At 38.1% G+C, this 144179-nt stretch overlaps 3 protein-coding genes and 2 long non-coding RNA genes across 8 annotated transcripts; 3 read left to right on the top strand and 2 right to left on the bottom strand.

Annotated features, from left to right (window-relative positions):
* Positions 1-56294: 56294 nt before the first annotated feature.
* Positions 56295-114668, bottom strand: LOC108032861 (uncharacterized). Of its 2 annotated transcripts, XM_044092617.2 has the most exons (4): positions 114501-114667; positions 113960-114409; positions 80456-80675; positions 56295-60006 (listed from the first exon to the last, which is right to left on the bottom strand). In XM_044092617.2, the coding sequence occupies exons 1-4, from the start codon at positions 114580-114582 to the stop codon at positions 59793-59795; spliced, it is 966 nt and encodes a 321-aa protein (XP_043948552.2). In that variant the 5' UTR covers positions 114583-114667; the 3' UTR covers positions 56295-59792. The 2 variants fall into 2 exon arrangements, with proteins under 2 accessions (XP_043948552.2, XP_050746211.1); XM_050890254.1 differs by lacking the exons at positions 56295-60006; positions 80456-80675 and adding an exon at positions 113108-113169 and having other exon boundaries at positions 114501-114668.
* Positions 105393-105826, top strand: LOC127012072 (uncharacterized). Its single transcript, XM_050890255.1, has one exon. The coding sequence runs from the start codon at positions 105425-105427 to the stop codon at positions 105824-105826; it is 402 nt and encodes a 133-aa protein (XP_050746212.1). The 5' UTR covers positions 105393-105424.
* Positions 114669-115057: 389 nt separating the features above from the next.
* Positions 115058-115919, top strand: LOC122818485 (uncharacterized). The gene is made up of 2 exons (XR_007765542.1): positions 115058-115515; positions 115625-115919. It is a non-coding gene; the product is annotated as an uncharacterized LOC122818485 (long non-coding RNA).
* Positions 115920-126103: 10184 nt separating this feature from the next.
* On the bottom strand, positions 126104-137031 carry LOC127012071 (uncharacterized). Of its 3 annotated transcripts, none has more exons than XR_007765541.1 (2): positions 136909-137031; positions 126104-128255 (listed from the first exon to the last, which is right to left on the bottom strand). It is a non-coding gene; the product is annotated as an uncharacterized LOC127012071 (long non-coding RNA). The 3 variants fall into 3 exon arrangements; XR_007765539.1 differs by lacking the exon at positions 136909-137031 and adding an exon at positions 136671-136865; XR_007765540.1 differs by lacking the exon at positions 136909-137031 and adding an exon at positions 136016-136244.
* Positions 137032-137663: 632 nt separating this feature from the next.
* On the top strand, positions 137664-138356 carry LOC108032870 (ribonuclease kappa). Its single transcript, XM_017106874.3, has 3 exons — positions 137664-137848; positions 137926-138045; positions 138104-138356. Exons 1-3 carry the CDS (start codon positions 137780-137782, stop codon positions 138200-138202), a joined length of 288 nt encoding a protein of 95 aa, XP_016962363.1. The 5' UTR covers positions 137664-137779; the 3' UTR covers positions 138203-138356.
* The last annotated feature ends 5823 nt before the right edge of the window (positions 138357-144179 follow it).

Here is a 144179-nt window from a genome sequence, read left to right as displayed (position 1 = left end):
ACCAGCTGTCAAAGCCCAAAAGCCGGTCATTGAATCTTTAAAAAAGCCGATACCGATAGAAATAGTAATCCTATTTGGGTAGACCTAGTTAATCCGAATTAAACTGGCACGCATTTTGTGCTTAAGTGAATTAATATACTTAAAGGCCGCAGTATTAAAAAAAATTTGGCAAATTCCTGGATCCGGAGCGTCGAGATCCAATCGCGCAGGACTAAAAAGGGCGTGAGTTTGCATATACATATATATATAAATATTTATTAATAATATAAATAATAAATAAATTTCGGCAATGAGTATCAGCCTTGTAGTTGTATGATTAATGGCAAAAGCCCCTAGCGACGTTTGCAGTCGCGAATAGTCAGCATTTGCCTGATGCATACACCTTTACCGGTGGTAAATACGATACTCTTCTCTGATAAAATAATTTTCCAGTAGATTTATTACATATGCTTTAGCCCACACTATATTTCTCATCCACGGTATACGCCATTATACATAATTACTTAATAATGTGAAAAGGAATTCGATGCCATGGTGTGCTATAATGACATAACTTTAGACAGACAACTTTGTCAATACATTGGCAGACGAATGTGTAAAGAAGATGGAATATGACCGGTCGTAGTGCGAACAATCGACAGCTAAGCTTGTGGGGCAGTGTAGACTAAGGGCCATTACGTACTAATAATATTTTTTCAGGCCTTTTTTATATTTATTCTCGTTTTTTTTTGCTTAAATGCAAATGCAAATGCAAAAATTCAGAGATAAATTCCAAGTATTTTTAAAGTTGCGAAAGAGATAATGAGCAAGCATCGGGGCCGCAAAACTTTAACGTGCGATTGGCGGGAAAGATAGAAAAAAAAAAGTACACGTCGTATCAGAACGAGGCAACATATATTGTATTCGTAATCAAATTATCTTCTAGTTGAACCTAAAAAACACTCAAAGAAAATTCGATAAGATATGATGGTCAATTCGATATGATCCAAAATTTTGAAACAGTATTTTGGTAATATCATTTTTACATTATATAGGAATCACTTAATCTTACAAGGTTTAATTTGCATTATTGTGCAGTTGATTTTTTAATATCAAATTTACGTTAAAGTGATTTTATTGGATAGATAGATAGATAATTTTAAGTTTTAGTTTTTTATTTAAATTCATGTTCAAAACTTTGTTATAGATTAGTAATCGGTTTGTTATATTTTATAAATGTATCCACTAAAGTTGGGCTGCTCCCTGGTAGAACAGATATGAAGCACAAGACTGTCGTCTTGCAAAAGTAAAACCGCAATCTGAAATCAAAAATTAATATGTAATTAAATTTTTAATTACGTCTTTACATTTGTGTGTGCGTATGCGAGTCTATGTTGAGCGAAACTTTTCATACACACCCTTCAGTTCTGCAGTCCGATCGCCGGGACATGACCGAGCGAAAAATCTATTTTGTTTTTTTTCTGCCTAAAACTGTATGCTGCTGTCGACGTCAGTAGAGAGTTCGGAGCAGCGTAGAAGACTTCCGACAAAAGTAGTTTGCCAAAAAAGAGAGGCAGATCTTCGGATATTACTTTCTGTGTCTTATAATCTGCCTGCCCGCGGCTCTCAGAGAGCAACCTTCGGCCGGTACTTTTTTTGAGTCTCTCCGTTATGTTCAGAAACAAACCAAAAAAGAAGAAGACCTTGTGCGCTGCGACACATATTAATTTATTAATAAAAGTGTTATTTTTTGAAAAAAATCAAGTCAGTTATGTGCTCCCTATAAAGATTTTGTGCGTTGATCCACGGTACCTTTTTGAAATTTTTTATGGTTTTTATAACATAACCCAGAAAATTCAGGTTCCGTTACCCGAAAGTGGAGTGATGAAATCCCTCAAAGGGTTTTAAACAGTTTGAAAAGGTAAATATACTAGTATACAAGTAAAACACATTTTTTTAAGAACATGCCCTTATTTTTTCAGGAGTGTTGGACAGGGATTCCTATGACCCGGACTGAACTATAAGAAAAGCATTGTGAAGTATAGAGAATTTCCTAAGGGATTTCCCTGGGACGTGTTCCTTACAGGTGAAAAACCACGAAAAAAACTAAGAACTTCCGAAGGGATTTCCCTGGGACGTTTCTCTTGCAGGGGACAGCAATACAACAAATGAGTATAAGGAACAGGGGAAATCCGAGGGGACTTCAAAAAAATGTCCTTTGCATTTTCCCCTCGGAAAAAACGTACATCCCATACAATATTCCAAGGGGATTCCCCTAGGAAACTCTTTTTTGGAACTGAAGGGCACTTACATATGTGCGTACACAGTTTCAAGCGCTTTCATTGCTTTATGACAGGCGTCTAAAGGACGCCCCATACTAAACCGCTCACGAAATCCGTTTCTTAAGGACTTATTATATTATTATTAACATCTAAACAATACATTATTTGCTCTAACTTTACACATCTTTTCTTTGTTGTAGACACTTGTAAAACACACAGAACGTCTGAACGGCTTTACGTTAAAAATCTACTAAATCTTATTCTAGTGCAAGCGAGACCCATGTTTAAAGTAGGCCAACTTGAATTTCGAAAAAGTCTTTTTCGTTTCCTCTTACGTTATTTACGTCGCCATATATTTTTTTTCCTTTCTTTTTCGATGTCAAGAAATTTTTGAAAAGTGAGAAATCGAGAAAATTACATTTTTTGTTGTTAGTTTAACATTTTTTCATGGTATAAAAGATGTGTCGAAGAAACACATATTTACCATGCATACCAAATCTTGACTCGATATTTTTCTGTGAAGAAGCTACACTACTGTATTTGTTTATTTGTCTCGGATGAAAATTGCGACCTGAATCTTTACCCCGCATGACAGGGCAAATTAAGTTTTTATTTTTATTAATCACCTACCTATTACAATTTATCGATAAGTCGAACTTATTTAATTCACTGCTCTTTTATTTTGTTGTTCTGCTCGATTCGGATCTCAAAACCTGACTCACTGCTCTCTAGTTTAATGATCAATAGTCAAACCTCCTCTTAAAAGATTAATGCAATTTGCCAATTTAATTTGAAGTAAAATCTTGGTGGAAATTGGTGTTTACATTAGCGGAGTTTAGGGACCGCTTTGGCGATCTTTTTGTTTACGTTAGCGGACTCAGGGCTCGCTTGGGATTCCGGTGTTTACAATATCGGCTTGGGCGTTTACAGCTTCCGTTTGACTGCGCGAAATTGATCTGGGTGCGTCTCGGGTCTGTCAGAGTTATCTGGAAATTAGCTCTCATCTCAAAATGATTTATAAATTGGGTAAGAGCCCCTAAATAATGTGTCATATAATTTGCACACTTAAAGCGCCTCGGTAAAATGCTTGTACAAGGCGTAATATTACATATACTATATTTGATTGAAAAATTTGAGAAGACTAAATATATATCAATTAAACATGAAAGCGTAATTTCAATCAAACATTGCATTCCTTTCCGAAAAAACAACTCAAAAAATCGATGCTTCCAAAGAAGGCATCAATGGAAAGGTTATTTAAATGCCGTTTGAATGATGTACTACTTTTCTTAACCCATTCAGTACTTATTGAAGATTCCGAATTTGTATAAAATTCTACTTCTTGAATTTTTTCCCTCGTCTTGAAAATTTAAATATTTCTATGCAAAAAGTTTGAGCAAAAAAAATTTTTTCAAAAATAATTTTTCTTATATTTTCTATGATTTTTTCTGATCATACAATCAAAAATCTGCTAGGCTATAAAACTTCGCCTTGCCGAAGCTATTTGGCTTTAATGTTTAGTTTTGCCTTTTCCAAAAATGCATTTTTTAAGTTTAAAGACATAAAGTTGCTGGCATCTAATAAGTGTATTCTTGTAAAAGTCCGATGGTAAAGTTTCACTTTACTTTGTTCAACTTTTAGGTTGGTGACAGACTGATAAATACATATATAAATAGATACAAAGCAAATAACTCATTATGAGTGCCGGGTATAGATAGTCCAAGCTTTCGTCTTTAGCGTTCTGTCTTGCTTTTGAAATAATTTTAAGTATTATGAAAAATTAGCTCTACACAAATTTTTACTGATGCAATTTTGAGGTCGTTTAGTAGAACGCGTCAATAAAAATCTCCAGATAATCCCAAATCGCTTCAATACTAATGCTGGGGAACAGAGCAAGGAATCCTTTTAAGTCTTTTAATCGTTTTATTATTAGAAAGGTGGAATTCCATCTTGTTACTTCATGGTGGTTTTTTTTGACCTGCAATAACAAAAGTTTGCTCAGGTTAAATATTTGGAACGTAGAATCTGCTTTTAAAAATGTATGTCATGTATATGGTTATTGGTAATCAAAACAAAACCTTATTTTCACTTTTAACAAATATTACTCGTAAAGAAATGTCGAACAGAACAGAAAAATATAACTAACCCATCTAGTAATCACATAAGCGCTTAAAGACAGGCGATGCATTTTACATCAGGCGACACGATCGATAGAGACGAAAGTCACACCTACATACAAGAGGGTAAAAGTGGTAGAAAGAAAAATTATACATAAAAGCAAGAGACGCACAGGCACCAAGAATCACTCGCGAACTTTTAGGTATCATTTCACTTCCCCACTTCATCTCTTCCACTAAACCCATACCTTTTATACTGACTAAAACAAATCAATACTGGCACAAACCTGTGTGTTTATAATTTTCGGCCCCTCGATAGATCTCTTGTTTCCCCTCCCAAGAATGACGTTCAAGGCCTTTTAGGTTTTATTCTTAACTTAGATTATATTTAGATAGATATGTACGAGAAATAAGTGAACTTACATTTTTTGTGGCGAGTATCTCGCTTTTCGTTGCATTTTGTATGGGTTTGATGAACCGGGAGGTCTGACGCGTGCTTCACAGTTGCGATGTAATGCGTTCTTCGCAGTCTCGCAGATCGTGTGCCCTGGTCTTGAACATGGGTGTATAGCCAGTGTATTGGTCAGGTCATTGTTGTGTTCGTCTCTCACTAGTCAGTGTTTACCTCGGGTCGGGAGCCGGAGATGTAACGTCTGGGTCAGCCGGTCACATTTTTAACTTTTTAATAAAAAAGCTTAAAGTTATTAATTCTGATAATGTCCTCAGTTGTTATTATGTTATCATAAATATAACATCTGTACAGCGATATAAAGTTACATTCTTTTATTACTCTTTTAAAAACCTGAATTCAATTTACCAACAAAATTTCAACTGTGCATCACACCTTGAGGAAGTGACATACACTAGTCGGCTTAACTATTTTGACGAAAGTTTTTTTTGACTATTGAACTTGGCGGTACTTTAAATCGGTGCAAAAATGGGGCGCAAAACAAAAAATATATTTTTAGCTATGTGCATGCCAAATTCTATTTCGTTTACCTTTTGTATTCTCTTGTGCTTATAAGAATTATTTTAATAGCATCTTTACCAAAATATTTACACACTTTTGAGCACTCGAGAATCAAACAGCTGGAATGACTCTCAAAGTCAATGATGATGAGTTTACTTTGTCGCATCAAACTGAGCACTACCAAATTAAAAAGTTAATAAGCATAATTCCATGCGTAATATTAGAAGATAAGGTGCTCAGTGAAAATCATAGCTCAGTAAACCCCGAACCCTTGTAAAGGAATGAAAAAATTTAAAAAATTTTTTACTTAAACTTCAAACTGCTGCAGATTAATTTAATTTGTCAGTCAAGACACCAAATAATGGGGGCACAGTCTTTTGAAGACTTGAAGAATGTCATTTTAAGACAAGTTTGCCTTGCATTACTTGTGATATTTTGTGTGTGCCGACCTCAAGTTTTCCGTGCATTTCTTGTGATGTTGTTGATGTTGTGCTGATCGCTAATCTACGTTATACGTGAGTGAGCACCGGATGGGCAGAACAATTCTCAATGCTCACTTAATAGGGTGCTGCCGACCGATGCTTTAAACCAAAGTTGTGGGAAAGAGTTCTATACTTCATAAGATTATAAATATGATTGTCAAAGGTATAAAAGTACAAAAATGGTGGCCATTTGCCAAAAAGTATGCCGTAATGTGGCGTATAATGGACTGGGTTACATGCTTCCTTACACTAGCTCGATGAACCAAGAACAATATTTGCGGGTTTTAAATATAATGCTTTTACCAGGAATCAGGCTTATTGCTTATTATTCAAAAGGCATTTATATTAACTTTCCATTGATGCCAAAATTTACAAGAATTCTGTTCAAATTATGAGTATATTTAACTTGAGTATATTTAACTTACATCATTTAAATTAAATCCGAACAGATTTATTGTTACTAAATCTTGTCGAGGTATTCTAACCTATAAATCCTCGTATCCTCTTTTAAGAACGTTTTGCTTAATTTCTTTTTTATAATTATTTTTATATATTTTCAAATTCTTAAACATTGTGCGATCAAGTCCAGCATGTTTATACTTACCTTTTAATTCATGGCCTCTCTCAATCTCCTCTCCTTCTTCCGTTTTCCTTATATCTACTTCAAGTATTTTTACAGAACACGACCGTTTACATCTATGGACTTGACAGCTGAACCTTACCTTCTCATAACTGAATTTTCCTTATCTTTCCTTCTGTGTTTCTGTATCCTCGACTACATCTCTGAGTGTTTGTTCTACGTTCTCCATAGCTTTCTGATTTTCCTGTAGTCTTATTTCTGGAGGCAATGTAGAGCTTCAGTTTATACAGATGTCTCCATCTCGCACTCTGCTCTGGAGCGCTTAAGTTAAGCTAGTATTTAGTAGCTTATATTTCCAGGTGTATCGCGTTTCTCGTCACCTTTCTCCCAGGGCTTTTCTATATTATTAGCGATCAAGCCAGCTGAGCCTCAACAATATGTATAAACGCTTTGAGTGTCTGGAGTACTTTCGCTGTGTCTAAGTGGTTTTGTGCCAATGATTCGCCTCCTTGTAGTGGCCAGATCTCGAATCTCCATTCTGTGGCAATGGTCATTGACCACCAGCAATAATTATTGTTCATTGGATTTAAATTGTGTGCTAACCTTTTCCATCTTCCGCCTTCTTTAGAAGCATCGATTTTTTAAGCTGATTTTTTTTGGGAAGGAATGATATGTTTGATTGAAATAAAACATGTTTAATTTATATATATTAATAGTCTTCTTGATTTTTTAAGTTTTTTTTTTGGAAAGGTTTATTGAAATTAAGCATTCATGTTTAGTTGATATATATACAGTCTTCTCAAATTTTTCAATCACATATAGTATATGTAATATTACGCCTTGTGCAAGCATTATACCCAGGCGCTTTAAGTGTGCAAATTAATGACACATTATTTAGGGGCTCTTACCCAATTTTTAAATCATTTTGAGGCGAGAACTAATTTCCAGATAACTCTGACCCGAGACCCACCCAGATCGATTTCACGCAGTCAAACAGATGCTGTAAACACCCAAGCCGATATTGTAAACACCGGAATCCCAAGCGAGCCCTGAGTCCGCTAACGTAAACAAAAAGATCGCCAAAGCGGTCCCTAAACTCCGCTAATGTAAACACCGATTTCCGGCCAAGATTTGACTTCAAATTAAATTGGCAAATCGCATTAATCTTTTAAGAAGAGGTTTGACTATTGATCATTAAACTAGAGAGCAGTGAGTCAGGTTTTGAGATCCGAATCGAGCAGAACAACAAATAAAAGAGCAGTGAATTAAATAAGTTCGACCTATCGATAGATTGTAATAGCTAATAAGTGATTAATAAAAATAAAAAAATAAATTTTTGTAATTCACAAGTGAGAAATCTAATTTGACCCGTCATGCGCGGGGAAAGATTCAGGATTCAAGATTTGCTATGCAAATTAAATTCTTGCTTAGTGAATTTAAAAAGAAATATATATAATTTTTTATGGTTAATTCTTATTTACTACTTTACACAATTTTTATTAGTACCGAACTTAATTTTCACTGCTCGCGATATTCAAATTGTCAAATTCGGATTCAAAAACGGACTGCCAGACTTTGGTTCAATAATCCATAATCAAACCTCGGCTTAAGAGATTTATCACAACAATTTAATTAAGAGAATCATCCAAGAGAGTCGAAAAATAGGATGATGAAAATTGTCAATTAAATTTGAATTTGCAATTTTGCAGAATTGAAATTCTGCCGGAAATCGATGTTTACGTTAGCGGACTTGGGGCTACCTTTTTGGGGCTCTGGTGTTTACGATATCGGCTTGGATGTTTACAGAATCCGTTCGGAGCGGAGAGCGTAAAACTGATCTGGGTGGGAATCGATTGGAGGCTTTGTTTGGAGAATGAAAAAAAGCTCTTGGCTCAAAGTTGTTTATAAATTGAGCAAGGGCCCCTATATAATGTGTCATATAACTCCCCCCATTCTAAATATCGTCCCGATTCATTGAACCTGATGGGTATAATGAATGTAGCTGATTCGTCAATTCGACAATGATATTGTCCTCCACAGTATTTTCATTGTCGGGGATATTAGTTTCTGGTTGTATTTCAATGTGAATTTGCCGTGGTTTGAATCTTAAGCATTTTCTGTACTTAATTAAAAGCATGGTAATTAAATATAAAAATGCGATTAATATCAATATTAATGTAATTGGTATTCGAGTTTATTTAATTTGAACAAAAGGATTTGATACGTTATTATTATCGAATGAGAGTTCCGAATCATTTGATATAATAAATTCGGATATTAAGAAGTCAGTATATTTTCGTGCAGTGATGTATTCCAATATCTTATTGTCTACATTAGTGTAGTATTTATTATCAATTTTTGTGGTGCCATTCAAGGTTATTAAATATGACCCATCTAAATGAGTGTCATTAACTGTATTGTTATTATAAAAATGGCGCCTTCTTGAATTACATCTAAATTTTAATTTTTTTCTCTTATTTTATTACATAAAGATTTTTCTCCATTTAGTAATCTGGGAAAAAAAGAATCTTCTGGGTTTAATGTGCAATAGTTGTTAAATAATTCCGTCTTAAAATTAGACATTACATAAAACTTATTTTTACATTTTGCGACATGATTATTGATTAACAATTTTCCATCACCGTGCGAAATGGAAGTTGTAAACTTCACAACGAACAATTATTCAAATATTAATTATAGGGTATTTAATATATATAATAATAAGATCTTGGTACAAAGCGATTTTAAATTCAGATATATCCAATACATCAGTAATAATAACAAGTTTTTGTTCATGTTTATAAATTTCCTGTATGTCATCATTGTTAAGAATTTTTGTGTTGAAAACATCTATTTTTGCTTATGTAATTGTGTCCATTAAATTCATAAGATCGTAAGTCAGCAAACGAAGGCGGTATTTTCTGAGTGGAATTTCTTGATCTTTAAAAACGGTTTTTAAGTTGTCAGATAGAGTTTTTATTTCTTTTAATATTTTGGAATTAATAACGAATTGATCGTTATTGTTTTATCAAATCATCAATTTTATTTTGAACTGTTATGAAATCATCATGATCTGGTGTTCTTGCTATCCATATTCAGATTGTGCCTAATTCATTAATGCCTCTTTTTGACCTAGTGGGTATTATTTAAGAAATTAGCATCTTATTTTTAAATCGTTGGTTATTTCCCATTGTGAATTCTGAAAGTTATGACTGTTTAAAAATGCTGTTTCAAAAGTAATAAAATTTTTATAAAACTTAAATTAGTTATATGAAATAAATCCGAGTATGATTCATAAATGAGGACTTCTTTGGTATCCTTGTAAAGAATGAAATCATGATTTGTGTAATCCATAATTTCGGATATGGTCGAAGCTACCAGCAATAATAAGTACATTATTGAATTCATTATCTGGAATTTAAGATAAGTATATTTGTTTAAAATTTAATATTATCGTACGATTTCTGTTATTAATAATAACTTTAATAGGATGATTTTCCTTAACTACCTTTTTTTTATATCTAGAGTTAAGCTTATTTTTTCCCAGTGTTTCTTTTCGTAAATTACTTCTCCTACGTGATAGTCCTTTTCTTTTCTGTCTTTATTATGAAAAAGTAACATTTTATCCTGTGCTTGCTTTAAAAATTGGGGAATTTTATCGGTTTTTTTTTATTTAAATAATATATCATACGGTCGTTGATTGGTTATAGAGTGAATTGATAAGTTGTATTTCTGTGCTGCTCTAATTACTATGTCGGTATAATCAACTAAGTTGAGTTCATCTTTAAAGCAACGTGCAATTTCTGTTAAAGTAGAGTGTGCCCTTTCAATTTGTCCGTTTGAAGTACTATGTCGAGGATCTGCATAAAATAAAGATATCTTATTTCTTTGTGCAAAAGATTTAAATTGGGGTGAAGAAAAACTTGGTTCGTTATCTATCATCAAGGTTTTGGCTAATGGGAATTGTTGTAGAATCTCTGAAACTTTGTTTTCTTTATTTAATTTATTTGGGGTTTCTTTTACGACTAAAAATTATGAATATGAATCTATACATGTGATGAATATAAGATTTTGGGCGTAATAAATGTCAATATGCAAACTTTCACCTTCTCTATCCGGAAAAGGTGCTTGACCGATAGGAATTTGCACTGGATGTCTGTTATATTTGTTCTGATTGCAGATTGTGCAATTCTTAACAAACTCCTTTAGTTTTTTAGATTTAGATTTAGATTTTTTTTAGTTTTGATTTGAAGTTAGGCCAATAATATAGCCAGTTAATTTGTTTATAATTTTCATCAAGCCCTCTGTGTGCTCGACAATGCGTTTCTGTTATTATAAGCGATCTGTCTTCAGCGTTTTCTACGTCTTGGACAAATATTCTAGTAAATAAAAATGTATTTATAAAATTATCCTTAAGTGGTTTTTTAATTATATAAAGGCCTTCTAAGCTACAATGAACTCCAATTGTTATATTAGGTGGAATGTATTCCTTTAAGAAAATTATTAAATTTTCGGGAGTGTCGTACTCTATTATATGTCTAGTGTTTCCGAACACGTTAATTGACTCATGTATTGTATACCTCCCCGTTGCTATTAGCAATTGTTGCTTAAACTGGTTTAAGGGTTTTCGGGTTTCTTGTATAACATTCTCAAAACTCTTCTCTGCTGAATGCTGAGTGTTTTGATCTGAGACCGACTCGATACTTTCTGTTAAGTTATTAATTTGTATCCTAGACTGCTTTAAGGGTTTTCTGGTTTTTTGGTAACATTCTCAAACCTACTTTCTGCCGAATGCTAAGTGTTTTGATCTGAGACCGACTCGATACTTTCTGTTAAGTTATTAATTTGTATCTGCAACAACATTTGTTGCTCCAGGCTTATAAATAATTTTTGGAGAATAACTTTCAATGAAAGAATACAATCTTTTCATTTTGATATTAGAGTTCTTTTGAGAAATTGAAAATAAAAGAGGTTGATGATCTGTGTAGATTTATAATATAATATATAATTGTTCAGTTTTTGTGAGAGTTTTTGATATAAAAGTAATTACTTTTCCTTCCTGACAAAGAGCCGCACCAATAGCAAAATCTGACGCATCGGTGGTTAAAGTAATTTTTTTATTATAATCGGGTTAAACTAACTCTACTTGTGCGATTAAATTATTTTGAGCTCGTTGAAAGCTCTTACAGCTGGCTCATCCAACTGTATAGAAGTTTTGCGGGATGTCTTTTTTGATACTTTGCTATTTTGGCCTTCTAAATATTTCGTTAATGGTTTAGCAATTTTTGCATAATTTTGAACAAATTTTCTGCAGTATCCAGTAAGGCCTAGGAAGCTCCTAAGCTCTCAAATATTTTAAAGTATTGGATATTTTACGATTGTGGAAATTTTTTCGGGATCGGTTTTGATCACATTGTGAGAAACAACATAACCGAGAAGGTTTGTTTCCAATTTGAAGAACTTTGATTTTTCAATCGAAATTTTTATGTTTGCGTTCAGCAAAATGTTAATTATAACAATTAAATCTTTATAATGCCGTTCGATTGTTTTTCAGAAAATAATAATGTCATTCATATAGACATGGCATGTTGTATAACATGTTCTCTCAAAATATCATCCATCGCTCTTTGGAATATTCTAGGGGCGTTTATTAACCCAAATGGCATTCTCAGGAATTCGTATTTTTTATTATTTATTGAGAATGAGGTTTTTTGAATGTCTGTTTCATTCATGAAAATTTGGTGGTATCCTGATTCCAAATCAATTGTGGAAAAGTATTTAGCCTTCCCGAGGTTTGAAAAAATTACGGAAGGATCCTGCATTAGATATCTATCGGGAATGGTGTTTTCGTTAAGTTTCTTATAATCTATTACTAGTATAAGTTTGGGAGTTCCATCTTCGTTAAACCCCTTTTTTGGTACGACTTATACTGGAGGATTATAAGGGCCTCATAATTTCTTCTTTAAGCATTCTGGCGATTTCAAAATTTACAAAATCTGAAGCTGATAGAGCATAAGGGTATTCTTACTATAAATAGCCCTATCGTTTTCGGTATTTATTTCACCGCGTATGTCAGTCCTAAAAGGAATCTGCATATTTATTTTGGAATGTTCTTTTTTAATGATATTTAATATTATGTCCTACAAATCTTTTCTTTGATATGAGGATGAATTCTGTATATTGTTAATTTTTTGGTTGTCGGATACTTCTACGACGGCGAGTTCCGGATTTTTGTATCCCAAACTTTTATTTTTGTCGGATAATTCAAAGATTTATGTTTCCCAAACTAAATTCACTTTGATTTTCCTCTTCAGATTCGGATCTGATTTGAAGCTTTTGATCAAAGTATTTTTTTATTATGAATTCTTTTAACGGAAGAATGGTGTTTTCTTCTGAAAAGAATGTTGGTTCAAAATAATACCGTTATTGTAATTTAATTTTTCCTCTTTTCCATTATACTTTATTACCTTTTTAGCTGTATCAATTACAGCTTCTTGACATCGAAAAAGAGAGGATATAAAAATATATGGAGACGTAAATAACGTGAGAGGAAAGAAAAAGACAAAGAAATATTTGAAAAGGGAGAAATCGAGAAAATCACATTTTTTGTTGTTAGTTTAACATTTTTTCATGGTATTTTTCATGGTGTCGAAGAAACACATATTTACCATGCATACCAGATCTTGATTCCTTTTTTCTCTGTGTAGAAGGTTCACTACTGTATTTGTTTATTTGTCTCGGATAAAAAATTGCGACCTGCATCTTTTTGTTTACGTTAGCGCACTCAGGGCTCGCTTGGGATTCCGGTGTTTACAATATCGGCTTGGGTGTTTACAGCATCTGTTTGACTGCGTAAAATTGATCTGGGTGGGTCTCGGGTCTGTCAGAGTTATCTGGAAATTAGTTCTCGTCTCAAAATGATTTATAAATTGGGTAAGAGCCCCTAAATAATGTGTCATTAATTTGCACACTTAAAGCGCCTGGGTATAATGCTTGCACAAGGCGTAATATTACATATACTATATGTGATTGAAAAATTTGAGAAGACTGTATATATATCAACTAAACATGAATGCTTAATTTCAATAAAACATTTCATTCCTTTCCAAAAAAAAAAAAACTTAAAAAATCAAGAAGACTGTTAATATATATAAATTAAACATGTTTTATTTCAATCAAACATATCATTCCTTCCCAAAAAAAAATCAACTTAAAAAATCGATGCTTCTAAAGAAGGCGGAAGATGGAACAATAATTATTGCTGGTGGTCAATGACCATTGCCACAGAATGGAGATTCGAGATCTGGCCACTACAAGGAGGCGAATCATTGGCACAAAACCACTTAGACACAGCGAAAATACTCCAGACACTCAAAGCGTTTATACATATTGTTGAGGCTCAGCTGGCTTGATCGCTAATAATATAGAAAAGCCCTGGGAGAAAGGTGACGAGAAACGCGATACACCTGGAAATATAAGCTACTAAAGACTAGCTTAACTTAAGCGCTCCAGAGCAGAGTGCGAGATGGAGACATCTGTATAAACTGAAGCTCTACATTGCCTCCAGAAATAAGACTACAGGAAAATCAGAAAGCTATGGAGAACGTAGAACAAACACTCAGAGATGTAGTCGAGGATACAGAAACACAGAAGGAAAGATAAGGAAAATTCAGTTATGAGAAGGTAAGGTTCAGCTGTCAAGTCCATAGATGTAAACGGTCGTGTTCTGTAAAAATACTTGAAGTAGATATAAGGAAAACGGAAGAAGGAGAGGAGATTGAGAGAGGCCATGAATTAAAAGGTAAGTATAAACATGCTGGACTTGATCGCACAATGTTTAAGAATTTGAAAATATATAAAAATAATTATAAAAAAGAAATTAAGCAAAACGTTCTTAAAAGAGGATACGAGGATTTATAGGTTAGAATACCTCGACAAGATTTAGTAACAATAAATCTGTTCGGATTTAATTTAAATGATGTAAGTTAAATATACTCAAGTTAAATATACTCATAATTTGAACAGAATTCTTGTAAATTTTGGCATCAATGGAAAGTTAATTTAAATGCCTTTTGAATAATATAAAAATTTTTTCACATATATACTTTCTCTGTCTAAAATTAAGGGAAAATAGTAAAATATTCAACTTCCTTTGCTTTTCATATCTTTTTGGAAGCGTAGCGATACTGAATCGCGATGATTTCTGGAAATTAGATAGATGATCTCTGGAAATAGTCTCACTGATTTTATTCAACGGTCGTGTTCTTTTACGATTCATAAGAGATCTAACGTTTTCAATTATATTTAAATATCGATTTTAAGGTGGCCAGTCCAAATTGATAGCATCAATATCCTTCAAATATGTTGTAATCATCTTGGCTTTGTGGCGTTATCTTGTTGCAGGATAAAGGATTGCGCAATAAGCCTGATTCCTGGTAAAAGCATTATATTTAAATCCCGCAAATATTGTTCTTGGTTCATCGAGCTAGTGTAAGGAAGCATGTAACCCAGTCCATTATACGCCACATTACGGCATACTTTTTGGCAAATGGCCACCATTTTTGTACCTTTATACCCTTGACAATCATATTTATAATCTTATGAAGTATAGAACTCTTTCCCACAACTTTGGTTTAAAGCATCGGTCGGCAGCACCCTATTAAGTGAGCATTGAGAATTGTTCTGCCCATCCGGTGCTCACTCACGTATAACGTAGATTAGCGATCAGCACAACATCAACAACAACATCACAAGAAATGCACGGAAAACTTGCGGTCGGCACACACAAAATATCACAAGTAATGCAAGGCAAACTTGTCTTAAAATGACATTCTTCAGTCTTCGAAAGACTGTGCCCCCATTATTTGGTGTCTTGACTGACAAATTAAATTAATCTGCAGCAGTTTGAAGTTTAAGTAAAAAATTTTTTAAATTTTTTGATTCCTTTACAAGGGTTTGGGGTTTACTGAGCTATGATTTTCACTTAGCACCTTATCTTCTAATATTACGCATGGAATTATGCTTATTAACTTTTTAATTTGGTAGTGCTCAGTTTGATGCGACAAAGTAAACTCATTATCATTGACTTTGAGAGTCATTCCAGCTGTTTGATTCTCGAGTGCTCAAAAGTGTGTAAATATTTTGGTAAAGATGCTATTAAAATAATTCTTATAAGCACAAGAGAATACAAAAGGTAAACGAAATAGAATTTGGCATGCACATAGCTAAAAATATATTTTTTGTTTTGCGCCCCATTTTCGCACCGATTTAAAGTACCGCCAAGTTCAATAGTCAAAAAAAACTTTCGTCAAAATAGTTAAGCCGGCTAGTGTATGTCACTTCCTCAAGGTGTGATGCACAGTTGAAATTTTGTTGGTAAATTGAATTCAGGTTTTTAAAAGAGTAATAAAAGAATGTAACTTTTGTGAGGAGTTGAATAACTCCCCACAAATCCCAGCAGCAGATGGCCGGCCGCTCACCAGGTACGCGGCGAATTCGCGTAGTGGCGGCGCGGTGGAGATCGAGGACGGGGAACGAGAGAGTTTGGAGATCGAGGACGGAGAACGTGAGAGTTTGGAGAACGTGAGAGTTTGGAGAGGAAGAGAGTTTGGAGAGAAAGAGAGTTTGGAGAGAAAGAGAGTTTGAAGACAAGGGAATTTGGAGAGCGAGAGAGTTTGGAGAGCAAGAGGGTTCGGAGACCCAGAGAGTTTGGAGACCAACAATGGAGACGGAGAGAGCGGAGACTTGGCGGGCGGAGCGAGAGTTCTTAAAAGAGGATACGAGGATTTATAGGTTAGAATACCTCGACAAGATTTAGTAACAATAAATCTGTTCGGATTTAATTTAAATGATGTAAGTTAAATATACTCAAGTTAAATATACTCATAATTTGAACAGAATTCTTGTAAATTTTGGCATCAATGGAAAGTTAATTTAAATGCCTTTTGAATAATATAAAAATTTTTTCACATATATACTTTCTCTGTCTAAAATTAAGGGAAAATAGTAAAATATTCAACTTCCTTTGCTTTCCATATCTTTTTGGAAGCGTAGCGATACTGAATCGCGATGATTTCTGGAAATTAGATAGATGATCTCTGGAAATAGTCTCACTGATTTTATTCAACGGTCGTGTTCTTTTACGATTCATAAGAGATCTAACGTTTTCAATTATATTTAAATATCGATTTTAAGGTGGCCAGTCCAAATTGATAGCATCAATATCCTTCAAATATGTTGTAATCATCTTGGCTTTGTGGCGTTATCTTGTTGCAGGATAAAGGATTGCGCAATAAGCCTGATTCCTGGTAAAAGCATTATATTTAAAACCCGCAAATATTGTTCTTGGTTCATCGAGCTAGTGTAAGGAAGCATGTAACCCAGTCCATTATACGCCACATTACGGCATACTTTTTGGCAAATGGCCACCATTTTTGTACCTTTATACCCTTGACAATCATATTTATAATCTTATGAAGTATAGAACTCTTTCCCACAACTTTGGTTTAAAGCATCGGTCGGCAGCACCCTATTAAGTGAGCATTGAGAATTGTTCTGCCCATCCGGTGCTCACTCACGTATAACGTAGATTAGCGATCAGCACAACATCAACAACAACATCACAAGAAATGCACGGAAAACTTGCGGTCGGCACACACAAAATATCACAAGTAATGCAAGGCAAACTTGTCTTAAAATGACATTCTTCAGTCTTCGAAAGACTGTGCCCCCATTATTTGGTGTCTTGACTGACAAATTAAATTAATCTGCAGCAGTTTGAAGTTTAAGTAAAAAATTTTTTAAATTTTTTGATTCCTTTACAATGGTTTGGGGTTTACTGAGCTATGATTTTCACTTAGCACCTTATCTTCTAATATTACGCATGGAATTATGCTTATTAACTTTTTAATTTGGTAGTGCTCAGTTTGATGCGACAAAGTAAACTCATTATCATTGACTTTGAGAGTCATTCCAGCTGTTTGATTCTCGAGTGCTCAAAAGTGTGTAAATATTTTGGTAAAGATGCTATTAAAATAATTCTTATAAGCACAAGAGAATACAAAAGGTAAACGAAATAGAATTTGGCATGCACATAGCTAAAAATATATTTTTTGTTTTGCGCCCCATTTTCGCACCGATTTAAAGTACCGCCAAGTTCAATAGTCAAAAAAAACTTTCGTCAAAATAGTTAAGCCGGCTAGTGTATGTCACTTCCTCAAGGTGTGATGCACAGTTGAAATTTTGTTGGTAAATTGAATTCAGGTTTTTAAAAGAGTAATAAAAGAATGTAACTTTTGTGAGGAGTTGAATAACTCCCCACAAATCCCAGCAGCAGATGGCCGGCCGCTCACCAGGTACGCGGCGAATTCGCGTAGTGGCGGCGCGGTGGAGATCGAGGACGGGGAACGAGAGAGTTTGGAGATCGAGGACGGAGAACGTGAGAGTTTGGAGAACGTGAGAGTTTGGAGAGGAAGAGAGTTTGGAGAGAAAGAGAGTTTGGAGAGAAAGAGAGTTTGAAGACAAGGGAATTTGGAGAGCGAAAGAGTTTGGAGAGCAAGAGGGTTCGGAGACCCAGAGAGTTTGGAGACCAACAATGGAGACGGAGAGAGCGGAGACTTGGCGGGCGGAGCGAGAGTGCCGTGTGCAAAAAGGAGTAACGGGACGCCGCCGGAATTTGGACTTTGGAAAGAGGGTGCCACATCTCAGCAGCGGTGCGGCACACAAACATGTCGCATGCGTCCCCGGGATCAGCGGGACGGCAGCATCAGGGCGGCGGCGGGAAGCAGTGCGTCAAGGACAAGAGGGTCAAACAGGGACCATGGACTTTGGACCCGATGTGGAGAGTTTTGGCGGGCCGTGTGCAAAAGGGAAATAACGGTTCCCAGAGGCCCTATATAAACCCGCAGGGCGCTGGCAGCGGGATCAATCGTTCGGGATCAGTCGTTGAGATCAGTCGGTCAAGAGCAGTCATTGAGAAGAGTCAGTCAAGTGAAGAGCATTCAGTCGAGAGCAGTCAGTCGAGATCAGTCAGTCAAGAGCGAGCAGTCAGTCGAGAGCGAGGAGTCGTCGAAAGCAGCGCCGTGGGAGCCTACGAGGAACAAGATCGTCACGTCGAGACGTTCGGGATTGGGATTACTAGGAATCTCCGAACTGAGACACAGGTGGCTGAGGTCTAAGGAGGCGCCACACGGCTAAGTTCTGTTCTGTCCTGCCGACGAAGTCCTGGCGGTACGCCTGGAGGGTCTACTAGACTGTGATTTGAAATCGAGAGTAGCAAGCCAGAAGGGAGAGAAGTCCCGGAGCGGCGTAACAGAACCCCTAGAGTAGCGAGCCAGAAGGGAGAGAAGTCCCGGAGCGGCGCAACGGAACCCCTAGAGTAGCGAGCCAGAAGGGAGAGAAGTCCCGGAGCGGCGCAACGGAGCCCCTAGAGTAGCGAGCCAGAAGGGAGAGAAGTCCCGGAGCGGCGCAACAGAACCCTGAGAATTACGAGCCAGAATGGAGAGAAGTCCCGGATCGGCGTATACCCTCGAACACAGCACAGAAGTCAAGACCTACAGCCACCTGTCAGGAGTAGGTCGCAGGACATCGCTACCAGCAAGCAGGACACCACACCGCAACGACCACGCAAGGAGGATCGAGCCCGCAGAAACGGCACGGACAGTACGCGGAAGGGTGAGGCTAGGGTGGAACGTTCGTTTACACGAGGTACGGAAGGCAGCTTCCTGGCGTTCTGCCTTGACTGTCCGCACGATCTGAGCGGAAGCCCGTGGGACCATCCGGGATAGAGCAAGGGACAGGCGGTCGGGTATCGAGAGGAGTGATCCTGGAGAGCTCGTCGGTCTGTTCACCCTAGTCTGAGAACGGTGACGCTTCCCTAAGCCCGCACGGCTGACCCCATAGCGAGTCTGAACCGTGGCCAAGCAGTCACCGAGCCAGCGACGTCAGGAGCAATCAGCGGTCGAGGATCTTCGAGGAGCGACAAGACAACCAGCCACGTCAGGAGCAATCAGCGGTCAAGGATCTTCGAGGAACGACGAGACGACCCACACCGTCGGAGACAGCGAGACGAGCAAGTTATAAAGCCGACTGCAGACCGCAATAAACCCACTCCGAACCCGAGAATTCTGTGCTTTTTCACTGAACTACTGGGCGGTCACGTTTATATAAATTTGGTGGGACGAACACACACAATCTACTGAGCTAGCCGCACAAATACCGTAGCGAGCAGAAACCAAAGAAATCAGTTCGTTACATCTGGCGCCCAAAACGTGATTGTCCCAGCGGTGAAAGCAAAATAAACAGAATGGGAAAGAAGTGGATTTACCGCCTTAAGAAGGAGGACTTCGCCCATGTCGCACAAAGGCTTAATGTCGTCCTGGACGGCAGATTAGAGGACATGAGGAGGACATTGTCGGAGTATTACTCCGAAACAGAGAACGACCCACAACTTGCCGACATCTGGGCTGAGCTGGAAGCCATGTATTACGACAGAACCGGCCCGAGTATCACGCTAACTAACGCTGAAGGGGATAACCTAGTAGCAAGCCTGAGCGTCGACAACATGCAAAGGGAGGCCCACAGGAGAGAGTCAATCCAGGACAGGAAGACAGCGGTGCTGACCTCTAGACACAGCCAGGAGGATTATGCAAGGGTCGCAAAACAAGTCCGCGAGTGGTCATTCAGGTTCGACGGGGCGGAGAAACCGTTCGAGTTCCTGGAACAAGTCGAATGGTCCGCCAACACCTACGGCTTAGACCTAGACATGATCCCCCGAGCAATGCCGGAGTTGCTGAAAGGAAGGGCGTTGAAGTGGTTTATCGCCAACAATAAACAATGGAAAACCTGGGCCAAGTTCATTGAGAGCTTCCATCTCTATTTTCTGCCGAGAGATTTCTTAACAAGGCTGTCGGATCAGGTCAGGCAACGGAAGCAGGGTTTCAGTGAGTCATTTAAAGACTACATGATCGACATGCAAACGATGTCGAGGCCACTAAACTATTCTGCGAAAGACACCTTAAAGATCATAAAGGAAAACTGCACCCCAAGCCTAAGGATCTTCTTAAGGGCGTACAAAGTGCCGGACCTGGACACGTTGATGCTGTTAGCAGATGAATACGAAGAACTGGAAAAGGAGCGGGAAGCGTTCGCCCAAGAAAACAAGTTCTCAAAGGCAAAGTCGTCACCACCAACACAGGTCACGTGCAGAAGATGCGAGGAGACAGATAGCCAGGAGAGCCAGGGCACGAGGATGTCGACTCCAACGCCTGTTGTTCTGCTGGGTATGCGGGAGAGTAGGTGTCAGGAGCGTCGAGTGCTGCCAGCAGGCGGGAAATGCCCAGCGACGTCAGCCGCAGAGAGGCGAGCGGGGGTCGCAAGATGCTACCTCTCCAAACTAACGGGCAAGCTAATCGAGGAGGAGCAGCAGTTGTCCGCAGCGGTGACGATTGGGGGAGGCACGTACATGGCCACGATCGACACCGGGGCAACAGCGAGCTTTATAAGCAAGGAACTAGCGGACAACCTGGCTGCCCTCGGGAGGATTACGAGGACACGGCGGCAAGTTAGGTTGGCAGACGGAAGGTGCGGCGGAATCGATGAACAGCTGGAGGTGGAGATCGCATTCGGGAACAAGCGACTAACCATGAACCTGTTGATACTACCAGGGGTAGTGGATTCATTGGTGTTAGGATGGGACTTTCTAACCCAAGTCGGAACCGAGATAAGGTGCGCTGGACACGAGGTGAGAATACCGGCCAGGAACCGACACAATGGGTGGTTTGAGGAGAGGCTATCGGTAGCAGTCGTACAGCAGGAAGCAGAGTATGACGACACAGCGAAGTTCCTGGAGGCAGAGCTAGCCAGTTTTAAAACCATGACAGGAACGTCGAACATGGCAGAGCATCAAATAACGATGAAGGACGACCAGCCAATAAAACAGCGATACTACCCGAAGAATCCGAAAGTTCAAGGGGAGATCAATGCGAAGGTGGACGAGCTACTCCAAATGGGATGCATAGAGCACTCAACCAGCCCATACAGTTCTCCCATCGTGATGGTTAGGAAGAAGACGGGCAAGTGGAGACTGTGCGTCGACTGAGAGAGGCACGGTACATAAGCAGCTTGGACCTGAAGGATGGCTACTGGCAAATCCCGCTGAAAGAAAGCAGCAGGCAGTACACCGCATTTACAGTGCCGGGAAAGGGCTTATTCCAGTGGAGAGTAATGCCGTTCGGACTTCATTCGGCATCTGCGACCTTCCAGCGGGTGTTGGATCGGGTAATTGGTCCCGAGATGTCGCCGCACGCATTTGCGTACCAGGACGATATCATAGTGATCGGACGCACACTAGAAGAGCACAAGGCAAACTTGAAAGAGGTATTCCGGCGACTGAAAGAGGCTAATCTGAGGTTGAACCCGGAAAAATGCCAGTTTTTCAAGAAGGAGCTGCTGTATTTGGGTCATAGAGTGACTAGCGACGGGATAGGCACGGATCCGGAAAAGGTAGCAGCCATTGCCGAATTAGAGCCGCCGTCAACAGTAAGAGAGCTCCGACAGTACCTGGGAGTAGCCTCATGGTATCGGCGATTTGTACCTGACTTCGCAAAAATAGTCAAACCACTCAACGATCTGCTGCGCAAGGGCAACAAGTGGGTGTGGACACAGGAACATCAGTCGGCATTCGAAGAGGTAAAGGCAAGGCTGGTGGCAGACCCTTTACTGGCTTGCCCGGATTTTGAAAAACCGTTTGTCCTGCAGACGGACGCAAGTGATTACGGTATTGGGGCCATTTTGACCCAGGAAACCGTGGCGAAAAGGTGATCTCTTACTCAAGCCGAACGCTTAACGGGGCTGAGAAAAACTACTCCACGACCGAGAAGGAGTGTTTGGCAATAGTCTGGGCGATCCGGAAACTGAAGCCGTATTTGGAAGGGTACCACTTCAAGGTGGTAACCGACCACATGGCGCTGAAGTGGCTCAACAGCATCGAGAGCCCTTCAGGAAGGATCGCCAGATGGGCCCTGGAGTTGCAGCAGTATGACTTCGAAATAGCGTACAGGAAGGGACAACTCAATGTGGTGGCAGATGCATTATCAAGGCAGCCACTACCAGTAACACTGCGAGGGATCAAGGAGACATCGGCGACGGAAGCCTCCGCAGCATGCAGCTGGATTCAGGACATGCGCGAGAAGATAAGGACGCAGCCACAAAAGTACCCGGACTACGTAATGGAAGGAGACACTTTGTACAGAAACATTCCACACAGAGCAGGCAGTGAGGATGTCGCGACGTGGAAGATGTGCGTCCCGAAAGCTCTGCGAGAAGCGGTGCTGAAAGAGAACCACGACTCACCGGCAGCTGGCCATGTAGGACGCAGAAGGACAATAGCACGTCTGGCAGCCCGGTACTACTGGCCAGGCATGCACCGAGACGCTCGAGCCCACGTAAGAGGATGCGAGACATGTATCAGATTCAAGCCAAATCAGATGCAGGCAGCTGGGAAAATGCTAACGCAGGTGCCAGAGGAACCGTGGGCTACAGTGTGCGCAGACTTCGTCGGACCCCTGCCGCGTTCAAAACACGGCAACCAAATGCTGCTGGTGCTGATAGACAGGTTCTCCAAGTGGACTGAATTGGTGCCGCTGCGGAGCGCGACAGCCGAGTCCCTAAAGAAAGCGTTTAGGGAGCGCATCATCGCAAGGTTTGGGGTCCCTAAGGTAGTCATAACGGACAACGGAGTGCAGTTTAACAGCAAAATCTTCAAGAGTTTCCTGGCCGAGATGGGAGCCAAGCAACAGTTCACGGCCCCATATACCCCGCAAGAGAACCCGACAGAAAGAGCAAACAGGACCGTGAAAACGATGATAGCGCAGTTCACAGGGCAGGATCAGAGAATCTGGGACGAGAAATGGCCTGAGATCATGCGGAATCCACAGGATACACGCCAGCGTTTGTTACTCAAGGCAGAGAACCGAGACTGCCGAGCGCCCTATACGACAGAGAGACCTTGGGAACAGGACGACCCACTGAGACCCCAGGGGAGAAGGCAAACAAACTCGGGGAAATCTTCGAGATTGTAAGGCGGAATCTGGAGAGAGCCTCCCAGGATCAGGCTAGGCATTACAACCTGAGGAGGAGACAATGGACACCAGCGGTGGGAGACGTCGTGTGGGCCAAGGAACATCATTTGTCGAAGGCGGCCGAGGGGTTCGCAGCAAAGTTGGCCCCAAGATACGACGGACCTTACCAGGTCACGGATTTTGCGTCACCAGTAATCTGCAAAATACGGCACGTGAACACAAAAAAAGAGAGGACCATCCACGTGAGCTAGCTGAAACAACAATAAACACAGAACGGCAGCATCAGGCTGGACGGCGGCGGGAAGCAGTGCGTCAAGGACAAGAGGGTCAAACAGGGACCATGGACTTTGGACCCGATGTGGAGAGTTTTGGCGGGCCGTGTGCAAAAGGGAAATAACGGTTCCCAGAGGCCCTATATAAACCCGCAGGGCGCTGGCAGCGGGATCAATCGTTCGGGATCAGTCGTTGAGATCAGTCGGTCAAGAGCAGTCATTGAGAAGAGTCAGTCAAGTGAAGAGCATTCAGTCGAGAGCAGTCAGTCGAGATCAGTCAGTCAAGAGCGAGCAGTCAGTCGAGAGCGAGGAGTCGTCGAAAGCAGCGCCGTGGGAGCCTACGAGGAACAAGATCGTCACGTCGAGACGTTCGGGATTGGGATTACTAGGAATCTCCGAACTGAGACACAGGTGGCTGAGGTCTAAGGAGGCGCCACACGGCTAAGTTCTGTTCTGTCCTGCCGACGAAGTCCTGGCGGTACGCCTGGAGGGTCTACTAGACTGTGATTTGAAATCGAGAGTAGCAAGCCAGAAGGGAGAGAAGTCCCGGAGCGGCGTAACAGAACCCCTAGAGTAGCGAGCCAGAAGGGAGAGAAGTCCCGGAGCGGCGCAACGGAACCCCTAGAGTAGCGAGCCAGAAGGGAGAGAAGTCCCGGAGCGGCGCAACGGAGCCTCTAGAGTAGCGAGCCAGAAGGGAGAGAAGTCCCGGAGCGGCGCAACAGAACCCTGAGAATCACGAGACAGAAGGGAGAGAAGTCCCGGATCGGCGTATACCCTCGAACACAGCACAGAAGTCAAGACCTACAGCCACCTGTCAGGAGTAGGTCGCAGGACATCGCCACCAGCAAGCAGGACACCACACCGCAACGGCCACGCAAGGAGGATCGAGCCCGCAGAAACGGCACGGACAGTACGCGGAAGGGTGAGGCTAGGGTGGAACGTTCGTTTACACGAGGTACGGAAGGCAGCTTCCTGGCGTTCTGCCTTGACTGTCCGCACGATCTGAGCGGAAGCCCGTGGGACCATCCGGGATAGAGCAAGGGACAGGCGGTCGGGTATCGAGAGGAGTGATCCTGGAGAGCTCGTCGGTCTGTTCACCCTAGTCTGAGAACGGTGACGCTTCCCTAAGCCCGCACGGCTGACCCCATAGCGAGTCTGAACCGTGGCCGAGCAGTCACCGAGCCAGCGACGTCAGGAGCAATCAGCGGTCGAGGATCTTCGAGGAGCGACAAGACAACCAGCCACGTCAGGAGCAATCAGCGGTCAAGGATCTTCGAGGAACGACGAGACGACCCACACCGTCGGAGACAGCGAGACGAGCAAGTTAAAAAGCCGACTGCAGTTATTCCCGCAATAAACCCACTCCGAACCCGAGAATTCTGTGCTTTTTAACTGAACTACTGGGCGGTCACGTTTATATAAATTTGGTGGGACGAACACACACAATCTACTGAGCTAGCCGCACAAATACCGTAGCGAGCAGAAACCAAAGAAATCAGTTCCTTACACTTTATATCGCTGTACAGATGTTATATTTATGATAACATAATAACAACTGAGGACATTATCAGAATTAATAACTTTAAGCTTTTTTATTAAAAAGTTAAAAATGTGAACGGCTGACCCAGACGTTACATCTCCGGCTCCCGACCCGAGGTAAACACTGACTAGTGAGAGACGAACACAACAATGACCTGACCAACACACTGGCTATACACCCATGTTCAAGACCAGGGCACACGATCTGCGAGACTGCGAAGAACGCATTACATCGCAACTGTGAAGCACGCGTCAGACCTCCCGGTTCATCAAACCCATACAAAATGCAACGAAAAGCGAGATACTCGCCACAAAAAATGTAAGTTCACTTATTTCTCGTACATATCTATCTAAATATAATCTAAGTTAAGAATAAAACCTAAAAGGCCTTGAACGTCATTCTTGGGAGGGGAAAGAAGAGATCTATTGAGGGGCCGAAAATTATAAACAAATATGCGCTTTTCCGCCTTTTCACACAGGTTTGTGCCAGTATTGATTTGTTTTAGTCAGTATAAAAGGTATGGGTTTAGTGGAAGAGATGAAGTGGGGAAGTGAAATGATACCTAAAAGTTCGCGAGTGATTCTTGGTGCCTGTGCGTCTCTTGCTTTTATGTATAATTTTTCTTTCTACCACTTTTACCCTCTTGTATGTAGGTGTGACTTTCGTCTCTATCGACCGTGTCGCCTGATGTAAAATGCATCGCCTGTCTTTAAGCGTTTATGTGATTACTAGATGGGTTAGTTATATTTTTCTGTTCTGTTCGACATTTCTTTACGAGTAATATTTTTTAAAAGTGAAAATGATGTTTTGTTTTGATTATCAATAACCATATACATGACATACATTTTTGAAAGCAGATTCTACGTTCCAAATATTTAAACTGAGCAAACTTTTGTTATTGCAGGTCAAAAAAAACCCACCATGAAGTAACAAGATGGAATTCCACCTTTCTAATAATAAAACAATTATAAGCATTAGTATTGAAGCGATTTAAGATTATCTGGAGATTTTTATTGACGCGTTCTACTAAACGACCTCAAAATTGCATCAGTAAAAATTTGTGTAGAGCTAATTTTTCATAATACTTAAAATTATTTCAAAAGCAAGACAGAACGCTAAAGACGAAAGCTTGGACTATCTATACCCGGCACTCATAATGAGTTATTTGCTTTGTATCTATTTATATATCTATTTATCAGTCTGTCACCAAGCTAAAAGTTGAACAAAGTAAAGTGAAACTTTACCATCGGACTTTTACAAGAATACACTTATTAGATGCCAGCAACTTTATGTCTTTAAACTTAAAAAATGAATTTTTGGAAAAGGCAAAACTAAACATTAAAGCCAAATAGCTTCGGCAAGGCGAAGTTTCTAAAGCCTTGCAGATTTCTCCCATTAGAGAATTGTATGATCAGAATAAATCATAGAAAATATAAAAAAAATTATTTTTGAAAAAATTTTTTTGCAGTTAATATTATTTTTCTTTGCTCAAACTTTTTGCATCGAAATATTTAAATTTTCAAGACGACGGAAAAAATTCAAGTAATCGAATTTTACACAAATTCGGAATTTTCAATAAGTACTGAAAGGGTTAAGAAAAGTAGTGCATCATTCAAACGGCATTTAAATAACGTTTCCATTGATGCCAAAAATTAAACGAAGCAAGATCAAGTTACGAGTATACTGTACTTTTGTTTTGTCAAAATACTTATGCCGTCTAGTGTATTTTGACTTATATTATCATTTAATCATTCCAATGGAAGATATTAAATAAATTTTTACGCTTAAAAAAATTTTTTTTTTTTTGAAATACAGAATTATTAAAAGATTTATTCTTCCAAAAGTAGTATATCCTACACTCCCTTATATAAATGTTTATTTCATTGCCTCTTTGATTAAGTCTTCATTCAGAAATAAATTTAATGTATAAAACTTTTGCTTTACTCATTGCAAAATGTAATTTTTAAACGAAGTTTTGATTTCATCTAGAAGTTCTCGTTTGTGGGATGGTGGGTATGTGGAGCGGAGCTGCCACAGAGAAACAAAGTTGAGTTGAGTTTAATTGTATTTATTACGAGGAGGAACCGCTCGCTCGCTTCATAAAATCAGAACTGAATACAGGAGTATAAACTTAAAGCTAACAAAACGTTTTCTCACAGCGGCTACGCAAATATGCTGAGTTGGCCGTCTGTGCGGATGCAAACAGTCCAATGCTGGGTCAGCAAAGAATCCGATGCATGGTCGCGGACTTATTGTCCGGTTAACTTAGTTAACTACTCCCCCTTCAAGATTTAGGCCGCCCTTAGCCGACCCTATCTCAGCGATTACCTCCCTCAATTAAGCTGTTGATTTCTTTGCGTTAATGACTCGCTGGCAGGTGAGCAAAATATAGATCAGAGCACAACATACCGCTACTACGATTAGCGCTACCTGATACGTTTGGGTGTTGTTGACCTCTTCTCCCACTTTCTGGATGAACCTCAAGTTACGTTCATTGAGACGATGAAGGTAAGGTTCCGTTAATCACAACACGATCGTTGAATGTTATGAGATACGTGCCACGTAAGGAAACATCCGGGCCATTGTCAGAAATAAGACTCCAGAAATAAGACTACAGGAAAATCAGAAAGCTATGGAGAACGTAGAACAAACACTCAGAGATGTAGTCGAGGATACAGAAACACAGAAGGAAAGATAAGGAAAATTCAGTTATGAGAAGGTAAGGTTCAGCTGTCAAGTCCATAGATGTAAACGGTCGTGTTCTGTAAAAATACTTGAAGTAGATATAAGGAAAACGGAAGAAGGAGAGAGTAGATTGAGAGAGGCCATGAATTCAAAGGTAAGTATAAACATGCTGGACTTGATCGCATAATGTTTAAGAATTTGAAAATATATAAAAATAATTATAAAAAAGAAATTAAGCAAAGCGTTCTTAAAAGAGGATACGAGGATTTATAGGTTAGAATACCTCGACAAGATTTAGTAACAATAAATCTGTTCGGATTTAATTTATATGATGTAAGTTAAAGTTAAATATACTCAAGTTAAATATACTCATAATTTGAACAGAATTCTTGTAAATTTTGGCATCAATGGAAAGTTAATTTAAATGCCTTTTGAATAATATAAAAATTTTTTCACATATATACTTTCTCTGTCTAAAATTAAGGGAAAATAGTAAAATATTCAACTTCCTTTGCTTTCCATATCTTTTTGGAAGCGTAGCGATACTGAATCGCGATGATTTCTGGAAATTAGATAGATGATCTCTGGAAATAGTCTCACTGATTTTATTCAACGGTCGTGTTCTTTTACGATTCATAAGAGATCTAACGTTTTCAATTATATTTAAATATCGATTTTAAGGTGGCCAGTCCAAATTGATAGCATCAATATCCTTCAAATATGTTGTAATCGTCTTGGCTTTGTGGCGTTATCTTGTTGCAGGATAAAGGATTGCGCAATAAGCCTGATTCCTGGTAAAAGCATTATATTTAAAACCCGCAAATATTGTTCTTGGTTCATCGAGCTAGTGTAAGGAAGCATGTAACCCAGTCCATTATACGCCACATTACGGCATACTTTTTGGCAAATGGCCACCATTTTTGTACTTTTATACCTTTGACAATCATATTTATAATCTTATGAAGTATAGAACTCTTTCCCACAACTTTGGTTTAAAGCATCGGTCGGCAGCACCCTATTAAGTGAGCATTGAGAATTGTTCTGCCCATCCGGTGCTCACTCACGTATAACGTAGATTAGCGATCAGCACAACATCAACAACATCACAAGAAATGCACGGAAAACTTGAGGTCGGCACACACAAAATATCACAAGTAATGCAAGGCAAACTTGTCTTAAAATGACATTCTTCAAGTCTTCGAAAGACTGTGCCCCCATTATTTGGTGTCTTGACTGACAAATTAAATTAATCTGCAGCAGTTTGAAGTTTAAGTAAAAAATTTTTTAAATTTTTTCATTCCTTTACAAGGGTTCGGGGTTTACTGAGCTATGATTTTCACTGAGCACCTTATCTTCTAATATTACGCATGGAATTATGCTTATTAACTTTTTAATTTGGTAGTGCTCAGTTTGATGCGACAAAGTAAACTCATCATCATTGACTTTGAGAGTCATTCCAGCTGTTTGATTCTCGAGTGCTCAAAAGTGTGTAAATATTTTGGTAAAGATGCTATTAAAATAATTCTTATAAGCACAAGAGAATACAAAAGGTAAACGAAATAGAATTTGGCATGCACATAGCTAAAAATATATTTTTTGTTTTGCGCCCCATTTTTGCACCGATTTAAAGTACCGCCAAGTTCAATAGTCAAAAAAAACTTTCGTCAAAATAGTTAAGCCGACTAGTGTATGTCACTTCCTCAAGGTGTGATGCACAGTTGAAATTTTGTTGGTAAATTGAATTCAGGTTTTTAAAAGAGTAATAAAAGAATGTAACTTTATATCGCTGTACAGATGTTATATTTATGATAACATAATAACAACTGAGGACATTATCAGAATTAATAACTTTAAGCTTTTTTATTAAAAAGTTAAAAATGTGACCGGCTGACCCAGACGTTACATCTCCGGCTCCCGACCCGAGGTAAACACTGACTAGTGAGAGACGAACACAACAATGACCTGACCAATACACTGGCTATACACCCATGTTCAAGACCAGGGCACACGATCTGCGAGACTGCGAAGAACGCATTACATCGCAACTGTGAAGCACGCGTCAGACCTCCCGGTTCATCAAACCCATACAAAATGCAACGAAAAGCGAGATACTCGCCACAAAAAATGTAAGTTCACTTATTTCTCGTACATATCTATCTAAATAGAATCTAAGTTAAGAATAAAACCTAAAAGGCCTTGAACGTCATTCTTGGGAGGGGAAACAAGAGATCTATCGAGGGGCCGAAAATTATAAACACACAGGTTTGTGCCAGTATTGATTTGTTTTAGTCAGTATAAAAGGTATGGGTTTAGTAGAAGAGATGAAGTGGGGAAGTGAAATGATACCTAAAAGTTCGCGAGTGATTCTTGGTGCCTGTGCGTCTCTTGCTTTTATGTATAATTTTTCTTTCTACCACTTTTACCCTCTTGTATGTAGGTGTGACTTTCGTCTCTATCGACCGTGTCGCCTGATGTAAAATGCATCGCCTGTCTTTAAGCGCTTATGTGATTACTAGATGGGTTAGTTATATTTTTCTGTTCTGTTCGACATTTCTTTACGAGTAATATTTTTTAAAAGTGAAAATGATGTTTTGTTTTGATTATCAATAACCATATACATGACATACATTTTTGAAAGCAGATTCTACGTTCCAAATATTTAACCTGAGCAAACTTTTGTTATTGCAGGTCAAAAAAACCCACCATGAAGTAACAAGATGGAATTCCACCTTTCTAATAATAAAACAATTATAAGACTTAAAAGGATTCCTTGCTCTGTTCCCCAGCATTAGTATTGAAGCGATTTAAGATTATCTGGAGATTTTTATTGACGCGTTCTACTAAACGACCTCAAAATTGCATAAGTAAAAATTTGTGTAGAGCTAATTTTTCATAATACTTAAAATTATTTCAAAAGCAAGACAGAACGCTAAAGACGAAAGCTTGGACTATCTATACCCGGCACTCATAATGAGTTATTTGCTTTGTATCTATTTATATATCTATTTATCAGTCTGTCACCAACCTAAAAGTTGAACAAAGTAAAGTGAAACTTTACCATCGGACTTTTACAAGAATACACTTATTAGATGCCAGCAACTTTTTGTCTTTAAACTTAAAAAATGATTTTTTGGAAAAGGCAAAACTAAACTTTAAAGCCAAATAGCTTCGGCAAGGCGAAGTTTCTAAAGCCTTGCAGATTTCTCCCATTAGAGAATTGTATGATCAGGATAAATCATAGAAAATATAAAAAAAATTATTTTTGAAAAAATTTTTTTGCAGTTACTATTATTTTTCTTTGCCAAACTTTTTGCATCGAAATATTTAAATTTTCAAGACGAGGGAAAAAATTCAAGAAGTAGAATTTTACACAAATTCGGAATCTTCAATAAGTACTGAATGGGTTAAGAAAAGTAGTACATCATTCAAACGGCATTTAAATAACCTTTCCATTGATGCCAAAAATTAAACGAAGCAAGATCAAGTTACGAGTATACTGTACTTTTGTTTTGTCAAAATACTTATGCCGTCTAGTGTATTTTGACTTATATTATCATTTAATCATTCCAATGGAAGATATTAAATAAATTTTTACGCTTAAAAAAAATTTTTTTTTTTTTGAAATACAGAATTATTAAAAGATTTATTCTTCCAAAAGTAGTATATCCTACACTCCCTTATATAAATGTTTATTTCATTGCCTCTTTGATTAAGTCTTCATTTAGAAATAACTTTAATGTATAAAACTTTTGCTTTACTCATTGCAAAATGTAATTTCTAAACGAAGTTTTGATTTCATCTAGAAGTTCTCGTTGGTGGGATGGTGGGTATGTGGAGCGGAGCTGCCACAGAGAAACAAAGTTGAGTTGAGTTTAATTGTATTTATTACGAGGAGGAACCGCTCGCTCGCTTCATAAAATCAGAACTGAATACAGGAGTATAAACTTAAAGCTAACAAAACGTTTTCTCACAGCGGCTACGCAAATATGCTGAGTTGGCCGTCTGTGCGGATGCAAACAGTCCAATGCTGGGTCAGCAAAGAATCCGATGCATGGTCGCGGACTTATTGTCCGGTTAACTTAGTTAACTACTCCCCCTTCAAGATTTAGGCCGCCCTTAGCCGACCCTATCTCAGCGATTACCTCCCTCAATTAAGCTGTTGATTTCTTTGCGTTAATGACTCGCTGGCAGGTGAGCAAAATATAGATCAGAACACAACATACCGCTACTACGATTAGCGCTACCTGATACGTTTGGGTGTTGTTGACCTCTTCTCCCACTTTCTGGATGAACCTCAAGTTACGTTCATTGAGACGATGAAGGTAAGGTTCCGTTAATCACAACACGATCGTTGAATGTTATGAGATACGTGCCACGTAAGGAAACATCCGGGCCATTTTCAACTCGAACCTGCGCTAAACAGTCATTAATTATGATAGTGCCTTCATCCACTTGAGTGACCGGGTGCAAGTCGATCGGTTGGGTATCGCAATGCGCAACACCTCCTGCGTGAAGATTTCTGGCGTATGAGCCACTCACAGATAGTTGACAGAATGTGGCACCAGGTGTCGCGGTGCCGTTTTTAACTTGATGCACTCTTCCATCACATTCCGCAACGACGTTGTTCTTCATCCGTACGATCACATCATGTTGGCGTCTGGGAAAATGGTGACCTTTCTACATACAAACTTTATTACAGGAAATTTTATTATAAAGTACAAGACATTGGTAGATTGAAGTATTTTTACGGACGCAACGGACAAAATATCCCTAATGGAGGTGTTGGTGGGGTCTTCCAGCCAAACTGATTCTAAATCGGCATGGTCTAATATGTTAGGGCTGACAATATCGACTTCAGCCAATGCAATGGCGAGCATTAAATTTTGCAATTCCATCATTAACATTCTATTACGAGCAAGAAGAGTTTCATATAAATGTTCGGTGTTAATTTCTGATTTTTTTTGCCACATTCAGAATTTGGTTTACTGTAACTGTTAGTTGATTAAATTGATTTTATTTATTTCTATCTGTCTGTTATTCGAATTTACTAACTGAGATCATTAGCATCAGGAGTTCCCGCTACAACCTTAAATATAGACCATAAGAAGTCTAGACTTCTTGCCACTCTGTGGTGCACTCCTAATGAGTCCAGTAGGTTCCGAAGGTGATCGATGTCCGCATTCAGAAGCATCTTCATGTGCGACCGCGGAAACAAGTCTCTCATGCCAGCGGTCTCTTCCACAACTCGTCTGAATTCCGAAAGATTAGAAGAGTGGGTGACTCGTGCGTATTCCTCCCATACTAGAATGCGGCCCTCCACAACTGGAATGTACTTGGCTTGAGAAAAGTCGGTAATGTGCGCCGACGCCAAGGATAGAGAAAGGAGGATGGCAAGACTGAACCCGCGAAATGGAATGGGTACTTTTTACTTTCTGTTTTACTCGTTCAGAGGCTTCCCACCAACAAAAGGAATGTCTTAAATGATAAATCTTAGGCTCGAAGATGGATCTTATAACTAATGCCAAGTGGCTATAAATGAAGATGTTTCTTTAGGTTCTCCTTGTGGACCACCCTCCCCTTAAAGAGGACCGTGGTCCCCAGGTCCGCTTCAACGATTTTTTCTTCACATAGTGGCGTTAGCTTGTTGCCAAATCACCTGTTGGACTTCACAAGAACTTTGTCGCCAACTTCGAAAACCCTGTTCTTTCGAAGCGTTTTCCCTGGTCCTAAGCAGGTTTGTGCGCTTTTAATTTTGTCACAAACATCTCGCTGCTTGTCTTGATCCTCACCCTGTATAACGTAAGCTGGCCTCTTATTGTTGGCCGAGTGGATTGATTTGTTATACTTTGTGGTGGCTAACAGGATCACCTCCACGGTGTCACTTATGCCTTTATCGATTTTCAGACATCTTGCCAGCTCAAGAAGAGTGCTGTGAAAGCGCTCCACTTGACCATTTGAGACGGGGTGTCAAAGGTGGTGCATTTGCAATGGCAACACCGAAGTGATCACTTAGCATAGTCGAAATCGTATGCGAATTTATTGTCACAGTAAATTGTCCTCGCATTCGGGAAGAAATTCATGATCTATAGCAAGGCTGTTTTTAAATCCTCGATTGTTCTGGAAGCAACCGGTTGTACTACGGAACTTTGAGAACTTGTCTATGTGTAACATTTCTCCCACATGAAAAGGGATCGGTGTTTCGCCTAGCTCTTGCTTCCTCGGGTGCCTGTCATATTTTGCAGTTAGCGGCAATTTCGCTAGCTAACTTAGTCATTTTTGGGAAGTAGTACTCAGTAAGCACCTGCTTCACATTTTCTTGGGCTGCTCTATGGGCCCTATTATGTTCGGCCGTAAGGATTCCACTTCTTTCATCGGCCGCAAAAATGTCCGTGACCCTATTCTTGCAGTGCCAAAACTTGGTGGCTGGGAATGCCCGGACCAGATCGTCTTGAATCAATGCAAGTGTGTGTAGATCGCAATGTATTGCATTCACACCTTTGGGGACTATTTTGCCTGCGAGTTCATCGAGTAATGTCTGCTCGTGAGGAAAGCTGATTACGTGTCGTCTCTTGTTTCCAAAGAGTACGAAACTGCGTTTTAGCAAGAAGCGCGCCTCTGCTAGAACAATTTGGTTCTGGAAGCAGTTAAGCGGCTTGTCGGTTGTTTCAATTCTAAAGCGTGAGTTAGTGATATCTCACTGTGAATTGTCGCCACGCAAGACTCAGCATCTTGCGTTTCCATGGCGTTCAGTTGCTGTCTTGATAGCGCATCAGCAACTAAGTTCTCTTTGCCGGGTTTGTAAAAAACTTTTGCGCCGGCTTCGTCCATGCGCGCCTTCCACCTTTTGATTTTGGAATTGGGATTTGATTCCGATACCGAGAACGTTAACGGCTGGTGGTCAGAGTAGATATTTATGTCCTTTACTACATATAGGTAATGCCGTAATTTTCCAAGTGCCCAAACAATGGCCCTTTCATTGGTGGCGTAGTTTACCTCCCTATCCTTCAATGTTCTCGAAATCATTGTGATAGGTCGACCTTCTTAAGAGAGCACCGCACCAATTCCATAGGCTGAGGCATCCGCCGTTAGATCGAATGCCTTTTTGTAACGCTAATATGTTGCGCAATTTATAAAAAGCCTGCTGCTGTGCTTCAGAAAACTGGACTCGGATCTCCCTATTGACGAAGTCCGATGCTCCATGGGTTCGGGTGTAACATAGCATAAATTGGATCTTCGCTCTCTGTTCTGATGGTGGCTACCATAGGGTACGGGTATAACTTAGCATAAATTGGATCTTCGCTCTCTGTTCTGATGGTGGCTACCACCGAAGTGTTGTAGGGTAAAGCTTTGTCAGGGTCTGCGAAAGCTTTACTCATACCTTTGAGCATTTCCAAGAACGCATTTTTTACCAAGGGCGGTGCATCTGAGCAATCCACGTTAGTGAAGTTGACATCAGGCCATTTCTGGAACGAAATATTCTCAACCTCTGTGCCCCATTTGAGCTGACCAGAAGCTAAGCAAAGAGATGCCTTTGCCTGTTTTAACAGGTCTTGGCCGATTATCTCATCAAAGAACGACAAGTCTGGTAGTATAAAGAACGTGGCCTTTATATTAAATAGTGAGACGAAGCATTTTTTTTGTTATCATAGTCCCGCCATGAATTGAGTGGATTGAAAACGGTGATTCCACTGGGCGGACACCTCTTAACACCTTGTGGGGCCGGATAAAGTTTTTGGACGCCCCGGTGTCGATGAGGAACTTTATCTCTATCCCAGCTACTCTTCGTCTGATGAAAAGGTAGCAGGGATTTTCCCCTAAAAAATTGATGGCGTCGGAATCGTAATCGCAACTGACATCATCGTCGACCGCTCGCGCCGCGCTGGCGGCTGCTTCTTCGGGCCACCTGACCGCTCGGATGAAGCAGGACTTCTATTTTTCTATTTTATTATTTTCGAAAGGGAGGGATCAACCTCCATAGATTCCGTCTTAAAGAAGCTACTATTGCGGTTCTTATAGGCGTTTTGGTCTGAGTGGACCTGTGCCTTATATTGTGGGTTACTATAATGCGGATTTTTGCCGCTGAGAACCTGGGCGTCTGCTTCCTGAGGTGCCCTTCCTGCTGGCCCTTTTCCAACGGGCCTACGGTCCTTATCCTTTTGGCTTTTAGCGAAAGTAGCCGCAAAGGCATATCTCTCATGATTAGGTTCGACTTCTTGTGCCAAAGCCAGGGCCGACGGTAAATCTTTTGGCTTTGCTGCGAAAAGTACGTTTGTTAGGTTTCGTCTGAGACCCGATATAAAGACGCATCGTCACAGAATTTTTCACACAGGATTTTTGCCATACCTGTATCATAGGACATATTAACCTTATTGGTCAGCAAGGTGAGCTTCTTCTCGACCTCGTCATAATACTGCAACAAGTTTAAGCCCCCTTGTCTTAGGGTGCCCAATTCTTGTTCGATGACGTGCATCGGACGTGTGTCACTGTAAGTGAAATCAAGGCGACTTATTATCGCATCAAAATTCAGTACAGTGCCGAATGATGAAAGGACTGCATCGGCGGGGCCCCTGATTTTGTTTCATATAATAATTACAACCTGATAATGGCGAGAACTGCCATTGTGCCGTCTGAATATTTCATAAGCAGCAACGGCCGCTTGTCTCCAAGAGACGTATACTTCTTGGGCTCCCGAGAATTCCGGGAGACATTTGACGGCATCTAGAAGCTCATCACAACGAACCTAATCTATGATCTGTATGGCTTCATACACCCTTATTTCTGGGGCCGGAGTTGAGGTCGGTGCGACGCGCACCGCTTCTACTCGAGCGGCGAGCACATCAATTATTTGCCGTAAATCTTGTTCCTTACGCTCATACTGGGCGGCCTGCCCAAGGGAACAAAAATAAAGTAAGATAAAACGAACCTGTTGCAGGTTTCGTATTACCGCAAGAAGGCAGCGAAATAACAACCAAAGAAGGAAATAACAAAACCAAAAAATGTTGACGTTGCATTTCATGATTAAATTAATTTTTACTTGCACTTTTATAGCTGAAATTATTTGAGTTGGATGTTCTTTATTTCGATTACTGACAGTCTTTCCAAAAGAAAACAAAACGTATTTCTCTCTGAAGTGGCGTATAAAAATCACAATGACAAATTGTTTCAATAATTATTTGTAAGTGTTAAGGAAAAAAGTTGTCCTAATGCAAAATATTAATGAAGTAATTCAATTCACACGACTAACTAACTGGTAAATAAAATTTTTCGTGGAAAATAACTACTAGTTGAGCGCCAATTAATATATGTCAATATAGATATTAGATATTTAATAATTGTTATGTGGAGCGGAGCTGCCACTCTGATTCTTCCAGATAAGGACCTCAATAACCATACTATCCCCGCAGTCCTCACTCAACCTCAATTATAAGATCAGGACTTAACAAACTCTGACACAAACTCCAGTTTAAAAGAGCAGAAGCCATTCCTCATGCCCGACGAATAAGCACCTAAAGCGCATATATTAAAGAAATCAAACAGAAAAAAACCTTCAATAAATGCCTTTAAGATTCAATTAAAAAAACGTTTCACACTATCAACCTAAACCATTTTTCTCCTGAATAAACAAACTAAAAATTATTTACCTTATTAATTTAATAGATTAAAAAAAATTCAGATTCATTTCATGATATTGATTGTCATAACATTACTCAAATATCAGGTGTTGGGGAAGATACAATAAGATCGGAAGGACTAATTTCAATAGAGCTTTTCTCAAATAACTATGCCATTCCACATAATTTTCACTTAGTTATATAAGATTTTCCAATTCCATGTGATGGAATAACAGGCATCGTCTTCATAAAAAAATTTAATTGTCAAAACCAGAAAACGATTGGCTTTTACTAAGGCCCAACAGTATCAATCATACAATAAACATTCCCTTCAAAAGTATTTGTCAATAGATCCGAAGTTGTACCAAAAAAAACAGAAAGGAAGTTAACTTCGGCAAGGCGAAATTTGTACACCTGGGCAGGAAACAAGGAAAAACGCTAGAGTCGAGTGCCCCGATTATCAGATACCCGTTACTCAGTTTAAGATAGCAAAAGGAAAATGAAAATATATAAAAAGCAAAGCGATCTTTTAGGGCGCCACCTACCCGATATTTCAGTATATGTTATGTGGGCGGCGTGGCACATCTCAGTTAAAGTATGGTTTCTGTCATAAAAACTGTGGGCTAGAGACTACAGAATTTAGCGAATAATGGGAGTAAGAGTGGGCGTGGCACCCATCTGACACAAACTCATCTGCGCAGGAAGCCCAGGAATCTGCATTCCATGCCTGACTGTTTCAGTTCTTAGTTTCCGAGATCTTTGCGTTCATACGGACAAACGGACAGGCGGTCATGGCTAGATCGACTCTCCTAGTGATCCTGATCAAGAATATATAAACATTGCGGGGTCGGAAACGCTTCCTCTCCGAATAACGGGTATAATAATAAAAACTAGTAACACCGTGTTAAATTTTTAAGGATTGTTGCTATCTTCAGTGACATAAAAACAAAATGTATTTTATTTTCGTTTCTTTGACAGTTATATGTAAGTTAGAGTCGTCCGATTTTTATTACATTTAATTCGAAATTCCTAAAAAAATCAATATTATAAGATAATATGTCAAAAAACACAGAAGCTATAAACTCTTTCATATTTTCCCACAAATTTTCCGATCGCTCCTATGACAGTTATATGATATAGTTATCCGATTTTGATAAAATCCGGATTTAATAAAAAAATTATTTTTTCCAAGCTTCGCACCTAAGATATAATTTTTTCATAATATTTTCCATCCAATTTTTCGATCGTTCGTATGGCAGCTGCACAAATCGAAAGAAACAAATGTTTAATATACTCGTAACATGAACTTGCTTCGTTTAATTTTGGCATCAATGGAAATGTAATTTAAATGCCGTTTGATACATTACTTCGAAATTTATTGAATTGGACAAATTTTTTTTAAAATCTACTTTTTACTTTAATCTTAAAATTTTTTATTCAAAAAGCTGATTATATATATATACTTTATGGGGTCAAAAACGTCTCCTTCACTGGGTTCTGACTGAAATCATTATACCCTCTGCAAGGGTATAAAAACGCCAACAAAATAGAACTTGCCACTGAAATTGGCCTTGGAATTTTTTACATACGCACTCCATATAGAAAGATTCAACAATGAATCATTAGTCTGAGGAAGGTGTATTTGACTAGTCAGACTCAGGCTAGTAAAGTCAAAAGAAATTGCAATTAAGCAATTTACTGGTGTCGCGTTGACAGAGCAACGGCCACGATCAATCTACCGGTAGCTGGCAAAGTGCAACAGCCGGCCGTTGATTCCAAAGATATCGGATACCGAGATATAGTAACCCTAGGTGGGAACACCTAGTTTATACGATCCAAACTGGCAGCTAAGTTGAGGGTATAAATGACCTTAGGAGATTATAAAAAGGGGAGAATCCAGGATCAGACAATAGGATCCAGCAGCCCTTGGAGGACATTAATCGCTCGAAAAAATTGCATGTGTCGGACCTTCTTTGCCATTATAGTCACAGAAGGAAGGGAGGACGACATATGGGGATGTTTGTGGCCACGGCATTCGCCGACATACATAGATATTCAATAAATTTATAATGTAAAAGAGAATTTGAAACCATGGTGAGCTAGAACTTTAACAAGGGGGTATGCTGATGCAAGAAGTGGAGTAGGTCCAGAACAATGACATAACTTTCGACGAAACTTAGGGGATCGTGTTGCGCGGCCCGCGACTATCCATTGGCACACGAATGTGTGAAGGGAAGGTAATATTGCCGAAACACAGTCCGATCGTATTGGGATCAAGCGACGGCTGAGCTTGTGGGGCAGTGTGGACTGACGAACTTTATGCACTAATATTATTTTCCAGGCACTTTAAATATATATTCTCGTTATGTTGAAGTGGAGAGGTGCTTACCAAGATCCCACGACCCGAATAAGATGTAGCTTCTGCCGGCAAAAATAGTTCCTGAAAATTGGACGACTCTCCCTCGGCCCAAGTCCTTTTCAGGAATCGGGCACTAATACGCCCACTTTAAAAATTCTGCGAATAAGCCAAATTGTACTGCTATAGCGGATGATAAGATTTTGATTTGTCATCATAATTTCAATCTTAAAGTGAAAAAGTATTATCATCACCATATGTAGGAGATATAAGTTAAATTCCAAAGGTTGTTTGGGATCCATCGAAATATATACTCGTATCTTTGAGTGGCATCCAGTATTCAGAGAGGTATTTGGCAATGGGTGTGGCAGCCAGCCATAAAAGTCAGCCAGCGGAGAAACTTTAAAGTGAGTGAAATTGCATTTGACTTGAAATTGGTGCGTGTTAAAACTCCAACACAAAATGCACTACAGCTGTCTTAAAATTTCTGTTGGAAACGAAAGTCAGTGATGCTGTAAATGGCCGACAAAGGCGCAGTTTATTGATTTGACCAATTTACTGGAGGATTTACTACCTCACGAAGTCAAGTGCATCTTACCCGAAGTGCGAATAGGCCAAATTGTACTGCTATAGCGGATGATAAGATTTTGATTTGTCATCATAATTTCAATCTTAAAGTGAAAAAGTATTATCATCACCATATGTAGGAGATATAAGTTAAATTCCAAAGGTTGTTTGGGATCCATTAAAATTGGATGCTATTAATCATACTGTTGAGATTGCACGCCTAATTGAATCCCTTCATAAAGAAAAGAGTTGCATTTTCATCATATTTTTAGAATTCAGAATAATAATTGTAACGGCGCCTTTGGCGACTGGCGAACCTATGCATGTTCAACCTAGTTTTAACGTTAAATAGAGACGGACGTCTCTATTCAGAGAGGTATTTGGCAATGGGTGTGGCAGCCAGCCATAAAAGTCAGCCAGCGGAGAAACTTTAAAGTGAGTGCAATTGCATTTGACTTGAAAGATTGAAGATGATGCTCGCCGAGAAGCAGTAATTTAAGGCCGAGAGTTACCCTAACTAATCATATACATTTATTATTTTACACACAATTCTCGCCGATCCGCACCATAGAACACCATGAGTTATTAGCATATTCTATGAATCAATTTCCCATTTTCCAATAAAGTGATATATAAATTAAAATCGCCGATTTTGGAGTCTTAAAGTCTCTACTTGCCTGAAAACTGAGAATTTCCCATCAAGAAGATGGATAGAACAAATATAATACGGGAAACCTAGAACTATTTCTTTAAGTTGTTTCTTGTTTAAAGCAGATGCACATTGTTAAATTATGATTATTATCTTCCTATATCTTATTGTCAAAATACTCAAAGTTTTTTTTATTTGGTATCACTTGTATCGTTATCAATGGAAAATAATTAGCTTGGCGAACAGAAATATATCCATGGATTTCTAATCAACGTTGAACTGAACTAAGCTGGTGATTTCTCGGTCGTAGGAATTGAAGCGATCACCGCAGCCATGCTTTAAGGTGGTGATCATAGGTTGGGAGGGTTATATGCGACCACAATACCATCCGTGGACTTACATAGCTAACTTTCTCTAAGACTTTTCTGTCCCTGTAACACTTATTCCTGAATTTATTTATCGTTCTCTTCCGTTTAAGTTAACTATCCTCTAATAATGGGTAGTCAGTATGCGAGTCCGCAGGCGCAAGACCTTCACTCCAAAGCCGACGAACGAATGCCGGACCCTAAATCGTGCACCGCAACTGCTGATTCCCAATATCATCCCCGTATTTGTATTGAAAACGAAACAAATTTGCAAATTGATAATCTATACACCATAATTGCCTTAAATTTAAGGATTTTTGAGCTCTGTGCATGTCAATATGGAAACTATCTAAAATCATAAATAACGTACGTAACATAAAACTTTAAAGAATTCAGTGCATTGCAGTGCTTTGCAGTGGGAGTCAAAATTATAATATTAATTATTATTAATATATATTAAATTTCAAAAGAAACGTTTTATAAATCCTTTTCTTGGAGACCGTTTTTCTGGCCAAATTCAAGATTATTGAATCAAAATATATAAAGAATCCATACATTAATTTTGAATTTTTAAAATCTTGTGTTGCGTAAGATTGATTAAGAAAATTGTTTGCTTTCTTGAACATATTAAGGGTACTGGGCGCTGTGACTTTTAGAATATCTCTCCCATTAAAATCGAAATATTTTGAAACTATAAAAAATTTCATCGACCTAGCGATATTTTAAATATCATTATTATATCATCATGATATTTTTAAAAAAATCATATACGATATAAAACACAAAACGATGCAAATCCCTGAACTCAAGTAGATCGTATTTAATATAACAGAATGGTCATCAGAACTTATCGACAGTCCAGAAAAAAATATTTCCCACAGGATGTTTTGTGTTTAAAAGCCAAAACTATTTATTCAATATAATTTCTGCCATAATATAGCAAAAGTTGTAGAATTTGTTGACTGACGAACCGTTGAAACAAAAAAAACAAAGTTCTTCCGAGCTAAGATCAATGCCTGTTTTTCTGCGAAACTTTATTGTGCAATTCATGCCTAACATATAAAATCTTGAAGAACCTGATAGATTGTGTTTTTTGATTGACCACGCTTTTTGGGACACGGTCTTGGAAGTTTTCCATTTATTTCCTTCTCTGGTTCGCAGCATACATTTAGCTGAAATTTTAATTTAAATTCACATAAGTACAAAAAAAATTATCAAATTATTAACACTTTTTCTTACACTTGTGGTTTGCCGCTTTTCAACTTCTAAAAGCATAACTTTCTTCTTCTTACATACTTTAGATTTCCAATACTAACAATAAAGAGATGACACTGACCAGCAGTGTTGAACAACTTACCATTTTATTTAAAATTAACATACGAGTACTTTGAATTTTAATAAATCGACTTTTGAAATTGGAGCGCGGCAAAGCTCCCTGTGTACATACAACACCGCTACGAACTTGAAAACTTGGTGGGGTGATAATAACGCTGACTTTAACATTTTCGATAGCACCGAGCATGCATGGGTCCACAACTTTAAGTACGTGTCTTACTTCCGGACGAAACTCAGCGGAAACACTGACGCTTACGATTCTCGACTTTGACTCGCTTTGAGTCACGTCGCTAGTCAAAATTAGACAAAATTAGATTTATCACGAAAGAAAATCGTGGTCTCTGACTCGCCTGTTTTTCTAGGACTGTCCTTCTTGTCATTACGAATTTCGCTCTAAGTCTCAATATTCGGATAATGCAATGATACGTTGTGCGGTAACTTACATCCATTTAGGTTGCAAAGTTTCTTCACTCAGCAGTTACGGACAACATGCTTTCCAAAACAACAAAAATAAAGTCGTTTGAATTTAAAAAATTCCACTCTCGACTTGATGGACATGGATAAAAATCCTTTTCAATATTGCAGACCATGGTCGCAGCCACAATATGAAGAAGGTTCTTCTGTGACGCTTGCCTTCGACTTGCCGTCGTCATTGCTTCCTAGCATGTCGTGCAGTCATTTAAAGAGCTTCCACTTTTAATTATCTTCGTTGAGTGACATTTATAGGGTTGCATCGTTGCGCACATCGCTATACCAAAGAACCACTTGTCAAAAGTTGTCAAATTGGCGGTACCAGCTGCTAAGTGATGCTTACCCCAATCCAGCTTAAGATCTTGGCAACGTAGCAATCAAATCGCTGCCAGTGCCAGTGCCAGTCGAATCACTGAATCAAAATTGTTGGATTTTATGGGTGGCTCTTGCTTTAGCTTTCGTTGCCAGCTAGTAACAATTTTGATGTACATATATTTGTGCATTGATGGGTGGCGAGTTCATGTTGCACGTGTTCATTTGTTGTGTGAACTGCTGCCACGCTGTAAAGCATCGTAGCCGGCATGATTAAACATTTTCGGTGTGCTCGCATTCTCAAGCGACACAAACTGGTTCGAGTGAATCACTGTGTGTCTGACATTTTCGTCCTTAAAACCTGTAATTGGCACAGTGAAGCTGCATCCTGCGTTTTCAAGTGATCCTTCCCCCAATCGCGGTATGTGAATACTGTTCACCAGATCCGCGTCCTATTCCATCATCCATTTCGCACTTGTGACATCACTTCTTGTACAAGTACTACTACACAACTCATGTGCGGTTCACCAGCCAAAGTCGTCGAAACTTGCAAATTTGGCTCTCTATGACCACTATCGTGTATACTCTGTCCTCACTCTCTTACACCCTTGAGCAAAGAATGCATTCCCGAAAGCACGTGCATCCTTGACACCGACTCTTGCAGATGGCAAAGTATTTCAGAATGTTGGGACACTTACGGTCCACAGGGTTTTCACTTATTTGAAGTCCTGGTTCACAGCATACAGATAGCTAAAATCTTTATTTAAATTCAAATGAGTTTACAATTATTCAAGTTATTAAAATTTTTATACACTTGTGACAGGCCGCTCTTCAACTTCTAATGGCATCACTTTCTTCTTCTTACATTCTTAAGTTTTTATAAATAAAATGATGACACTGACTAGCAGTGTTAAACAAATTAACAGTTCTCTTAAACTAACAGACATTGAATTCAAATAAATCGACTTTGAAATTGGAAATGTAGCGCGCGGTTAAACTTCTTATAAGCCTCGCAACCACTTCTTTAAAAAAATAATAAGACCTTAACCACAATAGATTAACCAATATTTTTATTTAAGGAATCAAGATGACAAAGCAAATAAATATTTCTTCATTGACAGAGATCTCATTCAGTCGTTTGCTAATTTATCACTCGTTGGCTTACAAGCCGGGTACGGTCCTACATGCTTGTCTACGCCTTCTTCTAAAATATTTTTGATATGCATACAAAATGAGCGCTTTTCTTCAACAAGCCTTTCGAAAGATAAACAAGACTTGCACTTTGTTTGAATATCGACCGCTCATTAATCAGGGATTTAAGCCAAATTGCTTCTCTTACACCTTTAAGTAAGGCAATATATTCAACTTCAGTAGATGAAGCAGCAACCGACTTTCGCTTCATGGTACTCCATGAAATCAAACAACTTTCAAACATTTTAAATATATACCCAGTGGTACTTCTTCTATTTCTTTTCCAGCCCAATCGGAATTTACATATCCTGTAAGAATATTATTAAAATTAGTTTCTTGAATCTAAGCTTGAGATTAAAAGTTCCCTTCAGATATCTAAGAACTTTTTAAGTCATTGTCATAGTTCCTTATTGTTGTTGCTTGTATATATGCTTAGAATACATATTGAAGTACTTAAGTCGGGCCGTGTACATAACATTATGTACATCAAGCAACCAATTAAATTTCTACACGGTGCATCACATAATTCTTCTGATTGCAGAGCCGTATAGCTCAACTTTCTTTTCTCAATACATTTTTAATATACTCTGACTGAGTAAAACGGAATGGGATGGCTTTTATTCGTACAGAGTAAAGTTTTCTGATCGCGGTCAACTGGTGGCCGCCAGTGCGGTCTCTTTTTTCGAAGAATTGCAAGTTGACCCACAGCCTCCACGTGGCACCTCCTGGGTAGCTATCTTAGCATCCGCTAGATAGTGAGCTAATGTGTGCAGCGAGTCATCTGGACGTTAAACGGTTGAGCGCAGGATTTGGAGCCCGCCTCGAAAAAAAGAAGCCCAGTGAAGACCAAATCGAAAGCCTCGGATAAGATCCCCCATATGATGACGATCACCGCAAAACGAAAAAGGACTACGATTTAAGGATATGCACCTGGAATGTCCGAACCCTTAATTGGGAAGGTGCCTCTATCCAACTGGCGGATGCCCTCGAAAAATTAAAGGCTGACATTACCGCCATCCAGGAAATGAGATGGACAGGACAAGGTTGCTCCAAGCGAGCAAACTGCGATATCTACTACAGCTGCCTTGCGGAGAGGCGCGAATTTGGATGCGGATTTATAGTAAGCCGGAGACTTCGCCACCACGTCTCCAATTTCACCCCAGTGAGTGAACGGCAGGCTGAAATCCGCGTCAAAGTTAGGTTTTCTAATCTTAGCATAATTTGCGCGCACGCCCCGACGGAGGAGAATGACGATGCTGTTAAGGATGCATTCTACGCGAGACTCGAGGACACATACGACCGCTGTCCAGACCACGACGAGAAGCTTATCCTAGGGGACTTCAACGCAAAGCTCGGTCGCGAACGCATCTTTGACCCCACCGTCGGTCGATTCAGCCTCCATAACACCACCTCGAACAACGGTCTCAGGCTGCTTGACTTCTCCGCGGCGCGAAACATGATTCCGGCACCTCGACATCCACAAGGCCACATGGCTGAGCCCTACTCAAAAGACGCGCAACCAGATTGATCACGTTGTGATAGACGGAAGGCATGCCTCAAGCGTGATGGACGTACGTACGTTTCGTGGAGTCAACATTGACTCGGACCACTATCTTGTCGCAGCCAAGATACGCATGCGACTATGCCGAGCGAAAAACATACGCCATCACGCAACGAAAGCTTGACGTCACTACGCTGCGATCACAACGGACAGCAATAGCATACTCCACTCACCTCTCGGAACTGCTCCACCAACCTATCACTCTCCCTGTTGACGCCAACAGACTCTGGGCGCACATATCCCACTCCATGCGAGCTGCTGCTGAAACAACCATTGGGTTCAAGCGCCCACCCACACGGAACCAATGGTATGACGAAGAGTGTCGCGTCGCGTTACAAAACAGGAATGTTGTTTGAAAATTCTACCAACAAGTCAACCGTCTGCCACAAGGGTTCAAGACCGGAGCATCTAACTGTCAGGATGAAAATGGAAATCTGGTTACGGATACGCAGTGCATGCTGAGGTTATGGAGGGAACATTTCTCCAAGCTGCTAGCAGGCGATGACGGCACCAATCCCGCCGTTGGAGGAAGCAGCCCGATACCACCAATCGACGACAATGTGGATATGACGAGGTCCGAGTCGCTATAACGCGGCTCAAAAACAACAAAGCAGCCGGTGCTGATGGACTGCCTAGAGAGTTGTTCAAGGTCGGCGGCGAAGAGCTGATAAGGTGCATGCATCAGCTCTTGTGCAAAATATAGCTAGAAGAAAGCATGCCCAACGTAAGTCCACCATAGACCATATCTTCACATTACGCCAAATCCTGGAAAAAATCCACGAGAATAACATTGACAAACACCATCTCTTTGTCAATTATAAAGCTGCATTCGATAGCCCGACGAGGGAACGCCTATATGCCACCATGACTGAGTTCGGTATTCCTGCAAAGGTAATACGTCTTTGCAGAATGACATTGAGCAGCACCATCAGCTCTGTCAAGGTAGGAACGAACCTCACCGAACCTTTTAATACCGTTCGAGGTTTTAGACAAAGCGACCCCCTGTCGTGCGACCTTTTCAATTTCGTGATGGAAGGGGTTCTGAGGAAAGCCGGTGTACATCGATCTGGCACTATTTTTTATAAAAGTGTCCAGCTCCCTGCTTATGCCGATGATATGGACATCATTGGCCGCAGCAAGCGTGATGTCACTGCTGCATTTTCGGCTATCGAAAAAGAGTCGGCAAAAGTGGGTTTGGAGGTAAACGAGGGCAAGACGAAGTATATGCTGTCGACAAGCAGGGAGGCGCGGCGCCTAGACTCCCATGTGGTAGCGGACAGCTATACCCTCGAAGTGGTCAAGGAGTTCACGTACCTTGGCACTGCCATTAACACCGAAAATGACGTCAGCCTGGAGATCAAGCGAAGAATCACACTTGCCAATAGGTGCTACTTTGGTCTGAGTAAGCAATTGTGCAATAGAGACCTCTCTCGCCGAACAAAATTAACACTCTACAAGACGCTCATCCTACCCGTGCTACTATATGGCGCAGAAGTGGGTAATATCACAGACAGATGCAGCAGCGCTTGCAGTGTTCGAGAGAAAAATTCTTCGCAAGTTCTTTGGTCCCGTTCGGATTGGGGACGACTTTCGTATTCGGATGAGTTGTATGACGATGTGGACGCGCATCACGATACAACGTCTGAGCTGGCTCGACCACGTTGTGCGTATGGATGAAGAATCTCCAGCTCAGAAGGTGTTTGAAGCGAGGGTTGACTACGTGCGACGACGAAGGGGATGACCAAACCTCCGATGGAAAGACCAAGTGGAGGAGAACCTGACTGCACTGGATATTTCCGATTGGAGAAGGCGCGAGAGGAGCAGAGGCGCGTGGAGGGAGACGCTGAGGTCGGCCAAAACCCGACACGTGTTGTAGTGCCACCAAATGTAATGTGACTGAATAAAACAAACCTCTCCATTTCCCGTAATTTGGGATGATGAACCATTAAATTGTGTTAATTTGGAAGTGCCAACAAAAATCTGAAACTAGAAATTCGTGCAACTGGTGCAAATGTCTCATCGTAATCAGTCATATATTCTTGAGTGAAGCCCCGCGCTACAAGTCTTGCTTTGTACTTTACTAAGTTTCCAAATTCATCTTTTTTAATACTAAATACCCATTTGCAATAAACTATGTTTTTATTATCTGACTTATGCACTAAAATCCAAGTATTAATTTGAAAATGAGAATTAAGTTCATCTTGTATAGCATTCTCCCAGAAAGATCTTAATCTCATCAAAGGTATAGGAATATAATTTAAGCATATTTGAGTATTTGGGTTTACATTAAATTCTTTCACTACGTCTGATTTATTCTTCCTTTTTATTTTCTTTTAGTTTATCACCAGTTTCAACGACTGGATCGGCATTCTCAAGATAAGTGGAATCAACCGATTCATTATTTTCCACAAAAGGAAAATCCCACTCTTCATTTTTATTAATTAAAGATTCATTATTTTGTTCAACAGTATTACTTTGAACATCAGAATCTTCATAATATAAAACTCTTAATTTTAGCATGATTATTTCAAACACCACAACATCTCTTGCTGTCATAAATTTCCTCGATTCCTCATTCCACAATTTATAACCATTTGCTTTATATCTAACAAATATAGCTTTAATTGACTTTTCGTCAAACTATCTTTTTCGTACTTTATTTAAGGCTATACCGTTGAACCAATTATCTTCAGATATTTTAACGTTGGCTTGTTGTTATGCCACATCTCAAATGGTGTTTTATTTAACTTTTGCAATGCTCTAGTGGGGGATCTGTTAATTAAATAAGTTGCTGTTAAAACAGCCTCACGCCAAAAATGTTTATTGAGTGTTTATTGATACACCATTCAATTCTGGAGTATGAAGAACCGTTAAATGATAGCTGATGTCTTTTTTGACACAGAAATCACGCATTTCATAAGATATATATTTCCTTACATTATCGATATACAAATTCAAAATTTTTAAATTGAAGTGATCCTTGCTTTGTTTGAAACAGGAAAACACAATCCGACTTATAGTTTTTAAATAGGTTTCAGAGTAATGTGTATACTGATCAATAAAAACTACATAGTAGTTTTTATTATAAATGGTAGAGGGTGTTATTGGACCACAAACATCAGAATGGACAACAATCAAAGGTCGTGAAATATTTTCCTTACTTTAAAATTTTTGAAACTTTTATTTAAATTGCTTGCACATTTATAAAACCTTACATAATTCGGTTTAAATCAATATTGCTTAAAATATAAGTATCTTCAAAAAGACTATTTTGCTTTATTTCTAAAAATTTTTCTACTTTTATGTGACCTAATATTTTATGTTAATAATCGATACTCAGCAATATTTGAAATTTTATACGTAAATATTTTACTGTTAAATTGAAATTTTATAATAGTTACATTGTAAAAGACCAATTTACCATTCTTATATATTTTTACACCTCCAGGGTTAAATTCAATGGCCTGCATCCTGCAGGCCACGATCGAAGACCACCGGCGCATTTGGACACACCAGCATGGCCACTGCACCAGCTCCGCCAGTTGGGCGCGCTGCACCCTTGGCATACACGGCAATGTCAGCACAAACGGCTAGGACCAGGCGGCCATCCCAGCTGGAGGACTCCACCCAGTTGACGACACTGAAGAGCCTTATACTCTACGAGTAACGGGTATAAATATGGTCAATAAAATATTAATGAACGTGATTGCAAACCACGTGAAACCACGTATTAAATGCCAAAAAACAAAAAATACAAAAAATCCCGTGACTATTACAGAAACACCTTTAAAGGCATTTGATAGAGTGTTGTGAAAACGATCAATCCATTACCTAAATCAGATCAAGGAAATGAATATGCAGTTACACTAATTTGTGACCTAACAAAATTCCTTGTTGCCATTCCAATACTAAAAAAAATTGCAAGTACCGTAGCAAAAGCAAAATTCGAATCTTTTATTCTAAAGTACGCTTTATAAAATATATTCATTACGGATATGGAAACAGAATACAAGAATTCAGTAATCAAAGATTTATGTAAATATCTAAATATTGAATACATAACAGCTACTGCACACCACCACCAGACTAGAAAGAAACCACAGAACGTTTAACGAATATAGAACACGAACAACGATTGAACAAAATAAAAAAAAGGCAAAAAGAAATAAAAATAAAATTTTTAAAATAAAAAAAGAAGATACCGTTTTTTTTTTTTAAATGAAATAGGTCATAAGTCAGATAACTAGTAGCTAGGATTTTACGTAGAAATCAAAATTAACAAAAATGATAATATTAAGAATCTAACATAAAACAAGAAAGGAAGCCGAAGTTTGTATACCCTTGCAGTTATAAAAAATAATCAATAAATTTATTAAACTGAATTCAAAATTCTCAAAAATATAAAAATTTATAATCCCAATATTATAAGATAATATGTCAAAAAGCCCCAAAGCTATCCTAAAGCTCGATCCTATGACAGCTACATGATATAGTCGTCCGATTTTGATAAAATTTAATTCAAAATTCAAAACTAAATAAAAAATGTTATTTCAAGCGTAGAAGGTTAAAAGTTAAAAAACACCGAAGATATAATTATTTTACCACTAATTTTCCAATTGTTCCTATGGGAGCTATATGATATAGTCGTCCGATTTTGATAAAATTTAATTCGAATTTCAGAACTAATTTAAAAATGTTATATCCCAGCTTAGAAAGGTATATATTAGAAAACACGAAAGATATAATTTTTTTTTAAATTTTTTCCCAGATAGTTCCCATGGGAGCTATAAGATATAGTTGTCCGATCCGGCTGGTTCCGACTTATATACTACCTGCAATAGAAAGAAGACTTTTCGGAAAGTTTCAGCCCGATAGCTTTAAAACGGAGAGACTAGTTTGCGTAGAAACGGACGGACAGACGGACGGACGGACAGACGGACATGGCTAGTTCGACTCGTCTTGTGACGCTGATTAAGAATATATGTATTTTATGGAGTCGGAAACGTCTCCTTCACTGAGTAGCAAACTTCTGACTAAAAACATTATACCCTCTGCAAGGGTATAAAAACAGCAGGTAGTACATAAAGACAGATTAAAAATGTTTAATACGCAAAACATATAAATTTTAAATTTCATTTAATATTTGTTTTATTTTGAAGATTAAAACCTTACAATTTCATTAATTATATCTAATTTATATAATTTTATTAAATATATTCTGAAATTATGAAATTTTTTCTCTAAAAATCTCCTTTATTTTTTTCCATATATATCATACGGTATCCCAAAACATTTTCCTGATTCAAAAAAAAAAAACCAATAAGAACGCTATAGTCGAGTGCCTCAACTATCATAAACCCGTATCTCAGCTTGAGGGAGCGAAATGAAAATAGAGACTTATAAGCAGCAAAGAAATATTTTAAAGCGCCACCAACCGACTACTTCGTTAAATGTTATGTGGTCGGCAGACAGTTTTAAACGTTCTAGCGGTTTGGGGGCTTTAGATTGGGCGTGGCAATATTTTATTTTGGGTCAATCGACAGGTATTGATGAGACAAATAAAATCTGGCATTCCAACTGTGGCCTCACAGTTTTGGGCATCGATGGTCATTAGAGAGGGCCAATCGACAGGTATTGATGAAACAAATACATTTCAGTTAAAGTTGTTTGTCTTTCATAAAATCTGTAGGTGCTACAGACTTTTGCGAATTGTGGGCACCCAGCTAAAACAAACTTACGATGAGTAGAAAGCCCAGAAATCTGCATGCCAAGTCTTAATATTCTAGATCTTATAGTTTCCGATCTCAGCGTTCATACGGACAGAGGGACATGGCTAAATAGACTAGGCTAGTGATCCTGACCAAAAATATATATACTTTATGGGGTCGAAAACGCTTCCTTTTACCCTATTACTCTACGAGTAACGGGTATAAAAAGTGTGAAAAAAGTTAGCGAGAATCTAACATAAAACAAGAAAGGAAGTTAGCTTCGGCAAGCGGAAGTTTGTATACCCTTGCAGTTACTTATAAATCAATTCTTAAATTAATCAACTTTAGTAACACCATGTGAAATTTTTCAGGATTGTTAATGACTTCAGTAAAGTTAAAAAAGAAATTATTTCTTTTTTTTTAGACCCTTTTTTTGACATCTATATGTTAGAGGAATCCGATTTTTATTAAACTGAAATTGAAATTCTTCAAAATATATAACAAACTATATTCCCTATACTATAAGATAATATGTCAAAAAGCCACAAAGCTATAATTTGTTTCATAATTTTTTTCCAACAATTTTGCGATTGTTCCTATGACAGCTATATAATATAGTCGTCCGATTTGGATAAAATTTAATTTGAAATTCAGAAATAATTAAAGTATGTTATTTCCAAGCTTAAAATGTTATACGCCATAAAGCACCAAAGCTATAATTTCTTACAAATTATTTTCCCACCAATTTTTCGATCGTTTCAATGACAGCTCTATGATATATATGATATAGTCGTCCGATTTTGATAAAATTAAATTCAAAATTCAGAACTAATTAAAAAATGTTATTTCCAAGCTTAGAAAGTTATACATATGTCAAAAAGCACCAAATCTATAATATGTTATTAATTTCCCACCAATTTTTCGATCGTTCCTATGGCAGCTATATGATATAGCCTTCCGATACAAAACAAAATACCTTGTTGCCATTCCAATACCAAAAAAAATGCAAGAACCGTAGCAAAAGCAAAATTCGAATCTTTTATTCTAAAGTACGGTTTATAAAATATATTCATTACGGATATAGGAACAGAATACAAGAATTCAGTAATCAAAGTTTTATGTAAATATCTAAATATTGAATACATAACATCTACTGCACACCACCACCAGATTGAGCCTGCTCTTCCTTTCTTTTGTTTTCATTAAAATTCTGATTTGGCTGCCTTTTCAAAAAGAAACAATCCTTCTTTAAATGACCTGGCTTACCGCAATGTAAGCATTTTGGTTTCGGTTTGAAACTTGGCTTGAACAGTTTTTTCTTGAACTTCTGCATTAGATTATTTTGGAATTTTTTACCTTTGAACTCCTTTTTACCTACTGCTTTCAAGACTTTAACACTTGTATCCTTACTAATATACCTAAGCTTTATCTCTTGGTCAAGAAGTCGTGTTTTTACAAAAGCTAATTTAAAATTATCTTCAGATAATCTCTATTGCCGTTATAACTTCATCATAACTGGGTGGAAGAGTTAGAAGTAAACGGCAAATTTTATCCATATCATCTAATTTTGCTCCTGATGCGATAATTTCAGTAATAAGGTCATCGAATTAAAATGATTGAGGAGTGAAGTGTCACCATTTAATTTCATGGCTAAAAGTTTCTTTCGCAGAGATAGTTGCGATGCCAAGCTTCTTCTCTCGTAAATTGCAATTATGTGCTTTGCAGTGCTTTCACTGCTAGCGAAAGATAAGAACTCATCACTTAAGTACTCAATTATTAAACGTTTTGCATTTCGTTCTGCCTTTTCTCAAGAGATTCTCAAGAGATTATGCCATATTCCATATTCCATATTGAATATTTGACACCGTCAAACGGTTTTATATTTATTTTCCCTTTATCCATTGTAAGATTCTCTAACACAACAGCAACGCAACAACTACCTGGCGACTCTCCTCAGAAACAATTTCCAGCAACTTTTCACAGCAACAATTTATAGCAACTTTTCACAGCCACACCAGCCAGCAACTTCCAACAGCAATAATGTTTCTCAACACTGTCCAGTAAGTAGTCTTTCAGCAGCAGCACTGTCTGGTAACACTGACCCACCGCCACGCGGAGATTTGCGGCAAATTTCTCGATGAGTCTCTAGAAAGATCGAGGCGAATTGGTTAAATATATGTGTGCTTCTTCAGGGAAAATAAAAAAAAATGTTGTTTAGCGAATTTGTGGCAGCGTTATCAAAAACTAAACAAAAAACAATTAAATTTTAATAATTTCATTGTTTCAGTATCCGCTCTTTGTTGTTCATAGACCGCTCCGCATGTACATATACTCGTATGTACATATGTAGAATTGCATATTTGTATGCACACACACAAATATCACTTCTTCACTTTTATACACTTTTAGATTGTGACAATCAACGCATTACGATTTACGATTTAATTGTTAATAAATAAGTAATACATTAATTCTTGTTCAATGCGGTTTGTCTGCTTAATAGAAAAACCGCAATGAACAAATATTAATGCCCACTTAGATTTTATGAGCCGTACGCTCTCAACGTCAGAAAAGAAGTGAGTGAGAATATCGAGAGAGCAAAAGAACAACGAACAGGCGAGGAAGAAGGCGTACATTGGAACCCTGCAAGCATTTTCTATCGCGGAAGACACTTCTAAGTGACTTCTAAAAGATGAAAACTATTGTCCGCGATATCGTATTCGGATCGCGGAAGTCACTCCCACTCACTTCGGCGGCCCTTCTCGGAGTCACTTCGGCGACACTTCGGGAAGTAACTTCGGTGACTCTTTTTGAAGTGTCTTGTAGAAGATACCAAAAGAGGCTTTTTCCATTAGAAATCTTGAATAAAAAACTTGTTTTTACATGTTCGGCAATATTTTGAATTTATTTTCTATAAGGTCTTTGAGCGCTTGTAATCACAGTCCTTGGCATGTCGGAAATGCTGCATAATAATTTTATTTATGTCCAGATCCGTTCGCAAGAGAAATTTAATAATAACCATATCTAAAATATGTAGAAGCAAAATTTTTTTATATTTAAAATAAAAATAAATTTGGAGCAATTACCTTTTATAATTAGATTGAGAATCTTTGAATGCTTATTTCACTGCAATCGTGTCAGGTAATATGAAAATATGTTGAAGTAATCGTACAGCTTTTCGTCTTTCTATCTTCCAGAAGTTACTTAGATTATTACTACAGCCAGTAACATAAACCCTAAGTTTGACCTCTGATGCTAATTTAGGTCCTGAGCTGCCAGCCTATGCCGTTTTCCGGCAAAGATTTGCAGCAGTTTATTGTTCTTGTTATGCTTTTTCCGCATACCAAAGCCTCGGTGGATTACCGCATGTTTTTGATGTATGCCCCGTTCCCCCGCATCAAATGTATATTTCTTGATATTGTTACTTTTTTCTATTGTTTACTTTTTTCCTATATTATTTCGATCTTCTTCCGTCAGTGTTTTAAATCCTGCTCGTCTTGTGTATTTTTTTATTTAGTTCCTACAGTTCTTATATGTTCGGTCTATCTTGGCTTCTTCCGAATACTCTGTAAATCTCATTAATTTCATCACCCTCATTCCGTATATCCTTGATTCCGGGTCACGCGATCTGTTGTACCTTTGTGACAAAAAATTGGTAAAACCATACGAACAATACCATGTTTTTTTTAAATGTATTTATTCAACGAATGGTACATTAAAGTATGACATTCGAAAAATGTCTTATCCAATTTGTACAAAGAAATATTCGAAAATATGGCAACGGTAGAAATTGTACGGCCTATTCTCGAAAAAAAGTTAAATTGCGGTGCCCCTCACAACTCGGTGACGGATCATCAGAAATTCAAAAAACAAGTTCCTTACATTATAGTTGGTCCGAGGTAACGCTGTTGAGGTTTTTTTTTCATTTCAATTTTGTAATTTTTTTCAAGACTTGAAGTGAAAAACCCAATTTTTGGAAAAAAAAAATTGGCTACTTTGTAATTGTAAAATCAAAATTATAAACAAAAATTTAATAGCGTTACCTAGTAAATTATGTACAGAAATAGTGTTTGAAATTTAAAAAGGGTCGGTGTAGTAGTTTTGAAGTTATGATGGGCATCGACTTTAAAAACATGAGTCCAGTGTAAATCGAAAATCCGGAAGAAATAAAAATACTCATAACTCCGACAATTTAGCTTTTATTGACTTCAAATTTGACACAAAATTCTTCAAATATTATGCATTTAATTTAAAAAATAAAAGAAACAAATGAAAAAAAAAATTTTTAATATCTTGCACTAAAAGTTGTGCCTTTAAAAAAACTGATCAAATGGAATGTCATTAGTATAAGGACCGTTTGCAACTAGAAATGTCATAAAAAAGTTAAAGTAAATGAGAATGGGATCATATTTTTATAGTTAAATCCCTTAGAGTATGTACATCAGTTAGTTGCAACTTGTAGCTGTTGATTCTGATTCGTTTGAGTCAGAGTTGATAGATCTTAATTGGCTACGTGTATATTTAGGTTCTATTATTGTATGATCCATTAAAGCTAAGTTCGTTAAATGGATCGTTCTTTGTCTTGACAAAGACCTTATTCTGCCGTTCGCTGTCTTCTCTATCGAGTTGTGTTTTTCAACTGGATTTTATCATTAATTTCAAAATAGTTTTTATTTTCGTATTACATAAGGTTTTTTGTTTGAGTAAACCTGAGCACTCACGCGGTGACGGCCAGCATCGCACCGAGACACTTCGCGTCTCCTCAACAGCATTTTTTATTCTGGTCCTGCTGAGCAATTTTTTGGTGCCCACATTCTCCCTGTTAAAAGGTAGCTTCAATTAAGGCGTGATGTTGGTTAGCCTTGTCCAAATTGTACAGTAAGCATACAATCCTAACCGCACCTTTTTTCGGCATTGATGTGTGGACAGAAATGTTGCTCTTGATGAAATTGGGCATATGGCATGTCATTAGTATATGGGCCGTTTGCAATTAAAAATGTTACCATATATTAATGAGATTGGAATCACATTTTAATGGTATGTATGTATGTACATCAGTTAGTTGCAAAACACCATTACTTGTAACGGTTGATTCTGGTTCGATTGGGTCAGTTTTGATAAATCTTGATTGCCTACATGTATATTCAGACTCTGTAATTTATGTTCCATAAAGTTAAGTTCGTTGAATGGATATTTCTTTGTCAAAACAGAACTTAGTCCACCGTTCGCTATCTTCTCTATCGAGTTGTTTTTTAACCACCGGATTTTCATATTTCATTTCAATATATGTTTTATTTTCGTATTACAGAAGGTTTCTTCTTTGAGTAAATCTGTGAGTACATAACAAAGCCTAGAAAAATATTAGGTTCTAGTCTAGGAAGTTAACGGGTCAAAAGGCAGGGATAGAGACCAGCCCTTAAATTAAGGGTAATGGGTCCGGGTTGCCGAATGTGAGGATCTTTGAACAGCAGTTCCCCGGCAATATTAAGATCGTTTTCAATGGGTAATGATGGCCGATTTGTAATTACATTAGATATACCTCCATTAGTGTTTCAAAAACTGGTGTACATGAATAGAGCTTTTGCTATTTTTCCTCCGCTTCCAGGTATTTCAATCAGTAACAACATTTCATTATCTCCTTGCGATAAGTTACAACCGGCTGGTCCCTATAATAATACCTTTACAGAATATCCACAATCTCCTTATGCGCTGTAGACAAGTCATGCACATTCTTAAAGAATAGCTTTGCCTACATGTATATTCAGGCTCTTTTATTTTGTGATCCATAAAGTTAAGTTCGTTGAAAGGATCTTTCCTTGTCAGGACAGATCTTAGTCTGCTGTTCGCTATCTTCTCTATCGAGTTGTTTTTCAACCACCGGATTTTTATATTTCATTTAGATAGATAGATAGATATGTTTTCTCCTTGTGATAAGATTCAATCTATTACTGCGCGACGTGTTTGTAATTGACCGGCTGGTCCCTACAATAATAAGTTTACAGAATATCACAATATTCCTTATGCGCTGTAGACAAGTCACGCACATACTTAAGAAATAGCTTTGTGCCGTGTTTTGGGCTCCATTTCCTAAAAACGGCTACCGTCCCAAAAATTATATTTTAGGTAACAAATCTTGCAGATCTATATGTTGTGAACTGAGTAATGTCTGAGCGTTGGCTCCTTGTTTGTCGTCGTGGACAAGTAATTAGGGTGGTCTGATAAGAACTAAGCGTCAAAAACGAAAAACGAAAATTTTGGAAATGTGGCGATTTGTTTTTCAACATAATCTCCTTTTAGCGAGATACACTTGACCCAGCGATGCTCAAACTTATTTAACCCGTCTGAAAAATACGTTTTCTCGAGGTCTGCAAAGTAGGCCTCTCTGGCGGCGACGACCTCATTCGACGCAAATTTCTGTCCAGCGAGAGACTTTTTCAAGTTTGGAAACAAAAAGAAGTAACACGCAGCCAAATCTGGAGAATATGGTGAATGGGGTAGCAGTTCGTAGCAAAATTCGTTAAATTGGATGGGGCCGTATTTTCTGCAATTCGGCGGCGAATAGGCGACCGTTTTGCCCTTCTCCAGGTAGTCGATGTAGATCAAACCTTGTGAATCCCAAAAAACTGTGGCCATCACCTTTTCGGCCGATAGTCTTCGCCTTCTTCGGAGCAGGTTGGCCTGGTGAAGTCCACTGTTCCTTGGTCTCTGGTGTGATCAATGGATCCATGTTTCGTCGACGGTCACGATACGACTCAGAAACTTCTTCGGATTGCGCTTAAACAGCGCAAACACTGGTTTGAAGAGGTCTCACGGTACGCGACACCCATCGCGCCGACAGCTTTCTCATGCCCAAGATTTCATGCAGGGTATAATCCACGCGGTCTTCTGACATGCCTACTGTCTCACCTATCTCGTGTATCTTCAACCGGCGGTCTGCCAATACGAGATCGTGGATTTTTGTCACCTTTTTCCTCCGTAGTAGCCGTTTTCGGGGCACTTGGGCGTGGCTCATCAAAAACCGAGGTGCGACCACGTTGAAGTTCGTTAAACCAATTTTTAACGGTCGCCATCGAAGGAGAAGAGTCGCCGTACACAGCATCCAAGCGTTCTTTGATTTCGGTGCGCAATTTCCCCTTTCCAAAAACAAGAATCGAATCACAGACCGATATGGCTCTATTTCCTTTCTTCTAAAATCCGCACACACGTCCGACTCCACAAGCAGTCAAAACAAAACCACGAGTCTGATTCGTCTGAAATTTCGACAGTAGTTGTCTACAAGAATGTACTAAACGATAATACATTTCTCTTGCGATAGTGACGCTCGGGCGGTGAGACTTAGTACTTATCGGACTGCCCTCGTATGAACTTAGACATATTACAAGCCACTCTCGTCAATGTCATTGAACCTTGTTTTAAATAAAATTAGATTAGTGCCTTGCTCTATTACTTCAAGCCTGTCCTTTTGCAAATAAATAAAATAAAGGTGTGATTTTATAAATAAGAGAAAATTCCCCAAAAACACTAGAACGAACGAAATTAGAAAAAAAAAAAAATTCTTTGTTTTTTTCATAATGACCTTTTTATATGGTAAATCAAATTGAAAATAATATATGTCATTAAACGCATTTAAAGTTTTTAAGCTCCATTTGTATTGTGTATTAAATATAGGACTTGTAAAGCGCTAAGTGTTCCTGGTTTTCGGCAATTTTAATCCTTTAGATCGAAGATAGCGTATAATAAACGGTATGGCACCCAATGTGATGCTAATTCTTGCCGGGGCAAATACTTTATGAACGGCGTAGGCCACAACAAACGTGCTTCCTGTTGCCACCTTCTCCGCAACCGTGGGTGACGCGATTCCAAGAAAATCCATAACAGGAACCAAGTTTATTCCACTGCAAAATAACGTAATTATTAGAAACTTGTATTAGTTGCAGTAGTTAGTTAATCGATGTTAAAAAATATTATAACAATGGAAAACATTAAGCAAACGATGGTACTTTGTTTCAGTAATAATTCTTTTGATTATTAGTTTCCTTAAGCATACGAGAGGTTTGTAAGATGGAAACCGAAAGAAAGTCACCCAGTAGCACTAATCCTATAGTGCCGCCCCAAGCAGAACAAATTTGCGCTGCGAGAAGCTCAAGAATCTACATGCCCAATCTCAACGTCCTATCTTTTAGTTAACAATATCAGTTCATATGGACATACAGACAGGCGGCCATGGCTAGATCGACTCGGCTAGTGATACTGATCAAGAATATATATTCTTCAAATCTTATATAGCCTTTTACTCTACGAGTAACGGGGATAAATATTATAGTGTTCAGATTTTTGTGTATAATTAAATTCGTAGTTCTGAAAAGTTGAAATATTCTATACCCCAGAGTAAAAAAAATTTAAATAACAAACGATAAATCAACATTTTTTTAAAAATTGTTATTTCATTATTTTCCTGACCGTTTCTTTGACAACAAGATGTAAGAGTCGTCCGATTTTTAATTTTAATTTAATTCAAAATTCTTAAAAATACAATTATGTCAAATAACACCAGAGCTATAATTTTTTTTATATAATTTTCCCAAAAACTCAGATTTTGATAAAATTAAATTAAAAGTTATATGTTAAAAAACATAAAGGATACAATTTTTAAATTATGTTTTTCTCGGCATAGATTTCTTATACAGCAGCAAAGCAACGCTTCAATATGGAGGCCGGGTCCTTACCATGCGGCCCCCCACCAGGACCAGATCTGTGGCGCCCCGTGAAATGAACCCAGGCCTAGCACGGACGCAGCCAGAGCGAAAGAAGAACCACGACAAAGCCGCCCCACGAACGCGGACAGAGCAGCAGGAGAACTACGGCGAAACAACCTCACGGGCGCAACCCCAACACTGACAAGACACGGCTCCACAAGTACGCCAAGAAAACAATCGACAAATCGCTCCTAGGGCACTTACAGAGAACCGCAAGCGCACAAACCCACGGGTACCACCCGGTAACCACAGGGCGCGTCGAAATCGCGGGAGCTCGGCAGTTCCGATCAGTGACGCAGAATTGGGAGCAACCGCGACCTGGGCCACTACGTCACCCACTTCTGACGTATCAGCCGTCCAGCGGAACTCTTTTAGCCGCGCAGCAAGGAGAGTTCGGCTTCAGGAGTCAAGTCATCCGGAAACAACGGCGACCATTAGCGCTCCATTGGGCGGAATCGCCAGCGCCGAATTTGCCACGGGTATTGCGCACAGCTCCGATTACCACACCGAGGAACACTCAGAACCATGGATAGGGGAGTTCCTTAAGCGGGAATTATCCCGATTTAGAACCCTCATAGGAGTTTAGCATACTATCATTATGCGAACCGACCGACCGATCAAACAGAGGTACCACCCGAGGAATCCGGCTATGAGAGCGGTCATCGACAAGCAGGTAGACGAGCTGCTTCGCGACAGGCCTATCGACCCATCGAATAGCCCCCCCAGTGCGCCGACAGTTATAGTTGCGAAGCGAGAATCAACCACATATTGGAGTGGCTGCGCAGCACCCGATATATATCCACGCTGGGCCTTAAGAATGGGTACTGAAAGATTCCAGTATCGCAAACCAGCCGTGAGTACACCGCGTTCACAGTTCCAGGCCGGGGTTTGTTTCACTAGAAGGTTATGCCTTTTGGCCTACGTTTGGCACCGGCAACCTTTCAGCGGGCCCTGAATACTGTCATCGGCCCGGACATGGATCCGCGTGCTTTCGCATACTTAGACGATATCATCGTAATCGGGGCCACACGCAAGAGAAGCTAGTCTACGGTTGAATCGAGACAAGTGCCAGTTTTTCCAGCTAAGCTTGAGGTACCTAGGTCACGTTATGAGCGAAGCCGGGATACAAACCGACCCTGATAAGGTCGCAGCCATCCGGGAACTTCCTGGTACCGTCGCTTCCTTTCCAACTTTGCGGACGTAGTCGAGCCGATGACATCTCTACTCAAGAAGGATTGGAAATGGGAGTGGACAAAGAAGCAGGAGGGGGCCTTTCAAGGATTGAAGACCCTGCTGACCGAAGCTCCGATCTTAGCATGTCCAGACCTCAAAGCGAAGTTTGTGCAAACCAACGCGAGTGAATATAGTATAGGGGCAGTACTTACCCAATCCAACAACTGGCGTCACGGCGGAGTGCAACTATTCCGTGACGGAGAAGAAGTGCCCGGCGATCGTGTGGGCCGTCCGGAAGATGCGTTGCTACGTCGCTAAAGTGGCTGAATTCGATTGACAACCCCAAAGGCAGGATCGCTCGGTGGGCATTGGAGCTGCAACATTTCCAGTAGAATATCAAACTATAACCCAACCAAGTAGATAAACAAAATGCTACGACGAATGCTGGAGGAGCCCGGCAAGTTTCCAGACTTTCGAAAGAAGAACGGACAACTTTATCGGCGCAGTGGCCTGCGCCCAGGAGGAGGAAGAACGCACGCCTTAGAAACTATGCGCCACGTCAGAATCCCACGGAACGGGCGAATCGAGCCGTGAAGACGATAATAGCACAGTGCCTCGGAGACGCACCGCAGAACACATGGCCGTAAAGAGCAGCGTGTCGCAAGACACGGGATTTGGCCAGGCTTTTCTCGTTCAGGACCGGGAGCCACGTCTATCCAACTCTTTGTATTTCGAAGATACGCAGGGGAGAGGAACTGCGCAGGTCCCACCTACAGAGAGGAGTGAGCAGCTCAATAAAATCTTCAGGGTCGCCCGGGAAAACGCGGAACGAGCCACAGCGAAGTAGACAGACTCTATATTCTGCAGCGGGAGTGCAAACCATAGTAGGATCGCTGATACGTCGCCACGCCTTGTCAAACGCCGCCGAGGGTTTTGCCGACAAAATGGCCGCAAAATACAACCGTACCGAGTCATAAAATTCCCGTCCCCGAATATCGTCCGGTTACAGATTCCCGGTAGCCGACGCCGTCGCACCGCCACTTTAAACAACCTGAAACCATACCACCAGGATGAGGACGACAACGACCACGACAGGGACCATGATTAAGAACGAATCGGCGAAACCGCGAACGACCAGGATGACCACCACTGTCGTGCCCTGGCCAAGAAGAACGGGGCCACTTGCTGATAAGAGCATTTGTCCAACCTCCCCACCCCCCACTGGGGGAGAAACATACCCGATCGGATCTCCTCGTCCCGGGCACAATAACCGGAAATCCAGCATCCGCCAAAAAAAAACCTCGGACGACCGAGGAATACAGGAAACGAGGTTGGGAGCCGCTCGCCGCACGACCAGCACCCAGAAAATTCTCACGTTTTACATTCCGGTAATCAAGAGTCCATTTCAAGATACACCAGAGGAGAGTTTGATAACGCCACGACCGACTTCGAACCGTAAACGTAGTCAACTGCATGGTCGACGATCCAACAACGCGCGACGATCCTTGGAGACAAAGCTAAGGCAACCACCGGCCGGCCTTGACGACGCACCGTCATAGGACGATCACTGTTCGTCCCGATCGCTGCCGGGGTTGTATCTTGGTCACCTCCAAACACGGTCGCTACACACACGCACAGCGAAGAACCATCGACCGCCCCCGCACAACCCGCATCCACAGCGAAGCTCCACTGGCGGTAATCTTGTCCTCGACGCCGCTGATAGCGATCGTCGCCAGACCTAAGCGTTCGCCTCCAATTAGACCTTTCTGGTGCGAGGACAAGATGGGAGCACTGCTGGAAGACGATGAAGTGCCCATCACCCTACAATTCGGGGCTACCCGCATTTAGGCGACGCCTTCACGGCCACCGTGGGAGTCGCTGACTTCGCCACGTCGTGACAATGAAGATTCGGTACCGAACCCGGTTCACTGAACCGACAGCGGACCTTAAGGTGCGACGGACGAGAACATCTCGGAAGGGGATGTCGTCGAGGTAAGCTCCGGGGACGACGACTCGAGACAGCCCGCCGAGGATGCCATCCTCATCTCAGACGAGGAGAGGCTACGTGACGAAAACGACCTCCCACCGTTCAGGTTCGAGACACCGCCACCGACGTATGAAGAGTTATTCGGACCAAAGTCGTCCCCATCTTCGACACCGTCATCAGCCACTGCGCCGTTCCCGGGACCACCGCCGCTGTCCTCGGTAGCAGAGGCACACCGATGGCCGGAGCAGCCATAGTTGTTGCCAACTTCGAGGACAATCCAACCTCCGTATCTACCAACACCGCCCAAACCCCAGAAATCACCACAGGCTCCAGCCGGAACCATCGCCGTTATGCCCGGCACTACAAACACATCCACTGCCGGAGCAATCAAACCCAGGACATGCAACGAAGGCAACCCCATGGTCGTCGAAATTACCGGGACCGAATCATCCGTGCCACCCGAAAACCACCTGATCATCGATCGCGGCCAGGCCGGAAGCCCAGTGTGGCATGCACATATCGCAAGCACTGTGAGCTCTTAGCTCACATTATGTCCAGTATATACTTCTTATACACCAAAAAACATGATTACTTGAGGCCGAAAACACGATTTATATACCAAAGGCACCGCTGCTACCTAAGACAGCACCGGCCTAGGCTTAATTATACTCAAGACCAAATCATTTAAATTAAGTGTCGGGAGCGATAACAACAATTGCTCCTGACAAAATATTAAACTCAACTCATTTTTTATATATAAAACTACATGGCGACTGTGACTTTGGTCCAACTGGATCTAGACCTGAACTTGGCGCAGCAGACACTGGAACCAACGGCAACAAAGACCACAGCGGCAACAACAAATGCAGATAAAAAAAAAACAAAAAGGAAGAGCTACTGAAGCTGCTGAACAGCGGCAAAGCAAAAAGTTGGGACAACTCGGTAAAACTACATGCCGAAGTTAAAGACATGATAAATTTGTAACAGTACATGCAAATCAAATCACAGCCAAAATAAAAATCTTGCCAAAACTAAACAAAAACTGCCTCCACCAGAAAAAATTGAGATTCCAAAGCTGAAAAAAGAAATGCCCGAATGGGTGCGAGGGACCATTGTATTCACCCCATGGCGAGTACACCTGCCCCACCAAGGAAGTTACAGCCTGTGTAGCCAGCACCGGCACCGTCGGGTGCACCAAGCCAAGAAAGAGCACATAATTTTTTTTCTGTTGAAACATTTTTTGTTTTTCATTGCACTGCGATGCATATTTTTTCACTAATTATGTAAAAAAAAATTTAAAAATTGATCGATATAAAAGTTGCCCGATTAGATTATGACCTGAAAATCATACACCATTATAGGCAGGAACTTATATGTAAAATACAATAATAATAATAATTGGTCCAATCAGTCAAATATAAGTAATTTAAATCAAACTAGACGTTACTGAATCACATTAACAACACTTACGAATCGATTAAAAACTATAAAATATTTGACAGACCAAGATACATATTAAGAATACCAATCTCAAGGATAAGTTTAATAGACACAAGTCAGGTTATGACCATTATAACAACGCTTATGATAATAATTACCATTATTATGAATGCCAATTTACTGTTTAAAATCTAAAAAACACACAATAGGAGTATAAAGAAAAAATAAAAAAGCAAGGCGAATGATCTCGATAAGATATAAGTCATAAAACAAGTACAATTGTTAGGAAAAGACTAAAAAAATAAAATAAACAAAATGTGCTTTCTATATATATATATATATATATACATATACAGATGTAATTTAATAACTAAAAGCCTGATGATAACAGAAGTAGGCGGTAATTATTACATATGGATTGGGAACAAATACATTCCATCCTACAAGACATTAAAACCAAATTTGAAAAGTCATATAAATGTCTCGCCCAGAATAGAAATATTCTTACTGACACGATGAGTAAACATGCAAATATACTAGTAAAGTGCTTTAATAATGCAAGAACATTAATAAACAATAATAGGGAACAACTTTATCAATTGCACTGGTTATTGGTATCAAATTATTGGTCAGATTTCGATAAAATTTAGTATCAGTTTAAAGGAGGTAAAATTTAGATATATCCATCCTGACAATCTTAAACACCCCTTTGACAGTTAAAATTAATTCAATAGACCAAGTGGACACAGACCTAATAGAAGGCGAATTGAAAAATAATACTGACCAAGTCTTTAAAGAAAACGATTTACAAGCCCTAACCATACCAGAACATATGAAAATCATAATTGGTCAGAATATGACTCGACGTCTACTGTTGAACATAAAATAGTAATTATGGAGCAAATGTAAAGGGTAAGACAATTGACAGCATTTCCGCAGGATTGTTAAATCTTAGACAGAGAAACAAGACACCTAACGTATATACACAAGAAATAAAGAAATTTCCTAAGTCCTTAGAGGAAGCCTATGTAGAACAAGAATATACCCCGGTACAAGCTAAATCATTAAGTACCAAACAGGCCTTATCAGCAATGAAGAGAAATTGTTTAAACAAGGATGTTTAGACAGTTTTGCGTTGTCGTCCATTTTGTTAAATGTTAAATATGGGTGAAACAATAGCTGCATTCATGGAAACATCAAATGAAATAGTCAAAGAGTCTAATTCTATTATGTATTATAAAATTACTCACCCCGTGGTGGAAACCGTGGCCGTGGTAGTTAAATGCGCTGTGGTAATTGTTATTATGACTATAACACAGGCGGCCAAGGGTACAATAATAATTATAATCAGTACAACAATATCAGCTCTAAAGGCGGCTCGAACAGAGGCAACTCAAATAGAGGTCACAGACCCAACAACCAAGTACGAGTTACATAAAGTAATCTGGAAAACGCTCAAGACCCCTTAAGCACTTGAACGTAAATATGTAAATCTAAGTCTTAGTAGCTTAATAAAAATACAAAAACAAAAAAACAACAAACCATTAAAATTACTAGTAGATATCAATTTTAAAAGATTATAGCCTATGCTCTGAGATTAATCAAAATTTCAAAACAAATATAACAGGAATACAATCAATTGGACTAGCCACAATTGATTTACTCTTCGATTATTTCAAATTCAGTCATGACTTCCAAATAGCCCATAAAGACTTTCCTGTATCATGTACCGGAATTCTAGGACAAGACTTCTTTCGAAACTTCAGTTGCATAATAGATTAACACAATGATGAGCTGACAACCACAATCACTTAAATACTAAATACATTTTCCCAATTTTACATAATGAAATCGAAAACTCAATACTCCTACCAGCAAGTTCAGAGGTAATGAGAAAAATTACACTTCAGACAAGCGAAGATACTGTATCCTGGAATATTAATAGCTTACAGCATCGTACAAAATAATAGTACAATAATTCGTATTTGAAATACAACAGAAAAAAATATAAATATCATAAATCCAATTAATAAATTCGAATCAATAGATAATTAAAAAAAATAAAATCATTAAGTAATAACAATAATAATAAAACAAAAGCAGTTCTAAACAAATTACAATTCCCAGACCATGTAACAACAGAACTTATTGACACGTTTGGAATAGAATCCGAAGCATTTTCATGCAACAAGTATACATAAAAACTAAAGAAATGCAGAAACAGAAAAACCAGAAATAAATAGGTCATAACATTAATAAAATATGCTATCGTCGTGCCATCTATATCTGAATATTATAGCCCACATCTATTAGTCCCTTTGAAATCACTCCCAAATTCAAGAGAGAAAAAATGGTGTCTAGTAGTGGATTATCGGCAAATAAATAAACAACTTTTGGCAGATAAATATCCATTACCTAGAGTAGAAGAAATACTAGATCAATTAGAAAGAGCGAAATATTTTTCGGGCTTAGACCTTATATCTGGATTCAATCAAATAGAACAATATAATAAATCTAGAAATATAACATCATTTTCTACGAGCTCTGGCTCATACCGCTTCACACTATTACCCTATGGCTTAAAAGTAGCCCCAAATTCATTTATGAGAATGATGTAACATGATTTTCCGGTCAGAACCATCGCAAGCATTTTTGTACAAGTATGATTTAGTAGTTATTGGCTGTTCCAAATCTTACAATCGAATCTAAACACATCCTTAAATTAAACCCAGTGAAATGTTCATTCTTCATATATGTTTAAAAATCGAACAAGTATATTTGAAATTTATAGTCGCTTTCGTCGCTTCTTGTGACTATTATAGAAGATTCATATATAATTTCGCACAATACTCATATCATTTAACAAAGACTGGTGCAAGAAAAATGTCCAATTTAAATGGACTAAGCAATGTTAAGATTCATTCAATTATCTTAAAAAACATTATTGAAGCCAACATTATTGCAATACCCTGATTTTAGCAAAGAATTTTGAATTTTAAAGAAATAAAAGTAAAAATGCATGTGGTGCATTACAATTACAAGACTGCAACGGTGCGTAATTACCAATTGCATATGCATCGAGAGCTTTCACACTAGGGGATAGCAATAAATCGACTACAGAACAGGAGTTAAGTGCAATCCACATTAAATTTTTTATTATTAAGGTCGTTGATGCACTTCGAACAAACAAGTGGCCCAACGACACCAACAACGTACTTGTTACGCGCGGGGGGCCTTTTATCAATTTGGGCAAAAAATGCGGGTTCGCGAGGAAGATACATACATAAAACAAATAGAGACGGGACACAAATGAAAATAAAAGGCACAACTAAGAATTAAGCACATGAATAAATATTAGTTTTTAATAAAATTAAAATATTAGTTTTTATTATAGTTATTACATAGAACGCGAAAGGGGATAATAATTTCGTGTTAGTCTAACACATTTTCAATAGACGAGCCCAATGTCTAAAAAGTCGTTAGCAATAGCTACTTAAGAAAATTTGTCAAAATAAAAATAAATAATTTCAAATGCTTACTCAAAAGGTACGTTAGGGATACATAAAATCACTAACATACGCATGTCACCCAGTGAACAAATTTTTGAATTTGTCTCACTGAATGAGTTAAAAAAACGGTAATAAAGATTTAAAAAAAAAATAAGAATAGCGCTTTTACAAAAAGTGACACAAATTGACAAAATTGACGAAAACGTGTGCCAAAAAGCTAAAACTAGAATACAGACTAAAGCCCCAATGATAAAACCCAATACATCCAACACAGCATTCGACACTGATGACACTCGCAATAACCATAATATGCGATCTTACAAAATATCAAGTTGCAATACCAGTAGCAGATAAAAGCGCAAAAACAGTAGCCAACGCCATATTTGAAGCATTTATAATGGACATGGTTACTGAGTATAAAAATTCACTTATGAATGACTTTGCAAATACATGAAAATCAGTAATAAATTATCAACAGAACACCACCAGACTACTGTGCGAACAGTAGAAAGAAGTCATCGAACATTCAACGAATTCATTCGCTCACACATTTCGATTGACAAAGATGATTGGGGCTTCTTGTTTTAACTCTCAAGATCATCAGTTCATGACTACTGCTCATTTGAACTTGTTTACGATAGAATACCTAGACAATTCACAGAATTTTAACACCTTCACAAAAATAGGTCCAATATACAATTTAGACGATTATGTAAAAGTGTTACAATTTAAATTACAGATAGATTATAAAAGAGCATTTTCAATGATAGAAATAGAAAAAAAAAAAAAAAATAGAAATAGGAAGTTAAGTACTACTTAAAAATGATTCAGGCCATATCAACACATTCGGCAATATCAAGTAATAAAAATATATAGAATATAGACATAGGAAAAAGGAAACCAGACAGTTAAAAAGAATAGACTAAAGTTATTCAAAAACTATATATAATAATATAATATAATATATATTTTTACAAAATAAATTCATTTTTCTATTTCTTTTTTTTTATAATAAAAACAAAAACACAAAAAAGAGCAATCATATACACAAATTAAATGTGAGATGTGCTATGCACATATCGAGAGCTCACAGTGCTCAGCACTTTGTCAAGTATATTCTTCTTACACGCCAATAAACATAAATGCTTGAGGCCAAAGACACCTTTGTTGCATATGTGCACAACACGCCCGCTCTTTAGCAGCTAGTTTTTGTAGAATCGGATGAACAGACAGAGATGGCTAAATAAACCAGTTATGCTCATTAGGAATATATAGACTTTATGAGGTCGGAAACGTGTCCTCCACTGCTTTCCAAATTATTATATCCTCTGAAAGGGTATAAAAACAAATTGATCATGATAAAACTCAACAGTATCCTACAAAGATTTCAAGACAAAAAATCATCTATCTCAACACAAGACGTCATAAACCGCGAAATTCTTACAAAGTTTCGAAAACTTTCACAAAATATTCGCACTACTGTTTTATAGGAAATAACATTCTGCCTCAAGACCTAAAAAAATTCTCAGTTATTTTTTTTAAAGCTTTTATGTTTTTACACACTGGCAGAGGGTATAACGATTTCAGTAAGAAGTTTGAAATGTAAGAAGACGTTTCCGACCCCATAAAGTATATATATTCTTGATCAGCATCACTGGACGAGTTGATCTAGACATGTCCGTCTGTCAGTCCGTGTCTACTAGTCTTACAGTTTTAAAGCTTTCGGTTTTAAACGTTCCCAAAAGTCTTTTTTCTATAGCAGGTAATGTATAAATCAGAACCAGCCGGATAGGACAACTATATCTTATAGCTCTCATAGGAATAATCCGAAAAAAATTTGTAAAAATTACATGTTTGGTGTTTGTGAGGTTATAACAAACACTAAGCTAAGGAATAACATTTTTACTTAGTTCTGAATTTCGAAATAAATTTGATCAAAATCGGATAACTATGTCATATAGCTATCATAGGAACGATCGGGAAATTGAATGGAAAATAATATGAAAAAAATTATATCCCATTATATATTATATCAAACTTGGGAATAACATTTTTTTAATTAGCTCTGAGTTTCGAGTATAATTTTATTAAAGTCGGACGACTATATCAAATAGCTGTTATAGGAATAATCAGAAAATTGGTGGGAAAAAAAAATTTGAATCAAATTATAGCTTCGAAGTTTTTTGACATATAATCTTTTTAATTTTAAATTTAAGGGACTTCGAAATTAAATTTAATAAAAGTCGGACGAATTTTTTTTGTTTTAATATCACTGAAGGTGGCAACAATTCTTAAAAATCCAACAAGGTCTTACACACGTTGATTTTTTTTATAGCTGCAAGGGTATACAAACTTCGGATTCATTTCGTTTTTTCCACGTAAAATATCTAACCTTTTGTATGGGTGGCCGGTCGCTGACCTTTTGACCTTTTGTATGGTCACAATTATGTCGGTCGCTGGTTAAGCTATTGTGGACTTTTAATCTATTTAAAACACTAGTTTAACAGCGATAATTCCCCAAGAAGGACTATGGTAGTAGAGTTGGACACTTAAACACGAAAGAGAAATTCAAAATATATCAAATAAATATCAAATAGATAGGTTTTGTTTTAAAGTTTGTTTTTTTAATATCTCAAGTTGCGCTTAACCAATTTATGGGATATATGATTGACAATACAACAATAATGTCATCCTTAATTTTGCCGAAGTAATGAATAGGCTACGTTGAGTATATTGTAAGCTACAACTCAAGCTTTATACCTTTATTTAAACAATTATGTTACTGTAAGGCGTCTAAAAATACACCATCAAAATATCAATATCAATGTAAGCAAGGAGTTTTCAAGGTCGTCTGTAGGTCGTTGTGTAAAAGTAACCTCCGTCAGGTCCAAGGAGGCTACAATCTATTACTGATACTTGTACCTTATCGGAAGATAATTTCATGCTTTGTCGGTTGCAGTGATTGATGATGAGAACGAGTTTACTTCTCCACATTGATTTGATAATTTAGATAAAGGAATTTAAAGTGAACTATCTTGTGAATAACTCCAGACTTCATCAGGCAAAAAGTGGTCGACCATTTACGCTGTGAATCTGTCAATCGAATAAGAAAGATAACAATAGTAAGGATGATTCTACGGATTCTACCATTACACCAATTGTTAAACGGCATGATAACATTGAAACCCAGTCTTTTCCGCCGGAACTCGTCAACCACCCCTGACTAGTAAACGTACAATAACGTTCACCAATATAAGTTAAATTTGAAAACAATTTTAACAACATTTCCGGCACGCTCATATTTGACTAAAGCATCTAAATCTGACCCACGTCCTTCTGCCTTTGTAACCTTCCTTCCGATGGTGATACATATAATATAGTTTAGAATCTCTTATGAAGTTACAATATTCTGTTCAGTTTTTGGCAATTGGAAAGCGATCGATCTTTCAGGATTGTAGTCAAAGGCCTACATTCATCTAAGAGTCCTGTTGCGACACTCACCATCTCTAAGTTTTCCCACTTATTCGAGCTCTTGTTTAGCACACAGATAGCCATAGTGTCTTTTTTTCTTTTAACTTTATAAAGTTTTTCAGTACTACAAACGAGTAGAATTGAACACCTTAAGTGTGTTCGTGTGTAAATTGGCTTTTAAAATTCGACAGTCAGCGCGTGGCTAAGCATTCTTATTAGCCACGCAAAAGGGTCCTGAAGATATCAACGCTGATTAAGACACTGCAACATTTAATTTTGGCTTATCAGTCAATTAATATAGTCGATCATAATTCCCAGGTTAATAGACATACGGAAACATACAGTTTTCTTCTATTTGGGTGGCAAATCTTGGACAATGAAAATAAAAACATCAATTCTATTTCTACCTACAGTTATATTTTCGAAGTATTTCAATAACCGTACCTTTCTTCTTGGGGTTCCCTTTTTTACAGCGCTAAAGACATTCCCCGCCCCAACATTTTTGGTGCAGTCGCTAGAAATTCGTTTCCCTGTACTCTCACCTATATTAGTCAGGACCATTCTTCTCCACGAAAACATCGTCTGGTGGTCGTCCCTAGAATAGAATTTTAACATTAGGATCCTTCACAGAATCCAAGGAGGCGCAGAGCTCTGCATAAGTGGGGCGCCTCCTCCACTGAGGCATTGAACACAATCCATGATTTTCTTCTAGCAGCGGCATGTACAACAGACTCCACGGGCCACTCCAGTATTCTTAAAAATCAAATATCCATACCACATATTAGCCAGCCGTAAGGACTGGGACAATTTCCCACACCAATTCGAAAACGCCGTCAATATATACACAGACGGTTCCAAGCACAACTCCCAAACAGGGGGGGAAGTTTTCTCTCCCGAACTGGACATAGGTTTCTTTCGCCCACCAAACACTGTAATTTTTTATAAGCGGGAGTCATGGCAATCCAGGAATTCCACCTGGATAAATCAGAATAACACGACACAGACATTTTCATCTTTTGACGGGAAAGTCCCTAATGGTCTCCCAGTTGTAGTTATTTCGTTCCCAACTCGTATCTTCAATGCTATAATTGTTCCTTTATATTAAGAAATAAAAGAAATGCGATTGTTTTTCGCTGGGCGGATTCTTCCCGGCTCATAAGCCTATTGACAGCCACCTCCAAGACTTTTAAGCGAAATTAAAAAAAAAAAAAAAGTTTAAGTCTATATCTATTTCAGGACGCAATTGCGAATCAATAGTGTGGTTAATCATATCCTTACACTTGCACTTTTTAATCTTAACACATTTTTTCCCCGACATCTTTGCGACTACCTATGCACCGCACCCACAGGGCAAAATGCGGGGAAAATAAGATGGCTTCTTCTTCGGGAAGCTAGCTTCAGCAAGCCAAACTTTCTATTCCTTGCAGATCGTTCGTGGTGAAGCATTGTAGGATAAAAATAATACTTATGTTGCTGCAACTTTGAATTGCGAATAAAACAGAATAATATAGATTTGCTATATTTCAAATACATTTTTTATTTTTCTTGTTGTTTCCCCTATCGACCCGAACTGCCAGAATCACTGTGGACGGCAGTACACGTAGTGAAGAAGCGCACCATAAGGTGTGCGAGGGCGACTACTAATTTACACGAAGAAATGAAAATCTACAGTAATCGTCCGATTGTTTCCAGTGATACATCAATCGAAAGGCATTACAAAAACAAAATGAATTTTATACAAGACTAAAAAAAAATGAAAAGTGGTAAAAATGTAAAAGTGAAAATTTGGAAAATTTTATCTGTTGGGGCCGGTGGGGATAATTACCCCCGGCTATCCAACTAATTGTATTCTTAATATAAATAAGTGTCGAATAACATCCAACTGTCAAATTCGGATGCTTCGTTCAAAAGTAATACGCAAAACAAGATTCTCGGGGTCCTCTCAAAATGAAAATTTATTTTGTTTGTCATTTCAGAGTGCTGAAAATTCTAGACGATGTTAAACAGTTCAATATAAGAAACATTAGTTTTACCACATTTAAAAAAACTAGCTAGTTTGGAAAACAGCTATAAACAGCTACATTTTGTATACCCGTAACTTGTGAAGTGCTGAAGCTACAGGCTAGTGTTTTACGTCGTTAGAAAGGTATTTTACATCGATTTTCTAACATGATTATGATCATGATTATTATTTTTTAATTTTTTATATTCTTGTTTTTTTCGGCCTTAAAGCGTATACCCACTGACATATCCTAACGTTTTACATTCAACACATTGTTGTAAAATTCCCGTTTTAAATTTTTTTCAACAAAAGTGGCAACATGTACTAGTTCAGAACCTGTAGCCCTTTTTTGCGGTTTAGGGTGTATGTTTCACATAAAAAACTTGAATACTATTTATATGATTGATTTTTACCACAAAAACTTCTTCTTAGTGACGATCGCACTTACAGCCAATAAAAGTTCTATCAACATTTGTGACAAAAATGTATTATACGATCTAAATAACTACTAAATTAATTTTTTTACATTCGTCACGAATGTTGATATCAGACAACTTCAGTTTCAGTTTTAATTATACTTAATGGTGTTTTTGACTTTTTTGAGAGTCCTAATAACCCGACATAGTTTGAGTATACAGGAATACGATGGTGACTCATGACATAACGCATAATTTGCTTATTTACAAAGTCATTCAGCCAGAAAAATGCGCCTCATCGCTAAATGATTTTTTTTTAAAGATTCTGATCATTTTCTACTTATTCCCTAGCCCAATTCAAAAACGTACGACGATTCCGGTGGCTAGGGGCATCAACTCTTGCAACAATTTGTTCTTGTAAGGGTGTAGGCCAAAATCTTTTGGAAAATCCGCGTTAGCAGAACTCAACATTACAGGCTCTTCCTTGTCTTACTATCACGGAAACATTATAAACTGTGCTTGTGAATTAAAATTATTCCATAATATGCTTAATTTTTGCTCTTTAATGATCGTATGTAGTAGTAATGCTGTAGTAAAATGTAGTGGTGCACTATGAATTCCTTCCACCGAGTCAAACTGTTAAAAATAAATATTATTTAAGAGTTATGCGTCCAGAATTATAGACAAGAAAAGATTTTAAAATAATATTAATGAATGTCTCAAAACGACGGGGAACGCGTTTCGAGTCAATTGAGGAGATAATAAAGCTCCTCCGACGCCATACTGTGTCAATCTGTCCGTATTAACGCTTAGATCTCGGTAACAATAAAATGTAAGATTTTTTTAATTTGGCACGCAGATTCTTTGTTTGTTTAAGCAGGGTTTGCAAATCATCCGAAACCGAAAGGGCACTATTGTTGCTATGGATTAGATTGCGCTTGATGGCGCTGTAGACTATAGAGTTTTTATTTGTTTTAAGTTTTATAAAAATTAAAATTATATATTATATTTAATAGAACTATAAATAACAAGAAGGGAAGTTGTTTTATTTTTTTTATAATATAATATATTTTAATATAATTATTAATATAATTTTTTAATTAATATAATTTTTTTTATAATTATTTCATTATTTCTGTTGGGACACTCACTGTCCCAATTTCCAACTATTTCACAGCATACATATAGCTGAAATCTTTATTTAAATTCAAAAGAGTTCACAATTAATTAAACTATTAACATCTTTTCCTACACTTGTGGTTTGCTCTTAAACTTCTAATAGCATAACTATCTTATTCTTACATTCTTAAGTTTTCCAATACTAACAATAAAGAGATGACAGTGGCTAGCAATGTTGAACAACTTAACAATGTTTTTAAATCAACAGACTTTGAATTCGAAAAAATCTACTATTGACATTGAACAGTCAGCGCGCGGCTAAAACTTTTTATTAGCCTCGCAACATTCCCCACCTCGTGATTTTTCTGCGTGACTACGCGAGTATCAACAATCCTTCTGATGGTGAATTAAGCCAGTTTAACTGCCGGCCGAACAACAAGTCTTCCCGGTGTACGCACAACTCCACTACAAACTTGTCCATCCTTCGCCAGATGAACATCCAGTCCATCCTTCGCCAGATGAACATCCACGATGATCCTTTTAGGCCAGGAGTTTCGCTTGCTTGTTTCGTCAACAATAAGAACCACGTGAGTCACGGAAATTGCACTCGACATCGGCCAACGCAGCGCTCAATACTCTCTCGCGCAGTCCGATGTTCGACAGAATTTCCGTCAGGATTGACCTTGTAGAACGAAATAAGACGAACAATAACAGGACGCTTAACGCTGACTTCAACATTTTTGACAGCATCGATAGCACGGTGCATGTGAGGCACTCCGACTGGGTCCAAGTACGGCGAGGATTTATAAATTGTGCTTTTCCGGTTTGTCAGGCAACGGTTTCCATTTTGGCATTGAATTTCATCAAAAAACTCTTCTTCTTTGTCCATTTCCACAACGCGCTTAAGAAAAGCAATCTCTCCAGCTCAGGTCCGTGCGGTTTCACAGAAAGAAGGCGTAGAAAATGTACAACTCTCTTTTGTGCAGAGCGCAGACGCTCCAGTTTACTGAAACGTAGTGGATCCGGCATAACACAATCTAAAGGCAAGATTTGTTTCTTAATTTCGTCCTTGTGATACAATACTTGAGATTCTCTGGCTTTTAACATTTCATTTCCGAGAGGCCACTCAGAGTCATCCTGTTCAGATAATTCGGTCCGAAAAAACATAGTATTGAACTATTTACCTCAAGACTCTTTGTCCATTTGGTCCCATCGTCCGCTAAATTTACTTCCGAGGATACCCAGCGCCATTCACCAACTTCGGAGCCTTCAAGAATTTCTCCAACTCGTAAAGCTAAGAATTTCGGGTACTTACGTGCGTCGAATCTTATCCAGAAAAAAAAACATCTTGAGCATCCGTTCAGAGCACACGTTATTCAATTTTGTTTGATTGCTCCGACTCCAAACACTTGGCCAGGCGCAATCCCAAAACCGCTCCCATTAATTCCCTTCGTGGTACTGATATAGGTTTTAAAGGTGCTACTCTGGTTTTCGATGCTAGCTAGGAGCACCGGATTTCGTCTCCAAGATCAACTTGCAAATATACTACCGCAGCATTACCATCCAAACTAGCATCAACGAACATATGTAGTTGCAGGCTCTTAACATTACTTGAGCATGACATGTACCGAGGGATAAGTAGGTCGCTCATTTTCGACAGCAAGGCTTGCCATTTCATCCAGTCAATATCATCTGGTTCCTTGATTGCGTCGTCCCATCTCACACCAGACCTCCAAATATTTTGTAGAATATTTTTGGCACGCACGTTAAAAAACCCAAGAAGCCCGAGTGGATCGAAAATGGAAATAACGATACTCAACACTCGTATGAGAACCAGCTGAAGACCTCTGCCGCAACTCAGGCTTCGAATGTTTCCGGTGGGTGAATTATTTCTCCATTACGCCGTAAGAACTTCTGGGAATATTGGTCTGGGGCGCAAACCTTAATCTGATGAAACATTTCTCGTATATCACCTGATACCGCTAAAGTTCGTTTTCTGAAGCGCAACAGCACTCCCATCAAGGACACCAACATATCTGGTCTTTTAAAAATAGTTTATTTTAGCGATATGGCGTCAACATGCGCTGCCGCGTCCCCGTCCCAGTTCGCGAATGTATCTCTTTTCCTCGTAGAGCTGCATGGTATTATTCAAAAACGTTTTCAGCTTCGACTCTTTTGGCATTTTCGTCTCAAGGCACTTCAGCCTTTTGAGAGCCATCGGGTATATTGATTTTGTCGTACTTCCACAACAACCCATAAAATAATGCATTTTCTTTATAGTTGCCTCCATTATCTTTAGCGCCTGTTCGTCCTCTTTAGATCGCAACGGTTTTATAGGAACACTCAATGCCTTCACAGCCTCGTAAAGTTTTCGTGTACCGCAAACTGTTGTGCAGTGGAAGATATGGAATACACGAGGTGGCATGCCATTTTCCTGTCCTTGGACGTTCCTCCAGCGGCACACTAATCTTAACGTTGTTTAATCCATTGATAAGTTGAGCCCTAACATCTTTGTATGTTGGAATCGGAACCGTTCTCAAGTGCTGATGTTCTTTGAGTGTCTGATCATCGATCCAAGTTGCTTACAGTACGCACTCCTTTAAGTCCGTGTCTTAAATCCGGACGACCCTCAGCGGTACCATAGCTGGGATTATAAGCTTTCCCCGAACAGCTTCTTGCGTGGATCTTTTCAGACACTCCTGGAGTCTGATCAGGGTTTCTTCGTTGTTAAATCGGCATCACTCGGTTGATTGTTCATAATTACTTATAAAAAGCCACTTGGGAGCTGTGTGCCGGCAAAGGAAGACTGTCTTCCTGCTCCAACGTTACATGGCGGCATAATCGGTGTCCTCGCATTCTCAAGACAAAAACTGGTTTGAGTGAAACGCAGTTCGTCTGGATACAATTTCGTCCTCAAAACCTCTGAATGGGACAGTGAAGCTGCATCCTGCATTTCCAACTGGACCTACTCCCAGTCCCGTGGTGTGTGAATACTTAACACCTATTGAATCATCCATTGCGCACTTGTGACGACACTCCTTTTAAAAGTACTACTGCTCAACTCATGCGCGATTCTTGTTCTTATTCTTAAAAGACATGCGAATTTGGCACACGATAACCACTATTAAGTATACTCTGATGCTTTTCTCAACACCCTTGGTAAAATAATGCTTTCCCGAAACCACATGCACCCTTGGCACCGAGTTTTCCAGATGGGAAAGTATTTCAGAATGTTGGGACACTCACGGTCCTAGAGGGTTTCCACTTATTTCAAGCTCTGGTTCACAGCATACATATATCTGAAATCTTTATTTAAATTCAAGAGTTCACAATTAATAAAATTAGTAACATTTTTTCTTATACTTTCTTATTCTTACATTCTTAAGTTTTCCAATGCTAATAATTAAGAAATGACACTGGCTAGCAGTGTTGAAGGACTTAACGGTGTTTTTAAACTAACAGACTTTGAATTTAAATAAATCGCCTTTTGAAATTGGACAGTTGGCGCGCGGCTAAAACTCCTTAATAGCTTCGGAACAATTTCACTGACCGTTTCTTTGACAACTATATGTTAGAGCTGTCCTATTTTTATTAAATTTAATTCGAAAATTTAAAAAATACAAAAAATGATATTACCAATAGTATTACTATATATATGAATATAATATATATACAGAATATAATATATGCAAAAAAAAAACAAAAGCTTTACTTTTTTTTCCACCAAATTCCGATCGTTTCTATGGCAGCTATATAGTATGAATTACGATTTTGATCAAATTAAATTCAGAACTGATATTAAAAAAAACAATTATTTCATTCTTTTTTTCAGATCATTGTTTTGACATCTAAAGTAGTACGATTTTTATTAAATTGAATTCGAAATTCTTAAAAATATAAAAAATTATATTCCCAATATTATTAGATAATATGACAAAAAGCCACAAAGCTATTAATGGTTTCATATTATTTTCCCACCAATTTTCCGATAGTTCCTATGGGCGTTATATGATATAGTCGTCCGATTTTGATAAAATTTTATTAGAAATTCAGAACTAATTAAAAAATTTTTTTTCCAAATTATAATTTTCTTTTAATTTTTTCCCCGATAGTTCCTAAGATATAGTTGTCCGATCCGGCTGTTACCGACTTTCAGCCCGAAAGCTTTAAAGCTGAGAGACTAGTTTGCGTAGATACGGACGGACAGACGGACGAACATGGATAGATCGACTCCTCTAGTGAAGCTGATCAAGAATATATATACATAATGGAGTCCGAAACGTCTCCTTCACTGCGTTTACAAACTTCTGACTGAAATCATTATACCCTCTGCAAGGGTAAAAAACATCAAAGATATATATTTGTAACATTTTTTTTTCGATTATTCCTATGGGAACTATAAGATATATGATCAATAATATAAATACTTTATGGGGTCGGAAACATCTCAATACTTTTAAATTACGCTTACCTAGATACGAGTACATAGAAACTTCCAAGCGAAATCAAGGACATCCCTACATGGAATGCCACAATAGAAAGTCCATATTCCTGAAACGCTCTCTTGAGCCGTTCTTTTTGACTCAGTTTTACAGCTGATTCTGTGAAAATCGAGTTCGATTTGGCTGATTTAGTTGTTGGAGAGTTCGGAGACGTTGATTGTGTGCTAAAAGATCGTCGTGATCTGAAACCTGCGAAAAAATTTAATGTTTTTGTAATTAATTTTTATTTTTTACAAAACATTTGTTAGGTGTTTAATAAGAATACAGGACTGGTGTCTTTTTTTGGCAGAATTAACCAAATTAATGGCAATCAGCAATTAGTAATGGTTTAAAGGCGTGTGTTAACTTTACTTACTTTCAGAGTGTTCAATAAAGCTTAAATTGGCTTCTATTAATCAGTTGTTGGCTGATTGCGGCATTAAAAGATGTTGTTATTCGGAAATGAAGGTGTTTATGAGCATTTATAATTCGATAATTTGCATAGGGAAAAGGTGTTTGATAATGTTTAGCGGCAGGGATGCCGTTGCTGAGAGGAAAGGGATTGGGCACAATTCGGTTGATTTTGATAATAATTTTTCTATCTCTCATAAAATGTGATAAAAATTAATAATTCCGTCTTTTTCTGAATACCTTAATACTGTCTCTAGTTGCGCCTAACCAATTTAAGCGATATATATATTTCAATTCTGCTGAATAAATGTAAAGGCTTCTATGATAATGTAATATATTTGTTAAGAACCTATACACCACTAAAATTCTGTTGATATTGTCAAAATTATAAAAAAAAATCCGACCTCTCATCAGAACGCGTACCACTTAAAGATACCGCTTGAAAATAATTCTACATCTGAGAACTTGTGAGAATTAATATTCGTATATTTATGGGAGACATGCGGAAATCTGAGTTTTGAGCGAAGGATAATAACGATATATTTTTTTAATTCTTAGAGAGTATATAATATAAAAAAACTAACAAGAATAAGAAATAAAAAATGTTAGTAACACCATGTTAAATTTTTAAAAGTGGTTGCTAGCTTGAGTGAGATAAAACAATTTTTTTTAATTATTTCCCAGACCGACTTTTTAATTTTTATAAAATTTAATTTTTAAAATTACAAAAAATCGTTTAAAAATATAAAAAATTATATTCATATATATATATATAAATATATTAATTGTATTTACTTATATTAATTGTATTTCCAAGCATAGGAGGTTATATGTTAAAAACACCAAAAACATAACTTTTATACCCTTGCAGATGATTTCAGTCAGAAGTTTGCAACGCAGTGAAGGAGACGTTTCCGACCCCATAAAGTATATCTATTCTTGATCAGCATCACTAGACGCAAACTAGTCTTTCAGTTTTAAAGCTATTGGGCTGAAACTTTCCCAAAAGTCTTCTTTCTATTGCAGGTAGTATGTATATAAGTCGGAACCAACCGGATCGGCCAACTATATCTTATAGCTCCCATAGGAACTATCGGAAAAATCGGAAATTAAAACCAAATTTAAAAAATCATATAAATGTCTCGCCCATAATAGAAATATTCTTACTGACACGATTAGTAAACATGCAAATATACTAGTAAAGTGTTTTAATAATGCAAGAACATTAATAAACAATAATAGGGAACAACTTTATCAATTGCACTGGTTATTGGTATCAAATTATTGGTCAGATTTCGATAAAATTTAGTATCAGTTTAAAGGAGGTAAAATTTAGATATATCCATCCTGACAATCTTAAACACCCCTTTGACAGTTAAAATTAATTCAATAGACCAAGTGGACACAGACCTAATAGAAGGCGAATTGAAAAATAATACTGACCAAGTCTTTAAAGAAAACGATTTACAAGCCCTAACCATACCAGAACATATGAAAATCATAATTGGTCAGAATATGACTCGACGTCTACTGTTGAACATAAAATAGTAATTATGGAGCAAATGTAAAGGGTAAGACAATTGACAGCATTTCCGCAAGATTGTTAAATCTTAGACAGAGAAACAAGACACCTAACGTATATACACAAGAAATAAAGAAATTTCCTAAGTCCTTAGAGGAAGCATATGTAGAACAAGAATATACCCCGGTACAAGCTAAATCATTAAGTACCAAACAGGCCTTATCAGCAATGAAGAGAAATTGTTTAAACAAGGATGTTTAGACAGTTTTGCGTTGTCGTCCATTTTGTTAAATGTTAAATATGGGTGAAACAATAGCTGCATTCATGGAAACATCAAATGAAATAGTCAAAGAGTCTAATTCTATTATGTATTATAAAATTACTCACCCCGTGGTGGAAACCGTGGCCGTGGTAGTTAAATGCGCTGTGGTAATTGTTATTATGACTATAACACAGGCGGCCAAGGGTACAATAATAATTATAATCAGTACAACAATATCAGCTCTAAAGGCGGCTCGAACAGAGGCAACTCAAATAGGGGTCACAGACCCAACAACCAAGTGCGAGTTACATAAAGTAATCTGGAAAACGCTCAAGACCCCTTAAGCACTTGAACGTAAATATGTAAATCTAAGTCTTAGTAGCTTAATAAAAATACAAAAACAAATAAACAACAAACCATTAAAATTACTAGTAGATACTGGAGCAGATATATACATTTTAAAAGATTATAGCCTATGCTCTGAGATTAATCAAAATTTCAAAACAAATATAACAGGAATTGGTCCGGGAATAATACAATCAATTGGACTAGCTACAATTGATTTACTCTTCGATTATTTCAAATTCAGTCATGACTTCCAAATAGTCCACAAAAGATTTTCCTGTTCCATGTGACGGAATTCTAGGACAAGACTTCTTTCGAAAGTTCAGTTGCATAATAGATTATCACAATGATGAGCTGACAACCACAATCACTTAAATACCAAATACATGTACCACTATTACATAATGAAATCGAGAAAAATTACACTTCAGACAAGCGAAAATACTGTATTAATACCAAATCAGGAAATTCATCCTGGAATATTAATAGCTATCAGCATCGTACAAAATAATAGTACAATAATTCGTATTTGAAATACAACAGAAGAAAATATAAATATCATAAAACCAATTATTAAATTCGAATCAATAGATAATTAAAAAAAAATAAAATCATTAAGTAATAACAATAATAATAAAACAAGTGCAGTTTTAAAGAAATTACAATTCCCAGGCCATTTAACAACAGAACTTACTGAATTATGTACTAAATACAGTGTGACACATTTGGAATAGAATCAGAAGCAATTTCATGCAACAATGTTTATAAGCAAAAACTAAGACTAGCAGCATAAAAGTCAAGTATACATAAAAACTAGAGAAATGCAGAAACAGAAAAACCAGAAATAAGTAGGTCAAAACATTAATAAAAAGATGGTATAGTCGTGTCATCTATATCTGAATATAATAGCCGACATCTATTAGTCCCTTTGAAATCACTCCCAAATTCAAGAGAGAAAAAATGGTGTCTAGTAGTGGATTATCGGCAAATAAATAAACAACTTCTGGCAGATAAATATCCATTTCCTAGAGTAAAAGAAATACTAGATCAATTAGGAAGAGCGAAATATTTTTCGGGCTTAGACCTTATGTCTGGATTCTATCAAATATAACAATATAATAAATCTAGAAATATAACATCATTTTCTACGAGCTCTGGCTCATATCGCGTCACGCTATTATTCTATGGCCTAAAAGTAGCCCCAAATTCATTTATGAGAATGATGCAACATGATTTTCCGGTCAGAACCATCGCAAACATTTCTGTACAAGAATGATTTAGTAGTTATTGGCTGTTCCAAATCTTACAATCAATGCGAAACACATCCTTAAATGAAACCCAGGGAAATGTTCATTCTTCATATATGTTTAAAACTCTTACAAGTATATTTGAAGTTTATAGAAAATTCATCCCTGAATTAAACCCAAGGAAATGTTCATTCTCTAAGCACCAGGTAACATTCCTGTGTCGGACGATAAAAAATAAGACTTAATTAAAAGTTATCCAATAAGAACGTATGGCGATATGACAAGACGTTTCGTCGCTTCTTGTGACTATTATAGAAGATTCATATACAATTTCGCACAATACTCATATCATTTAACAAAGACTGGTGCAAGAAAAATGTCCAATTTAAATGGACTAAGGAATGTGAAGATTAATTCAATTATCATAAAAAAAACATTATTGAAGCCAACATTATTGCAATACCCTGATTTTAGCAAAGAATTTTGAATTTTAAATAAATAAAAGTAAAAATGCATGTGGTGCAGTACAAACACAAGCCTGCAACGGTGCGCAATTACCAATTGCATATACATCGAGAGCTTTCAAACTAGGGGAAAGCAATAAATCGTCTACAGAACAGGAGTTAAGAGCAATCCACATTAAATTTTTTATTATTAAGGTCGTTGATGCACTTACATAAAACAAATAGAGACGGGACACAAATGAAAATAAAAGGCACAACTAAGAATTAAGCACATGAATAAATATTAGTTTTTAATAAAATTAAAATATTAGTTTTTATTATAGTTATTACATAGAACGCGAAAGGGGATAATAATTTCGTGTTAGTCTAACACATTTTCAATAGACGAGCCCAATGTCTAAAAAGTCGTTAGCAATAGCTACTTAAGAAAATTTGTCAAAATAAAAATAAATAATTTCAAATGCTTACTCAAAAGGTACGTTAGGGATACATAAAATCACTAACATACGCATGTCACCCAGTGAACAAATTTTTGAATTTGTCTCACTGAATGAGTTAAAAAAACGGTAATAAAGATTTAAAAAAAAAATAAGAATAGCGCTTTTACAAAAAGTGACACAAATTGACAAAATTGACGAAAGCGTGTGCCAAAAAGCTTAAACTAGAATACAGACTAAAGCCCCAATGATAAAACCCAATACATCCAACACAGCATTCGACACTGATGACACTCGCAATAACCATAATATGCGATCTTAAAAAATATCAAGTTGCAATACCAGTAGCAGATAAAAGCGCAAAAACAGTAGCCAACGCCATATTTGAAGCATTTATAATGGACATGGGTACTGAGTACTTACTTATGAATGACTTTGCAAATACATGAAAATCAGTAATAAATTATCAACAGAACACCACCAGACTACTGTGCGAACAGTAGAAAGAAGTCATCGAACATTCAACGAATTCATTCGCTCATACATTTCGATTGACAAAGATGATTGGGGCTTCTTGTTTTAACTCTCAAGATCATCAGTTCATGACTACTGCTCATTTGAACTTGTTTACGATAGAATACCTAGACAATTCACAGAATTTTAACACCTTCACAAAAATAGGTCCAATATACAATTTAGACGATTATGTAAAAGTGTTTCAATTTAAATTACAGATAGATTATAAAAGAGCATTTTCAATAATAGAAATAGAAAAAAAAAAAAAAATAGAAATAGGAAGTTAAGTACTACTTAAAAATGATTCAGGCCATAAGCTGATAATCAACACATTCGGCAATATCAAGTAATAAAAATAAAAGATATTATTATAGACATAGGAAAAAGGAAACCAGACAGTTAAAAAGAATAGACTAAAGTTATTCAAAAACTATATATAATAATATAATATAATATATATTTTAACAAAATAAATTCATTTTTCTATTTCTTTTTTTTTTATAATAAAAAAAAAAAACACAAAAAAGAGCAATCATATACACAAATTAAATGTGAGATGTGCTATGCACATATCGAGAGCTCACAGTGCTCAGCACTTTGTCAAGTATATTCTTCTTACACGCCAATAAACATAAATGCTTGAGGCCAAAGACACCTTTGTTGCATATGTGCACAACACGCCCGCTCTTTAGCAGCTAGTTTTTGTAGAATCGGATGAACAGACAGAGATGGCTAAATAAACCAGTTATGCTCATTAGGAATATATAAAGCTTTTATGTTTTTACACACTGGCAGAGGGTATATCGATTTCAGTAAGAAGTTTGAAATGCAGTGAAAGAGACGTTTCCGACCCCATAAAGCATATATATTCTTGATCAGCATCACTGGACGAGTTGATCTAGACATGTCCGTCTGTCAGTCCGTGTCTACTAGTCTTACAGTTTTAAAGCTTTCGGTCTTAAACGTTCCCAAAAGTCTTTTTTCTATAGCAGGTAATGTATAAATCAGAACCAGCCGGATAGGACAACTATATCTTATAGCTCCCATAGGAATAATCCGAAAAAAATTTGTAAAAATTACATGTTTGGTGTTTGTTATAACCTCCTAAGCTAAGGAATAACATTTTTACTTAGTTCTGAATTTCGAAATAAATTTGATTAAAATCGGATAACTATGTCATAAAGCTATCATAGGAACGATCGGGAAATTGAATGGAAAATAATATGAAAAAAATTATATCCCATTATATATTATATCAAACTTGGGAATAACATTTTTTTAATTAGTTCTGAGTTTCGAGTATAATTTTATTAAAGTCGGACGACTATATCAAATAGCTGTTATAGGAATAATCAGAAAATTGGTGGGAAAAAAAAATTTGAATCAAATTATAGCTTCGAAGTTTTTTGACATATAATCTTTTTAATTTTAAATTTAAGGGACTTCGAAATTAAATTTAATAAAAGTCGGACGAATTTTTTTTGTTTTAATATCACTGAAGGTGGCAACAATTCTTAAAAATCCAACAAGGTCTTACAAACGTTGATTTTTTTTGTAACTGCAAGGGTATGCAAACTTCGGATTCATTTCGTTTTTTTCACGTAAAATATCTAACCTTTTGTATGGGTGGCCGGTCGCTGACCTTTTGACCTTTTGTATGGTCACAATTATGTCGGTCGCTGATTAAGCTATTGTGGACTTTTAATCTATTTAAAACACTAGTTTAACAGCGATAATTCACCAAGAAGGACTATGGTAGTAGAGTTGGACACTTAAACACGAAAGAGAAATTCAAAATATATCAAATAAATATCAAATAGATAGGTTTTGTTTTAAAGTTTGTTTTTTAATATCTCAAGTTGCGCTTAACCAATTTATGGGATATATGATTGACAATACAACAATAATGTCATCCTTAATTTTGCCGAAGTAATGAATAGGCTACGTTGAGTATATTGTAAGCTACAACTCAAGCTTTATACCTTTATTTAAACAATTATGTTACTGTAAGGCGTCTAAAAATACACCATCAAAATATCAATATCAATGTTAGCAAGGAGTTTTCAAGGTCGTCTGTAGGTCGTTGTGTAAAAGTAACCTCCGTCAGGTCCAAGGAGGCTACAATCTATTACTGATACTTGTACCTTATCGGATTTCATGCTTTGTCGGTTGCAGTGATTGATGATGAGAACGAGTTTACTTCTCCACATTGATTTGATAATTGAGATAAAGGAACTTAAAGTGAACTGTCTTGTGAATAACTCCAGACTTCATCAGTCCAAAAGTGGTCCACCAGTTACCCTGTGAATCTGTCAATCGAATAAGAAAGATAACAATAGTAAGGATGATTCTACGGATTCTACCATTACACCAATTGTTAAACGGCATGATAACATTGAAACCCAGTCTTTTCCGCCGGAACTCGTCAACCACCCCTGACTAGTAAACGTACAATAACGTTCACCAATATAAGTTAAATTTGAAAACAATTTTAACAACATTTCCGGCACGCTCATATTTGACTAAAGGATCTAAATCTGACCCACGTCCTTCTGACTTTGTAACCTTCCTTCCGATGGTGATACATATAACAGTTTTTGGCAATTGGAAAGTGATCGATCTTTCAGGATTGTAGTCAAAGGCCTACATTCATCTAAGAGTCCTGTTGCGACACTCACCATCTCTAAGTTTTCCCACTTATTCGAGCTCTTGTTTAGCACACAGATAGCCATAGTGTCTTTTTTTTCTTTTAACTTTATAAAGTTTTTCAGTACTACAAACGAGTAGAATTGAACACCTTAAGTGTGTTCGTGTGTAAATTGGCTTTTAAAATTCGACAGTCAGCGCGTGGCTAAGCATTCTTATTAGCCACGCAAAAGGGTCCTGAAGATATCAACGCTGATTAAGACACTGCAACATTTAATTTTGGCTTATCAGTCAATTAATATAGTCGATCATAATTCCCAGGTTAATAGACATACGGAAACATACAGTTTTCTTCTATTTGGGTGGCAAATCTTGGACAATGAAAATAAAAACATCAATTCTATTTCTACCTACAGTTATATTTTCGAAGTATTTCAATAACCGTACCTTTCTTCTTGGGGTTCCCTTTTTTACAGCGCTAAAGACATTCCCCGCCCCAACATTTTTGGTGCAGTCGCTAGAAATTCGTTTCCCTGTACTCTCACCTATATTAGTCAGGACCATTCTTCTCCACGAAAACATCGTCTGGTGGTCGTCCCTAGAATAGAATTTTAACATTAGGATCCTTCACAGAATCCAAGGAGGCGCAGAGCTCTGCATAAGTGGGGCGCCACCTCCACTGAGGCATTGAACACAATCCATGATTTTCTTCTAGCAGCGGCATGTACAACAGACTCCACGGGCCACTCCAGTATTCTTAAAAATCAAATATCCATACCACATATTAGCCAGCCGTAAGGACTGGGACAATTTCCCACACCAATTCGAAAACGCCGTCAATATATACACAGACAGGGGGGGAAGTTTTCTCTCCCGAACTGGACATAGGTTTCTTTCGCCCACCAGACACTGTAATTTTTTATAAGCGGGAGTCATGGCAATCCAGGAATTCCACCTGGATAAATCAGAATAACACGACACAGACATTTTCATCTTTTGACGGGAAAGTCCCTAATGGTCTCCCAGTTGTAGTTATTTCGTTCCCAACTCGTATCTTCAATGCTATAATTGTTCCTTTATATTAAGAAATAAAAGAAATGCGATTGTTTTTCGCTGGGCGGATTCTTCCCGGCTCATAAGCCTATTGACAGCCACCTCCAAGACTTTTAAGCGAAATTAAAAAAAAAAAAAAAGTTTAAGTCTATATCTATTTCAGGACGCAATTGCGAATCAATAGTGTGGTTAATCATATCCTTACACTTGCACTTTTTAATCTTAACACATTTTTTCCCCGACATCTTTGCGACTACCTATGCACCGCACCCACAGGGCAAAATGCGGGGAAAATAAGATGGCTTCTTCTTCGGGAAGCTAGCTTCAGCAAGCCAAACTTTCTATTCCTTGCAGATCGTTCGTGGTGAAGCATTGTAGGATAAAAATAATACTTATGTTGCTGCAACTTTAAATTGCGAATAAAACAGAATAATATAGATTTGCTATATTTCAAATACATTTTTTATTTTTCTTGTTGTTTCCACTATCGACCCGAACTGCCAGAATCACTGTGGACGGCAGTACACGTAGTGAAGAAGCGCACCATAAGGTGTGCGAGGGCGACTACTAATTTACACGAAGAAATGAAAATCTACAGTAATCGTCCGATTGTTTCCAGTGATACATCAATCGAAAGGTATTACAAAAACTAAAAGAATTTTATACCAAGACTTAAAAAAAATGTAAAAATCTAAAAGTTAAAATTTGGAAAATTTTATCTGTTGGGGCCGGTGTGACCCGCTATTGACCTCGTCGTATTCTCACTTAAAATAAGCGTCGAATGACTTTGCATCTGTCGAAATGGGATGCTCCGTTCAAAAGTAATACGCACAACAAAAATTTCGGAGTCCTCTCAAAATGAAAAGTTTATTTTGTTTTAAAGTTTGGCAGTTTGTTACAAAACGTTATTTTCGAGTCCTGAAAATTCTAGACCGTGTTTAAATGAAAACATTATCAATATCAATACAAAAAACATTAGTTATACGACTTTTAGAAAAAAAATGTAGCTATAAGAAGATAAATTTTGTACATCCGTAACATGTGAACTACTTAAGCTACAGACTTCTGCTATACGTTGTAAGAACGGTATTTGAAAATACTAAATACGACTTTTAAACACGATTTGTCTAAGTTCAATCTTTTAACAAGAATGGTAGATAACTTCGGCAAGCAGAAGTTTATAATACCCTTGCAGTAATTAAAAAAATATTCCATTATTTCTCTGACAGTTTCTCTTACAGCTGTATGGTAAAGTCATCCGATTTTTATTAAAATTATTTTTCGAAAGTCTTAAAAAGATAATATGCCACAAACTCCGAAGCTTTAATTTGTTTGTTATTATTTTCCCACCAATTTTGTTTTCCTATGACAGCTATATGATATAGTCGTCCGCTTTTGATTAAATTAAATAGAAATTCAGAACTCAATAAAATATGTTAACACCAAAGATAAAATTTTTTCTTAGTATTTTCCCACCAATTTTTTGATCGTTTCTATGGCAGCTATAAGATACAGTAGACCGACTTTGATAAAATTAAGTTTCGAAATTTAGAATTAATTAAATAATATTATTTCCAAGCGTTGAAGTTTATATATTAAAAAACATCCAAGATATAATTTTTTCATATTATTATCATACCAATTTTCCGATAGTTCGTACGGCAACTATATGATATACTCGTCCGATTTTAATAAAATTAAATAATAATAATTTTAAGAAAATTGAATTTGAAATTCGGAATTAATTAAAAAGTGTTATTTAAAAGCGATTGAGGTTATATGTTAAAAAACATAAAAGATGTAATTTTTAAACATTTATTTTTCCGATTATTTCTATGGGATCTATAAGATATAGTTGTCCTATCCGGCTGGTTCTGACTTATATACACCTGCGATAGAAAGAAGACTTTTCGGATAGCTTTAAATCTGAGAGACTAGTTTGCGTAGAAACGGACGGACAGAGGGACAGACGGACATGGCTACATCGACTCGTCTAATGATGCTGATCAAGAATATATATACTTTATGAGGTCAGAAACGTCTCCTTCACTGCGTTGCAAACTTATGACTGAAATCATTATACCCTCTGCAAGGGTATACAACTTATGGCACAAAGTTGGTTTTTTGAAGATTTTTTTTTAGCCTTTCTTTTTGATTTCTCAAAATAAAATTTTAAGATGTATAGCCCTTGAGATTCCTCAACTGTTGAAGTTATTGATCAACAAAAATGGCCACATTTACCAGTTCAGAGCATCATACACTGCTTGAGCATTGACCTTTTTTTGTGCGTATCCAAACTCTACTTAAAGGTTCTGAATATTAAAGATAATGTTAACCAGCTTAATAGAAGAAACTTTGATTATACTTTTTTATCGAAAAACCAGCTAAATTGGCAAAAAACAGCTGTAAATAGGTACATTTTTAACATTAGTAACTTGTGACCTACTAAAGCTAAATGCTTGTGCTAAATGTCGTTGGAAAGATATTTTGATATACTTTGTCCGCCGCTCTAACATAATTTGTCTAATTACTATCGTTTAAAGATTATGACCAAAAGTTTTTTTGTCAATATTTTTTAAAATTGTTTTCTATTTCTCAAAGAGAGGCTTTAACGATTTTGGCTAAGCCTTACTCATTAACATTCCCACACGTTTAAATGAAGAACATTTTTGTATAACGTTACGTTTTTAAATTTTTATTAAACAAACCTATAACATTGCCTAAGCGTTAAACTTTTTTTTAGGCATCCAAACTGAAAAGAATTTATTTTGTAAAAGTAGATGAATATATGATTGATTTTTAACACAAAAACTTCTGAAATCAAACAAAAACAATTCTAAAAGCATTCCGAATGTAAAAAAATGAAGAAAATTTATTTATTTAGTAAAAAAGCTGTAAGGTCAGCTTTTTCATCATCAAGTTTGAAATACGCGCCCATTTTCTTTATTATAAGTGATAAATCTTTTTTGGATTCAAATTGTTTTGTTCCCTTGCCTTCCAGTTTGCTTCATTCCGTATAGTAATTCATAGTATTCAGTAAGAACACCTTTCCTGTCTTGCTTCTGTCTGCATAACCTTCGGGTTGTTCCATGCACACTGCCTCATAAAGCTGAGGACTACTGCCACTTTACAAGTCTTGAACCATACAATGTTTCACGTTCATATTCACAACGCATCGCTGATGGTAGTTGTACATTCTTTTGCTACCAAACTTGAATATATGTTGTACAATTTCTTCGGACGAACAGGTTTGCCCGTACATAAAAACGTTCCTAGGACATAGGTAAGTCTTTGCAGTCTACCTCCGTTTTGCCGCCGCCGTCTTTATCTTTAGCGTCGTTCCCAATTTAAACTTTGCACATAATGAATATTACTCAATCTCACTTTATACTCTCAAATTTTCAAGTTAGTATATCCAGTTCCTTTCATCCTTAGGCTTAACAGGCCATTACCAGCGAGTCCTACACTTTCGTTGTGCTATGGCACATGTGGTTGGTCGTGCCACTGTTGAGACACTAAGTCGGTAAATTGTAGCGCGTTTTTATAACAACAATAAAAATGTCATATTCTGTTGGTAGACCCGGAAAGCAAAATAATGACTTGTAAGTCTTTATTAAAATAAATGCTCATGCTTGCAAGTTGATCTAAGATTTCGAAAAAAAACACTTAGGTATTTTCTGTCCATCTGCCATCCTAAGGTTTAACAGCTCTTGTAAAACTACACCTTGCCTACCGGTCCGCTTGGCTTCTACCGTGTGTGAACAAGGCTTAACATACCCTTAACTATGAGTGCTTTAAGATTAAAATAAACGTCGACAAGGCTTTCTGACCAAGCCTAGCCAGTTTGCTCCCTATGGAGTAGTTTCTTTTTATACTCGTAACTCCCCGGACGCGATTTCTTATAGTAACAAAATACTTTATCTGGATGCACCAGCTTTATACATACATATACATTTTCAACAGATAGTGAGTTTTACGTGATTTCACCTTAATCTTTACACTGTGTTTTAGGTAGTTCAATTATAGTTCATGTATAGTATCATGTATGTAACCTTAAATTGCATTTTAGTTGCAACTGGTTAATAGTAATGTTCGAGATTTGCAGTTCTGTACCTACCAAGAGTGCAAAATAGGAAATATTTATAGAAAGTTTATTAAGTGCCAAAGATGATATTTTGGGTAAAAACAAAGGCAAGTCTCTTTCTTTAGATTTTCGCGCAAGAGCAAATAGAGATTCGTTCATCAGAAATTCATCATTCTTTAGCTTACAAGCAGGTTTATGTCTTGCAGATCGTTTTCGTCTTATGACTGAATTTAAAAAAAAATTTAAATTAAAAATTAAATTTAAAAATTTAAACGAAGTTTACTATTTATTTACCGGGCATATAGGTCAACCTCTAAGGTGAGGACAATGGGTCCAGACTGCCGAAAGTCAGGATCTGCTAGAGGTAATCTCTTAGGAATGTTAAGATCGTGTGCAATCAAATCAGTTGTTCTGAAATGACTGTGGAAATAACAAATACCTCTACTGGGATCAGTAGACACACGAAGATAGCTTTAGTATTGACTTGGTCGCTGTTAATATTTGAATTCAGATATTTCAATCAGTAACGACATTTCTTTAAGAGATAGCAGATCCATTCACCTTGAGATAAGATTCACCTGCGACCCAGAATTTATTACAGCGCGACATGTTTTAAATTGACCAGTAGGTTTTTCTAATGATACCTTGGCAGTCGCTACCAGAACCTGACCTCTGGGGTTGTCGTAGCCTTCGATGGTTACTGCACCAGCAGTTGTCAGTCCTTTGTGTAACATTGAATGATGCCGTCGATGGCAGTCTCGACAAGTAGACAGTGCTGCAAACAAACAATTTGTGCATGCTCCTACTGGAATAATAGCCTGGCGCCGCGTTTTCGGGTCCATTGGGTTCTTCTGGATCTGTCGAGGTACCTTTTTAGGTACGCTTGTTGACGCCATTCTGTCTTTAAATACCTGCTTATATTTCTCTACCAGCTCTTTTAATACTGTAAGTTTCGAGGCGTAATTATCTCCAGTGGGTAATGCTGCTTGCTGGACTTCTTCATCTAGGGAACTGCTGCCAGATATCGCTTAACGGTGCAACTCGTGTCTTTGCAGCAAGAAGATTGCATATTATGCCTTGAGGCGTCTCTACCCAGACATGGAAATGTATTTTCGGTTTAGGGCATGTTTGCAACCATCGCGAAATGCGGATTTGATTGATCTCTGGAAAGCTTTGGAGCACATATTGCCACTTAATTACCAGGGCGATGAGCAACATGTCATCCCAGGCCAATTCCTTTAGCCACAACTCCTGGATCGAAAAGCTTTGCGATTTGGGAGAGTACAAGAAATTTAAGCCGGGGTAGGAAGCCATAAGAATATTCCAAAGAATACCCAACGTTTTTGCAGTGCTAGTCTCCTCGATTTCCAGATACTCCGAATTTAAAGATGATCAACTGGTACTGTAACACAACTTTGTGGTTGGAAGTCCACACATGTCCACACAATGCTCACATACTTTATCGGGCTCTTTAGCTGCTGGAAGCGGTATCCCCTACTTTTCAACTGGTCAGGTTCTTGACAGAAATTCGAGTAGAGAATGATAAAATCGAACTATGAACTGGCCCAGAAATTACGCAGCCAAATATCGATTCTCGTCTTAAGAAAGTTTCGCATAAATTCGGAAACTCGCTTCCTAACTGGATCGACGGGATAATATCGGCTCCAATAAGTACTTAAATTGGTGCACTTTTTGAGAAGGACGGGTCGGCCAACTGGATATTTGGCAGATCCCTCAACGCATCGGATCGAAACTCATGCGACGGCAGATTCTCTGTCAAATGTGGAAAAACATTGGCGGAGGTTTCTATTTGAATGTGAGGACGAATTAAAATATTTTTTGAGATGGCCAGCAACAGCTTGATTTAGTCCTGAGACACGTGCTTGCACCTTCGTAAAAAAATCTTTGTAGTCCTCAACAATTTTTTAAAAATGAAGGTTCCGAGTCGATCAGAGATCTGGCTGTGTAAGCCACGCCGTTGTAACAATTTTGTGTACACACGAAGTTGGTATCCCCTTGCTAAACTGTTCATGCAAAACTTATGCTTTCGGATATAATTAACTCTCTCTTCCGTTTTTAGTTGCAGGAAGCGCGAGCACAAGCGGAATGGGTAATTCTCTTTGAAAAAACAGTTGCAATTTTGTGGTTTTGCGTTTCAAAAGCATGTAAGATTCTCGCAGAAGGAGTGCTTTTGAAATTAGTGGATGTACTCGGTTGTATTTCTTCGATTGCCTTCAATATTCTGTATTTTTCACCAAGGAAATTGTTCATTTCCTCCCATTTGAGAATCTCTGGCTTGTCAAAAAGAGATTGTTTCCACATTTCTCTTTGTTTTGTCAGTTTTGGCAATTTACTTGAAAACAGAAAAACAAGCACACAATACCAGTTATCGGTGGAAACAGAGGAATGCCTTGAAGCAACCAAACAGCCCTGGATAGTGATTTGATTCACAGATAAATAAACGAGAATCTTGAGCTAGCTATTTACTAGCAGTCTTCGATTCTCGAATCGATCAATTAAGATGTTCTTTGCGTAGTGGTCTTTGCGTATAGATGAAGTAATTTTTCAACATTGGTTAGCCTGGGAATTTTAACATATATGGCCGTAAATAAATGTGGGTCAGCGCAGATAATATCCACTCAAGTATCGCAAGGAAGGAGACGAAAGCCGGTTGCAATTATATTGGAAGAGACAACAGGATTGTAACTTTCGGATTGCGTTTGAGCCATCTCTATTTGTTCACACTATTGTGCCGCATACTTCCCGTAGACCACAGTAATCATATTTTGCCTGCACCACAGGGGTGAGGCTGTCGGTGAGCTCAAAAGATATTGCTTCGCACCATATTTCATATTCGCGCTCCAGCTTTTCCCAAAATGCCCGGACATGGTCACGACGAATTTGGCAACTATGTGTGCAAATGTGCCACGAGTATTGATTCTTGCTTCAAACTGAACAGTCCTGTCAGTTACAGCAATCAGTTTCGATAATGCTGCGGTACCTATATTGAATGCTTTGGATGACTATGGAGACGCAGAATTAATATTGGATGTGTTGGACGATAATGGAAACGGAGTATCTATATTGAATTCGCATGTTAAAAAAAGTAAACTCTTAATATATTTTATTATTTAATGATACTATAAACATATGTTCTACAATATAAATGTAAATCTCAATAAAGGACTGGAAGCAGTGCAGACATTTGGACTGTAAGCAATGCATAGTTGTGGACTGTAAGCATTTATTTATAAAGATACATATGTGTGCCGGACGGAAATGTAGGTAAAGATTATACGGACTTGGATGTGATAGGATTTGTATTTAAGTGTTGATAAGGGGGGGAACCTCGAGGCCTGGGAATCTTGATGACAATTCGCTGGATTGCACTGCTATAGTTATCTGGCTCGAGGGCCCAAATGATTGGGGCCAGCTACTGCCACAGATGTTTTTTAATCCGTATGGCCACTCGACTTCACTCTTCCCCTTATTTAATATATCGCTAACAACATTCTATTCTGCGGATTCTGTGGATTTAAGTTATTGAAGCGGTAAGAACCAAGCCAGGAGAATGGAACAGAATTATTCAAGACCAAGACCTCGGCTGAGCTGGCTAAGCCCTATGAACAATAAATACAATTTTTTAAAAATAAACAAGTTGAGAGCAGGCGTTCGCTTTGCTCCAACTTAAAACTACAAAGCTATATGATATAGTCGTTCGATTTTGATCAAATTTAATTTGAAATTCAAAAAGCGTATAAGGTTAATATAATTTTTTCCCCGATGTTTCCTATGGGAGCTATAATATATAGTTGTCCGATCAGGCTGGTTCCGACTTATATACTACCTGCAATAGAAAGAATACTTTGATAAAGTTTTAGCCCGATAGCTTTAAAACTGAGACTGACGCTGATCAAGAATATATATACTTTATGGGGTCGGAAACGTCTCCTTCACTGCGTTGCAAACTTCTGACTGAAATCATTATACCCTCTGCAAGGGTATAAAAAGCAACCACAGTACCGTGGGAAGAAAATATAAAAATTAAGAAAGAGTTAGAAAATACGTACAGAGAGCTGAATGCGTACAAAAATAAGCAGGATATGAAAGAAGCACGAAAACTAAAGTGTCCTGCAGATTGTAAAGGGTCTTTTGAGAACACTGAGTGCAAATACTCATTTAATCCAAAACAAAATAAATAAAAAAAAATCAATAAGAAAAATATGAACGAACATTTTTATTTCAATTAAATGAAAAGCTTATGCAGTTTCTACAGTCAATTAAATAAAAGTTAATGCGATATCCAAATACAGTTTAGAAATAACTCCCCAAATGGGTTTAATTGACACCAAAACAGTGGACTCAACTGCTAATGTCATTAATAAAATCGAATCAAAAAATATTAACAAATATATTATTATCAATAATTGTTTGCATTATAAGTGCATACATTTTGAATAAGGCCAATGTGTACCACAATAAGTGTGTATCAAAGAGGGCGATAAATAGAAGCCAGGCTAATAATCTAGATAGAATATTGTTATAAAAATATATTTCAAAAAGAATACACTAAAATTGTATATGTATGCAGCGACATACTAAAAAATGAGAATAAAACAAAAAAGGAAGTTAACTTCGGCCAGCCGAAGTTTGTATACTCTGCAGCTATAAAAAATAATCAATAATTTTATTAAATTGAATTTAAAATTCTTAAAAATATAAAAATGTATATTCCCAATATTATAAGATAATATGTCAAAAAGCCCCAAAGCTTTAATTTGTTTCATATTATTTCCCAACAATTATCCGATCGTTGCTATAACAGCTATATGATATAGTCGTCCGATTTTAATAAAATTTAATTCAAAATTCAGAACTAATTAAAAAATGTTATTTTCAAGCTCATAATTTTTATTTCATGTTTTCCTATTAATTTTCCGATCGTTCCTATGGCAGCTATATGATATAGTCGTCCGATTTTGATAAAATTTAATTCAAAATTCAAAGCCAAATAAAAATAATTGTTTCCAGGCGTAGGAGGTTATAAGTTAAAAAACACCGAAGATATAATTTTTCAATATTATTTTACCACTAATTTTTTGATTTTTCCTATTGGAATTTAATTCTAAATTCAGAACTAATTTTTTGAAAATTTTTTCCCCGTAGTTGTCCTGCAATACTACCTGCAATAGAAAGAAAACTTTTGGGAAAGTTTCAGCCCGATAGCTTTAAAACTGAGAGACTAGTTTGCGTAGAAATGGACGGACAGATGGACAGACGGACATGGCTAGATCGACTCGTCTTGTGACGCTGATCAAGAATATATATACTTTATGGGGTCGGAAACGTCTCCTTCACTGCGTTGCAAACTTTTGACTGAAATTATTATACCCTCTGCAAGGGTATAAAAATAAGGAAATAAAATTAATTAAAAAAAAAAACTTAAAATGAATACCACAGATTGCATTAGATTTACAATAGACAATCAACCGAATTTTGAGAATAGGGTTTTAGCCATACATAGAAACAGAGCAGAGCCTTTATCAATTTCAGATTTTGAAAATGAATACTTGAATAGATATGACCTAGCTTTTTCCCCGTTAATTCATTGCAACGGCACGCAAAAAGCAATAGTACTGTCTACAGTAAGAAACTGTAAAGTATTCTCGGAAATAGACATACACCCCGTGTTAGGACACATTAATGTGCTAAGAATTACGCACAATTGATACCTCTCCATATCCGTTAAATAAGTCATTTTTGATAAGTCTTACAAATGTATAAGCCAAACTAGGCCAATACATATAGATACTATTAATAAACATGCAAATATACTTGTCGATTCATTCTAAGGCAAGAACTTTAGTACATGAAAATAGCTCAGCGATAAATAGACCGAAATGGTCAAAATTATCTAGTTACGAACAAATGTAAGATAAAAGAACAAACAATGGCATATCCAGCAGTCCAAAAGGCATATTTAACGGACAAAAGATACATCTTCAAAGATTTGTAACAGCTTTAAATTGGGTAACTTGACTAAAAGCACATACGATGATTTGGCTGTAGAAGTCATTAAATCAAAAATTATAGGATATACATTATACAAGGTGCAGAATGAACTGAAAATAAACTCTATCATAAAAAAATTGCAAGACACTATAGTCGGTGAAACATACGACGTAGTCAAAGATAAAATGGCTAAAACAAGCCAAAAGGCAAAAGAGCCGAGAAATTTACAGCAGAAATAGACAATTTACGAAAGCTCCTTGAAGCTTCGTACATTGACGGGCCTACCAGCCGAACATGTTGATAAATTCAGCACCAAAGAAGCCATTAGCACAATTCTTAAGGCAGGAAACATCGCAACGATGAACGAAGAAATCACTAGTACTTACAATATAGTACTGAACTGACAGGCAACGCAAATTCAGGTTTATACGCCCAAAGAGGACATGGCCAGCGCAGTAATTGCAATTACAGAGGTAATTATTGCGGTAGAGGTAATGGCCGTGGATATTATAAAAACTATAGTCGATAAAATTATAGCAATAACAACAACTAGAGAGGAAATATCAGAGGATATTATAGAGGAAAAACCAACAATATAGAGGTTATAACTCTACAAATAATAATAAAAACAACGTCAGGGTATCCCACAATACGTCGGGAAAATCCCAACAACCTTTAGATATCCAGCAAAAGGAACCACAAAAATTCACACAATCAATCTCATCCAAAATATATTTGAAATTTTTAAAAATGTTGCAACAGGAAAGGAACTTGTTTTTTTAATAGACAGTGGTGCAGACATATCAATACTTAAAGAAAACGCAGATATTTTTCCTGACATTCAGTCCGACTATGTAATAAACATACAAGGAATCCAAGCCTAGAAATTGCTAAGTCCATAGGACAAATATCCATTGAGATACAGACTACTAAATACATAATCCCACATAATTTTCATATTGTAAATTAACAATTCGCTATTCCCTGTGATGAAATATTAGGAATCGACTTTATCAAAAAAAAACAACTGTCATCTAGACTTCAATCCCCCCGAAGATTGGCTTATAATTAGACAAATAAACTTAAAATTTCTAATTTATGTTCCAATAACATAGAGTTCTGGCAATAACTCCCTAATTCTGCCAGCAAGATCCGAAGTTTTCCGAAAAATTAAAATATATTCAATAAAAGACAGTGTATTGATTCCAAACCAAGAAATTGAGCATGGTATATACAAAGCAAATATCATGGCATCCCCTGAAAATGCATTCATTAGACTAATACAGATAAGGTAGTCAATATTCATAAATTAAATTATGAATCAGTTTCGAACTACGAGATAGTTCAATCAAACAAAGAAAATAGAAAGATGTCTGTCAACATTGTCAACTGTAAACCCTATACACACAATATAGCGATCAATTCGGATTGGAAACCAAATCGTTGAGTACTAATAATTTTTATAAACAAAAGCTGAGATTGAGGGATGATGAACCGGTCTATATCAAGAACTACAGAAGTCCCCATAGTTAAAAAGACGAAATTCAAGCCCAGGTACAAAAATTAATAACAGATAAAATTGTGGAACCATCTGTATCTGCATATAACAGCCCACTCCTATTAATTCCGAGTCCACACTGGGCTCAAATAAAAATAAATGATGGTTATTAATTGATCAGATCAATAAAAAACTATTGTCTGATAAGTTTCCACTACCTAGAATTGATGACATTTTAGACCAATTAGGTAGAGCAAAATATTTTTCATGCCTTGACTTAATGTCAGGGTTTCACCAAATCGAGCTTGAAAAAAGCTCTAGAGATATAACTTCCTTCTCAACAAGCAATGGTTCCTATCGCTTCACACGATTACCATTCGGCTTAAAAATAGCACCAAACTCTTTTCAGAGAATACTATAGCATTCTCAGGACTAGATCCTTCTCAAGCAGTCCTTTACATGGACTACATTGGTTGTTCCGAAAAACATAGGTGCTTAATAATTTAACAAATGTTCTTAAGAAAAGTAGGAAATACAACCTCAAGTTACATCCTGAAAAATGCTCATTTTTCAAATGAAGTCACTTTTCTAGGACAAAAATGCACTGATAAAGGAATCTTGCCTGACGACAGAATATATGACGTCATGAAAAATCATCTAGTTTCAAACGATGCGGACAGTGATAAAAGATTTGTCGCATTCGGCAATTATTACAGACGTTTTATTAAAAACTTTGCCCCAAGAAAAATTTAAAATTTAAATGGACTACTGACTGCCAGCATGCGTTTGAACATCTTAAATCGGCTTAAATAGAACCAACATTGTTACAATACAATACACTTTGCATTATAACAGATGCTAGTCAGCAAGCTTTTGAAGCAATTTTAACTCAAAACAAAAATGAACTCCAACTCCCAGTTGCATTACAAAGGGTGAAAGTAACAAAAGTACAACGGAACAGGAACTTACGGCAATTCATTGGGCAATAACACACTTCAGACCATATAGTTGACACTTTACTGTCAAAACAGATCACAGACCACTTACGTACCTATTTTCCCGTGATAAATTGGAGTTCCAAGCTCACGCGAGAGTACAACTTCACTGTAGAGTATCTAAAGGGTTAAGACAATTACGTAGCAGATCGGGATACCATCGAAGAGCCAAAAACCATTACCAAATATAAATAAAGTCACTACAAGATATCAAAGTATACAGAAATCCTGCTCAGGAGAAAAAGAAATAGAGTTGCCTAGGCAATCTATAGAAAAAGAAGAAAAAAAGAAAAACGGAGTCATAAATAATTACGAAGTACGTAAAGCAGTGACCTTGCACGTAAATAATATGACCTGTTTCTTCAAACATGTGTGAGGAGTTGAATAACTCCCCACAAATCCCAGCAGCAGATGGCCGGCCGCTCACCAGATACGCGGCGAATTCGCGTAGTGGCGGTGCGGCGAAGAGCGAGGACGTAGAACGAGAGAGTTTGGAGATCGAGGACGTAGAACGAGAGAGTTTGGAGAGGAAGAGAGTTTGGAGACAAGAGTTAGGAGAGCGAGAGAGTTTGGAGAGGAAGAGAGGTTGGAGACAAGAGTTTGGAGAGCGAGAGAGTTTGGAGAGCAAGAGGGTTCGGAGACCAAGAGAGTTTGGAGACCAACAATGGAGACGGAGAGAGCGGAGACTTGGCGGCCGGAGCGAGAGTGCCGTGTGCAAAAAGGAGTAACGGGACGCCGCCGGACTTTGGACTTTGGAAAGAGGGTGCCACATCTCAGCAGCGGTGCGGCACACAAACATGTCGCATGCGTCCCCGGGATCAGCGGGACGGCAGCATCAGGCTGGACGGCGGCGGGAAGCAGTGCGTCAAGGACAAGAGGGTCAAACAGAAACCATGGACTTTGGACCCGATGTGGAGAGTTTTGGCGGGCCGTGTGCAAAAGGGAAATAACGGTTCCCAGAGGCCCTATATATACCCGCAGGGGCAGTCAGTCAAGATCAGTCGTTGAGAAGAGTCAGTCAAGATCAGTCATTGATATCAGTCTGTCAAGATCAGTCGTTGAGATCAGTCAGTCAAGAGCAGTCATTGAGAAGAGTCAGTCAAGTGAAGAGCATTCAGTCGTGTAGATCAGTCAGTCAGATCAGTCAGTCAAGATCAGTCATTCAGCGTCAGTCATCCAGTGGAGAGCATACAGTCAAGAGCGAGCAGTCAGTCGAGAGCAAGGAGTCGTCGGAGGCAGCGCCGTGGGAGCCTACGAGGAGCAAGATCGTCACGTCGAGACGTTCGGGATTAGGATTACTAGGAATCTCCGAACTGAGACACAGGTGGCTGAGGTCTAAGGAGGCGCCACACGGCCAAGTTCTGTTCTGTCCTGCCGACGAAGTCCTGGCGGTACGCCTGGAGGGTCTACTAGAATGAGTCCCGAATCGGCGTATACCCTCGAACCCAGCACAGAAGTCAAGACCTACAGCCACCTGTCAGGAGTAGTTCGCAGGACATCGCCACCAGCAAGCAGGACACCACACCGCAACGGCCACGCAAGGAGGATCGAGCCCGCAGGAACGGCACGGACAGTACGCGGAAGGGTGAGGCAAGGGTGGAACGTTTGTTTACACGTGGCACAGAAGCGAAGTGAAAAGCGAGGCAGCTTCCTGGCGTTCTGCCTTGACTGTCCGCACGATCTGAGCGGAAGCCCGTGGGACCATCCGGGACAGAGCAAGGGACAGGCGGTCGGGTATCAAGAGGAGTGATCCTGGAGAGCTCGTCGGTCTGTTCACCCTAGTCTGAGAACGGTGACGCTTCCCTAAGCCCGCACGGCTGACCCCATAGCGAGTCTGAACCGTGTCCGAGCAGTCACCGAGCCAGCCACGTCAGGAGCAATCAGCGGGCAAGGATCTTCGAGGAGCGACAAGACAACCCACACCGTCGGAGACAGCGAGGCGAGCAAGTTATAAAGCCGACTGCAGTTATACCCGCAATAAACCCACTCCAAACCCGAGAATTCTGTGCTTTTTCACTGAACTACTGGGCGGTCACGTTTATATAAATTTGGTGGGACGAACACACACAATCTACTGAGCTAGCCGCACAAATACCGTAGCGAGCAGAAACCGAAGAAATCAGTTCGTTACATCTGGCGCCCAAAACGTGATTGTCCCAGCGGTGAAAGCAAAATAGACAGAATGGGAAAGAAGTGGATTTACCGCCTTAAGAAGGAGGACTTCGCCCATGTCGCACAAAGGCTTAATGTCGTCCTGGACGGCAGATTAGAGGACATGAGGAGGACATTGTCGGAGTATTACTCCGAAACAAAGAACGACCCACAACTTGCCGACATCTGGGCTGAGCTGGAAGCCATGTATTACGACAGAACCGGCCCGAGTATCACCCTAACTAACGCTGAAGGGGATAACCTAGTAGCAAGCCTGAGCGTCGACAACATGCAAAGGGAGGCCCACAGGAGAGAGTCAATCCAGGACAGGAAGACAACGGTGCTGACCTCTAGACACAGCCAGGAGGATTATGCAAGGGTCGCAAAACAAGTCCGCGAGTGGTCATTCAGGTTCGACGGGGCGGAGAAACCGTTCGAGTTTCTGGAACAAGTCGAATGGTCCGCCAACACCTACGGGTTAGACCTAGACATGATCCCCCGAGCAATGCCGGAGTTGCTGAAAGGAAGGGCGTTGAAGTGGTTTATCGCCAACAATAAACAATGGAAAACCTGGGCCGAGTTCATCGAGAGCTTCCATCTCTATTTTCTGCCGAGAGATTTCTTTACAAGGCTGTCGGACCAGGTCAGGCAACGGAAGCAGGGTTTCAGTGAGTCATTTAAAGACTACATGATCGACATGCAAACGATGTCGAGGCCACTAAACTATTCTGCGAAAGACACCTTAAAGATCATAAAGGAAAACTGCACCCCAAGCCTAAGGATCTTCTTAAGGGCGTACAAAGTGCCGGACCTGGACACGTTGATGCTATTAGCCGATGAATACGAAGAACTGGAAAAGGAGCGGGAAGCGTTCGCCCAAGAAAACAAGTTCTCAAAGGCAAAGTCGTCACCAACAACGCAGGTCACGTGCAGAAGATGCGAGGAGACAGGTAGCCAGGAGACACGGAGAAATGAGCAATTTTCACCGCCGCAACGAGTCCCACGACAGCAGGCAACAGGAGCACCATGAGGAGGTCAATGGACGCCACCACAGCAGCAACAGATACAACCAGCGAACACGGTGTGGAGACCGCCAAACACAACACAGAGGCCGTGGGGCACGACACACATTGCAGACCCCCATGAGGCCTGCCGAAGGTGCGGCGGCCACGGACACTGGGCACGAGGATGTCGACTCCAACGCCTGTTGTTCTGCTGGGTATGCGGGAGAGTAGGTGTCAGGAGCGTCGAGTGCTGCCAGCAGGCGGGAAATGCCCAGCGACGTCAGCCGCAGAGAGGCGAGCGGGGGTCGCAAGATGCTACCTCTCCAAACTAACGGGCAAGCTAATCGAGGAGGAGCAGCAGTTGTCCGCAGCGGTGACGATTGGGGGAAGTACGTACAGGGCCACGATCGACACCGGGGCAACAGCGAGCTTTATAAGCCAGGAACTGGCGGACAACCTGGACAAGTTAGGTTGGCAGACGGAAGGTGCGGCGGAATCGATGAACAGGTGGAGGTGGAGATCGCATTCGTGAACAAGCGACTAACCATGAACCTGTTGATACTACCAGGGGTAGTGGATTCATTGGTGTTAGGATGGGACTTTCTAACTCAAGTCGGAACCGAGATAAGGTGCGCTGGACACGAGGTGAGAATACCGGCCAGAAACCGACACAATGGGTGGTTTGAGGAGAGGCTATCGGTAGCAGTCGTATAGCAGGAAGCAGAGTATGACGACACAGCGAAGTTCCTGGAGGCAGAGCTAGCCAGTTTTAAAACCATGACAGGAACGTCGAACATGGCAGAGCATCAAATAACGATGAAGGACGACAAGCCAATAAAACAGCGATACTACCCGAAGAATCCGAAAGTTCAAGGGGAGATCAATGCGAAGGTGGACGAGCTACTCCAAATGAGATGCATAGAGCACTCAACCAGCCCATACAGTTCTCCCATCGTGATGGTTAGGAAGAAGACGGGCAAGTGGAGACTGTGCGTCGACTTCAGGCAGATCAACGCCAAATCGATAAAGGATGCCTACCCAATGCCTCGGAATAAATTATATCCTCGACCAGCTGAGAGGGGCACGGTACATAAGCTGCTTGGACCTGAAGGATGGCTACTGGCAAATCCCGCTGAAAGAAAGCAGCAGGCAGTACACTGCATTTACAGTGCCGGGAAAGGGCTTATTTCAGTGGAGAGTAATGCCGTTCGGACTCCATTCGGCATCTGCGACCTTCCAGCGGGTGTTGGATCGGGTAATTGGTCCCGAGATGTCGCCGCACGCATTTGCGTACCAGGACGATATCATAGTGATCGGACGCACACTAGAAGAGCACAAGGCAAACTTGAAAGAGGTATTCCGGCGACTGAAAGAGGCTAATCTGAGGTTAAGCCCGGAAAAATGCCAGTTTTTCAAGAAGGAGCTGCTGTATTTGGGTCATAGAGTGACTAGCGACGGGATAGGCACGGATCCGGAAAAGGTAGCAGCCATTGCCGAATTAGAGCCGCCGTCAACAGTAAGAGAGCTCCGACAGTACCTGGGAGTAGCTTCATGGTATCGGCGATTTGTACCTGACTTCGCAAAAATAGTCAAACCACTCAACGATCTGCTGCGTGGTGTGGACACAGGAACATCAGTCGGCATTCGAAGAGGTAAAGGCAAGGCTGGTGGCAGACCCTGTACTGGCGTGCCCGGATTTTGAAAAACCGTTTGTCCTGCAGACGGACGCAAGTGATTACGGTATTGGGGTCATTTTGACCCAGGAAACCGAACTTGGCGAAAAGGTGATCTCTTACTCAAGCCGAACGCTTAACGGGGCTGAGAAAAACTACTCCACGACCGAGAAGGAGTGTTTGGCAATAGTCTGGGCGATCCGGAAACTGAAGCCGTATTTGGAAGGGTACCACTTCAAGGTGGTAACCGACCACATGGCGCTGAAGTGGCTCAACAGCATCGAGAGCCCTTCAGGAAGGATCGCCAGATGGGCCCTGGAGTTGCAGCAGTATGACTTCGAAATAGCGTACAGGAAGGGACAACTCAATGTGGTGGCAGACGCATTATCAAGGCAGCCACTACCAGTAACACTGCGAGGGATCAAGGAGACATCGGCGACGGAAGCCTCCGCAGCATGCAGCTGGATTCAGGACATGCGCGAGAAGATAAAGACGCAGCCACAAAAGTACCCGGACTACGTAATGGAGGGAGACACTTTGTACAGGAACATTCCACACAGAGCAGGCAGTGAGGATGTCGCGACGTGGAAGATGTGCGTCCCGAAAGCTCTGCGAGAAGCGGTGCTGAAAGAGAACCACGACTCACCGGCAGCTGGCCATGTAGGCAGCAGAAGGACAATAGCACGTCTGGCAGCCCGGTACTACTGGCCAGGCATGCACCGAGACGCTCGAGCACACGTAAGAGGATGCGAGACATGTATCAGATTCAAGCCAAATCAGATGCAGGCAGCTGGGAAAATGCTAACGCAGGTGCCAGAGGAACCGTGGGCTACAGTGTGCGCAGACTTCGTCGGACCCCTGTCGCGTTCAAAACACGGCAACCAAATGCTGCTGGTGCTGATAGACAGGTTCTCCAAGTGGACTGAATTGGTGCCGCTGCGGAGCGCGACAGCCGAGTCCCTAAAGAAAGCGTTCAGGGAGCGCATCATCGCAAGGTTTGGGGTCCCTAAGGTAGTCATAACGGACAACGGAGTGCAGTTTAACAGCAAAATCTTCAAGAGTTTCCTGGCCGAGATGGGAGCCAAGCAACAGTTCACGGCCCCATATACCCCGCAAGAGAACCCGACAGAAAGAGCAAACAGGACCGTGAAAACGATGATAGCGCAGTTCACAGGGCAGGATCAGAGAAACTGGGACGAGAAATGGCCTGAGATCATGCTGGCAGAAAATACGAGTGTTTCGGAATCCACAGGATACACGCCAGCGTTCATTACTCAAGTCAGAGAACCGAGACTGCCGAGCGCCCTATACGACAGAGAGACCTTGGGAACAGGACGACCCACTGAGACCCCAGGGGAGAAGGCAAACAAACTCGGGGAAATCTTTGAGATTGTAAGGCGGAATCTGGAGAGAGCCTCCCAGGATCAAGCTAGGCATTACAACCTGAGGAGGAGACAATGGACACCAGCGGTGGGAGACGTCGTGTGGGCCAAGGAACATCATTTGTCGAAGGCGGCCGAGGGGTTCGCAGCAAAGTTGGCCCCAAGATACGACGGACCTTGCCAGGTCACGGATTTTGCGTCGCCAGTAATCTGCAAAATACGGCACGTGAACACAAAAAAGGAGAGGACCATCCACGTGAGCGAGCTGAAACAACAACAAACACAGAACACCATCGAGCAGCTACAAACAGATACGCTAGACAAAAGGCAAGGATAGCTCCAAGGATACCCGAAGGACACGAGAAAAAGGGTCCAAGGAGAGCTCCAAGGATACCTAAAGGACACGAGGAAAGGGGTCCAAGGATACCTCCAAGGATACCCAAAGGACACGAGGAAAGGGGTCCAAGGATACCCGAAGGACACGAGGAAAGGGGTCCAAGGATATTTCCAAGGATACCCGAAGGACACAAGGAAAGGGGTCCAAGGATAGCTCCAAGGATACCCGGAGGACACAAGGAAAGGGGTCCAAGGATAGCTCCAAGGATACCCAAAGGATTCGAGGAAAGGGGTCCAAGGATAGCTCCAAGGATACCCAAAGGACGCGAGGAAAGGGTTCCAAGAATAGCTCCAAGGATACCCAAAGGACGCGAGGAAAGGGGTCCAAGGATAGCTCTAAGGACGCGAGGAGAAGGTCTACAAGGATCTGATTAGAACTGGCAGCAGCAGTCTGCCGAAGGAAGGGGGAAGTCGGCACAGCTGAGAGAGCTGTACCGAAAGAGGCCAAGCATCACGGAGAAGGGCATCATGCCCAGACGAGGAGACGGGATCGCGGGCCGGATCGGGGTCCAAACCAGGAAGCACAGCTGCTGGAGTCTGAAAGGGCACTCGTGGTCAACAAAGGCAACCTGCCAAAGGAAAGGAAGCTGATGAGCACATACAAGGAGTCGGGTGTGTGATCAGAATACATACGCAGTGGCAAGGACAAGTGGAAACGCCGGGCTGAGGGGTAGAAAAAAAACTAAACTTCTGCCGACCGGTGCACGGGCATAAACAATTTGCAAAATCACCATTCAACAGGGAAGGGGGCGCCTCGATAGGCGGTCGATTGGCACTGGACGATAGTGCGATCGATGGGCTCAAGAAAATGGAAATATCGGTGATGATGAACATCGCGGCTCGCAAGTGGCAACGCCGCACCTGCGATATCGATATCGTGAGCAGGCCCTCTGGGTATCGATAGCTGATTAATATCGGTGCCCAGTGGGAACAGATGGAGGATCGGCGCGGGAGATTCGAAATTGCTATACGGAGGACGACCGGCGCTGTGGGAAGGAAACAAGATGGAAAGCGTCGAGGGAACGTCGAGGGAGCAACGAGGGAGCACCGAGGGAACCGGAACGAGATGCGCCCTGACTCAATGGCTAGGATATACAAGGAAACGCCGGAGAGTGGGAGCGCTGAGTTTTCTTAATCTTTCCCGAAGTAAGGGGGGAATGTAAGGAGTTGAATAACTCCCCACAAATCCCAGCAGCAGATGGCCGGCCGCTCACCAGATACGCGGCGAATTCGCGTAGTGGCGGCGCGGCGAAGAGCGAGGACGTAGAACAAGAGAGTTTGGAGATCGAGGACGTAGAACGAGAGAGTTTGGAGAGGAAGAGAGTTTGGAGACAAGAGTTTGGAGAGCGAGAGAGTTTGGAGAGGAAGAGAGGTTGGAGACAAGAGTTTGGAGAGCGAGAGAGTTTGGAGAGCGAGAGAGTTTGGAGAGCAAGAGGGTTCGGAGACCAAATGAGTTTGGAGACCAACAATGGAGACGGAGAGAGCGGAGACTTGGCGGCCGGAGCGAGAGTGCCGTGTGCAAAAAGGAGTAACGGGACGCCGCCGGACTTTGGATCACATCTCAGCAGCGGTGCGGCACACAAACATGTCGCATGCGTCCCCGGGATCAGCGGGACGGCAGCATCAGGCTGGACGGCGGCGGGAAGCAGTGCGTCAAGGACAAGAGGGTCAAACAGAAACCATGGACTTTGGACCCGATGTGGAGAGTTTTGGCGGGCCGTGTGCAAAAGGGAAATAACGGTTCCCAGAGGCCCTATATATACCCGCAGGGGCAGTCAGTCAAGATCAGTCGTTGAGAAGAGTCAGTCAAGATCAGTCATTGATATCAGTCTGTCAAGATCAGTCGTTGAGATCAGTCAGTCAAGAGCAGTCATTGAGAAGAGTCAGTCAAGTGAAGAGCATTCAGTCGTGTAGATCAGTCAGTCAGATCAGTCAGTCAAGATCAGTCATTCAGCGTCAGTCATCCAGTGGAGAGCATACAGTCAAGAGCGAGCAGTCAGTCGAGAGCAAGGAGTCGTCGGAGGCAGCGCCGTGGGAGCCTACGAGGAGCAAGATCGTCACGTCGAGACGTTCGGGATTAGGATTACTAGGAATCTCCGAACTGAGACACAGGTGGCTGAGGTCTAAGGAGGCGCCACACGGCCAAGTTCTGTTCTGTCCTGCCGACGAAGTCCTGGCGGTACGCCTGGAGGGTCTACTAGAATGAGATTTGAAATCGAGAGTAGCAAGCCAGAAGGGAGAGAAGTCCCGGAGCGGCGTAACAGAACCCCTAGAGTAGCGAGCCAGAAGGGAGAGAAGTCCCGTAGCGGCGCAACGGAACCCCTAGAGTAGCGGGCCAGAAAGGAGAGAAGTCCCGGAACGGCGCAACAGAACCCCTAGAGTAGCGAGCCAGAAGGGAGAGAAGTCCCGGAGCGGCGCAACAGAACCCTGAGAATCACGAGCCAGAAGGGAGAGAAGTCCCGGATCGGCGTATACCTTCGAACCCAGCACAGAAGTCAAGACCTACAGCCACCTGTCAGGAGTAGTTCGCAGGACATCGCCACCAGCAAGCAGGACACCACACCGCAACGGCCACGCAAGGAGGATCGAGCCCGCAGAAACGGCACGGACAGTACGCGGAAGGGTGAGGCTAGGGTGGAACGTTTGTTTACACGTGGCACAGAAGCGAAGTGAAAAGCGAGGCAGCTTCCTGGCGTTCTGCCTTGACTGTCCGCAAGGGCAGGCGGTCGGGTATCGAGAGGAGTGATCCTGGAGAGCTCGTCGGTCTGTTCACCCTAGTCTGAGAACGGTGACGCTTCCCTAAGCCCCCACGGCTGACCCCATAGCGAGTCTGAACCGTGGCCGAGCAGTCACCGAGCCAGCCACGTCAGGAGCAATCAGCGGGCAAGGATCTTCGAGGAGCGACAAGACAACCCACACCGTCGGAGACAACGAGACGAGCAAGTTATAAAGCCGACTGCAGTTATACCCGCAATAAACCCACTCCGAACCCGAGAATTCTGTGCTTTTTCACTGAACTACTGGGCGGTCACGTTTATATAAATTTGGTGGGACGAACACACACAATCTACTGAGCTAGCCGCACAAATACCGTAGCGAGCAGAAACCAAAGAAATAGTTCGTTACACATGATAAACAAATTACTGCAAGATATAATGTTAGCGATTTATTTACCAATGGAGTTCTTGACTTAGGTCAGTTCTTCCAAAGGCTTGAAATGGAAGCCGGTATATATAAAATCAGACAACAAATGGGCAACAAAATACTAAAATCATTGATAGCAGCGCTACTTAACCCGGTGACCGTAATATATAATGATAGAGAAAAAGAAGCTATACTGTCTACATTTCACAACGATGACGACGTCACACTGGAACAACTAAAACCTTGGCCAAGGTCAAAAGGTATTATTATTGGAAAGGTATGAGCCAAAATATAACTAATTACATAACAAAAATGTCAAAAATGTAGAAAATCAATAGTAACAACACATACAAAGACTCCTATGACAATCACAGACACTCCAGTAAATGCTTTCGACGGAGTGATAATAGACACAATTGATCCACTTCCAAAATCAGATAATAGTAACGAATAGGCAGTCACACTTATATGTGATTTAACATAATACTTAGTTGCCATTCCTATTGCAAACAAAAGGGCAAACACTGTCGCAAAAGCTATTTTCGAGTCTTTTATATTAAGGTACGGGCCAATGAAGCCGTTCATGTCCGACACGGGAACCGAGTATAAAAATTCGATTATAAACGAGTTATGCAGATATTAAAATTAAAAATATAACATCTAAAGCACACCACCACCACACAGTTGGAACAGTAGAAAGAAGTCACAGAACGAAGTCACAGAACACAAACGCTCATACATATCGATTGATAAAAATGATTGGGACGTATGTTTAAAATATTTCGTATACTGCTTCAATACTACACCCTCAATGGCACATGATTTCTGTCCATATGAGTTAGTTTTTGGGAAAACATCGAATTTGCCAATATATATAATACTATAAAAAAACAAGAAAGGAAGTTAACTTCGGCAAGCCGAAGTTTGTATACTCTTACAGGTTTAAAAAAAAAAAACAAATTTTATTAAATTGAATTTAAAATTCTTAAAAATATAAAAATGTATATTCCCAATATTATAAGATAATATGTTAAAAAGCCCCAAAGCTATAATTTGTTTCATAGTATTTCTCAGCAATTTTCGGATCGTTTCTATGACAGCTATATGATATAGTCGTCCGATTTTGATACAATTTAATTCGAAATTCAAAACCAAATAAAAAATGTTATTTCCAAGCGTAGGAAGTCATATGTTAAGAAACACCGAAGATATAATTTTTCCATATTATTTTACAACTAATTTTCCGTTTGTTCCTATGGGAGCTTTATGATATAGTCGTCCGATTTTGATAAAATTTAATTCGAAATTCAGAACTAATTAAAAAATGTTACTTCCAATCTTAGAAGGTTATATGTTAAAAACCACCGAGGATATAATTTTTTTTTTAATTTTTTCCTTGATAGTTCCTATGGGAGCTATAAGATATAGTTGTCCGATCCGGCTGGTTCCGACTTATATACACCTGCAATAGAAAGAAGACTTTTGAGAAAGTTTCAGCCCGATAGCTTTAAAACTGAGAGACAAGTTTGCGTAGAAACGGACGGAAAGACGGACATGGCTAGATCGACTCGTCTTGTGACGCTGATCAAGAAGATATATACTTTATGGGGTCGGAAACGTCTCCTTCACTGCGTTGCAAACTTCTGACTGAAATCATTATACCCTACCCTAGCCTATTTATAAGAGAGATGATTATGCTACAGAGAGTAAATATAGATTAGAATAAAATAAAAGAGCTAGAATTATGATATAAGCAAATAAGAGGAAAAACAAAAAATTTTATGACCTTTCGTGTAATGATATAAATATATCTATAGGAGATAGTCCTATTGAAAAATGAAACAGGACATAAGCCAGATTCTAAATATACTGGACCCTACAAGGTTGAAAGTATAGAAGACAAGGATATCATAATAATTTCAAGTAATAAAAATAAGAAACGAACAGTGCATAAGGATAGGCTATGGCCGGAAAAAGTCGTTTTTTGCATACAAAATAGATAAATACATTTTATAAAGGTAGCGACAAAATTTTTACGAATAAGTTACGGATAAATAACTAACGTGATTTAAACTTAGCAGAACATTTTATAATTTTAAAAAATTAAGCGAAAAATTAGCAAATTTTACTGAATATTTATGGCCATTAAGCCCTGACTTAAACTGACGTTCAATTGAAGGGTTTGTACTAAGCAAAAATATATATTTTTTTTTAAATTAGTTTAAAAAGAGTTAAAATTAAATTTTTCTCACCTTGGTCATAACTCCCGAGAGTGACGTTTTGATCATAGGTCACCCAATCCGCTCGTAGACTATTGCGTGTCCCACTATAGAGCGAGAATTGCATGTTTTGTGCTATAAAATTATATTTCTGCGAACACTGTCCGCCGTGCATGTTCAGATGCGTAAACTGGTTGAACCCTCCGAAGGGCATAAGTAAATTTCTATGCATCGCCGACCTTACACTGCTCAGACCAAAGGAATCATAGGAATGTACACGGAAATCTTGGCAACAGTTAAGGCTGCTTAGGAGGGTACTTAAACTTTTGTCAGTGGTGATATTAATGTTTGATGTAGGACCATGGGACGGAATTACTATGGACGAGAAGTCACGGGTCTTAGCAGCATCCACATCAATTGGGAGAGGAATTGGGTTAGCTTCGTTATAATTTCCCAGTGCGACACTACAACAAAGTTCTTGAACTGGTATGGTAAGAAAACAAAAAATATTTAATATAAAGCAATAAAGAGGCTCAATATGCTTAAGAATGGAAATTTGTCACCTCTCATTTACCTATTCGTTTCTTAACATAAAAAAATACAACGGGTAAACGTCCCCTTAGTAGCACAGTTAGCTTGCCAGGTGTAACGAACATTTTCGTTAATCAAACTAAAATAGTTTTCTTAAATAGGTTTTACCACTTATTAATAATAGCGAAATTATCGCTTATTATTCCATTTGGACCTAAACATATATATTTGTTTGGTTTGTTACAACACTGGAACAGTGTAATATGGAACACATATATACATTTTACATACATTTTATAGTAAAATCCTAATTACACTACAGAGGAGTTATGGTGTCAACTTGTTTTTTTTTACATAGGTTTTTATAGTAACTAGAAGGTGGCATAGAGTCATGTTTGAGTGTTAAGTGTTTTGGAATTTTTGTACATTTAATATTTCGTTAACTAACGGCAGAGATTAATCACTAGAGAATTTTACGTAGCCCTGGAGTGGAGAAGGGACATTTTTCGGAAGTGTAACCTGATAAAAGAATAAAAACAAATAACCTATTTTCTATATTTATTTTAACGCAGTTTATCCAGAAATAGTTCGTATGAAAATAAAAAAAACGGATGTTTTTTTTCTCATTTTAAGCAAAATATCAAGAACTTGTTGGAACATTTCTTGTTTGTATACTTTGTATACACTTCCTTCTATCTACATGTTACATAATGAACAGCGATTCCGTAATGGAATTCCGGATATAGTTTTTCTGGTGGTTCTATATTCAACGTAAAAACATTTTGACCAGAACCGGCTTTGAAATATGTATGTACATGTCCGGCAGGAAATTCATGTAGAAAACGAGACCACTCCATTGAGAGACCTTTCGAAGCGTTGCTTTTTTGGCCCGATTTTTGGAATGTTCCATCCATTTTTAATTTTCTGTTTCCACACAGCCTAGTTTACGGTTCTCACCCACAAAATTCGCGAAAAAATTATTTTCGACGGAACGCGATTTCTTAAGATTTTACATGGTCTGCCATGGTTCTCTTGTAATAGAACTTCAAAATTACGTGGTACGCTATAAAAATAAAGTAGACTTTTCCACGACTTGGTATAAAAAATGTATTTGCTTTTAAATAATTTTCTTTAAAAATCATGAAGCCTTTTGAATTTTTGTTGTAGGACCTATAATTGCTTGGATGACAAAAGGTTTCATCACATGACGGATAACCAATCCCAATTTTGTCGATCCTGTGTCTAAAGCCAATACCCAAAAATTAAAGCGTTTGTGGCGGGATATGAGATCTACTTTTCCGCATTATGGAAGGAAAAGGGAGGATTTTGAAGGCTACCTGGCGCGTTTCTCCTTCCTGAAGAAATCAATTTATACAATCCAAGGATAAAGTTATTTTATATATGTTAAAAAAAATAAAATAAAAATAGTCCCAAACAAATTAGGCATAAATTTAAAAAAAGACGCGATTTTTTAGTTTTCTATTTTAAAACATGCATCAAATATATTCTCATAAATATTTATTTTTTAGGATCCAGCCGATGCAGACGTTGAAAGTAATTCAATTCTTTGAATGGAATGTTAATGATTAAATGAAATGAAAAAAGGTAGTGTATTATTTAATGCTTAACAGATTTAGATTAAATTTGTCTGCAATCAGGACTTTTTCATAGATCGCGTTCCATGGATTATTATGTTGGCTCCTGTAAGTGAACAACCGCGATTTCTTCAGAATCGAAATAAGTTGGTTATTGATGGACAAGCGAATTCTTACGGGATCTCGGCCTATCGAGGATAATTAATTCGCGGACGTGGGGCCTGGCCTGCTACAAAAATCATTATACATTTTCGCACATTATTTAGATGCGTATTATTTTAACAAAGGATAAAAAACCCTTGTTTTTTATAGCAAAACACTCAAAATCAAAAAAAGGCTACTTTACAATGCATTTAAAGAATTACTGGGACATGGCTTACATGATCGCTAAGTGTTAGTTGTCAGTCGACAGGGTTAATATTTAAGATAAGGGACAATAGGTTCATAGACATACTAATTAATATGAAGAAACCATGTTTGAGGTACCTACTACTCGCCCCGAGGACAGAGTTTATTAGCTATTCCCTACACAACATATATAATAATTTGTATACCCTTGCAGAGGGTATAATGATTTCAGTCAGAAGTTTGCAACGCAGTGAAGAAGACGATTCCGACCCCATATAGCCTCAAAACTGAGAGACTAGTTTGAGTAGAAACGGACAGACAGACGGACATGGCTAGATCGACTCGTCAGTGACACTGATCAAGAATATATATACTTTATGGTGTCGGAAACGTCTCCTTCACTGCGTTGCATACTTCTCACTGAAATTATTATACCCTCTGCAGGGTATAAAAAGGGTTGAGGCAAATCAAAAATGTCATCTTAAAAAGGTGGTCGGTTTTTAAAAGAACGGCCCATATGAAAAGAATTTCCGCAGAGCCCAGTGTAAAAGTGCAGAACATGCTTCACATTGCCGATCAATACGCTATAACCATGAACTGCTGAACTAGTAAGTTCACAGTTCACATCATTGCCCGCAAGTTGAACCCCAAATCTAATCTGACCTAAGTGCCACTAACCACTCTGCTGACAATCTCGCGTCAACTTGAGCGCTGAGCTAACAATCTGGGGATTGTTGCCAAAAGTTTGTGCCATAGTGACATTTCTAGTTCCAAATTATCTGTGTTGTGCATAATACCGATTTCTAAAGGACTTGTCCAAAATTTATTCGAGAAATGAGGACAGTTAAGAACAACGAGGGGCGATATCTATGATAACTTTTAATTGAGAAGTCGAAAAAACGCATGTTCTATTTTTAAGAACGATCCTCCAAAGGGTTGGCCATATTTTTAGTCCATCTTTTCATGAAGAGCAACCCGTTACTCTTCTGGAAAACACAATTTTACTAAACCCTCAAGCCAACAAGAATCGAACTTCGAAACCACCAAAGCTTTCATAACCGGCTCTACTAAATTTCGTTATAAAAATTAAAATTATTTCTTTAGGGTAATAAAAGGTAAGTCAATTTATGATATACTTGATATTTTTCCAAATGTATTTGTAATGGGTTCTCTGCGTTCTTGCGACTTCAACTGAATCGGAAAGAATGTTTTCCAAGGCTGAACTAACAGTCTCCGAGCGACGGGCATCGCTAAAGCCAGACTTTAAATAAGGCAGACTGTAAATAATTATTCCCATCCGAAGATATTGCAGTTGAACAATTTCGATTTTCATCGTCTTTTAAAATATTTGCTCCGCCTTATGTTTTTATTGTTTTACTTTCTGAAAGCTTTAGGCTTAATGGTGATTTAGTAATTAAAGAATTTGTTCCGAATAAACCGAGAATTTAATTTTGGTGTATAAAAATGTTAGGGGGCTAAATATGAAGCTACCCAAGCTTTATGCTGACTCCTCTGCATTTACTGAAAATATTTAACTTTTACGGAAACTTGGATAAAACCAGATATATCCGACTCTGAAGTTCTGTCTAATAACTTTAATACATATAGGACCGATCTCCACTCACATAGGGGATGAAAGAATTCTCATTTATATCCCGAATGAAATTAAATTTCTAGGTGTGAAATGTTTTCTTGCAATCTTTATCCGTTATTGTTACATGTTCTTATATTATACCTGGCTCTGATCTAGTAATTTGTGAGCACCATCAGTTCGCAATAAAATCTGTTCTATCCCTTCTTTCTAACATAGACTTTATAATTGTTTTAGGTGACTTTAATATTGGCCTCCTTCTACTGACTCATTTGTCGCTATGCCTTTATCCGCCCATGATTTTGTGGATGGCCTTTTAGAATTATCGTTACAGCAAGTAAGCTTTAAAAAAAAAATTCCTAAAGTAGACAATTAGATCTCGTGTTTGTTTCAGACCCGTCTGAAATCACAGTATGTAGAATTGACTCCCTTGTTGTACCAGAAGACCGATATCATCCAACTATGGAACTGACAATTTGCCTCCCCTGTTCTGAGACCCTCTCTTCGTTAGTTTCTCCAACTAAAATGAGACGCTTTCGTAAATGTGACTATAATAAACTTAACGATAAGATTTTTTCATTATAATTGGACAGACTTGTACAATTGTACAGACATTGAAAGTGTCACTAAACTATTCTATACAGTGTAAAATATGTTTTTTATTGAATGCTTACCTGATAGGTTTCTTTCAAGCCTAAACAGGCCTCCTTGGTTTACCAAAGCGCTTCAAAGACTTAAGAACCTTAAAACTTAGACCAGCAGATTTTTCGAAATATGATGTGGCTTGAACGGACGTAAATGTTCTCAACAGTCATTGCTATTCTATATATATAAATCGATGTAAATTTGAATTTTTAAACGTTCCGAAACAGTTTTACAACTTTGTTAATGCCAAGCGTAGCTTAGCATATTCTTCATTGGTACATCCTAACTTAATGGAGGCATCGACGGATTCTTAAATTGCTGATTTATTTGCTGAGTTTTTCTAAACTACTTATAGTTTGACAGCTTGGTCAAATTCTAATTGCCTTAATCCCTTAAATAGGGCAAATTGTATTTTTTCCCCTGTAATCACCGAAAGTTCTCTCTTACGAGATTTAGCAAGAACAACGCCAGGGCCGAAGCTATCATGGGGCAGGTGGGGCGGGCCCCCGAAGGGAATGGGCCCCGCCGGGGCCCCTTCTTATCGACCACTTTTTTAGTTCTGAAAAAGCCTTACCATGGCTTTCAGACTTTCTGAATGTGCTTTAAATGGATCACAATAGTCTAACAAAATAAAAAAATCCTGCATTTTTTACAGTTTTATTAGATAATGTACAAAACAACATGTTTTCGCTTTATTTCAACAGTATCTCATTTGTTAAAAACCATAACCAATTAACGAATTTCCCGGAAATCTTTTTTGCTTCATTCTCTTTCTTTCGTTTTGCCTCTCTTTTTTTCGCTCCGCTGGGATAGATATGTTTCATCGCGCAAGTTAACAATTATACGCAGAATAATTATACAATTGTCTGATACTATTGTTTGTCAATAGCACCTCAATTGAGCAGCTGATTCGCGTCAATCGAGGTATCGAACAGTGTTCGCGACCACTATACGCGCGGGAAATTCAAACGTTCGACACATAGACAACCCTAAGCGTACTTTAAAATTTGACAAAAGACTTCCGTATAGGGGGCCCCAAATTTACTTGTTGCCCCAGGGCCCCCGAGGCTCTAGCTACGGCCCTGAACAACGCCAACTTATTCTCCCGGTTCAGATGGACTTCCTGGATGTGCGTCAACCATTTATAAACCGATTCTTAAACTTATTAATTTATTTATTTCATCATCAGTTTCTCCTTTTATATGGAAGGACTCTTTTATTATTCCACTCCATAAAAAGGGTGCGAAGGCATATTACCAAAATTATAAAGGTATTTCTAAATTGTCGGCAATTCCTAAAGCATTTGAACGTATTATAACTTCTCATTTGCAACATTTACATTTTGCTTATATCATCGTGTCAGAATGGTTTTGTTAAGCGAAGATCGACGAAGACGGGCAAAAGAATTTGATGAGCCTTATACGACCAAATTACTATTTACCTCCCTTGTTCGTCCTATTTTCAAATATGGTTCGTCGGTTTGGAGTCCACAATATCAAGTGCACTTCGACCGTATTGAGTTGGTAAAAAAGAAACTTCTTTTATTTGCCCTGCGTAGTTTGAACTGGGACCAAAACGTTAGGCTACCCTCCTACCAGAGTAAATTTCAATTGCTTAAGTTACCTACACTTGTAAGTCGTAGGACAATGCTTGGTACCATTTTATACAAACTCTTATAAGAGGTGACATTGATTCTAAAGATCTCTTAAAACGCCTAACGCCTGCACTTGTTCCTGTTCGACTAACACGAAATTATTGTCCTCTAAATTTGTCTATTTTATCATAAGTTTTTCCTTCTATCTGGAAGGACTCTTTTATTATTAAACTCCATAAAAAGGGTACATCAAAGGGGCACGAGCCCTTTCGCGGTCTATGTAATAACTTTTAAAACAAGCACGTGCTTGGTGTCGTTGGGCCATTTGTTTGTACTGTGCATCAACGTCCATCATATTAAACAAATACTGGTTCCTCACTTAAATATATTCTGCCAAACTTAATAAAAATTCTTACTGAAACTTAAACTAATTAAACTAATTGCGTTTTTATAATCATTCTATGTAATCGTTCACGAAGCGTAAATGATCGTTTTGATCGTTCCCAAGCGATCCGATCACTTGCACGAGCATGATATGCTTACTCGTGGCTGATTATTCTTTCGGCTTTTGCTTCGGGTATGCATAATGAACAATCATATTTCGGCTAAGGAAAGTGACTTTAATTGAGCGAAAATTGTTTAATGGTGATCGAAATGATTCGATCATATCCTTTTACCTACATAGATGTTTCGATTTTTTTTTAAATAATCGATGTATTGATACGTCCAATATTTTTTTTATCATGTTTTGTTAATGAATGATAAAATTGAGGGTGTCTGTCTTTGTGGCAATTCTGTTTTTGTTAATTTGTGATAAATGGCTTTGTCGCATGAATGTAACTAATTAATCTTATTACCATTTTTGTTTTGGCCTTTTAAAGTTTTCTCCATTTCGAACCGCCGCCAACACCAATATTTATAGAACCTATAATAATTTTATCGTGTTTTTTAGTTTATTTTATTTAATTAATAAAAAATGTGTTTAGCTTATCAAGATCCTCACTGCTAGGTAGTGATGGGTAAAGAGGAAACATCAAACATCGATGTTTGAAAACTTGTCTGTTTCCCGATTTTTGTAAAAAAAAATCGATGTGTCGATACATTGTCCATGTTTTTTCCAGCTCTAGGTTGAACAAAACAATGCAGTCTTTAAATGCTACAATTTTATAAGTTTGCTGTTATCATGTCAAAGGCACGCAAGATCCTTTCAAAATATCCTCTTACATCCAAACAAAGAATGATAGATGGGAAGATTGTGCCAGCATGAAAAGTTACCTTACTTTTTTAACACACCTCGTACATATAGGTCCTCAATTTTTGAATTTTTATATTCAGGTAGTGCAGTTTCGTTCTTTATTGGGATTACTTTGAGATACTTGATAAAATCCCAGATTAAGGTAAATGCATTTCCTCGTTTTGATTTGGGTACCGGACTTTTTAATATAATTCGCAGTGTCTCTCGTTATATTTGTCATATCATAATCACTTGGCCTCTTCGATTTTAACTTTGTTTATTAGCTGTATTCCCTCTATTATAACACATTCTCGTGTAATTATGTACGTTTGCTGATGATGTTAAGCTTTGCTTATCATATAATGAAATAGCGTCGGATTTTAACTGGAGTTTTCCTTGAGTTCTATTTGATATAATCCTGATAACAGATGTACAAATAAAAAGTATTTACCCCTACCCAATAAGTTTATTTATCAGATATAATTTTATTGATTCTCATAAGTCGATAACTAATCGCCACCATTTATAATAAGAGTCTGGGAGCGAATTTTTGTTAGTAAAGCTACTATATATAGTGTTTCTATAGTGTTTCCTCAGACTTATAATTAATGTTTTATCTTTTATTAATTTTGTAAAGTGATTTTATTCTTCTTTATCTTTTGGTTTCAAAAGATATTAGTTGATATTGATTTTTATTATTTAAAAAATACATATGTCTGTATATTTGGAACACATTTCTGTGAGATTGCAACGCAGTGAATAAGACTTTTACGACACCATAAAGTATATATATTCTTGATCAGCATCACCAGACGAGTAGAACTATATCTTTGGTGTTTTTAACATATAACCTCCTACGATTGGAAATAACATTTAATGAGTTCCGAAATTAAAATTTAATTTTAATAAAATCAGACAACTGTCATATAGCTGCCGTAGAAACGATCGAAAAATTGGTGGGAAAATAATATACAAAAATTATGTGAAATTCTTGGCCTTGCCCAAGTTTCCTAATATTATCGAGATGTTCGGATGAGGTACCGATCGGGTAAACTAAACGAGAAGTTTGCGAAAATCTAATACTAAACGCATTTTCCGCTTGCCCGTTTTATTGACAAAATCAGCTGCCTCCATTGGATCAGTTTGGCATAAATGGGCGTCTCATCAATAGTTCTGATGGTGGCTACCACCGACGTATTGTAGGACAGGGCCTCATTGGGGTCTGCGAAGGTTTTTTTCCTGTCTTTGAGCATTTTCAAAAATGATTTTCTGACCAAATCTGGTAAAATGAAGAACGTGGCCTTCAAGTTGAAAATTGACACGAAGCATATCTTCGTGATAGTGGTGACTCCATGGATCGAATGAACCTTGAATGGAGATTGTACCGGGCGCACGCCTTTCAATCCTTCGCATGGTCGGATGAAATTTTTGGCCGCGTCCGTATCGACTAGTAGTCTCATGTCAATCCCCGCTACTCTTCGTCTGATGACGGGTAGCAGGGATTTCCCCCTAAAAAATTGATGGCATACGAGTCATACCCGCTGATGGCGTCGTCATCAATTTCTTGTGCCGCGCCAGCGTCCTCTGTGGTGTACGTATCACCACCGGCTTCCTATTCTGGTATGCCGGGCCTGCGATGGCTTCGGCATCCTGGACAGTGATGGATCCACCTCCATGGGTTCTGGTGCCCAGCGCTGCGTGGATTAGGGTGCACCTGAACCTTGTGCTGTTAAAGTGTGGACTTTTTCCAGCACTTACTTGCGTATATGCCTGGTGGGACGTTTGCTGGCGTTCTTGCGCCCTTGGATTTGTTTTCCTATCCCTATCTTCCTGGCTCTTCGCAAACGACGATGCAAACGTGTATCTCTCGTGGTTTGATTCCACCTCTTGAGCTCGAGTCAGAGCCGTTGGCAAGTCCTTCGGCTTTGCCGAGAAGAGGACATCTGTGAGGTTGCGCATGATTCCCGAAATAAATACACGGAGTGCATCATCTCGGAATTTGTCGCATAAAACTTTTGCCCCCGACACTTCGTACGACATTGTGACTTTGTTGGTAAGCAAGGTCAGTTTTTTATCGACCTCGTCATAGTACTGCAAGAGTGTTAGGCTTCCCTGTCTGAGAGTTCCCATCTCCTGCTCAATTACATGGATCTGGCGTTTGTCATTGTACGAGAAATCGAGCCGATTTATGATTACATTGAAATTCAACACAGTGCCGAACGAAGACAGCACTGCATCGGCAGGGCCTCTTATTTTACTCCTGAAAACAATAACTGCCCGATAATAACGGGAGCTATCCACAGAATTCCTAAAAATATAACATGCGGCTACTGCCGCTTGCCGCCAAGAGACGCATGCGTCTTGTGCTCCCGTAAATTCGGGCAGACACTTCGGGCGTCCAGGGGCTCGTCACATTTAACATTATTTTTAATTTCTATGGGGTCGTAGGTCTTAATCTGTGGGGCTTCCGCTTTGGCGGGAGCGATTTGTATCGAATTAACATGGTCGGTCAGCTGCTGTAAGGCTTGGCGTTGTTCGTTTTCCCTACGCTGGCTCTCCCGGGTTGCCTCAAGAACGGCATGGGCCACGGTCGCCTTTATGGTGGGTGTCATTTGCTCCACACTAAAAGGCATGTTTAGAGCTGAGGAAATATTATCGCGTACGCTTTTCGGTGTAGAAGTTCCGGCTGGGACATCGGTCTCACAATCAGACCCGCTGGGGAATTGTTTATTAATCCTATACTGCTGAACCGGATTATTCATGAGAGTCTGTGACTACCAAATCGCCCTGAAGAATTAAGGCATGCTCAAGTTGTATGCTTGTGCAGGCAGCTGGCCTGTCGAGAGGGACGCGGGGGCTGAGTTGACGCTTTGACCACGATGGATGGGGGCTGTTCAGAGTGAGTTGTTGCCTTGCCAGGCAACAAGGGCGAGAGGTGGGCGGGTATCGAGCCTCCGCTATGGCAAACCAAGAAAATGAAAAACAACAATTGTCACCCAAATGCATGCGCGACCGTATCGGGTTCGCGAATGTGGAGTGGGGAGACAATAAAACCAACAAGACTGCAAAGCTGGCAGTGTATTTATGTTTTTTGACAAAATCCCTGCAAGCAAAAAGGCGATAATTCTATCGCCTATCGTCCAGAAGTAACTTCTGGAAGATAGAAAGACGATAGTACACATTTTACAAAAACAAAATATACATATATCGCGTAGAAGTAACTTGTAAGTCACTTCTGGAAGATAGAAAGGCGATAGCACACATTTCGATCGCAAAGAAGTAACTTCTGAGACACTTCTGGACGATAGCTAGACGATAGCACACATTTTACAAAAACAAAAAGGGTCGCGATCGCGAAGAAGTAACTTCTGAGACACTTCTGGACGATAGTTAGACGATACAAAAAAAAAATTAATGGGAAAAAGGAGGACCTCTTCCTTTTTACCTACGCTGTTGTTTTTCGACCGCGCGTCAGTTTATTTCGCACTTTCCTTGTGATCAATCCAGTTTTGTATAAAATTTGTGTGTTGCTTTGTTTTTCGTAATTTTTAAAATTGTATAACACATTAAAATGAACAACTCAACGAAGAGTGCGAATTTACGTGAAGCTGTACGATTACTTCAAAATATTTTTACATTACCTGGCTTGATTGCAGTGAAATAAGCATTCAAAGATTCTCCACCTATTATAAAAGGTAATTCCTCCGAATTTATTTTTATTTTTCATATAAAAAAAATTTTGCTGTTTATTTTAGAAATGGTTATTATTAAATTTCTTATGTGAACGGAGCTGGACATAAAAAAAATTATAAAGCAGCATTTCCGATATGCCAAGGACCGTGTTTACAAGTGTTTTTACCGTGTTTATTGCCTAACATGTAAAAACAAGTTTTTTTATTCAAGATTTCCAAGATTTTCAATGGGGGAAAGGCCCTTCTGGTATCTTCTACAAGCGTCTGTTAAGTCACTTCTAAGTAACTTCCAGAAGTGACTTCGGCGATATCGCATTCGGATCTCGGAAGTCACTCCTGTCGGGAAGAAATGTGCCACTTCGACGGCACTTCTCTGAGTCACTTCGACGACACGTCCAGAAGTTACTTCGGCGGTATCGCATTCGGATCGCGGAAGTCACTCCCGTCGGGAAGAAATGTGCCACTTCGGCGGCACTTCTCGAAGTCACTTCGGCGACACTTTCAGAAGCATCGCCGAAGTCACTCCTGGAAGTGTCGCCGAAGACACTTCAAGAAAAGTCGCCGAAGTGACTCCGAGAAGTGCCGCCGAAGTGGCACATTTCTTCCCGACGGGAGTGACTTCCGCGATCCGAATGCGATATAGCGGACGATAATTTTCATCTTCTAGAAGTCACTTAGAAGTGTCTTCCGCGATAGAAAATGCTTGCAGGGATGAATGCAGATAGAGGGCATGAAAATCCTCACTTACATGATTCCCTAAATTATTGCAATCCGTAGTTATAGTCCAAATAGTTAGGAGCTGGCAACTATAGCCGCTGAAGTGCTAAGTGTAAGGTTTGGGGTTGGCTGATGAGCAAGATTACTGTGAGATGATAACTGGCCCCCTATGCCCCTGGCCTTAAGCTCACTGGGCGAATGTAAATAAGTTTTAACGGCGATAGCCGGAGTAAAGTTTATGATCAGCGTGCTCTTTATTCGAAGTATAAAACAGAACTGGACTTAAGGCTAACAAAAATTGGATATTATAGCGGCCAAGCAAATATGCTGTGTTTGCCGGCTATGCAAATTAAGTTTCTCACTTCTGACTTAATTAAAAAAAATTTTTTTTATTTATTAATCACTTAATCTCTACTACAATTTTTTAATAAGTCGAACTTAGTTAATTCACTGCTCGTTTATTTTTCCTCGATTTGCACTACTGCTCGTTTCGGATCTGAAAAACGGACTGCCTGATCTCCAGTTCAATGATTAATAATCAAACCTCGGCTTAAGAGAATTTATCCCCAAAAATTGATAAACAGAATGGCTCAAGAGAGTCGGAAAATAGGATGATGCAATTTGCAAATTAAATTTTAAGTCCAATCTTGGCCGGAAATTGGTGTTTACATTAGCGGAGTTTTAGGGACCGCTTTGGGGATCTTTTTGTTTACGTTAACGGACTCGGGGCTCGCTTTGGGGATCTTTTGTTTACGTTAGCGGACTGGATGTTTACAGCATCCGTTTGATTTGGGCTGCGTGAAATTGATCTGGGTGGGAATGATTCGGAGGCCTGGTTGAAAGAAATAGCTGACCACGGATTTATCTTGGGTCTGTCAGAGTTATTTGGAAATTGGCTCTCGGCTCAAAGTTTTTTATAAAATTGGGTAAGAGCCCCTAAATAATGTGTCATATAACTCCCCCCATTCTAAATAGAATCGTCCCGATTCATTGGAACTGATGGGTATATTGAACGTAATTGATGGGTTAATTCGACAATGATATTTTCTTCTGGGGTATATTCATTGTCGGGTATATTATTTATTTCATTATCGGAAATATTATTTTCTGGTTCAATTTCTATATGAATTTGCCATGGTTTGAATATTAAAAATTTTCTGAATTTGATTATAATCATAATAGTTAAATATATAAGTGTAAATATGATTAATATTAACGTAACTGGTATTTGAGTTTGTTTAATTTGAATAAATGGATTTAGTATGTTAATATTATCGAATGTGAGTTCCGAATCATTAGATATAATTTATTCGGATACTAAAAAATCTTCGAGCTGTGATATATTCCAATATCTTATTGTCTACATTTGTGTAGGAAATATTATTAATTTTAGTGGTGCCATTAAAAGTTATTAAAAATTACCCATTTAAATGAGTGTCATTAACTGTATTTTCTCCATTTACAAAAATGACTACATTTTGGATTACATTTACATTTTTATTTTTTTCTTGGATTTTGATACAAAAGGATTTTTCTCCATTTAGTAATCTAGTGAAACAAGAGCCTTCTTGGTTAAGTGTGCAATAATTATTAAATATTTCTGCCTTAAAATTAGACATTACATAGTACTTATTTCTACATTTTGCGACGTGATTATCAAATAATAATTTTCCATCATTATGTGAAATGGATCTTGAATTGTAAACGTCACAACAATCGGTAATAATAGGGTATTTTATGTAAATCAGGTCTATCTTCGTGCTTATAAATTTCTAGTATATCATCATTGTTTAGAATTTTAGTATTAAATACATCAATTTTGGCAAGTGTAATTCTGTCCATTAAATTCATAAGATCGTAAGTAAGCAAGCGCAGACGATATTTTCTAAGTGGAATTTCTTGATTTTTAAAGGCTGTTTTGAATTGTTCAGACAAAGATTTTATCTCTTTAAATATTTTAGAATTAATAACGAATTGATCGTTATTATTTTGTATAAAATTATCGATTTTATTTTGGACTGTTATGAAATCATCATGATCTGGTGTTCCCGCTATCCGTTTCCAAATGGTGCCTATTTCATTAATGCCTCTTTTTGATCTACTGGGTACAACTTGAGAGATAAGTATTTTGATAATTTTTAAATCATGGGATATTTCCCAAAGAAAATTTTTGTTGTCGTGACCCTTTAGAAATTCTGTTTCAAGATTAATTATTTCTCTATAAAGACTTATATTAGTTAAATGAAATAAATCTGCGTGGGATTGATAAATAAGTACATCTTTGGTATCCTTGTAAAGAAGGAAATCATGGTTCGTGTATTCCATAATTTCGGATTTGGTTGTAGCTACCAGCAATAATAAGTACATTATTGAAATCATTATCTGTAATTTGAAACAAGTTATTTAATATTATCTTTATGAATCGTACGGTTTCTGTTATTTATAATAACTTTATTTGGGAGATTTTCCTTAACTACTTGTTTTTTATATCTAGAATTAAGCTTGTTTTTTTCCCCGTGTTTCTTTTCGTAAATTACCTCTCCTACGTGATAATTCTTATTTTGTCTATCTTTATTGTGAAAATGTAACATTTTCTCTGGGCTTGCTGCAATATTTTAGGAATATCATCGTGTTTGATTTTATTAAATAATGTATCATACGCTGGTTGATTTGTTATAGAGAGAATTGATAAGTTGCATTTTTGTGTTGCTCTAATTGTAATTTCGGGCTAATTAATTGATTAGGCTAATCTTTAATGCAGCGAGCAATTTCTTTTAAGGTAGAGTGTGCCCTTTCTATTTGTCCGTTAGACATACTATGTCGAGGATCTGCAAAAAATAAAGATATCCCATTTCTTTGTGCAAAAGATTTAAATTGGGATGAAGAAAAACTTGGTTCGTTATCTATCAACAAGGTTTTGTCTAATGGGAATTGTTGCAGAATCTCTGAAACTCTGTTTTCTATATTTAATTTATTTGGGATTTCTTTAACGACTTAAAATTTTTTAATTTTTGAATCTATAAGAGTGATGAATATAAGATTTTGGGCGTAATAAATGTCAATATGCAAAATTTCACCTTCTCTATCCGGAACAGGTGCTTGACCGTTAGGAATTTGCACTGGATGTCTGTTATATTTGTTCTGAATGCAGATTGTGCAATTCTTAACAAACTCCTTTAGTTTTTGTTAGTTAGTTAGGCCAATAATATAGCCGGTTAATTTGTTTATAATTTTCATCAAGCCCTCTGTGTGCTCGACAATTCGTTTCTGTTATTATAAGCGATCTGTCTTCAGCGTTTTCTACGTCTTGGACAAATACAAATTAAATTATAAAATTATCCTTAAGTGGTTTTTGAATTATATAAAGGTATTCTAAGCTACAATGAATTCCAATTGTTATATTAGGTGGAATGTATTCCTTTAAGAGAGTTATTAAATTTTCCAGAATGTTATACTCTATTATATGTCTAGTATTTTCGAACACGTTAATCGACTCATGTTTTGTATACCTCCCCGTTGCTATTAGCAATTGTTGCTTAAACTGGTTTAAGGGTTTTCTGGTTTCTTGTATAACATTCTCAAAGTGCTGAGTGTTTTGATCTGAGACCGACTCGATACTTTCTGTTAAGTTATTAATTTGTATCCTAGATAATGCATCTGCAACAACATTTATTGCTCCTGGCTTATAAATAATTTTTGGAAAATAACTTTCAATGAAAGAACTATAGCTGAAAGTTCCTTCTTATTAGTAGTTTGTGTGAGAGTTTTTGATATGAAAGTAATTAGTTTTCCTTCGTGAGAAAAAACCGCACCAATAGCCAAATCTGACGCATCGGTGGTTTAAGTAAATTTTTTATTATAATCGGGTTGAACTAACTCTACTTGTGCGATTAAATTATTTTTGAGTTCGTTGAAAGCTCTTACAGCTGGCTCATCCAACTGTATAGAAGTTTTGCGGGATGCCTTTTTTGATACTTTGCCTTTTTTAGGCCTTCTAAATATTTCGTTAACGGTGTAGCAATTTTGGCGTAATTTTGAACAAATTTTCTGTATCCTGTAAGGCCTAGGAAGCTTCTAAGGTCTCGAATATTTTTAGATATCCGATATTTTAAGATTGTGGAAATTTTTTTGGGATCGGTTTTGATCACATTGTGAGAAACAACGTAACCGATAAAGTTTGTTTCCAATTTGAAGAACTTTGATTTTTCAATCGAAATTTTCATGTTTGCGCTCAGCAAAATTTTAATTATAACAATTAAATCTTTATAATGCTCTTTAATTGTTTTTGAGAAAATAATGCCATTCATATAGACATGACACGTTTTTCCAACTTGTTCTCTTAAAATATCATCCATCGCTCTCTGGAATATTCTAGGGGCGTTTGTTAACCAAATAGCATTCTCAGGAATTCGTATTTTCCATTATTTTTTGAGAAGAAGGTTTTTTGAATGTCTGTTTCATTCATGAGAATTTGGTGGAATCCTGATTCCAAATCAATTGTGGAAAAGTATTTAGCCTTCCCGAGGTTTGACAAATTTACGGAAGGATCTTGCATTGGATACCTATCCGGTATGGTGTATGCGTTAAATTTCTTATAATCTATTACTAGTCTAAGTTTTGGAGTTCCATTTTCGTTAAAACCCTTTTTTGGTACGACTAAAAATGGGGAATTATAAGGGCTACTGCTTGTAATAATAAAATTGCCATTCATATAGACATGACACGTTTTTCCAACTTGTTCTCTCAAAATATCATCCATCGCTCTCTGGAATATTCTAGGGGCGTTTGTTAAGCCAAATGGCATTCTCAGGAATTCGTATTTTCCATTATTTATTGAGAATAAGGTTTTTTGATAAGGTTTTATATAATTTCTTCTATAGGTTGTAGCCAACAAGTAACTCTGAGTCTAGTCCATCTATTTCATAAAAAGTATACCGCGTGTCGAAAATAGTTATCATATGATAAAACTTAATTATTGAATATCCATTCACTGTAGATACTCTTTTATATATTGGTAGTTCACTTTTCTTCTTATAAATTCCTGTTTTAATATAACAAGAAGTTGACCCTGTATCAATTAATATTTTTAATTTTTTATTTATTTATATATATCCTGAGTTTGCCCTAAAAAATGGTCCTCTTCAATGTTGTACAACCTCAAAGTCTTGTTATCCGGTTGGTTAACAGTTCCTGTTTGTACTCTTTTATTTTAAGGTTGTTCCTGTTGTGTGTTTTGTGTTTCGATTCTTTTAGTTTGGCTCCATTTATTTTGATAATTATTATGTCCTTGATTATTACTGTTATGGGGTCTATTTGGCATCTGAATTGATTTATCAACATCCATTGGCTCTGGCTTACTTTGTTGTGGTCTATAAAAATTCAACTGCTTTTTGGTTATTATTAAATCTTCCCTGATTCCAGGTATTGTTTCTATTTTGATTAAAATTGTAATAATTATTTCTGTTTTGATTATTTGCTTGATTAAACCTTAAGTTATTAGTATATCTTTTATTATTTTTATTATAGTTATATTGTCTTGGTTTATTATTTGAGTTTTGTTGCCCATATAAGTTTGACTTATTAGTCTTGCATTGTGATGATATAAAATTCGGGAATTGGGCCCTCAAATTTTTGCTATCAAGATCTTGTACTATTACCATTGCATTCGGTAAATCGGGTGGATTCATTGAAAATATTACATCTGAGATAAGGCCGTTAAGGCCAGTTATGAACACTCGTAGTGCTGTCTTTCTATGTTTTTCATTAAATTCAGATATAATTGGCTTATTGCTCCCATGTATCATAATGGTTTTGTTAATCAAGAGAATAAATTTTTTATTTACCAAAATATAAAATTCCATAATCGATAAACAAAATCTAGTCTTGCCATTAGGGCGTCAAAAATCAATACGGTTCCATTATGAGTTAAAAAATCATTGCCAATGCCTGTAATTTTATTTTGAAGAATAGATAGTGCCAAAAAGTATTTTTCATTTCCCCTTTTGTATTGTCCCATTGCTATTTCTGCCGATTCTCTCCAGCTTACATTACTATCTTCTTTGCCTTAATATTCTTAAACCGACTTAATTGGATCAATAGCTTCCACCTTGAATTCCTCAACCTTCTTTATATTGTGATTTAATTGTGTCTTTAAACTCGCGATCTCATTCCTCAAAGGACTCAATTCATTATTAACTACTTGTGCTATTAAATCGCTTACATTACATTTTTTGAAGTAAATTCTTATATATATAAAACTATAATTAAACAGCTCACTAAACAAATGGGGATTATTACATTTATTGTTTTCATCCTTTAGCTATTTTCACGATGTAAACACTTATTATTATGTCATCGGTTAGGTTTTTGAGCGGCGCGAGTTCCCTTTTTGTTTTCGAAAAATGTTGTTTTAAAACTTATTTTAAGAATTTTTTTATAAGCACCGCCCCACGTTGGGCTCTAATTAAATTTTTGATTAGTGAATTTTTTAAAAAAATGTACTTTTTATTCTTAATTCTTATAACAATAGTTTACACAATTGTTTTATAGTACCGAACTTAATTTTCACTGCTCGCGATATTCAAGTTGTCGACCGATCAATTCGGATTCAAAAACGGACTGTGATCTGAAAATCTGATTAGGAGAATCATCCAAGAGAGTCGAAAAATATGATAATGAAAATTGTCAATTAAATTTGAAATTTTGCAGAATTGCCGGAAAACGATGTTTACGTTAGCGGACTTGGGGCTCCCTTTTTGGGGCTCTGGTGTTTACAATATCGGCTTGGATGTTTTGCAGAATCCGCTTAAAGCGGAGAGTGTGAAACTGTTCTCGGTGGGAATCGATTGGAGGTTTTGTTTAAAGAATGAAAAAGGATAAAAAATACGCGAAAGAAATTAAGAATTTGCAAGGAAATTAAGTGAAATATTAGTATATTAGTAAGTGAAATATAGTATAGTGCACTAGAAGAAAATACTAAAAAGACCGTTTGTCGCCATTGCATTCGTATCTCTAGCAGAATTTAAATTTTAGTTTTTCTTTTACGCGTTTTTTCTTGATTTACTGATTTATATTTATATATGTTTAATTCTGTTACAAACTAAACGCACTTCGCAAAAAAAAAAAATTTGTTCACATGTTTACTTTTCTTAAAACATCTTTTTTCGGCAAGCTATCGATCAAATAGGTAAACACGAGTAACACGACGAATTGGTTATTTTTTTACGTTATATAATTTTACAAGTGGCAAAAATCGAACATTTTTAGTAGCTTTGCCTGAAGTTGACTTTATTTATTTTCTATTAATCCTCTGAAATATGTAATTTTGAAATACATTATATCACATACATTATACTAATTTTAAATGTTGACGTGTTATTTCAGAATGAATTTAGTGGGTTATAATTTATTTAATAATGGGTAACAAGATTTGAAGCTAAAAACAGAAACTTTTTATTATATTTAAGATCGTTAACGTCGCGGATAAAGAATATTTAAATAAATTACCTCTTATAAATTGTCATCTGAAAATATTTAAATACCTCAACATGTTTTGTAAAAATTCGTTGGAAATAAGAAATACCTGTAATGCCTGTAATAATATTGTAATTAAATAGTTTTGTACGTACTTGCAGGCGAACGAATGTGGCAAAACGCAAGAATATGTGATTATATAAAACCTTTAAAGACTTTTCTAGCTGCCCTTGCAGTTATAAGAAATAATCAACTTAAAAAAAAATTTTTTTCCCCATCTTTCCTATGACAGCTATATGATATAGTCGTTCGATGTAAATAAAATTTAATTCGAAATTCAGAACTAATTTAAAAATTTTATTTCCAAGCTAAGAAGGTCAAAAAGGACCAAAGTTATAATTTGATATATATTATTTTCCCACCAATTTTCCGATCGTTCCTATGACAGCTATATGATATAGTCCTCCAATTTTAATAAAATTTAATTCGAAATTCAAAACTAATTCAAAAATGTTATTTCCAAGCTTAAAAGGTTATATGTTAAAAAACACCAAATATAGTATATATATAATTTTTTTATAATTTACGACTAAATTTCCGATCGTTTCTTTGACAGCTATATGATATAGTCGTCCGATTTTGTTACAATTTAATTCAAAATTCTAAACCAATTAAAAAATGTTATTTTTTTATATTTTCCGACTAAATTTCCGATCGGTTCTATGACTATTAAAAAATGTTATTTTCATGCGTAGGAGGTTATATGTTAAAAAACACCGATTATACATTTTTTTCATATTATTTTACCACTAATTTTTTGATCGTTCCTCTGGCAACCATATGATATAGTCGTCCGATTTTGATAAAATTTAATTCGAAATTCAGAACTAATTAAAAAATGTTATTTCCAAGCTTAGAAGGTTATATGCTAGAAAACACCGAAGATATAATTTTTTTAAATTTTTTCTCCGATAGTTCCTATGGGAGCTATAAGATATAGTTGTCCGATCCGGCAATAGAAAGAAGACTTTTGGGAAAGTTTCAGCCCGATAGCTTTAAAACTGAGAGACTAGTTTGCGTAGAAACGGACGGACAGACGGACGGACATGGCTAGATCGACTCGTCTAGTGACGCTGATAAAGCATATATATACTTTATGGGATCGGAAACGTTTCCTTCACTGCGTTGCAAACTTCTGACTGAAATCATTTTACCCTCTGCAAGGGTATAACAAGGATGAACGCTATAGTCAAGTGCCTCAAATTTCAGATACCCGTTACTCAGTTTGAGGGAGCAAAATGGAAATGCAGATATATAAGCGCAAAGCAAATTTAGGGCGCCACCTACCGGCAATTTCAGTAGATGTTATGCGGGCGGCAGATTGATTTAAAAGTTTAAGCCTTTGTGGGTGTTAGAGTGAGCGTGGTACACTTTTGCGAAGTATAAATGTAACGATCCAATGAGATGGGCAATGGTTTATGGATAGAAAATGGATTAAAATTGAATAGTTTATGGATAGAAATTCCTTCTTGTATTGATACAGCAAGATTATTTAAGATTAGATTAATGACGTGTGCCACATATAATTAAATATGTGAAACAACGCAGAACCTGTAGGAGATGCAACACAAATTGTATAGGTCTTTTACTGAGGATAATTCAATTAAGGTCAATACTCCCATAAACAAACACAAAAATCACAACGTACTCAGAAAAAATACAAGTCAGAAATGAAATAATAATTCTACTAATAAAGCTTCTATCTCAAAATCAACTGATCAAACTTCGGAAAATCTGCCCAGATGACTGCCCTTGACCACTTACCAGTGGTGAAAAACATTAATAAACAGATTATTATAAAAATATATTTAAGAAAACATAGATGAGTATATGCTTATCCAAAAAGTTAAAAACATAAGTTGTATGATACATACATAGATAGGTTTGAGTTAAACAACTCTCCACTTTTTCATTGTATACAAAAAAAGGAAAAGTACTTCACACTCCAAAACATTTTGAAGTATTCTCAGAAATAGATAAGAATTATTTGCAAGGAAAAATCTTTTTACTGCAATTTGTGATAAAATAATATTAAACCGATTAATAGGATTAAATTTAAAAAAAAAAAAACAAAATTTTTGCATGGAATGGGAGCAACTAGATATTGAGCAGTAACATCATCTTATTTTGGGTCACTATAGGCACTCCACGGCTGTTTCTGTGCCGTGCCACTTGGTCAATAAGCCAAGGGAGAGCGAGTGTGGTCTCTGTTTTCGTTTGCAGTTGGTATTGGTAAGCGATATGTAAGCGTTATTTCTTATTGACGGGAGCCGACATCGCCAAGCATTGCCTATTTTGGCTCTTTGTTACATAGCTGGCGAAATTACACGTTGGCTTTATTTGACAGGCAGAAACTTAAATTTATCAAACCTCGACCTCTAAAAGTGAACTTTTTTATCGGGTGAACCACCATTGTACGGTATTTTAAAATCTGCAGTTATTTGTTTCGTTTTTCTCTATTTGGTAATTTTAAGTATTAAGAATAATATCAGATCTGACACCTCGTTGTAATAAAAACGTTTTAACTTTTCTGTTAGTCACATTCGATATTGATGTTATCCTAATATATTTTGATCCATTCTCTGCGTGATGGTCTTGGGAAAACGTACCGTGGGCTGCCAGTTTGCTCAATGATGCACTAGTTGTTGATATGCGTTCTGTCACCGCTAGGAGCAATCCGTTATCTTATAGTTGCACTATCATGTGTTGGTGTGGCATGGGATAAATGTCAACCCCTCTACATGTACATTAAACTTTAGGGATGCAATCAGCGCTTGGGTTATATTATTGAACTGAAGGAATTTAAAAATTAAGCCTCTATTAGGCTTATTAAAGGTACCTATAACGGGGATAATTTAATATCGACGTAAATGCTACATTCAGCAAGTGCGATAGCTTGCAGAAGATTTAGAATCTCAGCTATTACGACTCTATTCATTGCTAAAAGGTCTTCGCATAAACATGGTGTATCAACTTTCTCGTTCCTCTGCTCCTTAATTATTTCGTTAACTGAATTACTAAATTTATTGATTTGTCATTGCGTTTCTTTTATCGTTTCTAAGTTGGCAGCCTAAGGGTCAATATGGATAATGTGTTTGGTTTATTTTCAAACCTTTTATTGATTTTAACGTACACTTTTTCCCCTAAGATAAATATTGTATTTTGCATTTGTTCGACCTTCTAAGCAAGCCTTCTGAGCTCTTCCAATTTTTGTTTAATGCTAAGTTGATGAGCAATCATCATAAGTCAACCAAATCGACAGACCTCTTATTTTCTGTGGTGGCTCTTATTCGAAGGTGTCACAGAAATCACTTCCAACCAAATTTCCCCCGAAAAGCAAATCTCGGTGCCACAGATGTAAAATTTAACTAAATCCCCGTATTTTGATAGACCTTTTGATAAAAAAAAAGAACTTAAAAATGCTTGCCAAGAATAAAACATTATTTAAGACAACGCTAATGAACTCTATGAACTATCTGCACACTACAATTTGTATATTTACTTCGGGTTGTATTTAAAAACGTCTGTAAACTGTCCAGCCTGTCCTTGGCTCGAGTTTTAAAATACAAAGTTATAAAAAAAAAAATAAAACCTTTTTCTGCTAAAAATTTCACGTTAAAAAAGTTGTAGGTCTTTTAAAATATTATAAAAGCATGCCGCCTTTGCAAAATGGTGACAGCACTGTCGTGAAAAGTGTCATATTTTATTGTCGGATAAGGAAACATATTTGTTTATTATTAATTTACACTAATAAACCGATCAGCAGCACCAAGGATGCCATAACTCAGTACTTATCGGTTTTTCATTTTTCGATAGCCTCATTTCATGGTCGAATTTTACACATTTTGGGCAAAGAATCCTTTCCATTAAGGAAAGAACATCCCACAATATTTTAATGATATAATGATTTTAGTCAGAAGTTTGCAACGCAGTGAAGGAAACGTTTCCGACCCCATAAAGTATCTATGTTCTATTCAGTCGATTTAGCCATGTCAGTCTGTCCGTCCGTTTTTACGCAAACTACTCTCTCAGTTTTGAACCTAGCGGGCTAAAACTTTCCCAAAAGTCTTCTTTCTGCTTCAGCTGTTTTTGCTTCATCGATTTTCTTTGACGAACTGAAATATGCTGAGATTGCAACATCGATTTTAGGCGGCTGTGTGCAGGGGCTATTATTAAAACTGTTAATCAATATAACACACTAGTATCGATTTCGCATCTGTTTTATTATTCGAGTCGTGGACGGCCACACTAAAATTTAGTCACATGATATATTCACCTGACTTAGTTTGACTAAAAATTTTAGAGGCGAGATTTCTGGGTGTCAACTCAAATTAATATTTTGTTAAACGGACCACTTTGAGAAACTCCAAAAAATGAAAATCTGTGGTCCTAAATTGTCCCTTTGTGGTCTGATCATCTCCGTTTGGGGTATTGTCCAGTTGGTGAGTGTTCTAACTTTCCCTGAGCGCTTTTAAATAATCGGTAATAATAAACTTTATACCTTGAACAATACATTTAGGTTCTTATGGGTCTATTTTTCTACATCAATAGCGTGGCTCTTATTGAGGATTTACCCCTAGAAGAGGAATACCATTCCTTGCAAGATTTTTATACAGCCGCCAATAGAGCGTACAATCAAGTAATTTTGAACTCTCGTTATACTGAATATCAATATTACTTCAGGTTTATTATTTCAGAATGCCTACAACTGCTGGATTGCTGCATGCATCTATGTACTCACATTGTTGCTATCGGCACAACAATTTTACATGAATAGTAGAGTAACTGCCAATTAATAATTCCGAATGTAGTTCTCCCAACTATCTCTAATTTTCATTAAAAAAAAATTCTTCAGGGCATGCGCCAACAAATGAATAGTATTCAAATGTTCACTTTATTTATTGTCCAGACATATTAAAAAAAATAAATAGTTTTTGAGTTCAACATAAATTATTAAAATGTTTCAAAAAAATATATCAATATATCAGTGTTACAAATAGTTTTGATTATAAGTAATAGGAAAATCTTTTTAGATAATATATTACACTCGGTATATTAATTATTAAAAAAATATATCAATATAAGGCCACCGCTACAAATTTAAAGTATGCAGTGCATTATTGAAACTGTGGGCCACTTGACTTGCTGGTATTTGAATATGGCCCTGAGCCACAAGCATTATCTGTGCTAAGGCCTCCAACGTTTACCGCTCCGGATCAACAGCAGAAGATGCCCTGTTTTCCCGCAACTTATGCATGTCTCTGCATTGAGTCTGCGGTATCCTGTTCGCGTGGGTGCCGCTGTTCTATCCGTTGCTTGAATCTCCTCCACCTCCTCGGACAATTTTGGGGACTCCGAGTAATGAAAGATTGTAAGATTATTCGTTTCAAAATATAAGACACATTCGCTTGAGTATGTATGACAATATCGCCGCTTATATGAGAGAGTGTGTATTACGGGCATACTCTATCGGAGTGGTCACGCATGCCAAACATGCTGACTCAACTTTTTTATACAGTCATATGACTGCGCACTCGAAATGCTAGGAACATTTGGAATTTAACAAATGCTACAATGTTAAGATATTAAGCGAATAGTGTGTCCCTCCTTTTGAAAAATATCGTAAAATTATGAAGTTATTGTTAGTCCTTAGATGTTATATATTTATTGAAAGTAAGGAGAAATGTTAAAAAATGCTCTATTCGGCGCGTTTACAAAACGAGATTACTATTTTTGATGTCTTCCAAGGTTTTGATAGAATCTGTCTTGAAGGTCTAATGTACAAGATCAAGACATTATATGTCCTCTACAGTGCAGACATCTAACGATACAGCTATTCTTAACCGCTCAAAATGCCCGATGCAAGCAACTACGCAGCTAGCTCTTCATCTGGTAGGCGACGGCACATTGAAGCCAAAAGAACACACCTAAAGCTAAAAACTAGTAGCCTTCATTGGCTTATCAACCCTTGGTCTCCCCTTAGCCTTAAATATAAAGTCCTGCTGTATAACTCGGTACTAAAAATATGGAAGTTCGGCTCCCAGTTATGGGGGAATGCCATCAATAGCAATATTGACATAGTCCAGCGACTTCAGTCGAAAGTCTTGACAGCAATCACCGGGCACCGTGGTACGTTCGCAACGAAAACATTCACCGCGATCTAAACATTCTACCAGTCAAAGAAGAAATCGCAGAACAGAAGAAAAAAACGTTATCAAGCTAATGTTGCATCCTAACCACCTGACGAGATTGAGCAACCAATCCACAGTGGTTGGACCTTTATGGGACCCGCGGTCAAAAATACTTCTAGGTAAAAAGTTTTTATATTAATTATAACAAACAAAAATTGGACATATCTCCCGACTGTATCCTATAGCTACCTTAAAAAATATCGGACCAAATTTCAATCGCTTTGCTATTTTCAGTTTCAAACTTTTTTATTTAAGTATTATTACATTTTAAGAGAAAGAGGCGTGGTTTATTATCCGCCCACCAATATTAATCCGTTAGTTTCGATTATAATGTGTAAATTACACATTACATTACATAATAAAAATAAACGAAAATACAAATTATAGCAAAAAAAAACTAAATTAAAACAAGAATGGAAGTTAACTTGTATACCCTTGCAGATTTAAGAAATAATTAACTTTAGTAACACCATGTGATATTTTTAAGGATTGTTGCTGACTTCAGCGATATTAAAAAAAAAATGTTTTATTATTTTTTAAGACCATTTTTTTGACATCTATTCAAAATTCTTAAAAATATAAAAAATTATATTACCAATATTTTAAGATAATATGTCAAAAAGCCCCAAGCTATAATTTGTTTCATATTATTTTCCCACCAATTTTCCGATCGTTCCTATGACAGCTATATGATATAGTCGTCCGATTTTGATAATATTTAATACAAAATTCAGAAATAATTTAAAAATGTTATTTCAAAGCTTAAAAGGTTATATATTAAAAAACACCCACACCTTAGTTAGTTATTTATTTATTAAAAAACACCCAAGACATAGACTGTCTGAAATCATTATACCCTCTGCAAGGGTATAAAAAATAAATGATAACAGGATATATTTTATTTAAACATTTTGATGTCCCTTTTTTTTTGACTCTGCAGCTTCTTCTGATAATTCCCCAATCGGCAGAATAGCATAGTTTATGAAATCTGCAGCATAAACTAAAATTTTGTGTGGGAATGGTGAAGATGATGATAGTACCATGGATACAAGCTATTCAGCTTTCTGGCAGTGTCAAGTGCATATTCTCCAAACACTGCAGATATATTGAACATCGGATTATAATATCTTCATCAATACCCGTTATTTCTGGCCTTATTGCCATGGTTTGACGAGCCACTTTCTCGACTTCTAGGTGTATCCACAATAATTCCCATAAAAAAGTATTAACTCTCCTGCTCTTCAGGTCGAATCTGTACGATAGTGTAATGGAGACAATCCAAACTCAAAGAGTTATTCATGGACCTTATTTTTCAAACAATTTTCCAAATCGTTAATCTTCTTCGCGTCACATATGTAGCACATACAAGATGACGTGTGACTTAGAGCACTAAAAATTTTCTTATCAACCATTGTCAACTGCAAGCTGTGTTTAATTTTAATTTCTTTACCGGACACATTACATGACGTGGCATTTAACACTTCAATCTTAGCTTTGAAATACTTTTCTTCGTCTTCAGCTAATTGAGCCGTTTCCTTTGCAAATTGAAATCTTAATGGTCAGCAGTATCGTCTAGCTTGTAGCTGGGAAAAGGTCGCGAGAGGTCTTTGAGTTCAAATAGCTTCGAATAAGAAAATATTGATGCTCGCTCAAGTTTGCCTCCATGAGGACTTCGTCCATGTTAGCTTTGCTACACTTTGCATTTGATTGAAAGTTGCACGATCGTAAGTTATAAGCTGCAGATTCATTATTTATTGAAACCTCAGCAATTCTTCGTCTCTTAGTTCTTTTTGATGACTCAATAAAGTCTATTTTCGGACGTCTGTTTCCTTTTCGTTAAGCCAATTAGATTGGGTCTCAAGAGCTGGTGCCTTTTTATCTGTATATACATTTCGTTAACACGCTCATCTCTTTTCCAGATTGCTGTTCACATTTTCCGATTACTGATTACTGTACACCAATAATTGAATATGTACAAGCGAGTGAAGATACAATGAGAATGAGAAGAGTCACATACCAAATTAAATTAATAAAGAAATTACGCTAAAAAAATAAAAATTTGAACCTAAAATAAAAGGAAAACACTAAAGAGAACACAAAGACACAGCACACCTTCAATGCAAAACAGCTGCTTTGACCTCGAAGAAAAAAAGAGACGATGTTAGTATAACGTTGATTATGCCCACATCTGTAAATATCTGCACCTAGCTTTAATTTTTTGTTTACCTTAATATATTGACAAGTTAATGCCTGCTACGCTTTGAAAATGAACACGTGTTCACAGCTTTAATTTTATTTTTTAGAAAGTCCCCTATGAAGAAGTTTGGTCATTTTAGAGGCAATTTATTTACTTAACGCAAATTTTTTTATTTTGACCAATGGGCGCAACTACTGTACGACCATCCCCAGTGACCCATAACGTTAAGATTCATAAACTTATTGTTAGTCTCAAAATGAAGAGAAGATCAAAAGATGTAAAGTTCATAAAAAAATGCGTATCGTATATAATTTTTTGTTTTATTTTGTTAACATCTAGCATTGGTCTACTTCTTTTGTGTGCTGGTTTTAGTCTAAACTTAGATTCTTTAGCGTAATCGTCCAAGTAATACATTGCTTATATATATATATATATATATGGCAATTTTTCTGTTCCGCTTAAAGAGTAAGTGAAGTATGGGAGCCAAACGTCCTAATCAGATCTGTTGAGTGATATGTAGGCCCGGATAAATTCATTGAATGTTCTATGACTTCTTTCTACGATTCCTACTGTATGATGGTGGTGTGCGGTGGATGTTATGTTCTCAATTTTTATATTTTTACATAAAGCCTCTATTATTGAATTTTTATATTCTTTTCCCATGTCCATGATGAACGTCTTCATTCTTCAGAATAAAATATAGTATTATAGCATTGGCTAAATTTTTCCCACTTTTGTCTGGTATAGGTATTGTGCCTTAACATTTTGTTAAGTTACAGGTTAATGTAACTGCATTTTCTTTTTTTCCTTTTTCTGATATTGATGGTGGACCAATTGTTTTCACAACTGCCCTATCGAAAGCCCTTTGTGGGGTTTCAGTTATAGTTAATGAAGTCTTGGAATTTATAGTTTTTCTAGACTTTAGCATTATGGATATTTTCTTATGTACTCTTTTGTGTATTTAGACATATTTTTCCAATAAAAATGTCTCTGGACCTTGGCCAAGGTTTGTAATGTCTGTATTAGCATCTTGTATGGTTAGTCGAGGTATTTAGACAATTTAGCTTTTTTCTTTATTATTTTGTGAGTAGCGCTACTATTAATGATTTAAACTTGTTCAAATATATATTCCCACAATGCCACTTTGATTTGCAGATTTTCGCTTTTCAAACCTTTGGAAGAATTGACCTAAGCATAAGTATACAAATCGCTAACATTATATTTTGCCGTAATTATCTCTTCATGTTTAAAAAACACAAATTGTTAACGACGTTGTAAACGTTAGGTTTAGAAGCACTTATGTTTATTCATTAATGTTTATCCATTAAAAATCGCAAACAAATAAATTTTCGGTAATACAAATGCAACATCTTGTTGTGCGGTAGAATAGCTTTGTAAGTACACTTGTGTCCAAGGAAGGTTACTTCGTGTCTGAAAAATTAACTTTTTTCAATGTGAAACTTAAGATTGTGTTTCCTGCAAATCTAAAACGTTTGTAAGGTTTTTAATCATATGCTTTTCTGAACAACCGATGACAATTAGGTCATCCATGTATAGGATTACCTGTGAAGGTTCGATACCTGAAAATGTAATCGGAAACTAGAAGAGCTAGAATATTCATACATGGCATGCAGATTCCTGGGATTCCTACGCAGCGCAAGTTTGGTGCCACGCTCACTCTAACGCCCACAGTACGCGATAATCTGTAGCGCCTACAGTTTTTATGATAGAAACAAAATTTTAACTGAAATGTTACACACAAATGGCCAAAACGCTTAAATCTGAAATCTAAAAAGCCGGTAGGTGGCGCCCTAAAATTTCGCTTTTCTTATTTTGCTCCCTTAAGTAACGGGTATCTGATAGTCGAGGCACTCGACTATAACGTCCTTCTTTGTTAAACCATAAGGTTATTGAGTGAAATGTAATGATCCATTGTTCGTCCAAAATTACGTTATTTTTTAAGAGATTTTTTCGAGTTCTTTTTGATAAAAAGTAATTATCCCTGCCTAGTTAATCGAGAGCATTGTAGTGTCGCTTAGCCGAGAACAAAAATATAAAAACGAATACAACCCGAAAATACCACTACAGATTCGAAAAAAATAGCTTTAAGCAATAGAAAATAGCACAAGATGAACCACTTAGCTTACGCCACAGTTTTAGAAGTAGTGAACAAAACAAAAATGGTTAAAAATTATTTCAATTTCAAATAAGGGAAATACCCAAAGTTTCCCAAGTCATCACCCAAAATAAGTTAAAGCAAACAGGTGATCCGAGCTTTTTTCCCACGTTCGGAGAGAAAGTCTACGTTTTTTCATTTGCGAGAGCTAAAGTCCCAAAAATTGCGAGTGACCGCATTCGTGCATAACACCGAAGCGAGGTAACAAG

This window comes from Drosophila biarmipes, unplaced genomic scaffold (assembly GCF_025231255.1).
Source record: "Drosophila biarmipes strain raj3 unplaced genomic scaffold, RU_DBia_V1.1 ptg000018l, whole genome shotgun sequence".
Lineage (NCBI taxonomy): Eukaryota > Metazoa > Arthropoda > Insecta > Diptera > Drosophilidae > Drosophila > Drosophila biarmipes.
Note: the sequence above shows the minus strand (reverse complement) of the source record. Positions and strands in the feature narration are given on the sequence as shown.

What these genes read in the sequence shown, in the direction of transcription:
- LOC108032870 (XM_017106874.3), top strand. Translation starts at nt 137,780, where the DNA reads ATGAAAATCTGTGGTCCTAAATTGTCCCTTTGTGGTCTGATCATCTCC. An exon ending in TTTGGGGTATTGTCCAGTTG is followed by an intron (nt 137,849 to 137,925) that starts GTGAGTGTTCTA and finishes CAATACATTTAG; the next exon opens with GTTCTTATGGGTCTATTTTT. An exon ending in CCAATAGAGCGTACAATCAA is followed by an intron (nt 138,046 to 138,103) that starts GTAATTTTGAAC and finishes TTATTATTTCAG; the next exon opens with AATGCCTACAACTGCTGGAT.
- LOC108032861 (XM_044092617.2), bottom strand. Translation starts at nt 114,582, where the DNA reads ATGTTCGTTACACCTGGCAAGCTAACTGTGCTACTAAGGGGACGTTTA. An exon ending in TTATGTTAAGAAACGAATAG is followed by an intron (nt 114,410 to 114,500) that starts GTAAATGAGAGG and finishes TTACCATACCAG; the next exon opens with TTCAAGAACTTTGTTGTAGT. An exon ending in TTCTATGTACTCGTATCTAG is followed by an intron (nt 60,007 to 80,455) that starts GTAAGCGTAATT and finishes GTTATTTTGCAG; the next exon opens with TGGAATAAACTTGGTTCCTG.
- LOC127012072 (XM_050890255.1), top strand. Translation starts at nt 105,425, where the DNA reads ATGCTACCTCTCCAAACTAACGGGCAAGCTAATCGAGGAGGAGCAGCA.